The 115954-nt window shown below is 38.5% G+C and overlaps 4 protein-coding genes and 1 long non-coding RNA gene across 8 annotated transcripts; 2 read left to right on the top strand and 3 right to left on the bottom strand.

Annotated features, from left to right (window-relative positions):
- Positions 1–14568: 14568 nt before the first annotated feature.
- On the bottom strand, positions 14569–46732 carry LOC148862057 (uncharacterized). 2 transcript variants are annotated; one of them, XM_088941842.1, is made up of 10 exons: positions 46216–46732; positions 38446–38489; positions 34710–34812; positions 34437–34563; positions 31194–31894; positions 19178–19517; positions 18816–19095; positions 16161–16325; positions 15375–15860; positions 14569–15262 (listed from the first exon to the last, which is right to left on the bottom strand). In XM_088941842.1, the coding sequence occupies exons 1-10, from the start codon at positions 46403–46405 to the stop codon at positions 14975–14977; spliced, it is 2724 nt and encodes a 907-aa protein (XP_088797968.1). In that variant the 5' UTR covers positions 46406–46732; the 3' UTR covers positions 14569–14974. The 2 variants fall into 2 exon arrangements, with proteins under 2 accessions (XP_088797968.1, XP_088797969.1); XM_088941843.1 differs by having other exon boundaries at positions 31359–31894; positions 46216–46664.
- A 10836-nt stretch (positions 46733–57568) lies between these two features.
- SECE1 (secE/sec61-gamma protein transport protein) lies at positions 57569–58220 on the top strand. The gene has a single exon (XM_088984743.1). The coding sequence runs from the start codon at positions 57603–57605 to the stop codon at positions 58152–58154; it is 552 nt and encodes a 183-aa protein (XP_088840869.1). The 5' UTR covers positions 57569–57602; the 3' UTR covers positions 58155–58220.
- An 8648-nt stretch (positions 58221–66868) lies between these two features.
- Positions 66869–70477, bottom strand: LOC148862055 (uncharacterized). Its single transcript, XR_016112944.1, has 3 exons — positions 68758–70477; positions 68451–68550; positions 66869–67551 (listed from the first exon to the last, which is right to left on the bottom strand). It is a non-coding gene; the product is annotated as an uncharacterized LOC148862055 (long non-coding RNA).
- A 9222-nt stretch (positions 70478–79699) lies between these two features.
- LOC148862054 (STOREKEEPER protein-like) lies at positions 79700–81338 on the bottom strand. The gene has a single exon (XM_088984742.1). It carries the CDS (start codon positions 81197–81199, stop codon positions 79910–79912), a length of 1290 nt encoding a protein of 429 aa, XP_088840868.1. The 5' UTR covers positions 81200–81338; the 3' UTR covers positions 79700–79909.
- Positions 81339–95408: 14070 nt separating this feature from the next.
- On the top strand, positions 95409–97927 carry LOC148862053 (uncharacterized). Of its 3 annotated transcripts, none has more exons than XM_088986671.1 (5): positions 95409–96025; positions 96398–96916; positions 97198–97228; positions 97311–97526; positions 97666–97927. In XM_088986671.1, exons 1-4 carry the CDS (start codon positions 95965–95967, stop codon positions 97480–97482), a joined length of 783 nt encoding a protein of 260 aa, XP_088842797.1. In that variant the 5' UTR covers positions 95409–95964; the 3' UTR covers positions 97483–97526; positions 97666–97927. The 3 variants fall into 3 exon arrangements, with proteins under 3 accessions (XP_088842797.1, XP_088842795.1, XP_088842794.1); XM_088986669.1 differs by having other exon boundaries at positions 97661–97927; XM_088986668.1 differs by having other exon boundaries at positions 97311–97927.
- The last annotated feature ends 18027 nt before the right edge of the window (positions 97928–115954 follow it).

The following is a 115954-nucleotide window of genomic DNA, read 5'->3' as shown; positions in this document are numbered from 1 at the left end:
ACTAATTCAAAATTAGTTAAATTTCCATGTGCCAACAAAGTCTATACAACCAAGGACTTCTAGGTACTTACAATACCTTGGATAGACTTCCTAATACTATCCCAACCTAACTTGGTAAAACTTACAAATATCTACCCAACCTAGATTGGACTCTAGGTATCCATCAAACCTTCAATGGTATTCAACCCTAGAACACCCCCTTACACTCAAACGATATTACAACAAAGCTTAGATACACTAAGACTCAAAGTCTTTCAATAAATAGTATAACAAGATAAAACACAAACAACTAAAATGCAAGAGATTAATAAACTAAGATCCTTAGCTTAGTGAAGAGGTTCACAATAGCTTTGTGAGACTATAAAAGTACTAGGGCTTATCAACTTCTCTCATACATTAAACTATTAAAACTCAAAAATCTATACTACTATTAAAAGAGTGAATGAGAATGTGGAACTTTTGTTTAAGTAAAACACACCAATTTTTTAATTTGAATCTGTTGTAATTATAAGGACAAAGATGTAATTTGAACAACCGCTTTTCTCTTTATTTAAATCCCTTTCATTAAATAAGTATTATAATTAAGGAATTAACTACCTAAATGAAATTATTCTTCCATCCGAGTGGTGAGTAAGCAATTCAACCATCCAAGTCAAATGGGTGAATCCATGATATATATTTAAATAAAAAATAGAAAAAATGGCATATCTCTAATTCTTTATATTAATCATATTAAACAAAAATAAGTGTGATGAATAATAATTATTCTTACTGATGTTGGAATGAAATATAAATTTAAAACTAATTCAAAAATAAAAATTATTTTCGTGTTGGTGGGTCAATACTTTAACCTTTTGAGTTAACCAACCCTTGATGTCATAATTAAATAAAAATGTAAAATACAAAAACATTTATGTAATAATATAGAAATTTTGTAAAAAAAACATTTTCACACTAATCTAATATTTTATATAAATCATATTAAAGAAAAATAAGTGTAATAAATAATAGTTCTTTTCATGGTGGCAGGTTAGTAGCAATTCAACCTTTCGGGCCATATGTGCCAACTCTTGATCCCCTAATTAAATAATAAATTTAAGAAAAAAATAAAATACAAGATATGAAAAAAATGCAGAAAAACTATAGAAACCATTTAGACACATCTCCTTTATTTTACATATTAAAAATTAAGCGCAATAAACAAGAATTGTTTTTTAACATTTTATTAATGATAGAAATAAAATACAAAATCTAAAACTAACCCAAAAGTGAAATTGTTTACGGACTTGATAGTATATCAACAATTCAAACTTTTGGATCAAATTTGCCAACTTGTGAAGTCATAATTAAATAATAAATATATAGAAGATAAAAATATAAAAACATATAAATTATGTAGAAAACATTTGGACATACCTCTAATATTTTATATTAATCAACCATATTGAAGCAAAAATAAGTGTGACAAAAAAATACATTTTTATTGATAATATTTACTATCGTCATTGTTATCATAAAAGGTTGCCACATGCAAAATTATTAGTGCCTTTAAAAAGAAAAAAAAAAACTTGCTCTCAAAATGCTAGACAATATATTAATGTTTTTGAACCGTTGTTAACCCAGACGGTCGGACCATTCAAATCGGAAACCGTTCAGGTGATCGGTTTCATTTTACCCCAAACCCGATCTTTGGTCAAAATCATTGAATTAGTCAATGAACCATTCAACTCGGAGAATGGTTTGTCGTTTATTACTTCTAACAAGTTTTGTCAGAACAAGAATGAAAAGAGAAGAATACCTCTCAGATCTGAGATCCACTAGAGAGAGATGTGTGAGACAGTAAAAGAGGTCTAAGAGGTTTCACATTTAGAGATCTGGGAGAGCACTCTAGACTCTAGACAACATATCTGCGAGAGAGAGAGAGAGAGAGAGAGAGAGAGAGAGTGAGTGAGTGAGTGAGATCTGAGACTGAGAAATCTCAAATCTATTTTCATCACCAATTTGCCACCACCACCATCGTTGTTACCATTGTAGTTTGCCATCATCATTGCCGTCGCCATCATTGTTGCCACTGTAAGTCATCATCATCGTTGTGATTGCAGCCTCCTCCTCCTCCTCCTCCTCTTCTTCTTCTTCTTCTTCTTCTTCTTCTTCTAAACTCTTTCAGCTAACAGTTTTCTCAAATCTCTCTCATTCAAACATTATTTTCTCTTATATAGTTATATCCATATGCATCTTACCCTAATATTTCAATCTAATGGGTAAGTTTTCAAATTGTTCGAACCGTTTAACCTAGACAGTCGAACCACTGACCCAAAAACCGATGGTCAAAACGGTTACATTTCCAGGTCGGTTTTTAAAACCTTGCAGTATATACAATATAAACTCTTGTGGATTTCAAGCTAAAGCCTCTTATTTATAAAGGATGGAGAGCAAGTGGCCATTGAGGACTTTTACCATTCATGGAAGTGATTCAAAATGTCCTTAGAAAGATAGAAGGCAAACTAAAAATAGAACTAGTGGCTATCCCTTCAAATGACCAAAAATCTAATAAAGTAGTTTACTCAATTGGTAGTCACTTATCAAACATAGGGATCAATCTTTTTTCTCCTTCAGTCCATTGGTTCTTCCAATCAATTGACTAATATAAATTTTCAAACTCAACCTGTCAGAGGTAGTCAACTATGCATTTTTAAGTGGTCAACTACAACATAGTGTCATTTCATGCCACAACTATCAAGGGTAGTCAACTACTACTTGGTAGTGGAGTCGAATATCAAGGGTTGTCGAATACTTGCAACACAACATAGAAACCTTGGAAAATTTATCCAAAGGTTTAGGGATCCTTCCCTTAGCTTTCTAAAATGTTTTTAAACATTTCAAAGGTAGTCAAATATGCATTTTTAGGTGGTCAACTACAACATAGTGTCAAGGCATTTCATGCCACAACTGTCAAGGGTAGGCAACCATGCATGTTTGGATAGTCAACTACTACTTGGTAGCGGAGTCGAATATCAAGGGTTGTCGAATACTTGCAACACAACATAGAAACCTCGGAAAATTTATCCAAAGGTTTAGGGATCCTTCCCTTGGCTTTCTAATTTCAAATCATGTTTTAAGTTTAAGAAATCTTAAGATGAAGCCTATTGTAGCAATTGGTCTCTAAGATTTATTTACCAAGTCTAATCTTGTAGAGCATCTTTTATTGTGCATTTCAAGAAAATGACCACATCAAAACTGAAAAGATATGACACTTAGACCACGGACTTAATGCTTATTTCTTCCTTGATGAATTGTTGTATTAAAGATGAGTGAAAATGGTGTTGATGAAGTTTGATTCATTTAGTTGAATGAAGTAATGCTTCCACTTCATGATGATGTACAAGCACTAAGGCTTTTCAACACCCGCCTCAACTCTTGTTAGATTGAGTATGGATTCAACCCCTTGGGACCCCTAGCATTCACAATGTTACCCACTTCAATGAAACCCATTGTGAAAGTCAAAGAAATACTGAAGCACTATAAAGACATTTATGGGCGAGTCAAGTTGCAATTCAAGGCCTCCAACAAGGATCCGGATGTAGTAGGCACGTTAGGTTATATTCACAATGAGTGACCACGTAATAGTTGTGTGACACATGCTCCAGTTAATGTGCCTCTCATTCAAACTCTTTTGCTCTATTAGACAGTAATTATCCATTATTTTATTATCTTTGTCAAAATAATTAAAAATAAAAAACAATGAAAAAAAAACGTAAATGAGCCCCAATTCCCAACACGTTTAGGTTTTACTTTTTTATTGTTTTTACTTTTAAGTATTTTGACAAAGATAATAAAATAATAGATAATTTTTGTCTGAGGGAACGAAAACATTTGGATGAAAGGCACATTAACTGGAACATGTATCACATAGCTAGCTATTACGTACTCACTCATTGTGCTTACCTAACGTGCCTACTACATCTGGACCCCTCCAACAAGTACTACAAGACTCGAGCCGAAAAGAGGGGAAAATTAACTCAAGGCCTCCAACAAGTACAAGGTATGGGTCATGCTAGCCCCAAAACATTTCTCAACCAATGGACTATGCAAACTACAGAATTGGAAGATCAGCCCTTGTTGCATCCTAGAGAAAATCAACACAATGCTCATTGTGTTGAACTACCTCATCCTTTCAAGACCTCAAGTGTTTAACGTCAAGAACTTATACCCCTATCACAACGGGAACTACAACTTTGATGCTCCCATCTTGAGGTTGAGTTCTTCCCAACCCAACTTCTTGGTCATCAGCAATTCTATATGGCTTGTTGCTTATGAATGAATGTAATTTAATTTGTTAATTAGAAACTCTTGAACTACTTATTTGCCCAATAGGGGACACAGGCTGAATTCTAAAGATTGGCAAATTCATGGAATGGGGATAAATTGTTTCCCAACTCCATCTAAATAAGCTAATTTTATGGGGTCCTACTACAGTGAAATTGTTCAACGTGAAGCCAAAATATTTACCAAATTGGCAAATTCATGGAGTGTGTGGTTAATCTCATAAAGATTGGTTTTACAATTAAGCATAAAACTAGACCTCACCGTAGCATTTGCCAACTTTCATTTGCCCCAAATAGCAACTTTAGAATTCAGGATCAACAGTTTTAATATCCAACATTTAAAAATATTTGTATGCACAATATGCAAAAATTGCACCTCATGCAATTCAAATGTCCTAACTCCTTGTATATGGTGTATCAATGACCCTGAAAACCAACACTTTTCGATATATTGTGATATTTTGAACCTTACTAAGATTTAGACTCAAATCCTTGAAAGCATGACTAACAGATGAGAACGGAAAAGAAAATTAAGGTGATGTTTGGCATCGATGATGATTTCTCCTTGTTGATTATCCAGAAATTGGTAATTTCTAGAATTAGAGATTTTTGAAAAATAATCAAAAAAATTGTTTGGTATCATTTATGCCATGTAAGCTGATTTTTTAGAAATTAGCTTTGAATCTGTTTGGTATTGATTTTCAAGGGCCAATTATTTTAGTATTCAATGCCATGTTGGATTACATGTCATCCTCAAAAAATTAGAACTAGTTAAAAATTAGGAAATCACTAGAAAATGTGATCCCTGAAAAGGCTTGACTTCAATAATCGATTTTTGGCTAATTTCCCAAAAATCGACATAATCAGTCAACCAAACAAAAAAAAAATCATTGTTTCTTCAGATTCTGATGTAGGTCCTACGTGGCGCCTATTTTTGGGAAATCATCATCGATGCCAAACATCACCTAAATGGATAAGCTCAACATTAATGTGCTTGGTAGAATGAGAGAAACTGGAAGTTACAAGTTCCTTAATTAAGCTAGCTAGCTCTTGGTAAAATTGTGTCCTGGTGCCTAAGAAGAATCTACGAGTAGAGCACCATTTATAAGCAATTGAATGGTATTTACATGTAAGTTGAAGGAGTCCATATGAAGTTGATGGTAATGGTTTTATGGGTGACATTGATTGTGAACAACTACATCATCATCCAACAAATGACAATCAAATGTTCAATTTATGAATGACGCTGCCATTATCACCACAGGACCCGCAACTATTAAGGCACCCACAATACTCTGTCCCACAACTTTGGTGATGTTTGGTATGGATTTTGTTTATTTGAAAAATGTTTGTATTGATTTATCTTCCAAACCGAGAAAAGGTGGTTGATAAACATTTTTTAGTGTTGTTTGACAAGTAGATGCCCTTAGGTGCCACATAAGCAAAACTATAAATAAACACCTTGGTGTTGGGGGAAACATTAAAATGAAGCTTACCCTAATAATTGGCTTACACAAAAACCAAGACAAATGTTTATTTTATAAACAAGCTTACTGAATAGCATTTTGGGTCAAACGCCCACATGGCGATGAGCTAACACCATTTTTCAAATAAATGAAAACCATACTAAACATCATCCTTACCTTGGCCACCAATCAAGAAGATTGTCAAGCCTATGACCTAGGAGGGGAAGTAGTGGCAAGTGGCAACAGGCATGATCAACCCTAGAAATGAAATGATATCAATTCTCAAAGCATCCATTGAGCTTCACAAATGGCTCCGAAAGACATGGGTTGCCTTAGCATGACATTCATTAGAGATCCAGTGGCAGAGACAAAGGATGTAGATGGCAAGTTACTTCCTCTTGGAAAAGTTTTCTATACTCATGCCAACATCATATTCCAGAGCTCACTTCCATGGCATGAGCACAAAGAGAGTTAGCACCATTCTACTGATGATGGTTGGGTGGTTTTGGATCATTCTTTGAACTATCTAGCCAACCATGAGGCTGTTTGATAGACCCTCCCTCTTCTGCAACTATTGCTACTAGGTGTTGGCATTGTCTTTGTCACCTTGGTAGCTCTAGACCTCTAGTAATCTTGTTCAAGGCATGGTAACCACTTATTTCTGTTTAGAATGGGTCAAAGCTAGGAATGGCAATGGGGCAGGTTTGGGGTGGGGCACCCCCTCCCCATCTCCACCCCGAAGTCAAAATACTTTTCCCCATACCCACCCCGTCCCCAGTGGCAGGGCATCCATTCCCCATCGGGAACGGGGAATCCCTGAATTTTCCCTGCTCTAAGGTAATTATTTAAAAATTATATATTTTATGAAAATTTTATACATAGGACATAGGGATTTGGGGGTATTTTAGGAATTGAATTATAATACTTTAGAGGTAATTCAAAAATAAAATTATGGGATCCTAGGATTTTAAGAATTTAGGGAAAACTTAGAGATATTTTAAATATCAATATTAAACATAGAGATATTTTACTAATTTACCTTTGGGTTCAGGGCGGGTTTGGGGAATTATATATAAAACACGTCCCCTCCCCGTCTCCGGTTTGGAAAAAATATTTTTTCCCCATCCCCACCCTGTCCTTATTTAGGGTCGGGGAAAACCCGCCCCATTCGGGGTAGGGTGGGGCGGGGCCCCGGGGAAAATTGCCATCCCTAGTCAAAGCGGCCACACTCTTGGATCCAAAAGAAGCCCCTGCTATATCTGTATCAACCATTTATGGATTCCCTGTGTTATAGAACTACCTTAGCTTACAAGAAAAGATGATTGTTGCACCAAAAAAGATGAATTTGGTATGACATGTTTGATGAGTTTTTGTAAGGCATTTGTACCAAACAATGTATGAGGAAAGAACCCAAAACAAATCTCAAATTACAAAGGTTTAGAAGATAGTTAAGCAAAGCCAACCATCCAATTACAAGTTGTTTCAAGTATTCTTCTCATAGCCTAATTTTCAACCAACTTGTCATTCATGATATGATATTCTTCTTAGGAGCTCCTTTGCAACTACTTTCTGCTACTATCAATACCAAGGTCGGTAGTAGTTTCAGTTTCGCATCACTGTAGTTTCGAGCATTTCGCTAAAGGAAGGTGGAGAGTGGCTGGATTCTAAATAGTGAAAATGTCCTCTACCCAAAAGTTGATCTACCTACTCAAAGGAACCGAAAAGTTGAGTTAGAAAAAAGATGCTCAAAAGGATTGTTTGCAAGAATAGTAGCAGATAAACAAATGAATGCAGATGCAACTTAACACAAAGTTAGAAATTTCTAGTCAAACAATAAGTATGAGGTGGAATGGCTAAGTGATGAGGTATTGTGGATATTTTTTTTTTCAAGAAGGAAAAGGATTTAGAAGCTTTCCTTAACCAAGAACCATGGCTCATTAAGGGTTATCCATTACTTCTACGCCGATGGTATCCTAGAGCTAATACTAAAACAATCCAGTTCACGGAACTAGGCACTACAATCATAATACTAGGGGTGCCGCCAAAGAAAAGGATTTGGGAGTGGGGAGCAAACTTAGTTAGCATTGCAAGGACTCCCATAAGGGATGATAATGAACAGCTAAAGGAGGAGGACTCTAAACCAATCTAGGACAAGATCTTCAATATTAGGGTTAAAATCAATGTGGATTGGTCTCTAGTCAAAGGAAACTATGAAATATATGAAGACGAAACTAGGAGACTATATGTGTTCTAGTACGACTGTACGAAAAACTCCTGATTTTCTATCTGAGATGTGAGGGACTAGGGCACGAAGAGGAAATTTGCATAGTGTGTATAGTTGAACAAGAAATGGGCGAGCTAACTGAAAGATTGGGGGCTCAAGAGATGAACAATGAGGGTGGAGAGGGTTTATATGGCTAAAACCTCTGTGTAGTAATGGACAAAGACTCCCTTAAGTTCATTAATAGGAAAGAGAAGAAAAGGGAGACAAAAGACTAGAGGAATTACATAAAGGAAGCTGGTCAAGCTGAATGCTATAGGAGACCACTATCAGAATTGGAGCACCAGTCCCAGAACTTTGACAAATTTGGAGTAGAAGAAATGGTTTCTCCGGAAAGGGTACAATCATGATGGGAAGTCCAACGAATACACAACTAAGCTAGAAGGAAGCTATTTTCGGAAGAAAGGAACATGGAATCAGAAATTCATAATCTGGTATCCGAGGAAAGGGAGTTCAAAGTAGTCTTCTCACCAGAGAAAGGTCACCGACGTTGGGATTAGGCTCAAAGATCCAGTGGACCAACAATGTTCTCTACGAGGCAAGAGGGACAGAGTGATGTCAGCCACTTCGTAGTATAGCTAGAACAAGTAAATGATGGTAAGGTTATTTTCAAACAAGGCCAGGCTATGAACTAAGATTTGGAAGGTTAGGTGGACTTTGAGGAATTAATAAGGAAAAATAGAGGAAAAGGACCTGTTAGAATGGATTTTGGATTGTTTAAAGATGAAGTGTGGTTGGAGGGAAAAAAGAGATATTATGGCATCATGATTCAGGAACTAATAGAAGATTAGGAGGACCAAATGGTTTTGAGGGGTAGACCAACAAAGTGACCCAAATATTCGGACTAGGAGATTAATATGTTAGACTAGGGCTCTAGCTTTTTGAAAGGCTTGGACCAGAAGGACGATGGTTGTTTAGTAGAAACTCAAAACAGTGATTTTAACATCGAAGATTTCATGAATGATGACAATGATGTTGTAGACCTCACTGGGGACAAGCAAGCAATTGGAGAAGATACCAATGAAGGAATGAACATGGATCTGAACTCAGAGGAAGCAAAAAGGGAGTTTACTTAAAATCCAGATGAGGAGGTATTTTCAAACCTACTTTTAAATTTTAATAGTATCATCAATCTTTAGAATATGGAAGCAATTGCATTAACTATTGTTTCATTATGCATATACAATCTTTCACTATTACTTTAGAGAGGAAAAAGAACTTTAAGCAAGGAAAAAAGGAAGAAAGAAGGTAAAAAAGAAAAGTTGTTAAAGTTTAAGAAAAAAGAGCAAAGAGCCTCTCGGAAAAAAGTTTTAAAAAAATGCTTCAATAAAGTATTAATTCAAGATAGCCACAAATTTTTTTAACATTGTCTAAAAGTTCAAAAGAAAATAGGTAAGAAGGGTAGTCAGGTAGAAATGGCTATGGCCTCTAGGTACAGAATCTTGGCAATTAATAAGCTCAAAAGTTTGAATTCGAATAGTATGGATACTCCTTAGTTTAATCTTCATTTCCAAAAATAAGTGGGTTCAGGGCCCTGTCCCATATCAGGGCCTGGACCCTAAATGAAGCTAATGGGCTAGAACTATAAAGGTATTGGATCCACCTTAACAATTCGTGCCCTTAAAGAGATCCTAACAAAAGAAAAACTTGATTCTTTTTCTAGCATAAACAAAAAGAAATTTGGTCAATTGTAGAAAAAGTTTGAAAGTTCCAAGAGAATGGAATTGTTGGGGTGTGGATTCTAGGGGGCTCAGTGGTGGTTTGGCCTTTTTCGGAAACAAGATCTTAAGGTTAAAGTGCTATTTGCATATTAGAACTTCATTCACACCAAAGTAGGAGATGTTTCAGGAGCAGACTGGTGTTGCACCTTTGTTTATGGGGAGCCAAGGAAAGAGAAAAAGGGTGCTTTCTTGCTAAAAGGGAAAGCTTTAACCGAAAGAACAAAAGAACCCTGGCTTTGTGTAGGGGACCTAAATTTGATTTTTTTTTTACCAAAATGAGAAAGAGGGAGGTAGATTGTTTATCCAAGCTCTACTGCAAAGAAATAGAGATTTTCTAGTAGATTGCAATTTACACGACATGGGGAGTAAAGGGCCTTGGTTTACCTAGCCTAATAAAAGAAAAGGAACTAATATTATCAAAGCCAAATTAGATAGAGCTCTATGTAATAAAAGCTGGAAAGACGAATTTGAGGAGGCTATAAGCAATGTAATTTATTGCTTAGGTTTATATCATTTTCCAATTATAGTTAACACTAGCAAAGTAACAATCTAGAGAAGAAGGCCTTTTAGATTTTAGGAAATGTAGCTAACACAAGAACTTTGTGAGTCAATAGTTAAAGAAAACTAGATGAGGAAAGTGAAGGGATCCCAACTAGGGATGGAAATTTTCCCTATCCCCAATGGGGACCCGACTTCCCCGACCCGATGGGGTCGGGAATGGGGATTGTTTTCGTGGGGTGAGGACGGGGATGGGGATTAATAGGAATCTCCAATCAGGGTCCGGGTTGGGGTTAGGGATGGGGATTGAGGTCCCCACCCCAACCCGACCCCGATTATATATTTATATATATTTAAATGTTATTTATATATATATATATATATATATATATATCAAAACATATTTAAAACATTATTTATAATTTAAATTTTTTATTTATTTTAAGTAAATTTATTTTTTTTAAATACAATTATCCAAAAAATTTTAGGGATTTGGGTCCTCGGGGGAACCCATCCCCGTCGGGGATCGGGGATGGAGGACAAATTTTATCCCTAGCGGGGATCAAGGACGGGGATGGGAGTTAATTTCAAAATTAGGGGCGGGGACAGGGAATATGATCTCTGCCCCGAATCCACCCCATTGCCATTCCTAATCCCAACAATTCCAATTGAGCCACAAAAACAAAGCAATAAAAATTTTCTTTCATCAAACAAAACAAAGAAGTTTTTGGAAATATTAAAAAAATAATTCAGGAGATAAGGGGCCAATTGGAGGAAGACTTAGCAAAATAACACATTGGGATGGAATACAACACCTGAAGGAGTTTGGAAGAAGAAATGGGAGACCTACTCAAAAAAGAGGAAATCATGTGGGCACAGAAGGCAAGAGTAAACTGCCTAGCTCATGGAGATAAAAATACAAATTTTCTTTATAGTCAATATGAAAAGAAGAATTAGGAACAAAATTGTAAGGTTCAAAGATGAATTTGGAAATTTGCAGGATGATGAAGAGAAAATAAATAAGATCATGTGTCATCACTTCAAGGAGATTTTTAAATCATCTTACCCTTTAGATATGGATAAATTCCTTGAGGGGATGGAAGCTAGGATTGATGAAAATGAAAAGAGAGATTTAGAGAAGTTGACCTTGAAGAAGTGAAGGAAGCCTTGCTCCAAATGGCTCCTAATAAAGCCTAGGGACCTAATGGCCTCCCAAATTTTTTTACCAAAAGTTCTAAAATATAGTTGGACAAGATGTGGTTAAAGTTGTATAACATCTCTTTGAAAATGGGCACATGTTAAAGGAACTGAACAACACACTCATAGCCTTGATACCAAAAGTTAAGAACCCAGAGACCCCGAGTCATTTCAGACCTATTACCCTTAGTAACTTAGTGTACAAAATAATTTCAAAAATCCTAGTTAATGTGCTGAAGCCACTCTTTAACAAATTAGCAGGTGAGCAACATAGTTCCTTCACCCCAGGAAGGCTCATTCAGGATAATATTCTGGTGGCCCATGAGATGATTGATTTTATGAAAAAACAAAAGTAAAAAAGCTTGGATGGCAATGAAACTAAACATGAGCAAAGCCTATGATAGAGTTGAGTGGTCTTTTCTAGATAAAGTACTCCAAATAATGGGAATTGGGGAAAAGTGGGCAAACTGGGTTATGGAGTGTGTCACTTCTGTTTCTCACAAAATTCTTGTGAATGGGAATCCGTGATTAGCCTTTGAACCACAAAGAGGAATCAGGCAAGGGGATCCCCTTTCCCCCTATTTATTCCTGCTCATGTCTGAAACATTTTCAAAGAAAATTTTAAGGCTTGTTGACCAAAAACAAATTACAGGTATTAAACTGAACAAAGAGTGCCCAAGGGTCTCACATCTCTTTTTTTTGCAGATGATAGTTACCTGCTCACAAAAGCTGATCCTATGTAAGGGTAGGTCATTCTAGATACAATACAAGTCTATGAAAGAGCCTATGGTCAAAAGGTAAATATTGACAAATCTAAAGTTTTCTTTATTAACATTTACACTATAGACTTCAGAAATTTCTAACCAGAACGCTCAAAATGGAGAGAGTGGACCACCCCCTCCATTTATCTAGGTCTACCAACTAAAATAGGAAGGTCCAAGAGAGAGCTATTTTCTTAACTTATAGAAAGAACTGGAAGGAAAACCAACAAATGGTTTGACCTATTTTTATCACCAACAGGAAAAGAGGTTCTCTTAAAAGCAATTATAGCTGCAATTCTATCATATACCATGTTTTGCTTCCTTCTCCCAAAGTCTATTTGTATGGACTAGGGGGAAATACAAAGGAAATTTTGGTGAAACAGTTCAAACAATTCAAGGAATGAGTCAATTGGGAAAATTTAAGCAGAAACAAACTTAATGGGGGACTAGGTTTTAGAGACCCACACACTTTCAATTTAGCACTGTTAAGCAAGCAAGCATGAAGATTGTGCAAAGGTGAGGATACTTTATGGGCATGGGTAATCAGAGCTAAGTACTTGAAAAATAAAAGTTTTTTTTATCTGAATCTCCCTAAAAGAGGTTCATGGGGTTGGCAAAGCCTCCTATCGACAAGAGGGATTCTTTTGCAGGGGTGTTGTTGGCTTCTTAATGCTGGTAATAAGACAAAAATCTGGGAGGACCCCTGGCTCCCTAAGTTACCGGGGTTTAGGATCGAAGGACCAAGACCAAATAACCCAAACCTCTTGCTAATCAAAGACCTAAAATCAGAAGATGGGAGAAGCTGGAATGAAGCTTTTATCAAGCAGACTTTCTTAAATGTGTATGGTAAAATTATTTGAAGTATTCCTCTAGGAACTAAAAACTGTTCGAATAAACTGATGTGGATTATGACAAAAAATGGGGTTTTCTCTGTCAAATCTGCCTATTTTGTGGCTAAGACTCTGGAAGAAGAAAAAACAAAATGTCAGTCTCATCCAACTCATAGGCCAAGGTTAGGAAAGAAGCAATGGAAACAAATTTGGGCGCTCAAAATTAACCCTAAAGTAAAATCCTTCATTTGGAAATGCTGCTGGAATGCTCTGCCTACAAAAGAAAATCTATCGAAGAGGGGAATTACAGACTCGAACATTTGCTCTGTTTGTAACTTGGCAGAGGAATCTAGTATGCAGGAATTATTCTTTTGTGGCCATGAAAAATTTACCACTAAAACTGAAAATTTCAGCGTGATGGACAATTTTGCAGCTTAGTTCTGCTATTGGTTAGACTTTTGTGATAGCTTAGATCAAAGGAAAGAGGAGATCTTGGGTTTTACTTGCAATCTATTATGGATGATTTAGAAAAACAAAAACAATTTCTTTTTTGAATGTATAGAACCTGATCCAAGATAGACCGTCTTGTACGTCCACAGGAGGATGAAGGAGAGGAATCTGATTTCCCCTCGAGATTGGCAGCCTTCTTCCCAATCAACTAATTCGAAAGGTCAACAGGTTTTGTGATCGATAGGTCAACAGGTTTTTTTATCAGTTCCTAATGCAAACCGCCTCAAAGTGAATTTGGATGGAAGTTTTTTGTGTATTGGAAAAGCTGGTTTTGGCGTGATTATCAGAATCCACATGGGTTTGGCAGTAGCAGCTTCTTTTGGCCAAGTCCCTGTGTCTTCCCCAATTCAAGCGGAGGCCATGGCTTTTTGCAAGGACTGGAACTACTACAAAAGGTGAACTACCACAGCAATTTTGGAAAGCGATTGTGCAAACCATATCAACGCTCTTCAATCGAATTTCCAGTGAGAAAGGCCAGGATGCTGTCTTCATCTGCAAGGATCTTATGAATATGACTAAAGATATGAACTTGTCTTTTAACCTTGTAAATAGATCTGTAAACAATGCAGCCCATAGTTTAGCTAAAAGAGGGCTTAAAGAATCTGTTTTTTTTTGTTGGGAAGTGTCCTCTTTGGATAGAGGAGTTAGCTTCCCGGGACATGACCGGTTCTTGTACCGGTTTGTAATTGCTGTTCTTGTGGTTTGGCATTAGCCTAATAGACTCGTCTTACTTTCTACCAAAAAAAAAAAAACAACGAAAAGGCATTAAAATATCAAACAAGAACTCGTACATCATGGTGGCCTCACAATTGAAAGTGTTGGACATCAGCTTTGACTGCTTACACATCATTAAGCACAATATTGCAGTAAAAAGTCATGGCAGCCGAAATTTCTTGCAAACCTGTTGCTTTCTACAAGCATTAGATCAACCTCACTATTAGATTAGACAAAGTTGAAAGACTTTTTTAACAAATACAAGTGGCACCAAAAAAAGAACTTGAGAAAACTTTTCGAATAATTTTCAAATAATTAGTACACATGGCGGGGGTGAAAACTATGGTTAGCTAATCTTCATAATATAACTATTACAGAGGACTCTACTGTCCAGACAGAGCCTTCCCTCACTATGAAAAACAAAGGTAAGAAAAATGAAACTAAACCCAAATTAGCAACACGTTCCTAAGTTAAGAAAACATTCCCCGACAAGAGACGTAGAATACAACCTCAAGGCACAGGGCAGTAGCCATTCAAGTGCTATTTTAAGCATGTACAGTTGACCAGAATAGAACACTCAAAAGCACATACTTAATGGAACCGTAACCACAACTTGACCGACTGGCTACTTTCAACTCACAACAAAACCCTGAAAAGCCATTGAGGGCTGATCAGTAGTTGTGTTGCCAGATCTGGTGTGATTGCTTAGCAGATGCACCTTGAGAACCACCAAGGGTCCCATCATTTGGGTTTTGCTGAGGATGTTCCTGTGAGACCCCTGTCTGAGATTGATAGAAATTTGGGTACCCTAGAGCTCCATAATGCTGTGAAGGTTGTTGACCTTGTCGAAATCCACCATGCTGTTGACTCTGCCCCTGAAAGCTGTAATATGTGCTACCTGGAAGTGCTGACATCGTTCTAGAACCCAGCCCATGAACCCACATTCCGGAATTCTCATTCTATCAACATAGAAAACACAAAGCAATATGGGTATATGATATAATACCACCACCACCATTAACAGCAATAATAAAATTTAAAAAGGTTAAGAGACTGCCGAATCAATAATACCTGCTGAAGAGGGATGAATTGGTTGCCATCCTTGTACTGAGAGCTTATAACATCATCATAGCCAATTGTTGTGCTTGCAGGGGTGGAGGAAGGATTCAACGGGAAATTTCCAAGAATGTTTGTTGAATTCCCAAAGCTTCCATAACCGGAAGCAACAGCAGCAGACTGAGGCAAGCTGCTCACGGAAACACTATTTTTATATTGTGGGAGTGTGTATTTTACGCCAGCACTGTGTACTGCAGCTGGAGATTGATGATATGCACTGTTACCTGCATATGCTTGCTGGAAAGCAGAGGGCATATATGTGTAGCTCTGGGGAAGAAAAGGGTAGCCAATCATGTTGGCGAAGTGTCCCAATGGGAGAGTTGGTTGCGAGTAAGGGTGCACTGCCAAGTGTTGGGGAAGAGCAGGTCCTGTGGCAATGCTGCTACCAGGCAAGGTTTGTGGAGTAGGCTGGGCAGTAGAAAAAATGCCTGGCTTCACTGCCTGCACGTGGAGAAGAAAATTAAGGTTACTGGCCAAATTTATATCCCAAATACACTTGTAAGACCTATTAGATATGAACATTAAGAAGTGTCAAACTCCAAGATGAAACTTGCTAGGAATAGGGAGTTAAAAACAACTCAGAGAAGATCAAGTGAACCCTGTGGCTAGCACAAAGAAGTTGATTTTCTTGTGTCTGTAGTTTGTCAGTTTATTGTCGGCAGTCAGCAGCCAAAGTCAACTGGACATGTCCCCAACTGAGTTTATATAATTAAAAGACACTTATGCTGAGAAATGGCATACCTCTGGCATAGAAAGGGTAGGACCACTGATGGAAGATACTGTGTTGCTGTATTTTGTGGGCATTGATTGTGTTGCAAGGAATGGTGAGTAGGGAGTATCAGATTCTCTTGCTGGTTGCACATTTGATGCCAATAAATTACTTGGTAAAGAACTTGTATATGCTTGCTGTAACAACACCCAAAATCAGAAGCCGTGTCAAAATACATACTTGGATCTACAATTAGGTGAAATGTAGAAAGATAAGGACAACATCTAGCTATAACTCAACCAATAAAGTTGCCAAAAGCAAATTTCAAAATTCAAACTATTTAGTAATTTTAAATGTATTTTCTTTGTTTGAAGGCATTACCAAATTGATCACAACTCCAAGTAAAACGCTATTCAAGAAACAATGCAATAGGAAGTAACTCTATTGTAAGATGTATTTAGTTGGTATAGTGAGTCATCTGTTCATGCTATCAATCAGAAAATCTCCACTGCAGTTTTGCATCATAATCAACTAAGACTTATCCCAGCTAATTAAGAGTTGGCTACGTGAATCCTGCTTCACCTGTTTAGTACATGTCCATGTTGAATTATGAGTGCACAAATCATTCTTACCACTTGAACCCTTGTCCCTTTTGGGTCTACTCCTATCCCTTCTAGCACCTTCAACTTGAAACACATAAGTTCTTTTTTTTTATTGATAACAGATAAATTCTTCTTATGGGTGCTGTAGATGGTATTCTATGCATGTGACTAAACCATCTTAGTCTACTTTCTTACATTAAATTACCTATTGGAGCTACCCATAAGCAGTGATTTAAAAGGTGCGCCTAGGCACAGGCAAGGTGCATTTTAGGTGGGTGCCTCACCCAGGTCCTAGGCGCAGCCCTTTCAAAAGCCGCACGGCTGGTGCACCTTACGCCTCAGCCCAGGCATGCGCCTTTTTAAGATTGTACACATTTTGCTTTCTTTTACCCTAACGGCTGGGCCGAGGGCTCTACCCCCGGACCCCCATGCCATGCCCCTTGAGGCAAGCCCAAACAAGTCCATGTTAGGGTCTTAAATTCTTAGTTCTCATACAAAAAAAAAATAATGATTTTATAATTTTAATTGCTTTTTCAGACGATTTTTTAGTAGGATAAATGAATGAACAGCATTACTCCCTATTTGGTAATGTTGTTCATTCATTCATCCTACCAAAATATCTTCTTAAAAGGCAATTAAAATTATAAAACCATTATTTTTTTTGTATGAGAACTAGGAATTTAAGATCCTAACATGGACTTGTTTGGGGTTGCCTCGAGGGGCATGGCACAAAGGCGATTCGTAGAATCAGGAATGTAATATGTTTTACATCACATTAGCTACTTTAAGTAATGCAATTGAGGAAAAAAAGAGATTGTGGGTTTTACATGCTTGAAAATGTTTTATATGTTCGATTTTATTTTTAAATTCACATTTGAATATTCTATACATGTTATGTTTATGTATTTTAATTTTAGATATTAGGTTTTTTTAAACATTTATTTTAAAATTTTAAGTTTATATTTTCTATTAATATTTTATTAATTTTTTGCATTTTTTCTGACACTTTTTTAGCATTTTTTTTTGCGCCTTGCTTCGAAAAGGCGTGCACCTCGCCTTGCGCCTCAGGTGTAAATTGACCCCTATGCCTTTTTTGCACCTTGCGCTTTTAAAACACTGCCCATAAGTCCTTTCAAATGACTTCATTTCTAACCATATCCTTTTAGGTTTTTCCACTCATCCTCTCTCAGCATACACATTTCTGCCACACTCACCTTTTGGACATAAGACTGCTTTATAAAATTTTCCTTTTAACTATGCAGCGTTCACCTACCACATAAGACTCAAGATGTGCCCCACCATTTTGCCCATCCTGCTCCAATCATATGGATGGCATCCTTGTCAATAAATCCCTTGTTTCGTTGACTATCAAAAAAAAAAAACTCCCTCATTATGAATTATTGGTCTCCAAACCTACATGTGCCCTGATTTCAATCCTTTTACTAATAAATTTTCATAGGCATATATTCTGTTTTGGCCCTACCTTTTTATAAACCTCTTGTTTCTAAGGTATTTTTCTATAAACTTAATTTTGCAGAGTTGCACGAACTCCCCTAAAATAATAAAGTGTGTATTGAAGTCTAACACAGCAACATCGCATAGATTATTGAGGAACACTTCTATACAACATTTTCCTTTTTCTTCCTAATTACTTATCAAAAATGATCGGTTAATAGATCATGATGAATGATAGGACTTAGGAAAAAAATTGAGTATTCTTTTTCTGTAGACATGTCCATGAGTCTATGTTTTATCATCTAACCTAGTCAGAATCTTGGATACGTGTTAGATTCCAGTTCTGGTGTCTGTCCACACCGCACATTATCTGCCTATAATTGTAGCCCACCCACAAAAACAAACTAACAAAGTTTATATAACAAAAGCAATGCCACCATTAAACTTCTCTTCTTTTCTCAGGCTGACCATGTCTGTCAAAGAAATGTGCATTTACTCTGCAACTCTAACCAACATGCACGCATAAATAAATATAATCCATTGTCAGGAAAATCATGTTTTTTTTCCAAAAGCATGTCATAAATGTTGACCAAGAAAATATCATAACTAAAAGTAATGCAATATATTTACCATTACGCTTGAAAAAGGAGCAAGATTCTGCATTTGAGAGTTCGTTTGTGCATAAGAAAGTCCAGCATTTGGTTGTGCCGTGTTTTCAAATGTGTAACCAGGTACAGAAGACGAAAAGCTGTACTGATGTCCATGTGTAGATTCAGCATTATCTGGTTTCAAAACCTCTGGCTGTGAAGAAGATAGTGAGTCAAAATTTCCAGTTCCAGCACCAGCTCTAGGAGCTAAATTTCCATCTGAAGTGGATCTAAGATGCTCATCTCCATAGTACTCAGAATTTCTGCCAAGAGAAAATTCACAAAAAATTATACACAGTGCAAAGTTCAAGATAGTTGACTTGTGGATGTGAAGTATGGACATACCTGGCATCTGAGTGGCCAACAGATGAAGCATCAAGTGATAGAGGGGCCTCCTCAATGTTATCCTTCAAGGGTTTAGATGCAAATGACCCAGAAAAAGATGCACTAATACCAGATCCAAAGCTACCAAAGCTCAAATGTGAGCAATCTGCAGTTGGAACTTGCAGATGATCTGGAATTATCACAGCAGGGTTAACCTCGGCTGCAGTTGGAACTTGCAGATGATCTGGAATTATCACAGCAGGGTTAACCTCAGCAGAGGACGGTCTTAGCTCCTCCTTTTGTAAATTCAGTTGCTGTAAGCTTGCTGCAGCTGACGACACAGCTACAGTGACATCCTCAGCTGAACAAGGTAATTAGAAACAGGTAAGTGCAAATAGCATCTAACACTTGAAGAAAGACTGACAAACATTGAGGAAACTATGTGGTAGGGGAAATACTGTCTATTAGAAGAAGAATAACATAGGTTATTCACTAATTCCTAGAACCACAAAAAGAGACAAGTTACAACTTGTAAGGCAAAAAGAGACAAGGTATAACTTGCAAGCAAAGGAATATTTTAAGCAACCAGTAGGCAAATATAACCAAGGAGTATAACAATGTAATAATCACAAAAGAGATGCCACCCTGCCAGAAAGGACAACTAACCAATGCCACTAAAAAGGCCACATCTTCACAGTACCCCTAGCAATTTTAAGGCCCTCCCCTTCTTATCAGGCTTTTCTGGTTAAGGCTATCTAGAGTGGACCAGTCCCCCAATGATCAGGGTGTTTTGCTGGGAGGCAAAACACTGTTAAATCAATACCTATGACAATCTTCAAAACATAAGGCCAAATTGGTGTCTGTCACCCAATAAGTTCTTCCTTTATAAGGCTGCTGCAATTCTACTTTTCATTTACTAATCTCACATTACTTTGTCTACAGAATTTGAAAAAGGTTTTTGTTATGGATGTAGGCAGACCCCCCCGAGGAGACATGGCAAGTCTATTCAAGACCTCATTTTTAAGTAAAAATGAGGGAAGATATTGCGGAAACAAAGTAGGGTAGCAGTGGTATGGACAGTTCCTAAGAAAGAATATGAGAATTTTCAAGGATAAGGCCTAGTTCAAGGAAGCACTCATTGAAAATATGATGGTAAAAGTAGCATATTGGGTAAGAACACCAAGTCTTTTTGTTGATTTAACTGTGGATGACATAATTAGAGAGTGGCACAATGGTTAACATTCATCAGTTACCAAGATAACCATGACTATAGAATTATGAGTGCCTACTCCAGATACAATAAAGTTAAATTTTGATGGGTGTGCTTGGAGAACCCTGGAAACTCTGGCATTGGTGAAGTTTTCAAGAACAGAAATGGAGATGTACTAACAATTTTTTGGGGACCTAAGTCAAGGAAGTCCAGTGAGGCTGAGTTACTGGCAGTTTTTCAGGTACAAAGACCAGGCAGATCACTCAACTTCAGAAACATGGTAGAAGGTGATTCTAACGTGGTTGTAGACTGGGTTAAGGATAACAGTCAAAGCTTTAAAAGTACAAATATATAATAAGAGAGATGAGACAGCTGGCAGTGGCCGTGGAGACAACAGGAAAATATTTACATGGACTTGGGGATTTTGCTAACGGGTTAGCAGATGCACTAGCAAAAGGAGTTATCATTAATCTGCTTTTTTGGGGAGTTCTCCCAATGGCTGGGCATAGTTTGGAAAAGCATGGTTAGGTAGCCATGCTAGCCTACAATATGGGGTGCTATTAAAGGAAAAACCAAGACCACCAAAGAACCTTGAGCTTCTCTTATGCCTCTAGGATATATCAGCAGCATCCACTCAATAGCATACTCACAGCATATCCCTTGCATATTTAACCCACAAACACTTCAATCAAGGAAACAGCATAGAAGATTCTAATTTGAAGACCTTTGTAAAAGGCCATCTATAAACCTTAGTTTAAACCATCACATCTTCAAAGTTCTTTGTGTATGGTCCTATAAACCTTGATATGAAATATAATGTATTTTATCAATTCCCTGTGTTTGAAGGTTCCAGACCAACAGTCTGACTTTCAAAGGATCACCTTGACAAACAGGGTGCATCCAGGAGGATGCCACCGTAGCCCCAGTGAACAATAACATTTTCCATAATACCAGAATGAGACTATGTAGCAAGTTTTCAAACCTCAAGTCATAAGCTAAGTCAATGAAAATTTTCTCAATCAAGGACCTTGATTCAATGCTTAGCTCATCTCATCTACATCATTCTCCCCGAAGTCAATAAAAAAGAAAAGAAAAAGAAAAAAGCAGTTGCCATTTATCTCTGAATTCAATATTTATGATTATGATCAACTTGCAAGTATGAAATACCAAACATTCTCATGCCTCACTGACAACCCATAACATGATTTCTTCAAGCTAGTAGCTTTTTTTGTTCATGAAGCTAGTATATAGCTTTTTTCCCCAACAAAAACTTTGCTAGATAATATGAGAACAATTATAGCAGGCTCATTCTACTATAATTTTAGTAATCTACCCAAGCATTGATTCTTTAAAGTCTTGCTACCACTTACTGTCTTCACTAGTTACTAGTAACAACTTCATTAAAAATATGATTCTCATAAACTTTTCCCATTGACATTGTGTAAACAATGTATTTCCAAACCAGTGATACTGAAGAAAACTTGGATTAATGAAAATCAAAGACTAGAATGTGGCGCTAATGCAACTAAACTAATGAGAATATCTAAACCTTGCTATGCACCTAGAAACAATAAACAAAAAAATTAGTAAGGTTCTCAGAAGGTGTTCTGGTGAATTCGGTTCTGGGAAGATTTATGGGTGGGTGAAATTCCACTTAAAGACCAATATCCTGATCTCTTTGCTTTTTCTCTCCTTTAGGGAGAGATGATCTTCAGGTTGGGAACACCTTCTCCAACTGGGATGGACTGGAACTTGGATTTCAGAAGAGGATTAAGAGAAAATGAATGTTCTTCCTTGATTCACCTTTTAGACACCCTAAGGCAAATTTCTTTAGACACTTCGCTGAGGACTCTAGAATTTGGTTGCCTTCCTCGTATAGCTCTTCACTTTCTCTACCTTTTACAAATCCCTTAACCAATCTACCACTCAAGGGGTGAGCTTCTCAGTGAAAGAAATTTGGTGTAAGCCTATCCCTCCAAAAATTCAAGCTTTCTGATGGATCATTTTCCTTGGTAAGGTAAATACTTGTGATTTGTTACAGAGAATAAGGCCTTATGTTCGCTTTCTCCTCATAATTGCTTCGTGTCGAGCAATACTGCAATAGTGAGACCCTATCTCATTCATTAATCTCCTGTCCTGTTGTGCATAGAATTTGGGTGTTTTTCTGCTCTCTTTTTTGGTTCAAATGCATCTCTCTTCAGGAAGTGGTGAGCATCTTCAATCCCAACTTCTTGAGACAATCTAAGAAAAGAGGGGAAGTGCTCTAGAAAGCCACCAAAGCAGCAATCTGTTGGGTTGTATGGGAATAAAAGAATAGTAGGATTTTCACTAAAAAACATATCTTTGGAGGAGTTGATAGACAGAAGAAAACTAAAGGTAGCTTTATGGGTAAAGACATTGGATTGCTTCCAAAACTTTTCTATCACTGACATTTTAAGGGCCTGGAGGCCCTGGACTGAGGTAGCACACTTTTCAAGAGCTAAAGATAGGGAATGGAAACCTCCATGAGATTAAAAAAAAAAAAAAGTCAAGCTGAATAATGGGAGCTCCCTTGGGAATCCAGGAATGCCAGGAGTAGGAGGGGTAATCAGAAATTCAGAAGGAAGATACTGGCCTTATACTGAGGATCGGTTGGCATGAGAAACTCCTTGAAGGCTGAACTATTAGCCTTACTGCAAGAGCTCAGATTAGCTAAACAGTTGGGATTCAGATCAATTGAGGTGGAAGGGGACTCATAAAAGTTGTTAAACACTTGGGCAACAGGCATATCCCTTGAACTCTTAGACCTATAATAAGGGAAGTGGAACAAGTTGCAAAGGACATTGGGGCAGAGTTTAAGTGGTTCAGGACAGCAAATGGGTTTGCGGACTCCCTAGCTAAACAAGGAGTTACAAGACAACATTTGTTCTAGGCTTCTATATAACTTGAGTTTGAGGAAAGGGTTTGTCATTTCTGCTTTCATCTTGTACTAACACCACTTTTATTATTTAATGAAATAAAACTAATTTCTGCTAATGAAAACAAAAAGATGTTGCTTTGATCATTCTTCTTTGCACAACTCTCATGGGTCTTCGGTTTTCGTAGAGATTAAAGACCATGAAACCATTAAGGCCATTCACTTGTTGGAAACCTTAAAGATGTTCATGGACCCAATGAAAATAATAGGATAGTGTGGACAGTGGACCATCTTTAAGTATTTCCAGTGCTGCCTATAAGGCCATAATAGCAACAGATCACCCAACCCCATACTTTCCAGTCAAAGCAAAACGATTGGACTTGACACCTCCCAAAATCATGGCTTTCTGCTGGGAAGTAATTTATCTGAAAACCAATACTTTTGAAACCCAACAAAAAAAGAAGGCTGAACCTAGGTTTGTGACCCCATATATGTTTGCTATAAAAGGCAAACTTTAAAACCACTAATCACCTATTAGTATCCTGCCCTATAATAGTTGCCAAGGTTTTCAAGGTGACAGCACCTAGGCACCTTATCGCACCCATGGAGGGTCACCTCGCCTAAGAAATTAGTTTTGTCTAGCGCCCATATAATATTTTTATATTTCAATTCTAATGATATTGCAATTGGCATTATTAAACTAAATTATTCAATTTGTGGATTTATAATATTTTTGTAATTCTTCTACTAGTTTATTTTTATTATTTTCTTACCGGTATCAGTACAATCCACACACAAGTCGGTCAGCATTGTCTTAAGTCCTTGAACACTTCAAAATTCAAAACCTGAACCGATAAGCAAGGAAGAACTTGAAGATTTTATCCAAACAGCATATAGGAGCAACCTGTGTCTTCTTCTTTCAGCCCATACTTTCCTTCTTTTTTCTAGAACAAACAATAGGGACTCCACCTCCACTTGTTATTTTCTATGGTTTAACATATCCTTTTTCTAAGACAATATTCTTCTTTTTTCCTTTTTTTCTCCTCATGAACAAGTTGATTTTCTATGTTTTGATACAAGGTTAATATTTATTTCATGAGGATTTTACACACACACACACACACACACACACACACACACACATATATAGATCAGCAACAAAGATGAAGTTATCCATTAAATAATTAAAATGCTTACAACTTACAACAAGAGGTGCAAGTACAATATAAGAGCACAGTCACTATTATCTCTCTCAACCACACCCTTTTTACATGTGAACCAAAAACATTTGCTGTCTAATGACCCCTTTTTATCCAAACAGTTTTCTGATTGTTGTACCCATATCTACAATCTACATGTCATTTGAAACCCATCTTAATTTATACCTAAAGCTCCGCACTACCTTCTTATCTATCATTAACCAACTAACTACCACCTTCGAATCACCTTCAATTATCAACTTTCTGCCTTTAGTGAGTCCCCTTCTCCTGGACCTAAATAATTTGCACATATGATTCCATTCTCATCCCTTACCAGTCTCCCAATTCCAGAAGGCCTAGGATTACCCATGCTACTTCCATCAAAGTTCAGCTTCAGCACCCTCTATCCAGAGGTGTCCAATCCGTTTTAACTTTTGGTTTTAGAAGAAGATCCTCTACTGCCCCCCCCCCCAATTTCTAATAATATCATCCATTGTGAAGTCCAAGAATAGTTCCATCATCTTCAATCATTGTACTACTCTTAGAGTGATGGTTTTGATTAATACCTCCTTACCTCTTTCTTTCTCCTCAAAAAATCTTATCCAAATCACAGCTTCTCTTGTGCATTTCCACATAATTCTTCCCTTCTTTTTAAACATTTCATCACAGATGTATCAAATAATCTGTCCAAGCAAACAGGGGGGGTTCCACCTACACCCAAAAAGAGAAAACAAAAGGACAGGACATTAGGAGGTAGTAGGCAGTCTCACCATTCACTCTAGGGGACAAAAGCCAGTTCAGTCTTTTTCTTAGCAACATGTCACAAGTATTGATGCCTCCATGGGAAACTTGGCATGCAAAAGGCACACCTCCTTCGTAGGAAAGGTAGAGAAGAAGGATTAACCAAAAAGGAATTAAAGAAGAATTTACAAGAGAAGCTAATCATTAGCGTTAGAAATCCACCACCAGCCATCCCCAAAAAAATAATCAAGAACCACCCCATCCAACAAATTCAAGAGATTAGACACGAGTAGTTTAAGATTCTCTAATCCTAAGACCCAAGTTCAAGTTCAGCTGTTACAGGAAAGGACTGAAAAGGCATACCTAGGTGCACAGGCAAGGTGGCATTTTTTTTATCAGCAACGAAAAAATTTATTTGATATTAGATTTAAAATTTTACAACTTTGTGTATGGGATCCGAACTCCCATACTATTACATATTTCTGTCCCTATTTACATTGCAGCCCAAAACATTTGTTGCCTCAAAGCCCCTTGTTTAGCAAGATAATCAGCTAGCCCATTTGCACTCCTTCTAACCCATTTGAATTCAGCCTCTACCTCCCTGGCGACCTTTTCCACTTCCCTTATCACTTGTTTGAAAGTCCGTTGAGTAGTTCTATTGTTTTTAGCCCAAGAGATGATCACCTTGGAGTCCCCTTCAACCTCAATATGCCTCATTCATAGTTGCTTAGCTATCTTCAGTCCTTGTAGCATTTCAAGGTTTGTGACTCGCCTAGGCCCAAGAACAGCCACTTTAGAAAGGCACACACCTATTTGCTAACATTGGCCATTCCATTCTTGCTAATACAAGATATTTTTTAAAAGATAATGAACTAAAACTAAATTAAAAAAACCAATTTTGTAAGTTGGGATTATGAATTTAGGACCCTAGCATGGACTTATTTGAGATACGATCAAGGGGCTTGGTAAAAAGCAGTTCCTAGAATTAGAATAATGCAACTAAGAAAGAAAATAAAGAGCATGGAAGTTTTACATGCTTAAATTGTTGAGTCTTTGAATCTTTTATATGTATGTGTAATTTCATTTTTATATTTTCACTTTAAGTTTAATGTTTCATGTTTGTGCATTTTAATTGAGTTAATAGGCTTTTTGAAAACACTTAGTTTAGAATTCATGCAATTTTTTAATTAATACCAATTTTTATTTTTCATGTATTTGATTTTTTGCATTTTTTTTATTTTTTTTATTTTGCACCTAGGTGTATCTCACCTTGCACTTTGCACCTTGGGCACAAAAAGCACCTTACGCTTTTTAAAAACACTTGGTTTAGAATTCATGCAATATTTTAATTAATATTATTTTTTTATTTTTCATGTATTAGGTTTTTTGCATTTTTTTATTTTTTTTTAATTTTGCACCTAGCTTCAAAAGGTGTGTATCTCACCTTGCAGTTTGCACCTTGGGCACAAAAAGCACCTTACGCTTTTAAAATACTGAGTACAGCCCTAATCTAAAGGGCTGCACTCAAAAGCAATTCCCTAATGCAAAATCTTTCAAAAGAGATTCCCTAATCTAAAGGTATTCTCACAATTTAATCTTAATACAAGAGGACAACCCATACCTGATATGATAGAGAAACAAAAGAAGAATATCATGTAGGCACTTTCCAAAGGTGCATGCCTTGGTGCACCTGATGCGCCTTGCGCATCAGCCCAGGCAAGCACCTTTTGAAATTTGGACGCTTTTTTGTTTTTTTTTTTTTTGAACCTAGCGGATGGGTCGGGGCTCTGCCCCCAGACCCCGTGCCATGCCCCTCGAGAGTCGAGACAAGCCCAAACAAGTCCATGTTAGGGTCTTAAATTCTTAGTTCTCATACAAAAATAATGATTTTATAATTTTAATTGCTTTTTAAGAAGAATTTCTATTAGGATGAATGAATGAACACCATTACCAAATATGTTTTACATCACATTAGCTACTTGAAGTAATGTAATTGAGGAAAAAAATAAATTATGGGTTTTACATGTTTGAAAATGTTTTATATGTTTGACTTTATTTTTAAATTCTCATTTGAATATGCTTTACATGTTATGTTTATGTATTTTAATTTTAGATAATAGGTTTTTAAAGCATTTATTTTAAAAATTAAGTTTATATTTTTATTAATACTATGTTTAATATTTTTAATTTTTTTATATTTTCTGAATTTTTTGGCACTTCTTTATTTTTTTGACTTTTTTTTATTTTTTAGCATTTTTTATTTTTGTGCCTTGCTTCAAAAAGGCGTGCAACTCGCCTTGCACCTCGGGCACAAATTGCCCCTGTGCCTTGCGCTTTTAAAACACTGAAGCAAGTGTAGCTTTATGCAACAATGCAGCACCCCAACCATTCTCTAAGAGCCCATGGATACTAGCCACAACCTTACGGCATAGCTTTTCATTCTCCATTGGCAACCTCCACACCCACTTCCCCAAAAGAGAAGATTCTTCTTACTCACATTACCTACACCCAGGCCACTCTCCTCCTTCCTTCTACTCATTTTTTTTCCATCCAAATGGTCCTTCTTCCCCTCTCTTGATTCCCAAAGGAAATCATTCATCATTTACTCAAATCTCCTCACTACCCCTTGAGGCATCTTAAACACAAACATAGAATACACCAAGAGATTTGCTACAATAGACTTAATCAAAGTTAACCTACCCCCAAGAGATATGTATTTCCTCTTCTAAACAACCAATCTCCTCTCTATCTTTTCTACCAATGGGCATCCTGGGTGTCTAGGCAACATGGCACCCCCTATCACATAGCTTCACCTTGGTACCTCAAAAACAATGCCTTGTCCCTTGTGAACGGCATTTGGGAGAATTTCTTAAATTTATTTGACCATAGATAGCTTCCCCCTACAAACATTGATGCTTTGTTTCCAACTAGCATCTCTCCCCAAGAGGGAAAAGGGGAAAAGACTAGCCTTCCTGAAGGAAAATCAAGGGGACAAATTATACTTCGCAACTTCAACATTGGTGGACATTTCACAATTCAAAGATGATGAGGTTTTGGGAATATATCACTAGTTTTGCTAAGATATTTGAAAATCTAAAGAAACCATGGGAAATTACTAAAGGCATGGAATTTGTTGATAACATCATGAATTGTAGGACAAAGTATAATTGAACATTTAAACTCAAAAAACCATAGCAAACAACTGTAACATCAAATAAGAAAGATCCCTTTTAGTCTATTAGCCATCTTTCTTCTGTACGCATGTCATTGACTTGCATTTTCACCTTTTTCTTTTTTATTTTATATGTTTTGAATAGTCTGAGAATCTTTTATAGTTGTTTGCAATGTGTCGTTTCTTTTTCTCTTTTTTTTTTTTTTGAACTATTATGACTTAGTTTGTGAATCATATTTACAATAGTACACCAATCATCTTATCACAATAATCCCCATTGTTCTTTTTGGCAATGACTTTCGAAAAAAAATCAAAGATTTTAATAAAATATAAGAATTTTTTATTATATTCTAAAGTTTAAATCATAGATATAATTTATCAAATTTTTCAATGAAATTGAAAACATCTTCAATATATCAATAATGTGCTGAAGATATCTAAGGGGGGAAAAAGGATTCTTGAAATATTTCATAGTGATTTCAGGGAGATATCAACAATCTTGTCAATATAGCAAACCATCGACAACACAACAAAGAAAAACCAAAAGAAAGCAAGGCTTAAATGAGAAAGTTATCTAAGAAACCAAAACATCTTATGGAATCTCATCAACTGAGAAGAAAAGTCTTTAATCAAAAATCTTTACTGTTTTCTCACCCAAATTCAAGACTCTATAATACAGACTTCCTATATCATAGGAGTCCTAAAGGATCATGAGATCATAGCAATATACACATGGACTTCAAAATATACAAGAATTCAAAAGTATTTCCAAGTTCTAGAATAAAATTTAACAATTCAGAATTGCTATGTGGATAAAACAAGACAAAATAACTTCCATAAACAATTTATACCAAAACGAATCCTATATCGAACAAGAATCTAATTTAAAATAAATACTTCTACCATGGTCCTGTAACTTTTTTCTATAAATCCAACATAGCATGCTCAGATTACATCCAGATCATCTTGAGCTCCTTAAAGAGGTAAATCAATAAGCTTTGTAGAGACAAATATGCTACATCAGTAAAGCATCAAACCCTAGTAACATTACAAATGAAACATCTGGCACTATTAGGGCAGTCATTTAAACATAATGGCCAGAAAACAACAAAAAAAATATAAACTTAAATATATAGTAATAAATAATAAGAATGGTCTTAACATCTTTGACAATAATAACATTAATGGTCCAGACAAGTTATTTGAGAGGACAACTAGGTTCATGGCTGCATATCTTTTTCTTTTTTTTTTTTTTTTCTTTTGAACTGATGACTAGAATAGTGTACTAAAGATATTTAATATGGAAAAACACACAACTGCTAACTCCCTCAGAGAAAATGGATAAGACCTGAAAACCATAGTTGTCAACACGACACCTAGCCGAGTAACTAGGTGGTTTTCATGGTTGTCTCACCCAAACACCAGATGATTTTCCTATTAGGTGCTTACCTAGATAACTAGACGCACACCTAGGCAACTTGGCAGGTGCTTAGATTGCTATTCACATTGTTGACTCATGCATATTATATCATATTTATTGGTTACTTTTATCTTATTAGAATACACCCTGTTACATGTTATATTTTTTTATTATGAGAATGATAATATAAAACAAAACTACTTTTATCTTATTAGAATTTAGAATACCCTCTTCTTCTTTATTATGAGAATTATAAATAGTCCAAGTCGTCCTGTTATCCCTGTATTTTATTTTCTTATTTTTTAAGAAATATCTTTGGGAGTGAAACAGGGGCTCAGCCCCCTTATTTCTTCTTCTTAAACAGGGGCTTCACCCATGGTTTAAAGTATTGATACACACAAACAGGCGTATCGGGTGTTTCGATGCTTTATAACTTCTTTTTTTAGCTTTTTTTCAAAAATGTTTCAGGGGGGTTGGTTTTAGGCTTGCCTACCCCCAGAAAGTGCCAAAATTCTGAAACACCCCTTATTTGGGGTTTCGGAAAGCTAACAATACGCCCAATACAGGGGCTCTGCCCCCTTATTTTTCTCTCTTTTTTATCACTGCATTTCTCCATTTCTCATTTTGCTGTGGCTAGTAATAAGTTGCTTCTTATTTGCTTTATTGAAATGTTAGTTAAATATTGAAATTAATATATTTAAATGATGAATATATGATGGCAGTTTATTTTTTTAACATGAAATGTATACTTGGAAGATTTTATTGCTGATAGTTAATGTACAGGTCTGTTGATTGGTATACAAAACTAACAAACCAGTTTAGGAGGGGTAGGGATCATGGTTTTATATTTTCAAATTCCATTGCTTAGACGTCAAGGTGCCCACCTGGCGTCCTGTGGTCACCTAGGCTCACCTAGGCACCTTTACAAATATGCTGAAAACCTTACCAGAGGATAGAGTAAACAAATTAATAAGAATGAATAACAGACAAGAAACAAGCTACCCGGAAGGAGAAAGTCCAACGCATCATAACTCAAAAAAGATTACAATGACATGATATGGATAGATTTAATGGACAACACCAGTCAAAAGATAGAACCCATGGACCAGAATATTACGCTAAGGTATTTGAATCTGTTATCCCAGGAACAGATAAGGACTTGCACCCATTCGAAAGTAACAGAAAACAAACCAGTAATCCCCAAAAATAGAATATATTACATTCCAACATAAAAGATTATCCAATCTCCTTCAACAATCTATTACTCTCACCCCAAAAAGTTTAAACAGAAAAACGCCACCATAGCACCACAAACCACAACAACAGCAACAAAATGCATAAATACACAGTTAATTTAGATTAATGCAGTTTTTTCCATGGTCCAGTTACCATAGCTTACCTTCCTCATGCTCAAAAGCATGCCTGTGAGGCTGATAGGAACCCATATTCTGGAAAGAGGTGTTGTCAAAATGGGATGTACCACCAGAATTATCTTCCTGAATGTTCCTACTATAAATAGACTCAATTTGTTCAGTGCTAATATTTTCAACAGTAGTGTCTTCACCTGGAACTTGGACATCATCTGATCTGGAATTCAGATGCAGACTTGTTCTATCAACACATGCATCAGATTGGTCACCAAATGCCTCAGAGTCAACAGTTGGTTCTAAGACAGAGGATCCACTAGTAGCCACCGACTTATCACCCAACGACCATTCGTCATGAGAAACATGATGGCTTCCAGCAGCATCTGGTTTTTGGACTACCTCTGAAAACGTGGAAGCAGCACCTTGTGATGAATGCAAGTCATGGTGTGGTTCCTCTGAAAGATTGCCAGAAAACAGGGGATGCTTCACAGTATGTTGGGATACATTTGGTAAAACCGCATTATATTGTGCATAAGAAGTCTCTTTTGTCACAACCGGTGTACTAGTGGGAACTTTGTTCTGTGGCCGACCCATTTTCACAATATCAGCCATTGAAACTTGGCCTGGGACCCCCAACCAGGCAGGCTGGTATCCCGGAGAAGGTTGTGATGCCAATGAGATACCATCACCTGTGCTTGTTGTCTGTGTTTTACTTTCAGCAGCAACCAAATCGCTACAAAAGATAATAAAGAACATTTAGTACCAGTTAATTCAACATTTCAACCAACTGCAAAATCAAAGAATATACCAAGTCACATGGTAATAAATTATATGGGCAAGAATGACAAGGTAATCAGAATGATGTTCTAGCACTTTCAAAAATATACCTTGAACAAAATAATTAAGTACATAATCACATAAATAAAGACGTATTTGTGGTTTAAGTTTGATATCAATTGGGTCAGTAGTTCTTTTGATTAGGGGTAATTAAAGCTAGTTTTGTCTTTTAATCTTTTCTTCTTTTTTCCTTCAATATAATTAGGGAGTACAATTGGTAGATTCATTATATGGGCTCAGCTACATGAATCCTGCTCCACCAATCTATTCCATTCAGTGCTGTCAAACTGCAATCATTTCTCACCACTTGAAAACCCATGTCCATTTTTGTCTTCTCTTAGCTCTTCTAGCCCCTTCAATTACAGGATACAAAAACAAGCTAGCCTCAGCTAGTCAATGATATTGCAATACATTGCATAACCAATCCCCAAAACATTTCTGATCTATTTAACCCAAGCTAGCTAGATCATCAACCATAGCGTTTGCAGCCCTTGGAGTCCAAAGAAATTAGCATTTACTTCAGCTGCTAGATTATGCATCTCTTTTACAGCATTTACCTCAGACCCTCAAAATGGCATTCGCTTCTGTTGTAGACTTGTAATTGAGTCTCCCGTGCATAAAGGGCCAGACTATATAGTCAAATGCTCCCTCAGCAAACAAAATGTGCCAATGGAACCTCCTCCTGTATACAGTTAGTCAATCCATCCATGGCCAGTGCAAATAAGGGCTAAGTGTTGCGCCTTGGCAAAGTCCCATTCTAATTGGAAACATTGACATCTCTGCCATGGGTGTTATAACATTGGTTGTCGCCCCTACAGACATGTCCTTAATTGAGTCCACATACCTGTTTGACACTCCTTTCATAACACTCACCATATTATCTCTTTAGGGCCATCAAGGGGTAAGGGGAAGGCAATGTCATGCTACCTTGACTTGCACTATAGAACTTCCCATCAACCAAACCTGCTGACTATCAAAGGGCAGCCCTAGAAACAGGAACCCCATGACCTCATCCAAACTTGAAAGATCAATTAACAGAAGATCAAAACCAAAAGGCAAAGACATTACCAAAATAATTCTCTCCTTCCACCATGACACAGGATATGTACCACCCAAGGTTTAAAATATTGATCATCCAAACTACTTAGATCCTTGACACAAATAACAGCTTCTATTCTAGTTTGGTTTACTTTTTCTAATAGTCAATGAACCAATTGCAGAATGGGTAACCGAAAGAATTTATTAATATATATAGAAGGAATGAGATAGAAGTAAATACCAATATATGCCCTTTATATATCTTTACCCTTATATTACCAGGGCTGTACACAGGTCAGTTCAATTCGGTTTGACCTATTTGTGCCAACTGAACCAACATTGCCAGGTCGGTTATTGGGTCAATGAACCATTTTGCATTTCAGTCAGTTTCATCACAGTTCACTGAGCAAAATACCGAAGTGACAATGGAATCACTCCATAAATAAAATTAAATAATTGATTGAGACTTTGGTCAGACCGATTGGTCAGTTGTACTATCGGTCAGTGTGGGAGAGGAGACATAAGTTGTTAGGAATGACATTTGGACAGGACTGAGAGAGGTTGACATTTTTTAATGATAAAAGAAAAGGTTAAGGTAATGAATGATAAAAGTAAATGGTTTCTGGGTTACCGCATATCCCATATCATATTTTAACTGAAATATAGGTTCTCAGTTTGGGTCAGTTTCAACTCGGTTTACAGGGATATGACCCACAACCGAACTGGTTCATTGGTTTTTAATATGTATCAAATTGAAATCAACTGATGTGTTAGCCAAGCAAGGAATAAATAGGGAAGAATTGTTTTGGGCTCAGCTGTGATTCCTGTAATTCTTTCCTAGTTTACTTGTAAGATACAAGGAGGGGCTGCAGCTCGCACCTCTCCCTGGGAAATTGTATGAATTCACAACCCTAAATCAGCTTTTGAATTAACAAAATTTACTATTATTCATCAAAAAACTTGAAATCAACCGATTTTGTCTTAAAACCAACCACTTAGGGTCAAGTCGGTCCTGCTTGGTCACTTTGGTCGATTTGTTCCATTTTATGAACATCCCTATATTATACAATATGTTACCAATAGCAGTCGTCATCATCATCTAAGCCTTCTCCCAACTATATGGGATCAGCTACATGAATTCTGTTTCACCATTATGTTCTGTTCAGTGCCATATCCATCATCGAACTATGGGTGCTTAAATCATTCCTTACTACTTCCACCCAAAGTCCTTTTTAGTCTGCCCCCAACTCTTCTAGCCCCTTCAACTTGTAACAGATAACATGTCACCAATAAAAGTTAATACCTTGAAAATTTGCTAAAAAAATCCAAAGGCATTGAAGCACATAAAGAAACTTGATTAAATAGTTCTGACATATTGCTCAAAAATGTGATGAGCAAACCTGCTAGATGTAGGCCGTCTATTGATAGTAGTTTCCACCATACCGAATGCAGAAGATGAAGAACTTGGAAAAGCATTTGCTCCATTTTCTTTCTTGTATGCAGGTTTACCACGCAAACCTCCAGTCTCTAAAATAAGGAACAAACCAAGGACTGGTAATATGAGTATCTACTACTATTCATCCAAAAATGAATATCTACTGCAAAGACTGTTCACTAGTTTTATCTAAGCATATAATGGATATTTGTCCAAGGATTTTATGATATAAACGTACCGCTAGCGAGGCCACCACGTCCCACATTACGGTCAGTACCTCCCCTTCCTCGATTTGAAGTACTACTGACCCCTCGAGATCTAGGTTCAGCTGTCACCTTGATCTGAAAATAAAAGGAAAATGAAAAATAAGCATTTACAGAAAGCAACTTAAGAAACTTGGGTTTAGATGTACTCAAAGCCTACTCCTATCCCGATAATAAAAATAATCCAACATGCAAATTCCTTACTACTCACTAGTGATATAAAAGAGAACATGTTTGATTGTATCTTCAACTTCACAAACCATTGACTAGTAAGCATAAAGTAGCAAAAGTAATAACAATAATAATAAGATTTATAATGTAGGAAGAAGAATCTTAACAAAAAGGAGTTGCATCCTGAACACAAATAGCAAACAGAAAGGTGGAATTTGGAAGTCCGAAATATTGCCACTTATTCCCAAAACTGAGAATATAAGCATTATCCCCCTTTCAATGCATCCAGTTAGGCCTCTAATGGGCCCACTTATATCTGAAATTTGGAAGTCAGAAGTGCATCCACAGTGTCTCTGTATAGCTTTTAGGTTGTTTGCCATTATAATTAAAGAATCTCCCTACGACCTCTATCAAAAAACCTTTGATTAATAAGTGATCAAATCATCACTTATTTTAATTGTTTTTAATAAATAAAAAGGAAATTCATTAAAATATAAAAGGAAATACAGAAGGAGAAATGCAAACAGCAAGGTGATGAGAAACCATCCAAGAGAAAGAGAAAAAAACCACATTCACATTTACAACCATCACCCCAATTTTCCAACTCTAAAGTAGACCGAAAGTCCGACCCCAAAGACTTTTTACAAATTTTGGAAGGAGAAAAATCGATTCCAGCATCTTATTTCCAATTTCCAAACATAGCTTTTACTTGCTTCTTCATTTTGCTTCAAATATCCTTCTGTTTCTTTCTTTCCAGATTATTTTTGCCTTTTTATTCCCATGCAGCATAGGCCAAAGATCATAAATATCATTAGGTGACAGAGGAGACCATAGATCCATTTTAAATAGTTGTAAGAAAGCAGTACATTCACCAATCAGCTTCACACAATAATTACCTGTCAGTGAACAGCAATCATTTACTTCTTAGATGATCTTCAGTGAAAATACTACTCTTGGAGTCATTGATTACCCCAAACACCCTTAATTCCTCTCAACCTGATTTTTTTTGCCCAAGCTTTGTAAAAAGGCTTCACCAAAATCCTACCATTCTTACATTCCTTTCACCATTTTCAATCTTACCTGTTTGGCTGTCTACATGAATCTCCAGTGTTTAAAAGTTTAGCCAGCAAAGAAACACATTCCTCCAACTCCCTTTCTAACAGAGGTCTTCTAAAGATGGGACAGCACACCACTGACCCTTGCCTCACTTCATAACATTTTGAAATTGAAATATTTCCTCACCCAATCCATACAGTGGGCAGATCTAACAAAGTCTACTAACACCTGCCCGGTCATCCTCCCAAAATCTAATACTTGTACCATCCCCAACCTGAAATGAAGTAAAAGTTAAGAATACTAAATGAAACATCACGATTCCTTTCCACACACTCAAACCATATGAGGTTGTCACCTCTCTTGAATACGAACCGAAGCTTTTGCATCAATTGGTAACCTCAAATACCTGATTGGAAACTCACCCATAAGACATCCCAATGCCACAACGCAATCTTCAAGCAATGTGTTAGAAATATTTTGGGGTAATAAAAAAATGTGTGAGAAATATTTCTTTGGGGTAATAAACTTAAAATTTATTAAAACGAAAAAGAAAGCACAAGAAAAGTAATAAGGAATCACCCAAAAGAATTTTTCAACCAACAAAACCTGATCTCCACTCTCTCAAAAAGAAAAACCAAAATGCCCACTCCAATCATCACACTCTTTCTTAAATTAATTTCAGACCTGTGATCATTTGAAAACATTTAAGTATTGCTCTCAAATTCAACACTTTCCACACTAAAAATCTACATGGGTAATAACTAAATCCTTCCTACCAATCTTGAAACCTTCTATTACTGAAAATCTACATGTGTAATAGCTAAATCCTTCCTACCAATCTTGAAACCTTCAATTACACCCGCGTCCGCTCTGTTTAATAATCTGCTTAAAACTTTTACAACCAACACAAATAACATGGGGATATAAGGGGTAACCTTGCCTCAATCCCTTTGATGCCTGAAAAAACGGTTGAAACTACATTTTCAATAAAAAAAGAAAATGAAACTGAACAGGTGCAAGCAAACATCCAGTTTATTGACCAAAAAAAATTCAGTTTCTCCACTTGCCCCATAACCCATCCTTGAAAGAACCTCCTCCAACCTCCATTCCACATGATAAGTGTGTTTTCAATATCAGTTTTGCAAATTACACCCACCACACTACCTCTAATTCTTGCATCCAAACATTTACTTACAATCAATACCCCATCTAAAACTTGCCTTCATATTTAAGTAGGGCCCACAATTAAATGCAATACCATCTTTAACCTTGCCGATAAAACCTTTGCAATAATGTTATATGGACTAGAGGTTAAACTAATTGGTCTAAAACATTTCACCCTACGCGCCCCTTCCACCCTGGGAATTAGAGAAATAAAGGTAGCATTTGCACTCTATTCAATCATTTTGGCTTCCCATAACCCCTTAAACGGCTCCATAAAGTCCCCTTTGATAATGCTCCAACAAGATTTAAAAAATGACAAATTGAACCCATTCAGACCTGATGCCTTCTTCCCACTCATTGTTTTGACAACCCCCTACACCTCTTCCTCAAGTTCTCTCTCCAACCATAACTTCAACTCATCATCAATCCTATTAAACTCCACAAAACTGGGCTCCATCAAATCATTTCTTCTTATAAACTCCCAAAATCCCTCATTTTTTTCTGATAAGTAAAATCAAGTTTTATTTAATCAATGACTGAAAGCATTAGAGGCAGTACAAGCATCACTTGGAGAGGCACAAGATGCTACCTCTCCCAAGAAAATTACGTATTACACTGATGCTACCTCTCCCATGAAAATTACATATTACACTTGAGCCCAATACAAACCATTTTTATTCACCCCTTGCTTAGCTAAAGCATCAGTCATTCCATTAGCCGATCTTCTCACCCACTATATCCTCACATTCATATTCCTAGTAAGTCATCTAAATCTCTTGATCTCATCTCTAAAGAACCAAATTACAGAATCAAGCTCCATCAACCATCCCACCACCCAAAACCTGTCATTTCTTCTTATAACTTATGCACAAAACTATTCCCTTTTACTATATAAAGCAGATACTTGCCTTGGATTTAGTGCAGGTCATATCATAGAGGTTAACTTATATTTTTACCCTTTTATCTTTACTTTTCTCGTTCTTGCTCACGTGCATAGTGTGTGCCGTTACACTAGTACTTTTAAAATTTTTTTAATGATAAAATTACCCTTAATATGCATGTTCAAAGGGAATAGACTACAATATCCACCCCAATCAACAAAACTAAAAAGATAGTCTAATCTGACTTTAGGATAGAGACCATCCAGAATTTCAGGAAAAAAATTAAGCTCTTATCCCAATAAGGTCTAATTAGACTCCAGACATATCAGACTTCCAAATTTCACCTAATAGTTATCACCTGACAATGTAACAATCACAATTGAAAAAAAGGAAGATAGTCATGTATAAAATTATATGAATGACCCAAACACAGACGCACCTCTTTTTTCTTTTCTCGTTTGCTCCTCACCTCATGAAAAGGATCTAAACAGTGGAAAAAAGAAAAGCAAATTAGAACAAGTTTCAGAAGCATTGACAGTGTTGAAATTTCATGCATCTCTCTCCACAACTGTGAACCCAGAAAATCTCATGTATTAGTGTGAAATTCCAGTTCAAAGTGGCAAAAATATATAGAGAAAAGGTAGATGAAATTGAAATTAGAGTTGAAGTCTTCTAGAACATAAAATTCGTTGTTCGCTAATAAATTGCTAGTATTTAGTTATCACGGTAGCTAAAACTAGATGAAACTATAAAGTGCTCTAAAGTAGGGCAACTAAAGCATAGAGAGTTTCTAGAAATTGAGGTACAAGGCAAGGCATATACAATAAGTGAGGAACCACTTTTGAAGGGCAACAAAACAAAAACTTAAGATACAAGAATATTCAAATTTAGATTCTGAAAAAACATAAATACTTCAAAAAACATGTTAGTAACATGAAGTCTGAGTCCTTGTACATTCAAGTCCTAATAAGCTAAATTGTTTTAACTACAAACATCATAGATATGATGATGCATTGTGAAAGAAGAAATCAATGTTTATTTGCATTGTTGAACCAAAGGTAATTTCATAATTTTTGGATGATTTAGATTTTGGTCTTCTTTTAGTTTTTTTTTTTTAATTTATCTTCTAGTTTGTCAGTGGCTTAGGAATGGGATGAAATGTTTTAGAGGGTCAAATTAGCAATAATAGCATGAAAAGTTCTATTAGAGTTTCTAGAATTTTGAAAGTTAAAGATGCAATTACGCAACTTTTCTTTCACCCTATTTTTCAAGGGCTAAAATTTTATCTGTTTTACATGATTTTGGTGTCATTAGATAGGTCATTAAGTTATCCATCCAACAAAACCAACATCTTGTACCTCAGATATGCTTTGAAAAAGCTACGGTTGTTTTTTCTTTTTCTTTTTTTGAAAATAAATAAAAAGAAAATTCTATTGAAAAGAAAGGAGATACAAAGAAAGTGACAAGATATTACCCAAAACAAAAGGCAAAAATAATAACCCAAGAAAATCAAACCCCTCCAAAACCCTATGCAATACAAAAAATATTTCCTCTTCCTTAACCCCAACAAATCAAAAGGTTTTTGCCTGCTCACCTAAAAGAACTCAATGTTTGCTCCCAACGTAAACCAAACACAACCCTGCATCAGCCCTTGCTCATCGAGGTTCCACAAAAGATCTTTCCTCATTCATCAGAAGACTTCCTCTCTGATTCCCAAAACGCTTTTTTTGCAAAACCCTTCCATCCTAAAAACAAAATCCCCAACAACTTGCTTACTTGAACTTCAGTTTCCACCATCTTTTCTAAATCGACCTCTCTATCTTTCTAACTCGATCTACAACCACCTCCTCACCTTCCTCTTTCCTTCCTTAGACTTTTTCTTCTAGATCAACCTCCTCCCCTAAAAGAACTCAATGTTTGCTCCCAACGTAAACCAAACACAACCCTGCATCAGCCCTTGCTCATCGAGGTTCCACAAAAGATCTTTCCTCATTCATCAGAAGACTTCCTCTCTGATTCCCAAAACGCTTTTTTTGCAAAACCCTTCCATCCTAAAAACAAAATCCCCAACAACTTGCTTACTTGAACTTCAGTTTCCACCATCTTTTCTAAATCTACCTCTCTATCTTTCTAACTCGATCTACAACCACCTCCTCACCTTCCTCTTTCCTTCCTTAGACTTTTTCTTCTAGATCAACCTCCTCCCCCACCAAGGTCCCCTCTCCTACCTCACCAACTTCTTTATCAATTTCAGGAATATAGCTCAACTTTGAACAATCTTGGATCTGACTTGTGGTTGCCTTTCCAATCTCCACTCTATCCCCACAAATCTTGTCTTTCAATTTTTTTTCTTCTATACTCAGACCTGCTCCAATGAGGCCTTCTTTCAACCTGGAAAAAACCATAGTAATATGAACCAACTGTATTGTTAGACTCCTTCAATTTTTTTGAAACAATTGGATCTTTAATTTTGGAAATATCTACTCTCACCCAGCACTCATTTTCTACCTCCGATCTCAACCTACCCAAATCTTTCCCCAGTTTTCCAATTATTACTTATGAAAACGTTAACTCCCCAGGCCCCACCTCCTCCAAGTTTTCACTCTCCTTCCTCCTTTCTTCAGCTACTGCAACTGAGATGTCCCCCTACCTTCTGATCATGTGATATATCTTTCTTATGAAACTCATTCCTCTCTTGGATTTAATTCAATCAATACAAAATCTTCTCCCAGTCTTAGAGATTTATCCCCAACCTCTTTTCTACCTCGCAAACTTCTAGGAACCTCAAAAAGCTTATCCAACCTCAGCTCTAAAGAGCCAGGTTACTTTCTTGAACAAACTTCATCACCACCCACTCCCAATTACCAATCTCTTTAGTCTTTTCTGCTTTTCCTCAGAAATACTGCTACTGTAGTGCTTCTTGACTAACATCCCTTCCCATCCACTCGAATACTTGATCCCTAACCAATTCTTCAAAAAACAAATTTCTCAAACCTTGCCATCTGTGTTTCCCCCCTTGCAACTGATTCAGGGAAGAAGATGACACACTCAAGGCTATGTTAATTGAAGCATCCAGACCATCCCCCCACCCCCCCCACATGATTCTTTAAAGAGTCACCTGACTTTATTTCAACAGGCTTAAACTTATTCAGCCCATCTTTCCAAACAGAAGGCCCACCCAATCCAACCAAGGGCAACCTAACAACCTTCAAAATACCCAAATTTCCTTTCATGTGACCATTTAAGAGGTCACGAGATTCTTCATCAGAAGTCAGCCAATTCTCTCAGAAATTCGCTTCAAGCCTTCAAATCCTCTGAGACATCCCTTCTCTCTTGGTTTTTCATCCTCCTGCCTCTCGACCCTAACAAGGCCTCGATTGAAGACACACCAACACTATTGGTCACCACCTTGTCAAGGGGCCAATTCTCTCATAAATTCGCTTCAAGCCTTCAACATCCTCTGAGACATCCCTTCTCTCTTGGTTTTTCATCCTCCTGCCTCTCGACCCTAACAAGGCCTCGATTGAAGACACACCAACACTATTGGTCACCACCTTGTCAAGGGGCCAATTCTCTCATAAATTCGCTTCAAGCCTTCAACATCCTCTGAGACATCCCTTCTCTCTTGGTTTTTCGACCCTAACAAGGCCTCGATTGAAGACACACCAACACTATTGGTCACCACCTTGTCAAGGGGCCAATTCTCTCATAAATTCGCTTCAAGCCTTCAACATCCTCTGAAAAATCCCTTCTCTCTTGGTTTTTCATCCTCCTGCCTCTCGACCCTAACAAGGCCTCAATTGAAGACACACCAATGCTATTGCTCACCACCTCGTCAAGGGGCCTGCCTCACGCCGCCCCAACTCCTCTTTCAAATAACATTTTCTTCTCCCTGCCTCTGCCCTTTTGCTTGTCCCAGGTTCTCATTGTTTAATTTTGGGCCAAGTGGCCAACAGCATTTGAACTGATCACTTGTAACCTGCCACGAAGCATCTCATCCTCCAACCTTTCATCTTCCTCCCTGCGCAGTGCGCACTTCCCTCCACAGACCAGCTTCAATAGACGTTGCTAGCCAAGCACGACAAGAGATGTCATCTACTAGAATCTCCACTTTTCTTGGAATGTCAGCTGGCTTTACCACATTCAACAATAGAGTGGCAGAGTGAAGATCCACCCTAAAAACACCAACTAAACAACCATTATAAACTGAGGCAATTGACTGAAAGTAATCTTGCTTCCAGAGGTGAATGATAGACCTATAACTCTAACCACTATGCCATCTTCTAAATCTAAATGTTTTGAGTCAGATAAAGGACACCACCTGAAAATCATAAAAGCCCCCATCTTAAAATGAAGATTCATCACTCAACTTCCACATTGTCTTCCACTAAATCCAGCAAAGACTTCCATTTCTCAGATGGAGGGATTATCACAGTACCCTTCAAATTCAAGCCCTTTTAACATAACGTCTGGCTACCTTCCTCCAATCACTTACATCCTCCCCCGCTTCAACCACCAGCTTGCTAATGCAATCCTCCTTCCCAGCATTAAAAGCCAGTTTGTAGGTACTATTCATGTTCGCTGCAATCAAGAAATTTGGTGCAAGACCATCTCCTCTAGACATAATTTCAATCCCTTTTACACCTTCTTTTGGCTTTTTTGTTTCTTCAGCCAAGTGTGTTAAGAAACCCTACAAGACATGAGAAACTGCCCCCCCCCCCCGACCTTGGCCCAGCAGTCCAGCTGTTTCCTTTCAACATGAAAGAACTGAAAGAGAGCTATGAATCTTCCTTTTAGATTTTTCCTTGTTTCAGCAACATACATTTTTCCTTTTTCCATCATCACGCTTTTTTAACCATTTTCCCACTGGAAAACCTTACCTTTTCCAGAAAGTCCCCATGCCATTTCAGTATTTCAGCACCTACTAACAACAACATCATCATTGTTAGCTCCCTGATCTTCAAGGTCATCTTCCCATTGCATCTTAACTCTTCAAACAATAGGTTCTTTGCTTCAATCTTCAAAAATCTCCTCATGGAAGAGAGGAGATTTTAAACCATGGAATTCTAAATTTCACTGGAATAGGAAGTAATGATAGGGTGTTGGTCTTTGATAGGATTTCACTCTTTCTATTTACTAATTGTCTCTTAGAATTGGATTTTGTTTGTTTATTTTTAGTAGGATTACTAATGGGTAATTATAGTTGATGTATAAGTTATAATCTATATTTAAGTGCCCTTATGGGTTATATGTGGGTTTTAATTCTAAAGAAATTAGACAACTTCTGACCAATTTTGTAAAAAAAAATATAAAGGCCCATATGTCGATTCCATAAATAATCATTGTAATTGAAATTTAGAAAGACTTGATTTGATGAATGAAAGTTTTTTCCAGTAAATTCTGGTTGTGGCAAGTTCTCTCTCTCACTTCTGTTTTCTTCTAAGTGATCTCTTTGCTGTCTATTCCAACAACAAGAATTCTTCTCTTCACCTTAGAAAACCCACCACAAGATCTGAAAGTTGTAAGAAACCTACCATCATACAACCTTCAAAATGGTTAAATTACATGTTCAACAACAACCGCAAGGTTGATTGTGAGACTATGTACACCTTTAAAACATTGTAAGGCATTTTAATGGTAGAGAACTGGGAGAAAAATAAGCAAGAGACAGTGAATTGGGGATGATAGAGCTTCAAAGTGAGAGTGAGAGTGGTGGATGTTTCTCTGTTGGTCTTTCTTCACTTTTTGGCCCTTCAGGAGTTCTTGTTTCTCCACCAGGGTTCCATGGGCTGTGGAATGAGCCCATTCCTTCCTTCAAAGTGCAATCTTGAAGAACTTTGCAGTGGACCACTTAACAAATCATGGAAAGCTAATGATGATTTGTGTAGACCATGTAAAATGTTAGAAAAGAATGTAAATCAATCTTCTTAACCAATACAAATGTTCATGGAGATTGTAGGGCTCACCCCTTCAGATGCTTGATGGGCCACCAACTTCCTGAGTGGAGTCAATAATGATTATAGTTGCAAGTCGGATAATATGTGTTATTCAGAATATTGATGGGGCATTTTGCATGGATGGAGCCTTTTGGAAGGTTGTTACTACACGATAAATTTAGCTCTTTAGAATAGATGGAGGCTCGGGAAAGAAGGGTTTTTGTCTTGGAAATTCCTATCTTAATAAACCATAAGCAGGCATTTGGTTTGCTATAGGTAAGTAACTTATCTACTATATCATCTGACCATCAGTAGAAAAGTGAAAAGGCATGTTTAGTTTCCCATATATAAAATGTCTTTATAAGTAAAGAAACTTACTTTTGCATTATGACTGATGTGATAGGTTACTTTTTGATAAGCAACCATAAACCTACTAACGAACCAAACAACATATAAGAATGTAATATCATGATATTCCCCTCCTAGTCATATGATTCTATCACAGTAGTTACTAAGACGATCATTGCATTCATGCTGATGTCAGCTTCTCTATTATAACTTAAATATGAAGACCCATTTTCAACAATGTCCTCAAATGAATTAATTGATAGATAAAATAAGTTAATGAAGTTTACTCAATAATTCCTTATTTTTCTTATAGCCAATGAATGTTAATTAAAATTTGTTAGGTAAAAGACTAAAAGTCAAACATTAAAAGTAAGCCAAGTGTGTAAAGATCTTCAATGAATTACAAACAGCATGGTACACCATCAAACAAGGCAAATTCCATGCCTGAACAAGCTTAGTGCAAGGGGTACCTAGAGCTGATGCACAAGGCAAATTCCATGCCTGAACAAGCTTAGGTGCCACTTTTGAAAAGAAAAGAAAAGAATTAAACTAGAAAACATTGTATACTGTGTTTCGAAAGCAAGAAGTGCAAGCAAAGTGCAAGGGGTACCTAGAGCTGATACAGTAATACACAAGGCACAAGGCAAAGCTATGCCTGAACAAGCTGAGGTACCACTTTTGGAAAAGAAAACAAAAGAAAAACTTAATATATGCAAATCCAAATTCTACAACAAATAAAATACTTTAAAAAGCCTTGTTAGTTCAATAGAGTAGAATGTCACATCATCAACACATAGGTTGCAGCCTTGTAAACTTCATATTCAACATCAATTTCAGGGTTAAATTCATAAAAAACAAAGCAACAAGTTACGAGAGGTGAACCTAGGTTCAGGCAACACACTAAAGTCTCACCACTGAGCCTAAGGGTGCCTGTCAAAACACTGGTTATATTACCAAAAAGTAAAATAAAACCAGCAGAGAATCCTTAAAATCCCTCGTAATATTTAGCTGATTTATCGCCCTTCTTGTGGATAATCAAGACTATGGCAGGGAGAAGAAAAAGAGAAAAGGCTAACAGAACACATACCAAGAAATTTTCAAAAACATACAGTTCTATAGATTGCCACATAAATTAAAGGTTACATACAAAATGTCAAAGCCTGGTTTGCTCACCATATTAAAAAAAAATAAAAAAAAAAAGTTTTTGACAAATGTTGACATGAAAAAAAGAATATATAGAATGATATTAACAAGATGGACATACAAAAGCAGAATTGATATCTTCCCCGAGAGTGTTAGATATTGTGGCAATGGCAAAAACATTTTCTCACTTCCCGTAAACAAAACAGGGAAGAGAACCATAATATAATATCATATCAACATGAGCAATTAGAATCAATCCTTCTGCTAAAGTCACAACAACCAAAGACGTTTAACAAGAAACCATGTACATATGAATAAATACATAAATAGAGCTCCGTGTAGGTCAAAGCTCAATCCCAAGGTGAAGATATAGTCTTCCACTTTGAAAAAGGGCATCACTAATAAAAACGAATAAAATCAATAAATTTGTCATCAAGCTGATCTTGGTCGAGTTAAACTCGAGTATGGTTCACTAATGGAGATCAAAAGAAAAAATCCCACCTTGCAACCACGGTCGAGAGAGGTTCTTTCGCTTCCGCACAAAAAAAAAAAAACAAAAGGAAATCAAAACTACGGCCAAGCACTACCAAATAGATCACGAAACAAGATAAATAACAAAAAAAAACGACCCCAACCTTGCTTGTCACTTAACCATGAACGATAGTTATGAAGAAACAAAAGAGACAAACTAAAGAACAATTTTTCACGAAAATCGCAGAAATAAAAACAAGGAACAAGGAATGAAAAAGTAAAAGGCGCAACAGAAAGGTTTTGCGATAAACCTTGGGAGAGCAGCCTGTGAACGGTATCGTTAGGGTCCATGTTACATTCTTTGAGCATAGCGTAGATCTCATGTTCAGGGTAGTTTACAATCTCCTTTAAGCTCTGAACCATCTTCCTCGACGCCGCCGGGATCGATGGAACCCCATTATTGCCCTTCCCATTAGTGTTAGTACTCGCTCCGTTGCTCATACTCTCTCCCTCGCTGTCTCCCCTGAAACTTCGCGACTCTCGCAGTTCAGATCGAGAGGAACACACTGGGTGTCTCGCCTCGCCGCTCGTTCAGTTCTGCAGAATACTTCGCTGTTACGAGAAGATATCTCATCTAAGCTCCCCTTCCACACGAAAACCCTCTTCTCTCTCCTCTCTCTCTCTCTCTCTCTCTCTCTCTCTCTCCCTCTAAATCTCTCTATATATGTATTCTCTTTGTTTTTCTCCCTTACCTTTGTGCAGTTCTTTACTATCGGTTTTCGCCTTTCGGGGGAGAGCGAATAGTGAATGAGGGACCGTTTGATAGAGGCTGAAGTAGCTTAATTGCTTAACTGATTTAGGGGTGATCATTTCCAGCACTGCCCGTCCATTAGGGCTGTTTATAACAAGACCCAAACCGACTTGGATATATATTATATATATTTTATTATATATATATATTTCAGATATATATTTGTGAACAGTTTTAATATATATTTTAGCTTTATTTTAGAAAAAAAAAATATATATATATATATTATATATAAAATTTCCTATATATAAAATATCAGTTTTAATCCATCAAATCATTTTTAATTTTCAGTCATTCAGCATTTGCTTTCTTAGACTTGAATCATTTATCGTTCATACCGAGAGAATCATTCACAAAACCGACTAGGTTGATTTTACTTAGTACTGGGTCGGTTTCGGTTTCACTTCTAGGTAAACCGGCCAAGTCAGGTCAGTTGGAAAAATGCCAGTAAACCGACCCAACCCAACCCATGAACAGCCCTACCGTCCATCGGTCCATGCTTCCGGCCCATAATATATTGATAAATAATGTATTATACAGTTATACAATATAATTCATTATATTATATAAATTATAACATATATTTATATTTTATATAATATATTGTAAAATTATAATATAAAAGTCCTTATAAATTTTATAGAAAAATCCTTATAAAATTCATAGGAAAAGTCCATATAAATTTAATATATATATATATATATATATATATATATTAAATATATTACATTGGCCCAAAACCTGGACCCAACCATAGCTTATATTTCAGGCCCGGGATTGGTAACGGGCTAGGCAAGCTTAAGATGAAATCCTTATCATAGCCTTATAATAGGTATAAAGCCCAACAGGCCTATGCCCAACCATTGTGTGTGTATTTGGTACCATTGTTGCTTCATTGTGTGTGTGTGTTTGGTATCATTGTTGCTTTTACTTAAAATGTTTGGGGTTGGCCAAGACAATTTTATGAGACAAGTTGTCGAACTAGATTACATGATCCCAATGATCAAGCTTTAAAGATACAAGGCAATGGTGATTGGAGATTAGATGAGATGAGAGGAGAGAGAGAGAGAGAGAGAGAGAAATGGTTCTAATGTTACCAAAAATGGCATTGAGGATAGTTGAGGAGCCTTGGTGAAGGTTGGGTTCAATCTAGCTAGCCTTGGTCGATCCACGAAGAACAAAGTAACAAAAGGGAAAGGCATTTGGAGTTGAGGCTGGGAAGAAGGCCACCAAGGCCAAAGTTGAGTAACAGGAGAAGAAGGTCATCCCATGTAAGAGGGCCGCCGGCTAGGAGAGGATCAAGGAACTAAGAATTGCTTACCGAAGGAAGGGATTGTTTGTGACCACACCACAACACACCCCCTGAGTCCCTGACACAGCACACTCGTTACTCCTTCCTCAATATCGATTGAGGGCCTGGCCTCTCCAACCCAAGTCACGATAAAATAACCTACCTCTTTCCAAACGGTTGTAGTACCACCTCTAATGGTCGGTGAGAGAAGTGGCCAACATCAAGAACAAGAGAAGTTTTAAATATGTTATAATCAGATTGAATTGTGAAGTTTTAAGTATCACCGACAAGCTATTTTGCTTGGCTAGACTCTTCTTTTTGTAGTGTTTTATCTTTTTGTTGTATCTTTTTTCTTTTATTCATTTATAAAAAAAATGTAAGATTCAAATAAAGGGAATTGAATGAGGCAAAAAGTAGTAGTTCAATTTATAATTTAAACCTTACAATTAAATATGGACTAAATTCAAAAATGAGTATTGTAGTCAATGTTTTAAATAAATGGACCAAATTAAACGGTTGAACCGTTTGGCTTAGAAACCGGTTAGGCCATTGGTTCTGATGAAGGGTGATTTGGCATGACCTAGCAAAAAGGGGACACGTGGGCGCGATCTGATCAAGGGATGACAACTCAACCCGACAAGCCTAGTTCGCGACATTTGGAGTTCGGGTATTCAGCCCCCTCGGCCCAAAACCCACCTCGATGTAGAGGCACCTCGACACCCAATCCAATTCGGGACTAAAGAATCGAAGTTCTAGCTCAGAGCTAATGACCCGAATTGCTACGTAATCGACTCCAAAGGCCTCTCCAACAGATCCCGAATTTCTCGAGATCACAATGAGCCAACAGATCCCGAATTTGCCGAGATCACAATGAGAACTCGTCCCGGCTCCGCCATAGTCGAAGGTAGAACGATAAGCCTTATCAACATACTGCTCTCCTTAAAAAATGAAACAAACTTATTTGCACAACTCGGAGATCTCAGAGATCTTTCGTAGGGACTACGACTGCTCTAGTATATAAAGACATGAAACCTCAAGGCAAAGGTGCGCGTGATTACTCTACTCACTAGAACTCAAGCTTTCAAGCATTCAGCTCGCATTCACAGCATAAGTACTGACTTAAGCATCGGAGCAACCTCGTCGGGTTAGCTACCCCGGGTTCTCAAATCCACTATTTTGCAGATTGATCCAACTCACCGCCCAATTAGAGTTTGGATCGCCATTCAGCTAGGAGTAGCCAGATCGTGCACCATTAGGTTCCATTTGGCCATGAACCACAATTTTACAAAAAACTGTTGAAGTGGTCAAAGAATTGCTGACTTTGACAGTTTAACCATTAAAATGTTTGAACCAGCTAATGGTTCTCAAGTTGCTTTCAAACTAATTCCAATTTTTTATTTATTTTAAAATAGAAATTATAAAATAAAGAAATTGAAAAAAATAAAACTTTCATATGTTATAATCTTGTTCGATTATTCCCAATGACCAAAATTAGTTAGGGTTTTTAGTTTTTTTTTTTTGAGTTTTTTCATTTCTACGACTCTTTTTAAGTTATAATAGCAAAAAACATTGCCAACTCAAATAAAGAAATCGAAAAATCGATGCAAAAAATGAAAAAAAATAAACATTTATCTTATATTAAAAGTTGAGACTTTAGAGAGATTTAGAAATAAAAGAGATATAAAAACATGGCAAATGATGATGTAGTGGCAGTGATGATTTTTTTTTGAAAGGTGTTAATTATATTAAAAAGAACAAACATTAACATAGTCTTCTACCCTTGGTATCCCGTCTTAATAATCATTACAAGCAAAAGAGGATAAACAGTGTATTTTATCTAGCTGGGATACCTTATGGGCAGGGCTATTAAACTTTCGATACACAAAAAAGTAGTTAACATTTCTAAATTTTAAAGATAAAGACCTGGTCTTAGACACAAGCCAAAGGCAGGATCAGGGAAGATCTGTTTTCTGATGAAGAGCCTACACAACCTGTTCAACATTAGTGTATATACAAACTTCTTGACAATTCTAGCTTGAAAGTTCTAGTAACACTTGCATGATAGCATAAAGCTCAACTTAAACAACTGAGGATACTTGATTAGTTGTGCCACCCATAATTTTTAAACATGAAAGATTACTAGACAAAATAATGAAATCATAACTGTATAAAGTGTCCGAGATTTTTCCTACATCAGAGAATACAATGAGGTTTGTTGTATAACTGATGGTGATAGGGAATTTGGCCATAAAGTCCCTTATTGTTGAGGAAGCAAAGTTATCTAGATGAGAATTAGGGGGTATGATTGAGTGATTAATTTGATGAAGAAGATTAATAGGTTGAATCACCCTATCCCTAAAGCATATTTCATTCCTGGCATACCAAGTATAATAAAAAGGTAGTAGCAATCCAACTTCGCATGTTTATAAACAAAGAATTATCTGCTACTTGGGTATAAAGGTTTTGAATACTAGAAGCTCATGAACCTTGAAGTATATTTTGAAAGTTTATGTTCCAAGGATTACCAAATACAACAACTTGAGTATAAGGATAGTTTAAGAACAAATGAACTATAGTTTCTACTTCCAACTCACAAAGAACATTGATTTTTTGATTATTTTCCAAACAGATAATCTCTTTCACATGAACAAAATAATTCAGAATTCTCCATAAAAAATGTTGGAATCGAGGGGAAATATTAACTTCCAAAGATTTCTGACATTGAAACTAATATTTGGAGAGATATGTGAATTTGAAGTGTTCAATTTAGTTATATATTCTCTTTTTGTAGTAAACTCACCAGAAATTGAGGAAGGCAAATCCAGGAAGTAGAATTGATGCTCAGAAAGATGGGGGTTTCCAAAATTTGAGTAGTTTCATTCAGGGAAAATAGAGAATTTATAAGTTCAAAATTCCAATGGCCATTTTGGATTAGTTGGGAAATATTCACATGTCTAAGATGAGGAGATATGGGAAATGATACCCAAGATAATTGGTTTCTTTTGAATCCGAGGTCTTTGTTCTATTGGGAATGAGGAATTCTCATTTACTAAAGCTCCACATTCAGAAGTCAGATCAGTAAGCATAGGTCCTATGGCCTTCCAAAAGATAGACCCTGTAGAGGTAACAGAATAAGGAAAAAGATTATGAGCTTTGAGGTATTTCGATTCCCAAATTTTTGCCCATAGCTTATTTTGTTCATTAATGAATTTCCAGGCCACTTTTTTAAGGAGACCTTGATTGATTAGGTTTAGATTCTTGAATCCCAAGTCTCCTAAAGTTTTAGGTAGGGTTAGAGTGCTCCAAGCACACCATCGGTAAGGATGGGTCATTGAATTAGAAACTCCCCACCAAAATTTTATAATTAAATTCTCCATTAGGTCAATAGTTTTTTTGGGAAACTTGATTAGGGACATATCATGAATAGGAATTGCTTGGAGAACATATTGAATTAACATTTTTTCCCCACTTGACTGATGGTTGTAGTTCTCTAGTTATTCAGTTTTGCTTTTAGATTATCTAAGATAAAATTTAACTGAGCATGTTTATTCCTAGACCAAAAGAGGGGCAAACCAAGATGTTTAGAATTCTTTGACAATGGTCCCATTTTTAATAATCTCCTAATTAACCTTTGGAGTCTCGGATGGATATTTTTACTATAAAAGACCCATGATTTATCCATGTTAATCATTTGATCAAAAATATTCTGAAAGGAATTTAAAATCTGGAGGAGATTGTCTATTTCTTCCCTATGTGCTCTTATGAAAATCATAACATCATTTGCAAAGAACAAGTGAGAGATTTTGGGAGAGGATGAGGAGATAGGTATGCCTTGAATTTTTCTCTCATACTTAGCCTAATAGAGGAGTCTAGAAAGGCCCTCCATGGCTAGGATAAAGAGGTAAGGAGATAGAGGATCTCATTGTCTTAAACCCCTAGAAGGGTATAAATGTCCATCGGAAGTACCACTGATAAGGAGAGAGAAGTAGGCAGTGGAAATGCATTCCTTGATTAGATGACAGAAGTCATCTGAGAATCCAAGAAGGAAAAGGATTTGTAGAAGGAATTTCCACTCTAGCCTATCATATGCTTTAGATAGATCGAGTTTCAGTCCAATGTATCCTGTACCTCACTTTTTATGTTTTTCCATTTCTTAAGTAATTATTGAGTTCTCAAACATTTGTCTTCTTATGACAAAAGCCATATGATTGGGTGAAATGTATTTGTCTAAAATAGCACGAAGACGACTAGCTATTACTTTTGCTATAATTTTATAAATGACATTACAAAGGCTGATTGGTCGATAGTCCTGAACCTTCATACAATCAACTTTTTTGGGTATAAGACAAATAAAAGTGTGGTTCACCCGTTGTAGGAGTTTTTTGTTTTGGAAAAACTCCTAGACCTCTAAAACTAAGTCAGGGCCCATCAAATCCCAAAAATCTTTATATACTATTGTTGGCATGCCATCTAGACCTGGGGACTTCAGACTTCGAATGCTAAAAAGGGCTGATTTGACTTCTTCACTTGTGGGAAAGGATATAAGCATGTTATTTTCATCCTCTATTATGATTGGATTGATTACATGGGATAAATTTCCTAAATCTAGAGGATCTTGAGTTGAATATAGATTCGAGAAATAATCTAAAAAAATATGGGAAATTTCTTCATGCTCAGTCTTCCAGTTATTTTGTTCATCCTTCACTCTTTCAATAAAGTTTCTTTTTCTTCTAAATAAGGTACTCTTATGGAAGAAGTTTGTGTTTCTATCTCCTAGTTTGCTTGGTCATATTCTTTATACAGGTTGTTTAGATCAGTAGGAACTCTTTGTCGTTCAGCCTGTAAGATTTGAGCATCCAAATCCTTTATTTTAACTCTGGGCTCTATAAAAGATGATTTCCTCCAACTAATAAGGATGCATTTTAGAAAGCCTAGTTTTTTTATTACTTTATAAGCTATATAACCTGTGACAAAAATATTCCACCCATCTTCTATTATTTGCTTACGGGTACTATCAGCTAACCACATTTCAAAAAAGCGAAAAGGTTTTGGGAGGCAAATTAAGGAGGGAGATAGATTTAAAATGAGGGGATGATGGTCCAACCCCCATTTGGTTCTTAGAGAAAGAGTTGCATTAGGAAAATAAGATAGCTAATTAGGAGAGACTACTGCTCTATCAAGAGTTCTTTATATATGTCCAGCCCTTCTTTTATTATTCCAAGTAATTCCACTTCCTTGAATGTTCATTTCTAATAAGTTTTGATCTAGAATAAAATTCCTATATTGTCTAGAGGAGAAACTGAAAGCATTAGTTGAGGTTGAAGGCTTAAGGGAACCCATTGAGGCTGCTTCATTAAAATCACCAATTAATAAGTAAGGTAAAGAAACCCCCTATAACTATAAATTAAGATCTAGCCAAAATTTATTTCTCTGATGTTTAATTGGTGGACCATAAATAAAACCTAAGAGCCAAGTGCAAATAGAATCTTTAATATTAAGAAATACGTACCTTGTGGATGATGACAAAACAATAACCTCAAAACCCTTTTTCCAAAGGACAGCTAAGCCACCTGCTCTTCCTTTAGGATTAGCACCGATACAATTAGGATATCGAAGAATATTGGCTAAAAAATTAATTTTGTCATCTAGGATTTTTGTCTCGCATAGGATTATGAAATTAGGATTCCCTGAACTGCCTTAGGGTGCCCAGCCCCACGACAATTCCAATTGAAGATAATCATTGTTGGGGGTGGGGTTGATAAGGGCCAACCACCTCCACCCACATAATGTAATAATAAAAAAAAAAAATCTAGTAGACACTTACAGAATTTTGATCCTTTGAGTCTTGATTAGGATCACTGAGAATACACTTAGGTTGAGTAGTATTATGTAGGAAGGTTTAGGGATGTTTGATCAATCTACAGATTTGACATTAAATCCAACCGATGTCTTTTACCTCGAGAACTGGAAGATGGGCCTGGAGTATCTTTGAAGAGGCGGTTCACCAACTCTTGAGTTGTAGTCGCCAACTGTAAAGTATTGACAGAAACTCAAAAGTGGGAGGAGCCAAAGTTGAGGGTGCCAGCAGATTGGAAGAAAACGGTGTGGGAGAGGAGGTTTTAGGCTGGTTGGTCGAGAGAGGGGTTACTTCATTTGGTAGGTTTTCAGGAGAAGGGCGGGGGGGTGTTTGGAGGAAGGTTAACAAGACCCTTAGCCATGGGCCTGGTAGGTTAAAAACTGATCAAAAGAACGAGCTTCTGTGTCTGAGAGCATCGACGGAACTAACGACCAATTTTACCACAGATATAGCAAGTCCATGGTAAATCTTCATAACGATAAGTAATCTAGATATTAATAGTAACAAAACAACCCGTTTTTAAAGGACATTCCACTGAGAGAGTAACTTTTGCTCTAATATAATTCTTGATGAGGGCAGATTTGGCCCTCCAGTGAAATTGTGATACGTGGCACCTCGTGACAATTAGGAAAACACCCAACCAACAAACTTACGAAGTTGGTGACCCACCCGGGCACTAGTCTGGCTGGCCTGCACGACCTGGCCGACCTGGACCAGCCTAGCGCATGATCCGGCCAAGGCGCCCACCGACGAACCTGGCCTAGACACTGACCCGCCGACTAACACAGGCGCCAGTTTGACGACCTGATCTAGACACTGACCCGCCGACTGACACAGGCACCGACCTGACGACCTGGCCTAGACACTGACCCGCCGACTGACGCAGGCACCCCTCTGACAACCCGGCCCAGGCGCCGGCCTGGCCGCCTGATACAAGCGCCAGCCTGACGACCTCGAGGAGTTCACCACCGTACCCCGGTTCTGACAGGATGCGACGAGTCTTACCGTTTGGAGGCTTTTCACCCACTTAACCCGCGAGGACTCCGGTATATAAAGACCTCACCCCCCAAAGGGGAGGGGGATGAAAAAGAAAGGGAAGTAACCCTACTCTCTAGCTCTCTCATATTATCTTCAAAGTTCTCTACAATAAGAGTGCTAACTTAAGCATCGGAGAGCCCCCACTGGGACCTCTGATTCAGTTCTTGCAGGTCCTTTAGCTCCCGCCGCCTACGAAGAGGAGGAAAAGATGCAGTTCTCGGAGGTCCCTCAGCTCCCGCCACCTGCAAGGAGGAGGAAAAGATGGAGTTCTCGGAGGTCCCTTAGCTCCCGCCACTTACAAAGAGTAGGAAAAGATGGAGTTCTCGCAGGTCTCTCAGCTCCCGCCACCTACAAAGAGGAGGAAAAGATGAAGTTCTTGCAGGTCCCTCATCTCCCGCAGCCTACAAAGGAAAAAAGACCACCTCATGCTGAGGGCAGTCGGGTTGCGCCGCACCAGGGATCTCCAACATTCTCTAAGGCATCGGCCGCCTAGTAGGGAGTTCGCCAGGCAGTTCGCCACCAGGGAGTTCGCCACCAGGCAGTTCGCCCCCCAGGCAGTTCGCCACCAGGGAGCTCGCCCCCAGGCAGTTCGCCACCAGGGAGTTTGCCACCAGGTAGTTCGCCCCCAGGCAGTTTGCCACTAGGGAGTTCGCCACCGGGCAGTTCACCCCCAGGCAGTTCGCCACCAGGGAGTTCGCCACCAGGCAGTTCGTCCCTAGGCAGTTCGCCACCAAGGCAGTTCACCACCAGGCAGTTCGCCACCAGGGAGTTCGCCACCAGGCAGTTCGCCTCCAGGCAGTTCACCACCAAGGAGTTTGCCACTAGGCAGTTCGCCACCAGGGATTTCGCCACTAGGCAGTTCGTCCCCAGGCAGTTCGCCACCAAGGCAGTTCGCCCCCAGGCAATTCGCCACCAGGGAGTTCACCACCAGGCAGTTCGCCCCCAGGCAGTTCGCCACCAAGGCAGTTCGCGACCAAGTAGCTCGTCACTAAGGCACGCCACCACCGGGTCGAATAACGAGGTACTTTGCCAAAAAATTTTACATCACAAAACATTGGTACATGGCCGAAAACGGTTACATCAATTCTGAACATTTGAAACGGATTGAGTAGGGCCTAAACACTCAAACAGAGGACGACCTACATCAATGGAAAGGGTCTCAAAAGGGACGTCATGAATTTGAACCCAAACTTCTATCTCCTGGAGGTTTCATGCATATTGAGGTAAACCAGGGATTTAAGTTTACATTAGAACCCACTGGCCATTCAAAGTCCAGGGACCGTCAAGTCTAATCCTATCAAAGTCCTCAACATAAGAGAAATTGAGTGATTCCATAAGTCGTAGAGGCCTTGGACTACCTCGTCAAACTGATCGATAAGACGAAGGAACAGTCGACAGATGAGGGAGAGCTGCCAGTTTTCTACTACATCAGGGGGAGGGGGGATCAGAGGATGGATATTTACTATGTCAATACCATTGCTACCTTGACCTTGAAGCATGTGCTGGAATGCTTCATTCAGGGCATCAACGTTATTCATGGATTGAAAGAAGAAGGGAATGCTAAAGGTACTGAGAGAAGATTGAAGAAGGGTTAAAAGTAGAGCAGGCACTAAGTCTAGAAGATAGGAAGGGCGGAGATCAGAAGAGAAGGAGAAACAAGGTCAGTAAGAAGGGATTTAAAGGATGTCGTCAGAAGAGAAGTTGAGGTGACAACCAAAGGCTCCCATCCAGAGCTAAAATCAATGACTAGATAACCAAAATATAACAATTTGGTTGATATCTAACAAGAAATCAGAAGAAAAGATTGTACCAAGGAAATTTACAAACTAAGTTTATTGCTTAAAAACATAAAGCTCAACAACCTAACATGTGTCATAACTTCGCAGTAAATGTTCGACAAATCATCAAAGAAAGTAGAAGTAGAAGGTAGGAATACTTCTTCTATCTCAAGCATCAAGCATGCAAGCGAAAGACGTGAAACGTGTTCATCACCGGTGGAGTCATCAACAGATTGAGTTGTATCTGCAACTAGGTTTTCCAAACCTCATATAACCTGACGATTACATCATGACTTCTCGTACCAATAATCCTTGCTTGAACAGCTTGAGTTCACCATGATCTTTACTCTCTCTCTGCTTTGGTGCTGTCTTGAAAGGTCACCCTATATCACCATTGGAGCTCACAGTTCTTTTGCTGCATATTTCATAGATTACTTGCTCCATCCACATGAACAAAGAGAGGAAGTTACAGTCTACGGCAGCGGCAAAGCCAAGGGTATAGACTTCTTACAGACCATGTAACGATATAGCTGGAACACAGCCTCTATGGTAGAATCAGTCGAGAAGGACATTTGAAACCGAGGACTTGAACGCGAATATAGCGAGAAAGTCTTAAAACCATGGTGAGAGAGAGGTAAGTTAATGGCACTGATGAGAAAACGGTCGATGCATTATGTTTCTTCAATCCCCAAATAGACTATGACACCCATGTCAATATCTTCTTCGGAGGTGATGATGGCATAAGAAGTCAGGTGATCATTTCCACCGGTTATGAATTATAGGGTAGTTTAATAATAAGAGGCAAACTAAAAGATAGGTTTTAATAAATATGTTAAATTATAAGGACTGTATAAGCAAATAACTGTTTTTCTTTTGGATAGAACAAAACTTGATCGCTGAGTATTTCTTCATTCGCTGCAGTAATGGCACTTCCCTCTTCACTCGCGTTCTCCCTTTCTTCAACCTCAACACCACCACCAAGTTCCGTTCAGCCAAGCCTTCCAGTACTCTCCTATTCCACACGCGTCGCTAATTCTTCTCAGCTTCAACTCCGTCGACTCAGGCTAACCCAAAGCAGAAAACCCCGTCATCTAATCAAGGCAATTGAAGAAGGGCAACAACAAGATAATGAATCTGCAACAGAGTCCACGCAACAAGATTCCACATCCGAAACAGAAACCACGGCGAATTCTGACACAGTTAGCCTGTCTGAATTGGGTTCTGAGATCAAAGAAGCAATGAAAACAAGGAAAGAGAGAGAAGAAAGCAGCGGAGGAGGAGACCTGTGGAGCGGAGTAGCAGAGGAGGTCAGGGAGATCGAATGGCCGGTGTTTGGAAAGGTCTTGGGTACTACCGGCGTCGTTTTGGGCGTCATCGCTGGGTCTAGTGTTGTGTTGCTCACCGTGAATGCTGTCTTGGCTGAACTCTCCGATCGTATCTTCTCCGGAAAGGGTGTTCAGGATTTCTTCAGTTAGTTGCTTAATTGTAGAAATCTGAATAATGTTCCAAAAAATCAAAAAGGTTGATAATGTTTTCCGCTACGTCCATCTCGTTTCTATATTTCTTGCTTGCAATCCTTCGCATCTGATAAAAGATGGGTTTCCTTGCAACCGTTCTGAATTGCTAATTCTACAATTAATCAAAACCTTATTCAGTGGAATTAGTTGATTAGTTCAGTTTTCAGTGCAACTTTAAAACCATACTTCTGTTAGAACCTTGGCTGTATTGGAAACTGCTGATGATATTCTTCAGGGTCACTTTTTGGAACAATGGTTGTTATCCCAATGTGTTCTCTATATTTATAAACAGTTTACTTACTTTTTTCGGTAAACAAATAATTTTGTTACTTAAGACATTGTTGTTAGGTTCTTTTAATACAGAAAATAAGAAGATAGGAAAACGTTTAGTCAAACAAACGTTGCTTGATGTTTCCTAAACAATTATCCATCAAAAAAGAAAAAAAAACTAAACAACTTGACTATATATTCGCCGTGCTTCTTCCTAGTAAAATGATCTATCACCCTATTATTAGAAAACAATTTTTATCAGTTTGTTTTTTTTGGAATATTTGAAAAGTTGTATTTTTTTTTGGGATAAAAATTAACATAATTTTATTAAGGAACAAAACAAAAACCTGAACTACCCAATTTGCAGTTATTTGCACTGGTACCTGCACCAGCATGTTGTGTACTAGCTATTAGGCATCTTCTCTTCAGGTGAAGTTACACAAATGTCATATCAGCCAAAGATATGACATAGATGAGAAATTATTTCAGATCTGATGGAGATCCAGAGAATATTTTAGATTTATTTCTTGTTTAGTTACATTTGATTAAGAAGATATGTTGTAGATCTCAAAAAGATCGAGTGCTCATCTATATATATCATTGTAAAGACTGTTTTGAGATGATGAATGAACAGATTTTGAATTTCTCTTGCAAGTATTATGGTTTGGTGCTGACTCAAAGCTTATGAAGGTGCTGACTCCTAGAGGAACCTAATGGTGTGATTCCATTGGGACCTTTCTATAGTTTACTGCAATTAGCTTAGTTCTTGTTTGAATGTTGATCTGTTAAATCTTGTTTGTTTTTTATTGTTCTTATGTTCTTGCATTCTTGGTTATCTCCTTAACTTCTATATGCCCCTTACCCTCCCCTAAATATTTCCTTTCTTTCCTTAGCATTTTCTTTGCTACTGAATCTCTGCAGTTCTCTCTAACTAATACAGCAGACATCCTCATCAATTCTGTTTTTTTCCCCAAGCCTTAGGTACCATTTGAGCTCAATTTCACCCTATTTTCAATTCGGCTTCTTTATGACCCGGAAATTGACTAGAGTTTTCTTCCATGAAGGATCTAGAAGGAACCTTCTAAACATGTGTACATGAGGGAATATGTAGCAAGGATCTAGAATTCTTTATGACCATTAGGATGAGGGAAATCACCATCCTGATCTGTTTCCTAGATTTTTCTGTCTTCCTCCCCTAGGAATAGATGTATTCAATGAAGCTAGGCTAAGAGGTCCACAAGAATATCCTCTTCCAAATCATTATATGGAATCTAATGAGATTAGGTAGCTTGCTGATTGCCTGAATGAGATGGGGAAAATCCTCTTTCTTTCTCACATTTCAGAGAATCAGATTACATGAATCCCTGGGAGCTTAATGCAATTGTTGATTGCCTTGCTAACGTGGTCTGGATGGGATTTTTTGAATGGCAACTGCTCTATGCCTACATAATCTTTTAATCTTTTGCTGTTGATAGCTGGAGATTCGAATTATATTTTGTATACTCCCATGCATCCTCACACATAAACCTGCATTTATTCTTTATGAAATCTCTCTTTATTTATTGCCAAGAGAAGTAGAGAACAAACCAACTTTCTGAGACTTATGTTTTTGTACATATCTGTGTTCTCAATCTAATTCTTAATAGCACTTATGATTTATTTCTCCTCAAGGGAAAAGGGGACCTATTCTGTGTAGTTAAGCACTCACTTAAACTAGACAGCTTCTAGGGTAATCCTGGTCAATGTGATTGAAATATTAATAGATTGAATCAGCATTACCAAATTACCAGTTAATTCATTTATTTACCAACTGATTGTAGTGGAGACTTGGGATCAAATCCAGCTGTCATGGGGGAGGGGGTTATTGGGTTACCCCCCAACCCCCATTGTGTAGCCCATGAAGCAAAACAAAAAAGTTAATTCATATATTTTGGACGAGTTTTACCTATATATTCTGGACAAGTTTTACTTTGCTTTGGTAGACTAACTTTTAATTTGATGTGGAAAAGTTTCAATAAAGGACCTTCATATTGCCAAAGAAGATCTGAACTCTTGCATCCTATTGTGACTACACAATTGCTGTATATGGAAAAGACATTGGCAATTTTAAACGTTCTCATCAGGTTTGTTGCTTATATGCTTTGTTTCTAGAGGTTTCTTTTTTTATAGGAGATGACATGCTAAAATATTTTTTCCTTTTATAATTATGGAAAATTATATAAAGGGAAAGGGGTGATGCCCCAAAGAAATGAAATATGATGCACATGGGCTGTCCCCCACCCCAAGTTCCTAAATAGGGAATCACAAGAACTTGTAACCCATAATTGCACTTGGTCCAAGTTTGTTCAAAGGTTCTAGTATCTTATTTTCTTAAAGACTACATAGTCAACTTTGGTTAAAAGTCCTCTTTCAAGACTGTTGTTAGAAACCATTGGGAGAGTGGAGTACTGGACCAGAGGTATTATTGTGAACTATTCTCTTCGTTGCTCTGTTCTACATCTCTTCTCCTTGCAGACATGCCAAGATTCACAACTTGGAATTAGAGCCATTAATAGAAATAAGCGATTGATTGCATAGTATTATTGCTGATGTCGTCATGATGTCTAGGTGACATCAACTTCTGTATGGATGTGAACCCTTGAGCAGGATGGATTCAATAGTTTGTTATGAGACCATTTATGAAATCTAGGAATGATTTTTCCAGGATTTTGATTCCAATTCCGATTCCGGATGTGAGCCAAACGGACCCTTAGAATACCATCATGAAAAAATCTTAGAAGTCAATTGCATAACATATTCAAGAATTTTGTGAAATTAAAATTGGGTGCACCAATTTTTAAGTATGCTTTTATATTCTTCATGGCCTTAAATTGGAAGGCAAAGCAGGTTCTTGATTTATCATGTGTTGGAAAGATCCTCCCTTTTCTTCTCTGTGTTGCCTATGGTTGCAGAGTTTATCAGTTGAGTACCTTGCTTGGTTATTCTGTAGAGTGGAGAAGGCTAAGGGAGGTATTTGCCATTGGGTTATAAGCTTCTAGGTAATGGCTATTCTTGTTCTTTAGGGAGACTTCTTTTTGTCCTGCAGGGGGTATTTTCTGGATTTTGGGGATATCTTTGTGCATCCTTTTTAAGGGGGTGGTCATAGATATAATTGTGCTTCTTTCCTCTTTTACTTAGCACCTCTTTGCTACTCTTGATATTTAACGAAGCTACAATGTCTATTAGAAATATATTGAAAAGTTTAATTATTGACCTTTCTTAGAAAAGTAAGAATACTATAAGTTAGGTTTGGTAATAAAAATAAAGAGGTCTACATAGTTTGCCTATATTTAAGAACAAAGGCGATATGCAAAATTATAATAACTACTGTGGGATTACACTTGTCAAAAAAAAAAAAAAATTGTGGGATTAAATTCACGAGCTACACTAAGAAAGTTTGGGAGAGAATAATTGAGCAAGGGTTACGACATGAAACAGGTATGGTAGAGAATCAATTTGGGTATATGTTAGGGAGATCAACCATGGAAACCATTTCTTTTGAGACGATTGAATAGAAAAGTTTAGAGAGAACAAGAGATTTTCATCTAGTGTTCATTTATCTACAGAAACCATATGATAGAGTCCCAAGAGAGACAATATGGTGGGTCTTGGTAAAGAGAGGGGTTCCAAATAGTACACAGACCTAATTAAGGATATGTATGAGGGTGCAACAACCAATGTTAGAACACCTGTAGAGAGGCATCAGATTTTACACTTATGATGGATATTCACCAAGGTTCTAATCTTGTTTATGGCCTCTTTCTTTTTTTTTTTTTATAAAGAAAATCATTTCCATTAAAGTAATGATTAGATACAAGAAAATCCCCTTAGAGGCGCAAGGTGCAGCCTCTCCGAACAGCAAATACACAAACTACAACAAAGAATACATGAATGTTGATGTTAAAACAAGAGTTACAGTTGTGCCCAGAACAATGTTTCCCTATTTATCCCTTGTTTTGCCAAGACATCGGCAAAAGCATTAGCTGATCTCCCAACCCACTATACTGTTATAGACATATTTCTTGTCAGCCATTTGAATTTCTTTAGCTCATTTTTGTAGCCCCAAGTGACATCCTCCGGATTATTTAACCAGTCCACCACTGTCTTAGAGTCTCCTTCAATTAGAAGCTACTCCACGCCCACTTCTTTTGCAAGAAGTATTCCTTGTATTGCAGCTAACAGTTCTGCTCGGATAGAGTTCCGAACACCTCAAGGGCCAAAGTAGAGTAAGACAACCTCTCCAGCCTCATTCCTCAGTACACCTCCCATCCTAGAAGGACCCGGGTTACCCTGGCTACTCCCATCAAAATTCAGCTTCAAAGAACCAAGAGGAGGGGGGACCCAGCTAGTCAATACCCTTACCTTGTAGGAGGAACAGCTTGCTACCAAGTTTCAATCCTTCCAACAATTAGTAAAAGAGAAATGGTTAAATAATTCTAGAGTCTTTAACCAATGTATTGACTTGGACATAATGCAGTCCTTTAAAGCTTGACTGCTTCTTCCTTTTTCTTGGAAGATTCTGGCATTCCTTTCTTCCCATACTGTCCATAACATTGCTGCTCGCAAGAATCTCCACATTTTCCTTCCTCTTTTATGGGGCCAAGAGAAAAAAGAAGGGTTAAAGATTGTGCTTACTTTTGCTGGCATATCCCAACTATACCCAAACAAAGATAGAAGCCAAACCCAGAGCTCTGCATTACACTACAAGATAAAAATAGATGATTACAATCCTCACCATGAGATCTGCAAAGAATGCACTAGTTTGGTGAAATACAATGGACGGGTCTTCTCTTTCGTAGGTTATCCATCGTGTTTACTTTACCATGCCACACTTTCCAACACAAAGCCATAACCTTTGGGGGGGGGGGGCTACACCAGACTTCTTTGGAAGGGAAATTCTGTTGAGAGGAAGTTTGGTAGAGGAACTTGAAAAAGGAGCCACAAGAAAAAGAGCCATTGGGGTGAATGACCCAAATCCTTTTATCAGGTCTCGAGGGATCCAGCCAAACCTTATCAAGGAGACATAGAAGAGTAGACAAACACTCAATTTCCTCATCCCTTAACCCTCTACGGAAACCAAAATCCCAAGACAATGCTGGCAAATTTAAATTCGACGGAAGGAATTTTGAGATCACCTCTTTTTTGTACAAGGAAACAAAGTACAAAGAAGGAAAAATGTCTTTTAGAGGGAGATCTCCAACCCAAATGTCCTCCCAAAACCGAATAGAATTACCAGAACAAGCATCATACCTGCACAATTGAGGAACTACGGAAGAATTTTGTGAATTGCTTTTCAAGGTGTGGCTAGGTTAGCCCTCCTTGATGCACCATAATCCCAACCACTCTCTGAACATCCATGAATACTCATCACTACTTCATGCCAGAGTCTATCCTACTCCAAAGGCCACCTCCACAGCCACTTCCCTAACAAAGCTGAGTTCTTTTTAAGCACATTCTTGAGCCCTAATCCTCCTTCCTCTTTGCTTCTACCCATAACCCCCCATTTAATTAAATGATATTTTTTACCTTCTCCCGGTTCCCAAAGAAAATCTCTCATCAATTTTTTTAATTTCTTTGCTTCCCTAGACGGTATCCTAAAGACAGAGAGATAATAGGTAGGTAGATTCATGAGGGTAGCTTTTATCAAAGTGATCCTCCCACCCAAAGAGATATAATTTTTCTTCCACAGCTAATCTCTTTTTTAACTTCTCCAAGACTGGGGTCCAGAATCTACTCTCTCTAGGGTTTGCTCCCAACGGAAGCCCTAAGTAAGACAAAGGCCAGGAAGAAATGGAACTCAAGACAACCTGCAATCACCTCAACCTTCTCAAAGACTAAATTTACTCTGACTATGCATCTTTTTCCTAGATTGATTTTCAAATTGGAAACTCCTTCAAAAACTATAATCAATTCTTTCAGGTTTTCCACCTTCTCACCAAAGCCTCCCTCACAAAAGATCATCAAGTCATCTGCAAATTGATGGTGAGTGGCTGGAATTCGGTTTGTGCCTACTCTCCAACCCCTTATCACATCTTCCCTATCAGCCCTAGTGATAATTCGACTGAACACATCAGCTACCAAGGTAAAGAGGAGAGGTGAAAGTGGATCCCCTTGTCTAATGCCCCTACTAGATGGAAAAAAATCCCTCACCACCCCATTTACTAGGATGGAATAGTGATAAGAGCTGACACAACCAGTCATCCAACTACACCATCTTTCCCCAAACCCACACTTCCTCAAGACCTCTAGTAGGAACTACCAGTCCACCAAGTCATAGGCTTTCTCCAGATCAAGCTTACAAACAAAGCCTCTCTGCTTGGACCTCTTCATCTGTTCCACACATTCATTTGCAATCAATTATCTGATGCCCTTGGATGAAAGCCCCTTGAGCCTGACTAATAATGGAGGGAAGGATTTCTTTAATCCTCAAAGACAGGACCTTGGCCAGGATTTTATAAATACTAGTCACCAAACTAATTGGCCTAAAATCCTTAGGATGGAGAGCATCGGCTTTCTTTGGAACAAGGGCCAAGAAAGTAGCATTAATGCTTCGGCTGACTATATGCTTCTCTGCAAACTCATTAAAGACCTCACAAAGATCAATTTTTATCACCTCCCAACAATCTTGGTAAAAAAGCCATTGTAAAACCATCTAGTCCTAGAGCTTTGGATCTATCCATCAAAAACACCGCCTTCCTAATCTCTTCTTCCTCAAAATTTCTTTCCAATCATCTAACATGATCTTCTTCCAACCTTGGCCAATCAACCCCTTCTATTTCCATCCTCTCTTCCAAGGGTCTTCTGTAAATCAATTTGAAATGATCCACAAACTTCTTGGCAATATCATCCTGATTAGTGAATTCCTCCCCTCCTACCTCTAACTAAAACACAAAATTTTTTCTCCTCCCATTTGCTACATCATGAAAAAACTTAGTATTCCCATCACCTTCCTTAATCCACCTATGCCTCGATTTCTACCTCCAGCTTATTTATTCCCTCAGTAGGATCTCTTCTAGGTCCTTCTTCAACTGTCCCCTCAGAACTCTCTCCCCCTCTTCCATTCTAGATCATAAACATGAAAATAATTAAATAAGTAGTAAAGTGGTTTTAAAAGAGATGATTGTGTTTCATTTGACTTGGTTAAAGCGGGCAGTGAAGGAACCAAGAGGAGATATGAGATTGTGAGTGTTTACATAAAGTGGCACTTTCACATTCTTATGGGTGTTCGTGAACCTATTGGTGATGGCATACTTTTGACTTAATAAAGGTTGGGGTCCTCTCATTCATTTTGTATAGGAGGGGGTTTGGCCAATGCAACCACTGGAGCAAGGCATGTAGTCTAGGTCCTTGCAAGCTTATACATTTTCCGCACAAGATAGGTGACATGCTACCCTTGTTGCCTATTCAGATGAGAATGAGACGAGTCCTTGTGAGTTAAAATTCAATTTCTGATGACCTAGCTAAGCAGGTTGTGGGAAGGGCTTTTTTATTTTTTTTTTCGTAAAGCAATAGTTCTATGCCCTCTAAATTTTTGGTAGAGGGATAGGGCCTCAAGTACATTTTGCATTACTATTTTACATCCTTTTATGCACACTCTTTTTATCTCATTGAAGTAATGGTTACTTTCCTCTCAAAGGAATAATATTCAAATAGAGGGGTTTAGTTTTGTTTTTGTTTTTGTTTTTTCCAGTTAAACTCTCCTATTTGAGACATTCTGTTTAGTTTGATACATGTATATGCTTATTTTTCTCTTGTTTCTTAGCTTGTCTCTAATAATGATATTGTAATTTATGTACATTTCTGTTGATGTTTAATACAAAATTTACTTATCAGATAAAATGCAGAAATGGTAAGGGGCATAACTTAGCCTCAAAGGTATACTTATTTCCTTTCGCCCACATTTCTCATATGCTGGATAACAGGTCTGAACAACTTCCTCTTGGCCTGCCTAGTATAGTGTGCCTTCGTAAGAAATGACACTGCTTGTCTGACAAAGATAAATGCAAAGATAAATGCAGGGTTTGCAGTGTCTTATCCATTTCATCCTAAAGAGAAAAATTATATTCTCATTTAACTTACAAGCGCTGTTTATGGTTTCTCTGATTTTATTGGGATATAGCCTTACTCAAATGGATACTACTGGATCAAAATTTACACCGCTCAGTTTTCTGTTGTAACTCCTCATGACTATATGAGAAGCTAATGAAAGGTTTAAATTGATTTTGAGAATTTAAACATTTCGACTGCATTGCTCTTGCACAAATCCTGTCAAGTATCGTCTATAGGAGAAGACCAAATTGATCGATTCAATGGATAAGAAATACACACAACAAAGCTCCTTAGAAATGGGGATCCATCTGAATTGCACCTTCGCGAGAACCCGTTTTCTAGATGGGTTAACTGAACATTTCATGATGACAGGTTCTTACGTCAAACAATTGTCAAACTTTGCTTAAATGACGAGGAAGAAAAGGAATATTTTGGATTACTGGTTGAGCAGTTTGTAAGACTAAAAAAATTGAAAGTATTTTATCTAAATGCATTTACAAGGTTTCCCGTACAAAGCTATATGTGCTGTAACCATACCAATCTTCCCAAGAACCTTGCTAGAAATGACAGTTGGATTTTCAGTTATATCCTGTTTTTACTGGTATGATATTTCTGCCTCTTCAAGAGGTCCAGCTTGTTCTTGGATGTCGATCATGCAACTGAAATTTTTGTTCATGGGTTCAATATTTATGTTTCTATCATTACAGAAATAGTTTCTAACCTCATTGACCATGCCTGAATGACTGCAGACGGTTAGTGCACCAACAAAGCTTGACATTATCAGCTCCCAAAGCAAGCGCTTAACAACCTCACAGCTGTAAATCCACTTAGCTTGATTCTTTTTCTGCAATTCGTCAAACAGGTACCAGAATTTCCTTAAAACTTCTCATTCCCCACATACCCACTAATATAGAATTCCATGATATTGTCCTTTTTCCATTTAGGGGCCCTTGCTTGGTGTGATGGTACTTGGGCTGATAATGGTCACATCATGGCCCTGTTGTAAGAGGGGAAAGTTGGTCAATGAATATCCTTTTTTTCATTCACCAACTTTATAATATTCTTTTTTTTTTGTATTTAGTAATGGGTCCAATTGGTAAAATCAACTCCAGTAAATTTTATAACATATAATGGAATAAATTTGTTCATTAATATTAACTTTTTAAAGGTAAAAATATTCCGTTAGTTACTGGGGAATCTTGGGAGTCAACAATATGGGTAAATGAATTTATTTAGGTAAATGTTACCCGGGTAAGTTACAAAGTTGTAAACAAACGAAGTCCATGTGCAAAAATGACGGTTTAGGTCTGGTATCAAGTCCAACCCTAACCAGACTATGTACTTGGGACCAACAATGGGTTGTGTTCTTTTCAGCATTTTGTCAAGTAACTTTTTTATTTATCAAATTTCCCAAATTTATCAAAATCCATGATGGAATTCCTGAATTCCATGCTAAATCAGAAATATTACACTCTTCATCAAACAAGCGACAAGATTTGGTCAGGCAATGACTTTGTAAAATGCCAAAAAAGTGAGATCAAATTAGAGAAAGGGTGTAAAATAGTTCTCTAATGGTGCTGTGTTTCATCATGTGTCAACCAAGTTGGGCATAGACTTTCCAAGGATACGTGGTAAGCCCAATACAACCACGTAAGCCAACTAAAAGGGGGGCTAGGCTGGACCAGGTATGTTCCCTCCCATCCTCTATTAAGGGGACAACACAGACGAACACCAACATAAGTTATAGCAGCTTGATGGGCAGACCTCACTACACAACTTAATTTCCACCTGGCTGCAAGCTTAAGCTTGGATCAGATCATAGGTAATAAAATTCGAGTCTTTCGGCCAAAAAGATGCTTTACAAGCTAAACCACTAATAAGCTGAGAACAATCTACCTCCGATACTATCCTTCCGAAACCATGAGACTTGGCAAAAATAATTCCTTCTAAAGCTGCAATGGCTTCTTGTTCAAAGGATGATCCAGCTGAACACCGTCTACAGCCAAAAATTATAACATGGGACTTAAAAGAATAATCTGCTTATTCTCTTTTAGAACAAATGACCAGTTCCCAATATACCAGCAACAAAATTCTAAATTATTTAATTTATTTATTCTTTTATTATGGTTAATGCTTGTGTCAAAGAAAATTTCCAGGACAAAAATAAGAATTTGGTAAATAAAAGTTTTTAGAGAATAAAAACCTGTACAGGGAGGAGGGTTAATCACATCCCCGAGTATTCAGCCTCTGAACCTGCAGGTAGGCCATTATCACCGGGAACACTGTGGTTAATAAAGAGACAAAGAAACTGAATCAACGTTCTATCTCTTCCAACGGTCAACATTGTGAACTGCATGGATGGTGGAACAACGTTCAATCTTAGAGGTTAGGGCTTCCATTGAATAGGTCGATAATACAAAAAGGGTATTTTCGTCATTCAAAAATTTTAATCAGACATATTAGTAGTAGAAATTTTTTTACAACACGGGTATGAATAAAAGGAAAAAGGATCTCAGAGCTTCTTGTAACTAATTTTTTTTTTTCGATCCAAGAATTTGGTTGTGACCTCGGATCACCAAACACCCAAAATGGAACTCATCTCCTTTTTTAACCACTAAAAAGGAAGCAAGTCGTTAACAACCAGACTACCAAACGCAGCCTTAAGAGGGTAGAAAATAAAATCTTGCGTCTTTTGCTTAAATATAGCTAGTTTTTACTCCGTTTATCAAAACTTGCCATGGATGATGGATCCGATCCGATCAACAAATTTATTAGGGTTGTGATATTCACGACAAACAGGGCAAAAATTGCTTCTGATCTCTGGATTTTAGAATTGGATTTGACTTAAGGATGGAATTTAATGCAGAACTGAGGAATCTTGAAACAGATAGACCACTAACCAATTCACTTGATGAACAGCTTCTTTTGACTATTTCAAATTCTCGGATAGGACGAATCAAATATCAATTGCATGCACCCTCGTAACATGACTAACAGTCGGTTCTGTTTCAATTGCATGCACCCTCCTAATCTGCTTCTCTCTTTTTCTCCTTCAACAGCATAGGAGGGAATAAAAGTGGGGTTAAAATTTTAAAATTTCTTGGAGCTCTAGACTCCCGTTAACAGTCTGGACTCCGTTAATCTGTGATTAATAAAGGGAGAGACGTGGCACTTTGCCATTCTTGGTTGCAGAAAATTTTCTGCACCTAGGATGCAGATGTGAGCTCGTTCTGAAGTCCCCCCTATGCCATATATAAACCTGTGAATCTTCACTCCCACTAAAAGCTTGGTTAAATCCACCAAAGCAAGGCCTAATAACAAATCTGGTGCTCTTACGGACTATGTACCTGGCAATGAATTTCAGATCGCCTTCAATGTTCCAAAGATGAATTTCCTGATTTAGAAGATTAACCAGCAAAGAACCTACCGTCCCTTGATAATGAGAACGTAGCTATGGGTTGACCCTCTTCAATCAATCGCTCAACTTTTGCCTCCCTGTCAAGTAGCAGTGTTTCTCGACACATGGTTATAATCAACTTTCCATCATTTGTAATTGCCATGTCTGAAATCTTCAGTGTCCGCTGTCCCATCCAGTATCCCAACTGTTTCCCATACAAATGCTCTTGTCGGTCATACCAGAGAATAACCACTTCCCATCCGGAGACGGGAGACCATCCACAATATATCAAACCTTCACCAGCTTTTTTTATAAATACGGAGGCATTGACCAGAGCTTACATCCCAACTAACCTCTTCCATTCCACAGGCGAGGACTTTGGAGTTGGTGGTCATTGGGGCTTCAAGACAGTCAGAAAAGGATCTTGATGGCCCTCTAATTTGTGTTTCAAGGACAGTCCATAATCCTTGTTGACATCCCATATGATTGCTCTCAGATTTGGTACTCACAAAATTGTGCTCACACCATTCTCACAACCCTTTTCAGCCATGCATTGGGAAATTCTCCCCATGAATAAAAAGATACAAGTATGGAGATGTTCCCAATGCATGGCTGGAAAGGGCTGTGAGAACGGTGTGAGCACGATTTGTGAGGACCAAATCGTGTGAAAACAAGAAACATGCACAATAATATTAACCCAACCTCCAATCAAAACGAAATATTCACTCCCGAAAACAAGAACACTCCATGCCAAAATAATAGAAACTCCTTTTATCTCAAACATAGCAACAACCTCATCACCCCCAATCTTCAGCTCCAAACTTTAACTTTCAGAAAAACTACATACTCATCCCAGAATCAGCAACCTCAATCCAACTTGTACAAATAAGAACCTCCTAATGTCATAAATTGTGCTCCCTTCTAGTACCAATCAGATCTCTTTTTTAACTGATTGGTATCTGTAAGAATTATATTATCTATTAATCATGTAAGAAGAAAAAAATCCATACAGCATGGCAAGCATCCCCAAGGAAAGTGCAAAGCACTCTACAGAGGCATTTCCTCCCCTACAAATGGTTGTTTACAACATTACCCCAGAATATTTGTGCCCTGTATATACTCCTTGCCAGTCGTTACATCAGCTAGCACATTTGCTGATCTTCAAGTCTAAAATTTGCATTCATTTCAGTTGTCAAGTTTCACAGCTCCTACAAAAAATTCAAATATTCCTTGAACTTAACATCATTGTCACTCTTAGACCTTGCAGTGCTGCTATCAACTCAACCTTGATTGAGTTTCCTTCCCCTATGGGCCCAGAGAATAAATGCCAAGATATTCCCATTGTGGTCTATAAAAGCACCTATTGCTGGATGCTCTGAGGTTGCCCATGCTGCATCCATCAAAGTTTATTTTGACTCCACTCTCCATTGGAGGAACCCATCACATGGAGACTACACTGTCAAAAGCTTTGTTGTTTTGATTCCATGCACAGCTTTGATTTGTATGCTTTCCTTCACCGTTTATAGAGTCCTAAGTACCAATCAGATCTCTATCCACTAACTCCATTACTTTGGCAGCTGGATTAATCCTTCACTAATCTATTCTAATGAGCCTTCTCAACCTTCTTCACCTTCTTATACTTATCCCAAATAACCCCCCTCCCCTCCCAGATGAACAGGACTTTCAACACTTGGATACCTTCTTTGTTTTTCTGTCCTTGAAGCATCTGACCGCGTTAGGAATCTTCTCCACCTCCCTCTGTTCTTTATCCCCATATTCTTGATACATTTGGGACTTAAGGAATTTTATGACTTGGACAGACCATCTTTTCCATGTGGTTTTCAGGATGCCCTTACTGTAAGGGATTATACCTTTATATAAAGCATATTACCTTGGAGACTGAGTAAAATATATAGAGTGAGAGAATCTTTTTTGTTATCCATCACAAAAAAGAAACTAAAAAAATGCTGAAAAAGGTAAAGTAATCTATTTAAGGATGGAAGACCAGATTACAATACAGGATATTAAAAAATAACCAGGTCATAAAGGACACTTTGGAGGGAATTGGGGCGTTCCAAAGCATTTGACAAGGTAGAGTATTCACCCCGGTAAATCAAACTGAGAAGTCATCATTTCATTCCCAACCCTACCTTCTGCCCTCAGTCCTACCTATTTGGGCTTTGACCCTGCAGTTTATTGAGAATATCAGCAGCTCCTTCAAATTCTCAATCATAAAAAGTCCTACAAAATTTTGGAATCACATAATCTAACTCCCTCCCTCTACATGATATTGAGCTACCACTGCCTCTTTGTCTTCAACCATTGCAAATAGTGTTAGGAATAACTCCAACAGAGGCCGACTGTCAGATCAACAATCCGGCCAAATTTTAATCTTTCCCCATCGGAGATGCTTGGGACGTAGCACCCCCATCATCTCCTTTAGTATTCCTCTCTCTTTATGTACAAACAATTTAAAAAAAAGCAAAAAATAGCAGCAACTTAAAATATTATTATGAATACCCAGACTTTTTCTACAACGTTTCTTACCTGCCACAAGTCTGGTGTCAAATCTTTGGCTTTATGATAGTGAGATTAGTAAAAGTTGCTTCTAGTTCGGAATCATATATTCTGACAAGTTTTTCTAATAATAGCAATTGATATGTAGGAAAAGAAAACAAGAGCAATAAATTCAAACTGAAGTTAAAATTTAGAAACCAAAAGCACTGGCTTTCAACATCTCATAGCCATTTTTATCCTTCTACTGCTAAAATTTTAAACTATTAAAAGAATTTAAAATGTATCAAAAATAAAAATTTCCTTTTGACTAATCCCTTTTAAAGGTGAAATGTCGTTGCTTTTCACTACCAAACTTATCTTCAACCTAAGTATATGTTAAAATAATTTAAAAACTACAAAAGAGAAAAATATACACCATGTCTTTACATTACAAGAACCATAATCAATCCATCAACTCCATCAAATATTAATATCTAACTCCAGACCTCTTCTTCAATTTTGCAAATTCAAATTCCTCCACAACCCCCACCCACAATACAAACAAGAAAAAAGGACAAATACAAAAATATACCCAAAGAAAACATAATTGTTACTTCAAACATCTAAAGTTCTATAGGAACACAAAATATATTAAAAGAATACACGTATTGTCAAATTCCATGTGTAAACAAGCCCATTATTCTCATCAAATCCATATGCCATATATTTCATTTGGTAGAGTATCTCTTGCAATAGGTCATGGTATGTAACAGTGATTTAAAAGGTGCACCTCAAACGCAGGCGAGGTGCATTTCAGAGTAGGCACCTCGCCTAGGTCCTAGGAGCAGCCCTTTCAAAAGGCGCACGCCTGGTGTGCCTTGTGCCTCAACCCAAGCATGCACCTTTTGAAACTTTGACGCTTTTTTTTTTGTCTAGCGCCTGGTGCGCCTTGCGCCTTAGCCCAGGCATGTGCCTTCTGAGAACCCCCTAATTGGTAATGTTGTTCATTCATTCATTCTAATAAAATGTCTTCTTAAAAAGTAATAAAAACTATAAAATCATTATTTTTTGTGTGAGAAGTAAGAATTTAAACCTAACGTGGACTTGTTTGGGCTTGCTTTGAGGGGCGTGGTACAAAGGCAGCTCATAGAGTCAGGAATGTAATATGTTTTACATCACATTAGATACTTGAAGTAATGCAATTGAGAAAAAAAAAAGAGATTGTGGTTTTATATGCTTGAAAATGTTTTATATATTTGATTTTATTTTTAAATTCTCTTTTTTTTTGTTTTTTGGAAAAGGTAAAGTAATAATTATTGAGAATGAAATACACACTGGAGGCTGAGATCAGTCCCAAAACAGGCTGACTGATCTAAACAGCGATTACACAAGTCCAACTGGGATAATTTGGCTCTTATTCCAATTAACTTTCAAGCCTGTAATCACTTCAAACCAAGAGAGAATCCCAAGAATTAGCTCCACCTGAGAGGGGGAAGCATCCACAAAACATACTGTATCATCTGCAAATTGAAGAATGTTCACCTTCTCTCCCCCCGACACCATTGCAAAAACTTCCCAATCCCCTGACTCAGTAGCCTTCTTGCAGAAAAGAGTGAGGATCTCCATTATACATAGAAATAACAGAGGAGATAGATGGTCTCCCTGCCTAAGACCCCTGAAACCATCAAAGGAACCTACAGACTGTCCGTTTACCAAGACTGAGAACTTTGGGGAAGTGATACATGCTTTCATCCAATTCCTCCATTTCTGCCCAAAATTCATCTGAAGAAGCACACGGTCTACACATCTCCAGTTAACATGATCGAAGGCCTTCTCAATATCAAGTTTACAAATCAAACCCGGAGAATCTTCTTTTTTCCTGGAATGAATGAGCTCATTGGCAATAAGAACTGAATCTAGCATCTGTCTACCTAGAATAAAAGCACTTTGGTTATTTGAGATAACCCTACCAAGAATTGCTTTCAATCTTTGTTTAAGGACTTTAGATAGGATTTTATAGAAGCTATGCAACAGACTAATTGGCCTAAAATCCTTAATATTCACAGCACCTTCAATCTTTGGAATGAGGGTTATAAAGGTAGTGTTCAGACTTCTTTGCAATGAACCCCTCTCAAAAAAGTCATGGAAAACATTCAATATATCCTGTCTCACCACATCCAAACATTTAATGTAAAAGAGATTTGTAAGACCATCGGGCCCTGGAGACTTTTCATCAGCCGACAACTTGATAGCTTCTTTAATTTCCTCCTCAGAAAAAGGTCTCTCAATGAAAGAAGACTGCTCATCACTCAGCTAGTTAAAAGAAAGGGATCTTGGAAAAGGTCTGAATGCCTAAGATTCCTTATACAACTTATTGTAAAAGCTAGTTGCCACTAGCTTCATATCAGACTCAATGATACCTACCCTACCCTCTCCCTCCAGCCTAGTAATTACAGAAGCTCTAGCTTTGGCATATTTGCCATTTTGTGAAAATAATGTGTATTCCTATCCCCCTCTTTCAGCCACGCCACTTTGGCTCTTTGTCTCCATTTAATTTCTTCTACCACTGCCAATTTGTCAAACTTCAACTTAGCCTGAAATCTTTTTAATCTGAGCTCCTCAGCAATAGGACCTAATTCTTCAATTGTGTCAATCTCCTTTATGATACTCAGTAGAGCCTTCTTCTCACCTCCCACCTGCATATCCTCCCAAACAGACTTCAACAAACAGAACTAGAGAGTCATCCTCAAACCAAGCATTCTCTAATTTGAACGGAACTTTGTTCTCTCTCTAACACCACAAACCAGTTGAATGAGAATATGGTCTGACACTGGCCTTGGAAGGGCAATCTGCTTAAACTCCGAAAAAATATCCTCCCAGTTAGAAGTAACTAGAAACCTATCCAGCCTCACTAGGGTAGGAAGGTCTTGATTGTTGGTCCAAGTATACCTATTGCCATGAAGGGGTAAATCTTGAAGCTCAAATATGTTGATAAAATAAGCAAATTGCACCATATCCCTAGATCATCTTCCCCCCGAGCTTCTCTCCTCCCAGAAAGAGTGACATTAAAGTCCCCACCAATAACTCACGGGCAATCCAGACTTCCCCTAGCCACTGCTAGCTCCTCCCAAAACTCCTCCCTCCGACTTCAGTCATTAGGACCATACACATTAGTAACCTAACACACATTGCCATTTGCAAGTTTCAAGACAAGAGAAATTGAAAAAAAGTCCAATCTAATGAGAGATCAAGCGTCCCACATACTCAGTAACCCCCCTGCACTACCAACTGCCAACTTCGACCTCCACCTAACCTCCCCCTCCCCCTCCCCCCAGATATTCCTAACCACTCCAACCTCCACAGATTCCAATTTAGTTTCTTGAATCAATACCACTTTTGAACCTGAATTTTTCAGAGAGTCACAAACTACCAGCCTCCTTCTCCCCGACCCCAGCTCCCTAACATTCCAAGATAAGATCTTAAGCTCCATAACAAATTAGGAACAACGTAACACTTGGCACTTAAGCTTCCCCCCCTCCCTCACTCCTACCAACTTTATCATTAAGGTTCCAAGTCAAGCGTAGCAATTCTCTACTTTTAGATTTGTTGCCCCCCTTCTTTACTACAGCTTTCCCCCTAGCCATACTCATTCTTTTCTCTACCGCCTCCAAGTACTTAATTGTTTCCTCTTCCAAGCCTTCTAGTGAGATCCCCAGAAACTTTCCCAATCCCATCAACTTAGAAGAAACCCATGACGAATCAGAAACACTTTCAAACTGCTCCCCTACCTGGTTCGATTGATCCACTAACAGATTGTTATTCTTCTGAGACTGCCCAACCGTGACAACAAACCTATTCGTAACACAGAGTTTGCTACCTCCCACCTGTGGCCCAACACCCTCGAGAATACCTTCACCACCTGCAATTTGAGAATCTGCAGCCACCATCACTATCGGATCCACCTCCATCAACTCCTCTTCCTCTCTCAACACTGCTAGTTGGTTGGACTTTAGTTGAGTCTCACCTACCAAAGCAGACGCGCTTGAGAAGGACAAGATTTCACAACCCCAACGTCGGGATCTGAAACTCCCTCTCCGCCCTTCTTCTCCCTACCAGCAGTAGTCCCCCTTCGTTCCTGAGAATCCCGAGCCTCCCCAGAACCCACACCCTGAAGATCACCGCCAACCTGAGGACTGAAATCTGGCATCAGGTCCGTCCTTCGAACAAAGGATGGACTAGACTCAATAAAACCATTGAGCCCAGGCCCAACTTCCAGAATAAAAGGTTGAAGAGTCGGTTGGGCTGAATAAAGCATTCCAAACCATTTAACTTCATCTGAAGTCCCATGGGTCCACTGAGACTCGAGTAGGGGAGGCTGACAACCCTTTTGACAATTCTCTGGCGCACTAACTTCCCTAGGGGCCAGTTGGAGCTCTCTGCAAGGCATTCTCTAATTAAGGCTCTAATGGCCTCAGTACCCCAAACATGCCCGCTGCCCCTCATATTTGAATTTCGAATCTCCTTCACAACTAGATCCTGGGTAAACCCATCTGTACCATTCGAAGTCACCAACGTCGGACGACTCAAAAGAACCCCCAAACCTGCATCTTCTTCTCTATCTACGGTCACCGGAGAAGCAACTCGCGTCTCCTTCTTCTGATACCTCTTTGCTACTGAAAAACCGAGAAGCTCACTTTTGCCAAAATCTTCCAAGATTAACGTTTTGGAGCAGTTTGAACTATCCTTGTCTTCTTTAAAGACACCGCGAGACAGCTCTTCTCCACCCCTCCAACTTCGGATAGACGGCAAAACTTCTTGCCAGATCTGAACCGTGAAGACCACTTCCCCTGCTACCACTTCAACCTTGCTTGGAATTTGGTTTCTCCTGCGGATTTTCATTCTTACCCATTCGCAGGTCGCAATCTCCAGCGGGGAATCGTCCGTCTCTATAAAACCCCCATAAGCATCCCCAATAGCCCTTATGACACTTGGGCACCAGAGCAGGAGTGGCAGGCTGTAAACTCTAATTCAGCATGACTCCAGGTCCTCTCCTACTTTGAAGGGATCAAGGTAATGGCATCCCGCACTCACCCCCCACCAGTCCAGCAAAAGGGGGTTTCTTCCCATCTGCCACAGACCTTGTCTTAAAACCCAATCCGCACCAGCACTTGATAGACAAATAAAAAGGAATAGGCCATCCGCCATTTTCTTCACTCTCACACCCCCACCTCTCTCCAAACGCCGTTTGCCCACCTCTCTACCTCCTTAATCTCCACCCCCCATTGGAACCTACCCACCAAACAGTTCCTCAAAAACTCTCTTCCCGTAGTCACCCCTTGAGGATCCGTTGCTACCACCCTATTACCATTAACCCATTTCACCTCTAACTCCCCAAAAGTAAGCCAAACCCCCGCCGCCACCACTTCTCTGTAAGAAAGATTACATCTTACCCTCCCTTCGTTCTCCAATCTACGGTACCAGGTAGAAGCTTCCCATCTTCGCTTCCCCCCCTCCACCTACTCTATTATAAGAGAATCTGTGCTCCATCAATAACTTCAGAAAAGAGACTAAGTTCTCATTTGAATATGCTTTACATGTTATATTTATGTATTTTAATATTAGATAATAGGTTTTTTAAAACATTTATTTTAAAATTAAAATATATATTTTTATTAATATTATGTTTTTTTTATTCTTTTGGCTTTTTTTATTTTTTAGCCTTTTTTGGAACCTTGCTTATAAAGGCGCACGCCTCGCCTTGCGCCTCAAGTGCAAATTGATCTTTTCACCTTGCGCTTTTAAAACACTGGTATGTAAATTGCATTGATGGCCAAGAGAGGCATTTAATTTAGTGAGCTACTAAAGAAAGACAAATGAGCAAACCAACATCTACTGGTTGATATAATTTGATACAATCAAGAGACCATCCGATTGGTGTCCTGCCAATGAGATGATGATGAATTCTTGATTTATTGGACATGTTGTTACTATTATCTATCTGCTATAATGCTGCTCATTTCGGATTATCTTTATTAAGTTTGTAAAATGTTTTAAAACGTGGAGACGTGAGCGAGGCGTTCCACTACATAGAGGCGTGAGGCATAGTTCAGAATGTAAGAGGTGTAAGCCTCCTTAAGAGTAGGGGGAGGAGGAGGAAGATGAACGAGGATCTCATTTTAATAAAAATCTTTTATATTAAGAAAAATGAAAATACATAGCACGGAATAAAGTCTGATAAAAAAAAGACTATGTTGGCTGCATACTGGAAAGCTAGAAGATATAAAGTTTTTAATAATGTTGATCCAAATCCTATGATGCTTCTTGAACATATTCAGGTTGGATCAGGAGAGCAAATCAACGATGGAGAGAAACTTGCAAAACTATTCTCTGAGTGGTAACCAGAGTCCATCCAATTGCTTTTGGATGCTGCCTCAAGCAGGACGATTCTAAGTAAACTCAGAAGGTGGTCTTAAAGAAAACAATGTGGCTGCTTTTGGAATGTTAATCAGAGAGAGCCAAGGTTTTTGTAGCAGCAAAATGAGGGATGTGCAAAGCATTCTCCCCAGTGGAAGCAGATGCAATATCTCTTTTTGAAGGTCTAACCCTGTCCAAAGTTCAAAATTTCGTCACATAAAAGCCTGGATTGGTCGATATGTACCGTATCGGTGGGTCACCGATACACAAAATATGGGTGTTTTTGGGCTGTTGGCCTATTTCAGGGGGTAGACAGGCCTAAAACCTGCCCCCTGACCTGCTTTTGAAAAAAAACACTAAAAACAGGTGGGCGCATGGTTGAAAGTGTGCCACAAGAGGGTGTATTGAACTTTGAACCCTGTCAAAGGAATTGGCTGACATAATGTCATTATTCTAGAATCTGTAGCTTAGAACTGGTCAACAATTTGTCCAAAAAGAAGATATCCAGGTGGTTTTCAGTTTTGTGCCTCATAATTGCAACAAGGCTACACACTTCATTGTACAGCATGGCTTTATAGTTAAGCAGGAATTTCTTTCTTTTTGGCTCCTATTTGGATTTAAGACATTGTGTAATAATGAATCAATGTGTTGAGAACTAGATATGCTACTATTTTATATTCTATAGTATTTTCCTCTTCTTTAGTTGTGTTTGTCTGGTATCTTCAGTCTGAGTCTTTGTTGCTCGTGTTGGTGCTGATTCTATGGTTTCTGTTCTGTTGGCTTCAACCACAATTTTGAGATAAAAGCGCCATTTCCTAAATAATTAATATGACACCAATAACCAAAATAGGAGGCTCCAGATTGTAACTGATCTCACAAATGTAACAAATGCATAGTTTGATAGACGATAAATTCTAGTTAAAGCCGAAATACACCAAAACGCTTAGAAAATTCCCTCCTCTGTTGCAAAAGAAAAGAAAAAGAAGTAACATTGTCTTTTTTTTTTTTTTAACTTTGGCCGAAAACAACCCAACAACTACTAATTACCTCACTTTTTGGATCCAAGCGCATCAAACAGCATCTTCAACTGGTCCCTGAATAAATCGACCCGCTTCAGGTGCATCTCAATCTCTGCCATATGCAACTTCCTCCACCTCTCCTCCAATCCCTTCACCTTCGAGCTCCCCATCAAACCCAAACCTTCTTTCACAATACCCTCTCCAAAATCAGGCCTTGCCAATTCCGTGATTTTCCCAAGACGGAACGATTCCATTAAACATGGGTACATAGAACAATTTAGCTCTTCATCGGCCTTCGCTGCCGCATTTGGGGCCTCTCCCGAAGAAGGAACTTTTACTTGAGCCAAACCGACAGCATTTTCAGCTTTCTGTTTCTTACCCTTCTTCCCATCATCAGTAGCTTGATTATTGCCACCAGCATTATCTTCGAAGCCCCATATCTTCTTGGACAATTCGAATGCCTTGGATTCGTGTGACTTAGAAAAAAGAGGGTCCTGGCCTCCTTTCCCTCTGCCCACATTGGTCTTGTACTTCTTCCTTAATCGACGGATTTTATCAGCTAATTGGTTCTTATTTACATCAACGTGGAGCGATTTCTTGATGAACTCATGAAACCCGGCCATGTCAGTCCATGGGTCAGTGCCTTTCTTTGAGTAATCGATTATACCCTTCAAAATTATGATCTCGTCGTCTTCGCTCCACAACCTCTGAAACAATTGCTTCTTGGCATCGTCCCCAGGCTTCTTCTCAGTTTCTTCTCCTTGAAGCGACCCGTTCTCATCGGCATCTGAAACCTTCTTCTTTTTACTCTTGGGGTCCCTGTTTCCTTCTTTATCAGTCTCCACGGGGCGTTTTACTGTGGTGGTAGATCTTGTGGGGCTGTTCAACGCCGGTGTAGGAGAAGATCCTGGCTTCGTCGGAGGCTTCTTGGGCTTGGGTATGTCGTCCATAGGCTTGGAGGTGATAGGCTTTATACTTGGATCGGCACCTCGAGCGGTCTGGCGGGGTTTTTCTGGTGATGGTTCAGAATCGGAACCGGACTCTTCTTGGGAATCGAACTCTTCATCTTCTTCTTCTTCATCATCCGAGGGACGGTGGGCTTGACGACCCGACACAGCATTTGAAGTGGGCGTGGATTTAATGGTCGGGTTCTTGGCAGAGGATCTCTTGGCGGAAACTTGTTCGTGTTCATCTTCTTCTTCGTCCTCTTCTGCTTCTTCTTCTTCAGCTTCTTCCGGTTCTTCTTCTTCTTCTACATCTTCAGACGAGGAGGAGGCATCCGGTGGGTTGTCAAGAAGTGATGAGCGTTTCGGAGGCATCTTCTCTCCGGGAGAAAACAAAGGGTCTGAACTCTAAGTTCTAACTTCGAACCAGAGAAAAGTAGGGTTTTGGATCTCTGAGTGCGCCCTCGCAAAATTTTATATAGCAGCCGTGCTGGGTCCAATTGCCTTCGTTTTGTGAACATGCGAAAAGCGTGTGGTGGTGCGTGCCTGGCAGGTGTTCATTTTACAGTTCAGACCGCCAAATCGAACGGAACCAAACTTAAATTTTGATTAGGTTCGGCTGAATTAAAAACGGTTTGGCTCGATTTAAGATTCTTCTAGCGGCTGTTTGTCATCGTTGCCGTTTCCTGAGCAATGGCGCCACATAAGAAAAAAACGGTGCTTCAGGAAACAACCATTTGTTTACAGTTTAGACCACCAAATCGAACGGAACCAAACTTAAATTTTGGTTTGGTTTGGATGAATTAAAAATGGTTTGGCTCGATTTAAGATTCTTCTAGCCGCTGTTTGGCATCGTTGCCGTTTCCTAAAGCAATGGCGCCAAATAAGAAAAAACGGTGCTTTAGGAAATAGCCATTTGTTTGGAACCGTTTTTTTATAGAAAATGATGCTCCAAGTCACGCCTTGGAAATTGGGAAGGCATGGCTTGGGGCAATGCCAAATTTGGCATTTCCTGGAGCTGCAGCTTGTTACTGCCAACAGGGCAGTGATGTGGCACTGGATAATGGGTAGTAGTGCATAAAATGTTTCCTAGAGCATTGGTACCAAATAAAAAAAAGTTATTGTTACTCCAAAAAACATCCTACCTCGCAGCAACGATTCCAAACAAAAAAAAAGGCTTCCAACCCACACATCAGCAGCACCTGCATCTATAGCATCGATGCCAAACATATACCTAGTATGTGATTGGAACCATGGACGTTTATTTATTAAACATTTTGTACTTGATTTGTTTAAAAAATCAAGAAAAACAATAATGAACTCGTTTATTATTAGTTAGGCGTCATTAGGCACTACATCAGCAAAATAGTGAATAAGTGCCTACCCGTTTGGGGGAAGCACTAAAATGAAGCTTCTCCAAAATAGTAGGCATGCACATAAACGGAAGCCTACTTTTTCAAGTCCCTATGCATACAGATTCACATAATGGGGGAAACGCTAAAGTGGCACCTATGTGGTAGCATTTATTTAATAAATGCCCATGGTTCCAAACACCTTCTAAATTACAATTCTTGTCGATTTCCATCATTTTTATCAAACAAAATCCTAAGTTTTTTTTTTCTCCATAAAACTGAATATTGTTATTTTAAACTTAGGTTAACTTAACCAAGCTGAGGAATCCAACGATATACCCACATGACTAAAGAATTTTGCAAAGCTGGGCCATCTGAAAGGGGGATTGGATCTGCTACCTAATTACAACTACACATGGGGAATATCTCCCTTGTCATTTATGGAAAATGTTCCCAATACACGGCTATGGTGTTCTGTGGGTATGGATGTGAGGACAATTTGTGGGTAGTAGAGATCATGCCCATAGGGGGCATTTGAATAGAGCAACACCACATTAATAAATCCCTCAAAACCACCGATGTTGGCAGTATGATGCACAATCGACTCATCCTCTTTCCCAACCTCCTCTTCTCCATTCGGTCCAAAAAGATCAGCTGAAGTAGCAACTTCTCCAGGAATCGCAAGACCTATAGCTTGGCAAAATTTTTGTCATGCAACAGGATCATTCCACTACATCATTGCAGCTGGACCACCAGTCCCAATCTCCTCTAGAATATGCTTCAACGATGGGTCCTCTAAGGTGAAGATGCGAATTAGGGAAGTTGGCATTGCTCATCCTCTTCTTCCTTTTTCTTCTCTGTTTAGATGTGGACTTTCTTAACATGCTTTTCTGCCTTAAGCTTTTTCCTTTCCCGTTTTTGTTGTTTGTTAGATAATTTGTTTTCGTTTTTCTGCATTGGATCCTTTTCAAGTCCTTGTTATTTTACTTATTTTTATTAACAATTTCCTTTTCTGGCACCTTCTGATTAGTACTTAGTGTTTTGATTGCAGGCTAGAGTATTTATTCTTGGAGCATAGGAGTTAAAGGAAATAAGAAGAAACATAGGAACATGTTGTTGGAAAAAATGGGGTCACAGAAGCTTGGAAGAGAAGAGCTTTGAGGCGTGTCTGAAGACACTGTCTTTAGAATGTTATTTGCCCCCACTTAGTTTTATGGAGTTTGTTGTTGGGTTATGGGCAAATTTGTTCCTAGGATACAACATAGCATTGGGAGAGAATTTGCAACCAGTAAAGTTGAAGTCTCCAAAGAAACCTTCTGTGACATAGTAGCAAATCGAATCGAGAGAGACAAGAGTGATTTTTGAAAATTTGTGTTCAATTGCCTGATTCACATTCTTTAAATAGTTTTTGAAGAGTCATGGAGAAAATGAAGGTGTTAGTTCAGAAAAATGCTCTTTGAACAATCACAATTTCAAACATTATGAATGTTAAAAAGGTAATTAACAGTTAACGACTGTTAACTTTGAATAGTGCCTCTTGATCACACCCGATTGGATTGTGATCGTTGCACCTCTAAAGCATCTCATTGCGTTGCACACACGCGTTCACCACGTATGCACGCACGATGCGCATTAACAAACCTCCATACTCTACTCTTTATATTTCTAAGGAGTTTAAATAAGCTCCTATTTAAAACTTAAAATAATATTAGTAATTTTCCAATGTGGGACAAGTCGAAAACTGATTTTAATAACATAAAACATTATTTTCTAAGATACGTGTGCAAGTGTGTTTTTTCATGTAACTGATCAATCAAACCCCATTCGATTTAATCTCTATTGAGATTAAAATCCAACACAAGTTGCATAAACTTTTAGAGGCTAGGGTAGATGCTTGTGGTACCAAGGCTAGTAATATAGAGTCGATGAAAAGAAATTCCATTTTTCTTGAGCACGGTGAGGATGTGGTTTTCAATGATAATAAAATGATGGAAAGAAGCCATCCAAAGGAGTCCTCTCATAAGTTATCCAGAAAGGGTAGGAAGAGAGACTACCTAAAAAGAGTGAAAAGATTTCTAAGAAGGAACTCTAGGGAATATGAAGTGAAGCAGGGGACAATGGTGAGAAACATGTTGAGTTCCTCCAAAACTCTAAGTGGTTCCTAGAAGAGGACGTTACATCTGAATAAAACTGGTAATGTGGTTGCAGAACCATACAGGGTAGGTGATGCACATCTATTTAATTTTAAAAAAATCTCTCTGATTGATGAAGACATTATTAAATTGACGCTTGAAGTAGGCTAGGAGAACTTCATATTGGAACGAAAGGAACTCTTGTAATCTCAAAAAATTGTTAAACTTACAACTGATGAAAAACAGAAAAGTTACATTTACAAAGGACCTTGTAATTTCTTTAGTCTTCGAAATGGCTTGAGAAAGTGGTAGGTCAGGTGTCAAAGGATAATGGATTATTGTCTTGGCATCTGTTTCTCAATAGAAGGATCAAGATATGTAAAAACTAGATTGTAATTGCATCAGAGCTTACAACCGATTCTAAGAAAAAAAAATCAAAATGAAACTTTACTGGAATACATGGAAGTCTCTCCCCCTTACGTGATTACTTGAGAAGTGCAATCATGACAAATCATGAAATATGTGTTGAAATGCTTCATGAGGAACAAAAACTTGTTGTGAAACTGGATAAGTTGTCGGGTATTAATAATAGTTCTTTCCCGAGAGAAAAAAGCAGGATGAACTTCAATTCATTCTTAGAGATGTTAGTAAGGTGATCAAACTCGATGATGACACCATTAAATTAACCTCTACTATTATCCCAAGAGTATGTATTAGAATAAACTTATCTAATCCTTTTATTCTTGAGATACCATTAACACCTGTTAAGAATAATAAAGTGAAGGTCTTTTATGAGAACTTGTTTGATTTGTGTATCAACTGTGGGTGGAGGGGCATAAGGCTCCAGAATGCACAGAAAACTACCAGACTTCTAGGAATGATGGGTGGACCACTGTGAATCGAAGGAGGAACCAACTTGGTTGCAAAAGTGCTTCTAATGGCATTAGAGCTCAATTATTCAAACAATCTGATCGAACAAAAGTAATGTCAGGGCTGAATAAGAGGAGCGCCTGGATGTCATGGATATCCAAATACACCCCAAACAGGTTTGAGTCATAGAAAGCCCAGTTTGTAAGTGCCAATCATGCCACTATTGAACCAGCTGTTAATATCCATCCAAGTAAACAATGGATTCCTAAGAAGATAAGGGAGCAATGTATTACTGACCATAGTGAACCATCGGTTTTGTTTCATAAGGTTTCATTATGACAATGTTGATCATAATTTAAGAGGAAGACGAAGACGAAGGAGTGGGTATGGAGATGGACTGGAATGACTTTCAATACCGTGAAACTGATGACAACCCTACGGACCTGGAAACTGATATGCTGATCAGTGAAGGTATTGATAATGAAGTGCAACAAGGAATAAATGTCGATGGGAAAATTGCCCTATTGGAAATGGACAACATAGGTCTGGTTTACAAAGCGGTTGGTGATGAGGGTCTTTAGTTGGAATGTGAGAGGCGCAGGGAGACTATCCCTGCAAAGGCATGTCAAGGAAGTTAGTAGAATGCATAAACCTAGTGTATGTTTTTTGATGAAGACTAGAACAAATCCAAAGTGGTCAAATAGAACTTGCTAAATCTTTCCTTTGTGATGAATTTTTTATTGTTGATTCTGTAGGATTTTCAGGTGGTTTGTGGCTTTTTGGGAACAAAAACTTATGTAACCTTTAAGTAATATTTTCTAATGAAAGAATGATCAATGCTTTTGTTATTAAGACTGATTCAAACAACTCTTGCTTTTATACCTTTATTTATGCGCCTCCAAGTAAAGTTGATCAAAGAAATGTGTGGGATTGTTTAAGGGAAATTTCAATCAATATTGTGTAATTGTTGATTTTAATTCTTTTAGGAAAAAAGAATAAGAGTGGAGGTAGGAAAGTCAAAATAGTCAAACTCGAAGTTTTAATGATGTAATTGATGACTGTAATCTCATGGATTTAGAGATGAAGAGCCTTCAATTTACATGGAAGAATAAGACCACATAGGAGTGTTTAGATTGGGCTCTTGTAAATGAAGCTTGAGGGAGATGTTTCCTTAGGCTTGCCTCACCAATCTTCCTTTCTTAGCTTCTGATCACACCCCCTCTTACTTAATACAAATTCCATGTCATCTTGTGGTCCTAAACCATTTAGATTTGAATCCATGTGGTGTTTAGATCCAGAATTAGGACAAACTATCAAAAATGCCTGGGGCTATGAAACGAATGGCTCTAGAGCTATGCAATTTGTAAGGAATAGGAATAAGTTAGTTCAGGTCCTTAGAGAATGGAATATGGATAAATTTGGAAATATATTCAAAAGGAAAGCAAATGTCCTCGAGAAGCTGGAGGAGGTGCAAAATCAACATATTGGTGTTAATGATAGTCACCCGCTGTCTAACCTTCAAAAGTAGCTGAACAATATTCTCAAATGAGAAGAGGCTTAGTGGGCCCAAAAATCTAGAATAGGTTGGATCAAGCTAGGAGATTAAAACAACAAATTTTTTCATACAATGGCTACAATAAGAAGAGCTAGAAATAGGATAATGTATATTAAAGATGATGATGGAAATATGACTAATGGTCACAATGAATTTTTTTTGCAATCATTTTGAGAAAAGATTTCACTTAGAGGGTATTAGAAACATTGATAAAGTCATTAGTGGTATCAAGTCCTGTCTTAGTGATGATCAGAACAATGAGATTAGTAGAGATGTTACTGATGAGGAGATTCTGAGTGTCCTCAATTGTATGAAAGATCTCAAAGCATTGGGTCCTGATAGGCTTACTCAAAAAATATTGAAGTATAGTCAATGACTCAGTTTGCAAAGTGGTGAAGGCTTTCTTTCATTTAGGAAAGTTATGTAAGATTCTTAATAAAACCTTTATTTCTCTCATTCCGAAAAAGAAAAACCCATAATCAGTGGACAGTTCTAGACCTATAAGTCTTTATAATGTCATTTACAAGATCATTTCTAAAATTCTAGTAAATAGAATTAAACCTTTGTTGGATAAAATTATTTCTCCCTATTAGAGTGCCTTTGTGTCTAATAGACAAATTAATGATAATATTCTAATTGCTCATGACATGATTCATTCTATGAAAAAGAAGAAGGGCAAATCAAGGGTGATGGCTTGTAAGATTGATATGGAAAAAGCTTATGACATGTTGGAGTGGGAATTTATTGAGAAAGTCTTGAGAAAATTTGGTTTTCAAGATAGACGGGTGAGCTGGATGATGGAATGTATCAAATCTGTGTCTTACCAAATCTTGATTAATAATAAGCCCTTTAGAGAAATCCATTAATCTAGCCCAATTGTGTAATTGAGTTCCACACAACCCCTCTTTCTCATGACACTAGATTCCATTGGGTCACACATAACTCTCTCTCTCTCTCTTCACTCTGGTCCATGTGTCGCCAAACCAAAATAGGCCTTTGGCATTGAAGTCTAAATGATAGAGATCCGTAAATAAAAAATAAATAGAAAAATAAAATTTCTTGAAAAATGCAAAAAAAAAAAAACTCCTTATTTTGATCACATTAAAATACCATTTCTATAAATAAATATCATAAAAGTTGTATATGAAAAAATAGTACAAATCACAAAAAATGAAATAAAAATATTTCAAGTAAGGTTGTAAATTATGACATTATATGGGTTAAATAATATTATAAATTATAAATTAATTAATTGATGTATGTTCACTTTAGTATAATATTAAAAAAATATAACTTCATTATGTTACATAAATATAAATTAATTAATTGATATTAATTAAATAGGTTATCATCATATAACTTCACGAGAGGGAATGATTTAGATGAAATATATCTCTATATTACAAGTTGAGAGAGAGAGAGAGAGAGAGAGAGAGAGTGAAGGGGAAAGAAAGATACAAAAAAAAGTAGTAATAAATGAAAATGACAGAGTAATGATTACTTTCAATGGAATTATTTGTAATATTTTTGAAAATATAAGGTCTTCTTAAAATATTCCTTATTTTGCTTACATTAAAATACAATTTCTATAAATAAAAAAGTCATAAAAGTTGTATCTCAAAAAATAGTAAAAATCATAAAAAATGAAATAAAGATTATTTTATGGGAGGTTGTTAGTATAACATTAAAAGTAAAAATAATGGAAAATATAAGAACAAAAATAATAAAGTTTTTAAATTAATTAGGTTAAATAATATTAAAAATATAAATTAATTACTTGGTTTAGGTTCACTTTGAGTATAATATTAAAAAATATAAATTCATTATGTTACATAAATAAATATTAATTGAATAGGTTGTCATCATATAACCTTTAGAGAGAGAGAGAGACAAAAAGAACCATATCTATATCTATATATTAAATTGGAATTTGCCAACCTATCTATCATTTTCCTACTTTCTAGTTTATTTTCAAAGGCACTTATATTTTTTCTAGTTTTCTATGAATTTTATAATTTTAAAATTAAACAAAATAACTCAAGTGGCCAATCATCTTTAAGTTTTTTAACTCTTATCATTAACTCACCATTAACTCTATTCTCATAAATTCTTTTAATTACCTCTCGTCATTAATTATGTCATTAACTCTCTCCTTCAATAACTCATGCTTCTCTCCTCTCCATTGAATTGCTAGTTTTCTATGAATTTTATAATTTTAAATTAAACAAAATAACTCAAGTGGCCAATCATCTTTAAGTTTTTTAACTCTCATCATTAACTCACCATTAACTCTATTCTCATAAATTCTTTTAATTACCTCTCGTCATTAATTATGTCATGAACTCTCTCCTTCAATAACTCATGCCTCTCTCCTCTCCATTACTCCATTGAATTGCCTAAAATTCATTAACTTTATCTATATCTACTTCCATTTCAATTTAGTTATAATTTTATATACATTAGATATATTTACATTAAATTGTAATTATTAATAAAGATCAATTATATTTAAACGGAGATATTCAATCATATATTAGTAGGCTAAATAATTTAGTTCCTTTTAAAAAATAGTTAATTTTTAAATTAATTAATCAAGTATTTTCTATTTCAAAAGAAATATTATTTACTTCACCCAACAAATAAAATCAGTCTTTTAAAAATTGACTTGGAGGTTAAATAGTTTTTGCCTCTTGGTCACAGCTCAATGATTCAATTATTTGGGTTGTATGAGTCAAACCGTGACACTTCTTCCATTTATATATGTAGAATATAAGATATATTTGTTTTTATTCTTTTATAAATATCAGAGCCAAAAATTAAAATTTGAGGCTACCAATTGATTTTTTTTTTGGTACAGTGGGGCTGCAAAGATCATGCAAAGTTTTCAAAAATATTAAAAAGATCATAGCCAATAAAAAAACAAAGCATAAAGTTAAATCCTCCAGAAGTTTTCAATACATTGTATATTGTAATTTGTGACCTAATGACTGGTTATAAAGGGTTAATGTTTAAACCACACAAGTTGAATATGGCAAGTTTTAGGAAACCCATAGTTAGAAATAGGGTGGGCTGATGGTTTGAATGCTTTAATCGTCTAAGTCAATGTTAGATTGAAAACATTGAATAAAACATCATAAAAATTATAATACATTTACATTCCATTTGAAAATAATAAAAATTAACTAACCATAGTAAAAATAATCCAGTGAGTTACTTCAAGAAAATAAAAATAATTATTAATTATTGTTATTGAATTTTTATTAATATAATAAAAAGAATAATATAATTTAAAAAATGTTATGAATTTAAAATTAATATAGAACTAATACAAAACTATCTAACAATTATTAGTTTTATAATTATTTTTTGCTAATTTAAGACCAACTTATTCCACAAAAAAATAAAACTTAACATAGTTAATTAAATTTAATAAGGATTAAGAAAACAAAACTTAATATAGTTTAATTAATTCAAAATCAATTTAAATTCCATTTAAAAATAGAGAAAATTATAAAACCTGCTTGGGTTTTCTAAAAATCCTATAAAACTCCCATGTGTTTTGACATTAACAAAACCTCCCCTACTGCTTTGAAAAAGGTCTAAGGCGATGTTTGGAGTGGTTAAAATTAAGTGCTTATTTGGATGAGGACCACACTATTAAGCACTTATTCGTGTTTAGGAAATAAGTCTGAAATAAGTGCTTATTTTTTAAGCCCAAATTGATAGCTTTTTTTAAGTGCTCATACAATAAGCACTTATTCAATTTTTTCTCTCATAATTGTCCCCATTTAGTACTTTTGTAAAAGCACTTTTACAAAAGTACTTTTATGAAAGTACTTTTATAAAAGAAATTTTACGAAAACACTTTTTTAAAAGAACTTTTACGGAAGTGCTTTTATAAAAGCACTTTTATAAAAGTATTTTACAGAAGTACTTTTATGAAAGCACTTTTGTAGAAGTACTTTTATAAAAGCACTTTTATTCATTCACTTTGGATTGGATATTTTGAAAATTTGAAAGAAGATGAAGGACAAAAGAGTTACAATTGCTTATTTAAGTACTTATCGGAGAAAAAGAGCGCCGAACACCCAATATAAAATATAAGCATTTGAAAAAGTTGGGTGCCAAATGTAAATAAGTGCTTATTCGAATAAACACTTATTCAATAAGAACTAATTTTTAACATAAAAACTCCCAAACATGGCCTAAATATATACATTCCTTTTCATTAGCATTCCTAATTGAAATGTTGATATAATACATTAAGTTTTTAAAATACCAAATTTACCCTTAACGAACTTCATTCACCTCCATGATCATATTTTGTTACAATGGCTGTCCTGTTTTAGATAACACCAAAATTTTCATTACTAGGGGTGAGTGAACAAAGATAACCCATGAGACATTCATATGTGATGGCTATTCTTTTCTTATATAATTTTCTCCATTATTAGGCAGGATTGTATCATTTTCTTCTGTGAACCTGAGGCTCCACAGGATGCGAGTTCCCCAAAAACGAATCTAATTTTGACACTAACTCCCCCAAGTAAAGCATCTAAGAAAGAGGCAAGTGAGAGAAGACACATGACTGATTCTGATTGTCAATAGGTTGAGTCCAATAGGCAGTGGTGATGGAGGTAGTTGGATCACTCACCAGCAGCAGTTGCATGTATTACCAGAAACATTAACGGCGGCGGATGATTTGTGGTAGTTTTCTGTGATCAAAGATGGGAAAGAGTTTTGTTTCAACCAGAGAGTGTTTGGGGAGTTTGGTTACAGTGTAAATAAAATTGTATTGATGCAAAACAATGATAATGCAAATGATTTGGGTGCAAATTCTGATTTATTTTTGTTTTAAATTTTATCTTATTTTATTTGATTACATTGCAAATGAAATAAAATAAGACGTGAAATAGAATGAAGTAAAATCCAAGCCAAAATTAAACCAAAATTTACATTCTTTAAATTTGCACTCCTATACATTTGTACTAGTGCAAATAAGATTGCATTGCAACCAAACGCAGAGTGTCAAAATGAGATTCATTTTTTGGGGGTTCGAATGAGAAAGAGCTTTGCTTTGGATGTAATATTGATGATAAAGGAATAGGAGGAGGAGGAGAAATACTGCTGCCAATTGCCGGTTGAAGGGTTAAGGTTTAGATCTGAGAGAGAGAAAGAGGGTTCAAATTTTGAATTAGAGGAATTGGCTTTTGTGTTTTAGCATCGGTCCAACCAAGTGAACCAACGTTAAGAGGTGAGTTCTGTTAGTTTGGGCTATGAGGCAAGCACCCCACAGACCCACCACATGCACATCTCAGCATGCATTGGAAACATCTTTGTACTTGTCATTGGGAGATATTCCCAATACACGGTTGGGATGTGCTGTGGAGCATTTCCTGTGGGCTGCCGATGTCAACACAACTATTTTCTCTAACAAGATGTTCAACAAAAAACATGTTAAAAACCGAACATTGGAGAGGATGCAACAGAAGAACTAGAGGAAGAGAGCAAAGTATGTATTCGGTAGAGCTTCCATTTATTAATTAAACACTTGTATTTGATTTGTCTTCAAAACCAATAAAAGTAATAATGTCAACTATTTATGACAAGTAGACGCCACTAGGTGCCATTAGGCGTCACATCAGTAGAACAATGAATAAATATCTAACTGTAGGGGGAAAGGTTAAAATAAAATTTCTCCCAACATTAGGCACATACATAAATTAAGGCCAGATTTTGTGAGTATTTATGAGTACGGATTACCATGTATCAAAAATTTTGCTTGATACATGTTAAGATCCATTGTGAAAATTCTGACTTTTCTTGATAAAGTTTTTGCTGGCAGTTTAATATGAATTACACCAACATATACTTAGCATTAGATATCAGACATTAGGGGGTTATTATTCGATATGAATTTCTTTTCTTGTTATAATCTCCAAAAACAAATTTAAACCATTTGATTTAAGAACAAACAGGTTTCTAGAACAAAAATATAAAAAAAACATGTTATCATTTGTTTATTTATTTATATATTGTTTCCAAATTTGAAAGAAAAAAAATGAGCTGAGATTAGCTAAATGTAATCATTGTGTTAGGGGCTACCTAACCAATAATAATGCCCAACTGTATATGCCCCACAATCACTCAATTTCTCACTTTGGGGCATTTGTCTTTTAAATTTTGAGAGGGGGAAAATTGGTCAATGGGATTTTGGTTCCCATTACTAAGAAACCCATATTCTTTTTTCAGATTTATTTGGAGACTAGCAGAGGCATGACCCCCCTCCACCACCCCCTAGCTCTGCCCCTAGGGCTAGGGAAAATTTATTTTCTTGGGTATACTCATCTCCCATGTGGGCAAATAACTGAATTCACATTTGCACCTCACAAAGGGCACTCCACAAATGCCCCACAACATATCCCAACTGTGTATTGGGAACATCTACCATTGACAACTTTGGAATATGTTCCCAATGCGTGTTGAGATGTGCATGTGGGATGCCCCCCTGTGGAGCACAGATGTTATCTCCAAATAACTTTCTCACAGGGGGAAAGTTGCAAACACTTGTGATGATGCGCGATCCGGTCGGTCTTAGCTGTCAACGACCTTGCTTCTGAACTGAGTAGCAGGGAACCTGAAATGGAGGAGATGAGGAAGCTCCGGGGGGAACCCGATGTAACGACTCCGAAGCTTAAGTTAGAATCCTTCAAAGCAAGATAAAACCAGATAGCGCAAAGTTTGCATACCTTGTTTGTTGGGGGCAGGGGGCTCTTATAATCACTTCGCACACTCGCTCCGAGGCCCTTGTCAGGTTGGGTATGATTACCCTTGCGCTTGTCAATTCGGCCGTCGTCCTTTCTGCTGGGACAGAACCGTCACTACCTAACCGTCTCTCTAACTGGAGATGACAGTGTCAGTGGCGGTGGCAGGTGGCCGTTTAGAGTGCGGCCGCCAAGCGTCAGATCCCAAGTCAGTCAGGTGCGGCGCCCTCGGGCACGGACTTCCTCAGTGTCAGGCATGGTACGACTTGTTTGGTTTTGGTGCCCAGAAGGTGATGTGGAGTGGTGAGCGAGGCGAAGTCTTGAGTTCGGAGGTATCTATAGGGCAGGTCAGTTCGGCGAGGTGTATCCCGAACTGTTACAAGGTTGGCCAGTTCAACGAGGTATATCCCAAGCTGTTGCGAGGTTGGCTAGTTTGGCGAGGTATACCCCGAGCTGTTACAAGGTTGGCCAGTTCGGTGAGGTATACCCCGAACTGAAGGTAGGCTAGTTCGGATTACTTTCTGGTTTTGGGCCAAGGGTGAGTTCGGGCCCCCAATAGGGAGTTCGGTCCGTTGGTGTCCCCTTGGTGTTCACGCCTTAGGCTTGCTTTTTTGTCGAACCGTTGTTTTTGCCACGTGTCGCATAACTGTGAGGTCGGGCCAAATCTTCCTTCATCAACTTGGATGTGACAAAAATGCCCCTTTTAATAATTGATTTTTATGGCTAAAATGGTTGTTGCTTTCTTTACCTAGAAATTAAAAGAACATGGATAAATGCACTTAGTCCATTTACCTGGATAAATAACTTACCGAAAAATGGGGCCTTTGTATGCATGAATGGCTTATGTGGGGGCATTATATGGTTATACAGTCCCTAACAGCCATTACATGCAACTAATCTAGGCTTAAAAATTAATGTTCTTGAACTCTGGTTTAAAGAACATATTTTCATCTAGTGATTTAATATCATGTTTACAAAACCATACGAAATCTATACTCCAAAAGTTTCCTTCTTTGAAAACCACCATGTTGATGGTTTAAAAAAATGCATTTTTTTTGAAACAAAGCAACTTATCTTAAAACAAAGACATTTGAAGAACGTATTCAATGTTTGCTGTTGTGTCAAATTTTAAAGCCAAATAAAGTCCAACATTCTTATCAACGAGGGCGGATCTCCTACCTACTCTTACTTACGGCTCATTACAGTTGTACATCGAGAACATCTCCCATGCTTGCATGTTACCATTCATAGGGAGATGTTCCCAATGTATGGCTGTAGTATCATGTGGGCAGGAGATTTCAATTCCTTACCAATACCCCCGATTGAAAACTTGAAGAATTAAAAATGTAGGATATATTTTTGTCAATTTATGAAAACTCTCTTTTACCCTAAAATAAATTTCAGGTTGGGCCTGAACACAAAGCCTAGGCCAAAACCTAAAAATTTCGGGACTGGGCTAGAAATGATCACCCCTACCAGTTTTGGAAGGTGTTTCATGGAATCTACTGGACATTTAGGTGGGGAGGGAGAACTCAATCCACATATCCTACCCACATTCTTACCTGCAGTACACTACTGCCATGTGTTGGGAATATCTTCCCATGGAGATATTCCTAATGTGTGCCTATAGTGTCCTGTGGTTAGGGATGTGGGAAGAATTTGTGGGCAGCAAATCCTAACTTGGAAAGGGATCATGTTTTTCCAATTTTCTTCGTCATAAGTTAAAAAGACATTGATGTTTTCAAGTTGGGCAGTTGGGACTCGGGATCACATTCACACATTACAACATCACACTAACTGAAAAAAAAAAAGAAGAAAACTGATCTTGATCTGAAATCTTTAGGAAGTATTAAGATTAAGAGCGAATTAAAGAATAAACAAAGCGGGAAACAAGCACCTCTTCTCACCTTTGTCTTTTGATTTAGTCCCCCAACACAGTAAAAAGAGTATGAGAAAAAGAGAAAAGAAATGCACCCATCAACATAATCATTATCCTTAGTCCTTACTACCATCACTTGATCAGCCTACAGACCACACTTGAAATTCTAAACAAGTCACTTCACTCTTTCCTTCTTTCTTTATTTTTCCTTCTCTCACTTTTTTCCCTCTTTTTTGCACCTGATCTTACGTGCCTCTTCCATCAGCCATGCCTCCTTTCTCAAGTTTTCTTTTATTCCCTCTCTCTCTCTCTCTCTCTCTCTCTCCCCAACCCAAGAAATCTGATTCTTCAAAATATGTAGTTAGTAAAGGGTTCAAAGATTACATCTCCTTTTCTACAACCAAGTACAACAACATTAATACTTTTTTTTTGAGAAATCTGAGCTGTTCTTTGTTTCAGACCAAGTAGAAAAACCAGAGCCACTTAGAGGAGGTTTAAGAAAGATAATTAGAAGCAGAAGAACAAGAGCAATAAATATTAGGAGGAAGAATTAAAAGGGAAAAAGAGACGAAGGAGAAGTTTGGAGAGATGGGTCCATCGATTCTTCACTGTCTTTTCTTCCTCCTCTTGGGTGTACTACTCTGTTCAGGTCAGTTGTTTTCCAACAGAGTTCCTTACTTAATGCTGCGTAGTTTGAATTTGAATGCATGGAGTTTGGTGGCTTTTTCTTCTGATTACCAATCGTGGCTGTTGTTGGTTTGAACTTTAGCCTCTCCTCTCGCTCTCCTTCTTTGAAATTATTGCTTTCTTCAAATGGGTTGTTCTCTGTTTTGATTTGTAATCAGGTCTTCACTAATTTCAAATATGATTCTGATTTTTTAATTGATGAGCATCTCATTATTGTTGTTCTGAGTCTCCATGAATACAGAGTACCAAATCATGAGCCATTTGAACTTGGGTTTTGATGCTTTCTCATGGACATACGGTTCTCTTACTTGAGAACTTATCTGCCTGTTTTCAGGATCAAGTGTTACAGAGAAGTTTCCAATTGGCACAGCTAAGCGTATCAACGAATTAGATCACAGAGATAAGTCATTAATCTCTGTTTCGAGGTCCACCACCCAACTGGATGTTACTACTCCAATAACAACAGTTCCAGTGATCAATCCTACAACCCCAACAACAACAACCCCAACGCCAACAACGCCAACCCCTGTGGCAAATCCGGCTGCAACACCATCAACTCCAGTCATTACAAATCCATATACCACTCCGACCACAGCATCTCCTGCATCATCAGGTGGAAGCTGGTGCATTGCCAGCCAATCTGCATCACAGACTGCTTTACAGGTTGCTCTAGACTATGCATGTGGGTATGGTGGTGCAGATTGTTCAGCCATTCAGCCAGGTGCAAGCTGTTACGACCCGAATACAGTTCGAGATCATGCATCTTATGCATTCAATGACTACTACCAGAAGAACCCAATTCCCACCAGTTGTAACTTTGGAGGAACTGCTGTTATTACCAACATCGATCCAAGTAAGTTCTTTCTGTAACCAACACTTGATATCATCCTGACAAAGAAGTAGATTTGAAGACAAAATTTTGATTACTCACATGCAGACTTAAAGAGTAGGCAATCCAAAGCTCCCCATTAACTTTCGAAAACTCCAAATGGCTGTGATCGAAATTAGCAAACAGTTGGAGTGTGAAAACTTTCTCTTGATGCATTACTAATCTTTGATCATGCATCTATTTTTCATGTTAAAGGTCGAAGCTAACTTCCAGAATTTATTTTCTTTTATTTTACAACATTTCAGGTACTCCAACATGTAAGTATCCATCAACTAGGTAAGTTCTCTTAACCATCTCTAATTCCATTCTGTTTGGTAACACAGAAGGAATGCTTGCTGATTGGTTTTCTTGGTTACAGCACACATGCTTCGGTTATAAACACAACCAATCCAACTGGATCTGGATCAACAGTTTATGGATCAGAACCTTCTGCATCACTCAACTCAAGAGCTTCTGTGTCGCATAGCTTGCAAATTCTCTTCACCTCCACATGCCTCTTAGTGTCATTTCTTTCTGTAAATCATCTTTAGAGCAGATGGAAGCCATACTTAGTTCTTCATTTCGCGGCTACAAGGTGATTCACTTAATTGCTTTACTCCTTTCTGTATAAAGGAGGCATTGCAGATTGATTATGGGAGATATATCTTTTGGCTTTAGTCCTCACAATCAGGTCAGTCCTGAATTGATCTATGAATGCCTTTTGATCAGTGCAGAACTTGGAGAAGATACAGAAAGAGCAATGCAATCTGTGGATCTGATGATTTCTTGTACTTGTAGAGAAGAGCATAGGAATAGGTTGTTACTTGGTTCCCTTTCTTTGTAGTATCAAAGGCAATAAATTCTCAAACAAGTGCATATGCCTTTTGGGCTGCTTTTGTTCTGTTTAGACCAGTTTAAAGGACAGGGTGCAGTAAGAGAGGATGGATATATTTTAGTCTTTTAGAACATGATAGCGATGTTTCAAATATTTTCTTACTTGATTGATCTTCAATCTGTTTGCAGTAGAAATCCAGAACTAGAAAATGCATGTTAGCATAGTAAATAAAACCTTAGTTTAAAATTGAAGTGATAAAGATTACATAGAATTTGGCCTTAGACTGGATTTGGTTGCAGTCAAAATTTCATTTACACTGCAGTATCGACAAATACATGCCAATACGTATCAATACTTTGAACCTTAATCTTGACACTTTGAACCTTAAACTTAATAGATGCAAAAGCAGAAGAGTACTGTGACAATACCCTTTTTCATAAACAAGGAAACTGAGCTTAATCATGCATTCTTTAAGCTTTGGACCAGACATTGGACCTTTTTATGACCTTGATGGAGTTTCCTAACTATGCCTACTAACCTTCATCTTGAGAAATATTCACCAAGCAAGAAAGCAGCAAATATTCCCCAAATTACATGGAATCTGAGTCTGAATTCATCTTTATTTCTTGATGTAAGAGAAAGGAGAAATAGTAATTGATAAGACGTTCAATCCATTCTGTCCAGAAGTCTAGAATTAACTTTTAATAACCTAGTTTCAAGGTTAGTGAAATTCTCTCAGCAAGCAGCTTTAATTCTGTAAAATTCATTTTCATGATTTGGAATTCTGATGGGACGTTGATACATTGATTATTCAATTTTCACCGTCTGATGCTGTGGATGCTCTTTAAAAGATGCATCCAATGGTGGGTCCCAGACGTTCAACCAGGACTATACTATAGCCCGGTAGTCCACAAACCTCTAATTAAGCCATGGTTTTAACTTTTAAAAAACGATCCGGAAAAACCGTTTTGGGGTTTTCGGTTAGATGGTGTGACCGTTTAATTCAAATGGATGATCAGTTTTGATAAAAAATTTAAAAAATAAAAATAATTAAAAAATAGTCAAAAAATATTGAATGGATTGTTGGATTGAAGATTTGACTGTCCAAATAAATAACTGATTTAATGACTTTTGGTCAGGGATCGGATTTAAGATAAAATGGAACTGGTTGCCTGAATAAATCTCAGGCCGAACGGTCAAGGCAGTTCGAAAATCATGAATTAAGTTCTAATTTTAAAATGAAGCTTAATGAAGGAGTCGCAGCGACCGTACCAGTGCAAAGTGATTCATTTCTTACGAATGCAAGACATGACAATTTATTCCAGCCGGAGACTGTCGGGCTGCACTGTCCATTCTGTGGCCCCAGAACCGAGAAATTCCCAAAGGAAAAGTTTGCATATTTTTTAGTCCCATTTGTTTTCATTTACTATTCGGTCGAAGTGTTTTTACGTTTGTACGTGATAAATTTTAGGTTTTAGAGTTTTTGTGCAATTAGTATTAGTGTAAATTTTGTGATGATATGCTGAAATAAAATTCTTGCAAAGGTAATAGGAATTACTAAAATTCTTATTTATCATTAATAAAATTGTATTTTTCTTATTTAATATGGTTTACAAATAAAATTAATATTTTCTATCAGTTATTTTATCAGAATTTATATTTGAATTCTCATTACCTTTGTAAGAATTAATTTTTATATGATAAATCCAACTTCAGTCCCTTTAACTGCTAAAAACCTTACAATGAACTGTTATAAAAAATATCACTTGCTTTTGAATATATCTTGCCATCCAATGATGTGGTTTAAGGTAACAGAAATTAAGAATTAACCCACCATATGGTGGGAATAAAGAAGAGAAAACCATCTGCTACCTTAATGATAAAAAACTGGACCAATGAAAATAGGTTAAAAATATTTTAAAAAAATAAGAAAATAGTTTAAAGAATAAATTGTTCATCCACTTGCAATTTGCATGTTGGAAATCTCTTCATGGTGGTTAATGTCGCCCAACATTGGCTATTGAGAAGATAAGATGTGCTTTCCAATTTTTCTTTTTTCAATTTAAATAAATAAAATGGTAAATTGCTAAAACCTCTTGTAAAATCTTTTATCATTGTTGAAACCTCCCCTAGAGTTTGGTAAATGCAATCACCTTCCCTGACCTTTTTGACATAAGTGCAAGTAGACCCTCTGTTAGAATCTTCTAACAAAAAGCACAAAAATGTCAAAATACCAATGTAGTTACTTTTGACCAAAATGTTTATTTTCTAATTTTTTCTTCATATCAATCACTATCCCAATCCCTTCTCATCTCTTTTTTTGGAATTGATGTATTTTCAAAATTTGCCCTTCATATCAATTAGTCAAAGGTAAAATTGCAACTTTAAACTCTCTTTTTATGTTGCTCATAACATTTATATTGTTTTTATGTATAAACCAACCTTAGTAATAGTTACATGGGCATTTTGGACTTTTTCATGCCTCTTGTTAAAGGATTTCACAAAGGGGGTCTACTTGCAACTGTGTTAAGAAGTTTAGGGGAGGTGATTGCAACTACCAAACTTCAGGGGAGGTTTGGGCAACAATAAAAAACTTTAAGAGTAGTTTCAGCAATTACCATGATTTGTTTTCCAATTATTGAACAAAAAGAGAGATTTTTGTGTATTTTCCCTAACAAGCTTTACATGGGAATGCAAAGTAACATTTTTGCCATTGACTTGTTTTACAATTATCAACAAAAAAATGGAGTTTTGTGTCTTTTTCATAATAAGCATTAAATGAGAAAGAAGAGTAATTTCCTAATAAGCATTATGAGAAAACAAAATTACATTTTTACCATTGCTCCTTCTCCAATTCAAACTTTAGAAATGGAGTATTTTAGTCTAGTGAAAATTCGAGAAGCCAACCACTTCTATTTGTAGTTTTATAGATAGTATAGATATAGATATAGATATATGTTATCCAATAAAGAGAGAGGTGGGAGGGAAAGTGTGTTGTTGGTGTTATTTATGTGTAGATAAAATACTTATTCACCTTTTAGGAGGGTATGAGGTATCTAGGTAATTGATACTCTTTGGAATAGCCTATTCCGATTCCCATTTTAGATCCCCTATTGCCACAAACCAAACGGGGCCTTAGTTTATAAGTGATTCTTCACATTTCTTTATATAAAAAAAAAATAAAAAATAAATTGTCTTGTTGGCTTCTCACTCTCTTATCACCCAAAAATAAGCCTTGGGCTTCTCCCAATCTCATCTCATTTAATCCCTTTTTCATTATATATACTTGGAATAAAACCAGCATTACCACCAAGCTATGACCAACTTATTTGTCAAGAGAGAGTTAGTTTTTTTTTTTTTAAGTACATAAATATAAGATTAATGGGTTTGGGCGGGTTGGATTGGGTCAAATCGGATTTGGGTTGAACCCAACCCATTTAATTTTATATAACTGGGTCAGTAAAGGGTTGGCGGGTTAGATGAGTTGGGTTGAAGCTCAACCCAAACCAAACCCAACCCAACTTGCCCAATTGCCACCAATAATACTGATTTCCAAGTCCATTAATGTTTTTCATGCATTTTGTTAAGAAATCAACTACCTCAAATAGGGACATTAGCAAAAAATAAAAGTGAAAACAAAAACAAAAATAACCATCTAAATGAAAGCTAGATTTTTTACAATGAAATAGAAATCAAATGGGATGAAATTTGGAGAAAATAAAGCCTTAATGCCTCTTGTTTGGTTGGTTATTAAAAAGAAAGCAAGTAAAGCTCAACCTTTTATACCAAAATTGTCCTAGAATTAACTACTCATATTTTCTAATTTGGACCGCCAAGTATTACTTGGTTGGATACAAGTAGGGGTGGATTTGAGCCGAGCCGAGCCAAATATTTGAGTATTCGAGCTCAGTTCAATAGAAAAATGCAAGGCTCGAGCTCAATTCAAATTGGAAATGTAAGCTCGAGTTCGACTTGATTACAGAATTCATACGTTCGAGCTCGATAATGAACCGAGCTTAATCAAGCTCGAATTCGAGCTCTCTAGTGAACCTTTTATAAATAAGGGCTTTCTGCTTTTCCAAAGGTCACTTTGTCTTTAATATAAACACAGTACTGACTTAATCATCAGAGCGTTCCCACCGGGAAACCCCCCGGGAGTTCTTCCTCTTTCCTCTCGTCTCAGGTACCTCTCAGGAGCCACGCAAGTGCCAGCTAGGAGTGACCGGATTGCGCTACATCATTTGGCGCCGTCTGTGGGAATCGCTTCAAAAAACTTTTCTCTCTAAACTTTCACAGTTCTCTTCTTCCTTGAAAAAATCCAGCACTCATGGCTTCCTCTAGCAACGTTGGACGAAGCACGGAAATGGATAACTCCAGGGAACAACCCCAACTTCCTACTGTCTATATCGGACAGTTCACCGTCCCCCTCTCGATGGACGGAATCCCTAGCTTGAATGTGCCTCTCACAGTGGCACCTGTCATCCTCCCACTCCCTGCTACAGTTGGAACGACGTTCATCGAACCTTCGGTCGTGCCCCCAGCGGCCAGCCCGAACCAACTGGAGGACTTGATGCAGTGCATGCGGGCCATGCAAGCCCAAATGCAACAGTTCTAACAACTTCAGCTCTATCAACAACACGTACTGCATCAGGTCTCCCAGTATTAGTATTAACAGCAGTTCCCCCAGCTGCCTCAACCTAAGCTTCAGCAGCCGCAGTTCCCGCCCCGTCACCCAGCCTAGCAGCAAGCTAAGTCTCTCCGCCAGGACAGGTGCCCCTCTGACCAAGGAGAGGGCCCTCAAAACCTCCCAAAAAACCAGGCCTCCCCTCACGGCAGACGAGAGAGACCGGTTACCCCGGTCTTGCCGCGGGCGGACAGGTCAGGAGGACCCCAGCTCGCCAGGTCTACATCACCTCGGCAGTCGAAGCTTGAAACCTCACTCTTTGAGAACCGGTTCGAGATCCTGGCAACAGACTCCAAACAGGACCCCTCTGTCTGTAGCCATCACCAGCAGACTGAGCTACTTAATGCACAAACCATTCCGAACAGCGTAGAGGTGTGCAACACGAACGCCGAGCGCACCAAGAAGCAGAGGCGCCACCGCCGAGCTTGTCGATCTGTTACCTGCGATTTGCCCGGGCTCGGGGGCAAAGAAGAGGTAAGCTCGACCGAAGTCAAAGCTCCCCTCCTCTCAGTTCCATTGCCCCTGTCTTCCGAACTCCTAGCAGTCCCAATGCCCAAAGACTTCAAGCTCCCCCCTCTTGACAAGTATGATGGGTCGTTTGACCCAAATGACCATGTAGATGCCTTTCAGTCACAGATGCACCTGGCGAGAGCCAGTGAGTCACGCATGTGCGTGGCCTTCTCCACTACTTTTAGGGGAGCGGCCCGCACGTGGTACCGGAACTTGGCACCTGGGTCGATAAGAAGTTGGGCGCAGTTCACACAAGCCTTCACGTCCCACTTTGTCACTAGCAAACGGTGCCCGCAAACTGAAGAAAGCCTCCTCAGCATAGTGCAAAGAGAGGGAGAGTCCATCCGGGGCTATATCAAGCGGTTCAATGATGCTTGTATGCAGATACTGCGCCTGGACCCTGCTGTACGCCTTGCAGCAGCCAAGAAAGGCGTGACACACAAAGAGTTCAAATGGCACATGGTCGTCAACCAGCCCGCGACCATAACCGAGTTTCTGAAGCTTGTGGACAAGTTCATAGCCACCGAAGAGGAGATCAACCAGAAGGGCGAGGGTGCACCCGAAAAAAGGAAGAGAGAAGGAGAGCCTTCCAGTCAAGGGGACAACCAAAAGAAAAAGGATACAGTTCGGGGGGCAAAGCCGGGTCAATTTTTTTGATCTCTTGTAGCGGACCGGGCTGATTACACCCCTCTGAATGCGAAGCGGGCCAAAATCCTGATGGCGATCATGGACGCCCCGTACGTGAAGTGGCCACCTCGTCTGAGGGGGAATCCCAATGAAAGAAATAAGAGTCTATATTGCAGTTTTCACAAAGATCACGGTCACAATACCGAGAGTTGTAAAAATCTCCGCGACAAGATAGAGGAGCTCATCCGTCGCGGATATTTGAGAAACTTTGTACAAAATAATAATAACAGTAATAATAGAGCAGGTTGACAAGGGGAGAACGGTAAGGATGCTCCCGAGTCCAGCAACAGGTCGGCTGAACAACCGTAGAGGCAGCCTCCGTAGGAGAGGCCAGTTCGGGGGACCATCCACATGATAGTGGGAGGTTCGATCGTTGCGGGTTGCACTTCAGTAGCAGCTCAGACGTCAGTTCGTGAGGCCACCCGGGAAGAGCAGAACCCCCCAAAGCGGCCGAAGGCGGGAGACCCAATTTTCTTCACAGAAGACGATGTGCGAGGGGTCCACTATCCCTACGGTGATGCGCTCGTAATAAAGCTAAGAATCAACGACTTTGAGGTCAGGCGCGTACTCGTTGACTTAGGCAGTTCAGCCGACATCCTTTTCAAAGCTGCGTTCGACCAGCTTCAGTTCCAGAGAAGCGACCTGAGGCCTACAAACACTCCTTTGGTGGGTTTCAGCGGAGAAGAAGCCCGTCCCCTTGGGAAAATAACAGTACTTGTGGAGGTCGGCACATGGCCTTGTGTGGTCAGATTCAAACATGATTTCCTGGTTGTCGCGAACCCCCTCCCCCTACAATGGCATAATAGGTCAATCAATCACCCATGTCTTACGGGCGGTGGTCTCCACTTACCATTTGGCTATGAAGTTCCCGACAGACTTCGGTGTGGGGGTAGCGTGGTGCGACTAGCTTGAGTCCCACAAGTGCTATGTTGCCGCCCTGAAGGGGAAAACCAAGGTGGCCGACGACCTCGAATTGGAGCGGCCCACGGAGCAAAGCGAAGAGCGAGTGGCCCACGGAGCAAGGCGAAGAGCGAGCCATGCCCACGGAAGAAACAGTCATGGTCCCGACCTCAGCAGTAGACCCAGCTCGGATGCTTCAAATCGGCACTTCCAGCCAGGAGACCCTATGATCCGAACTGGTAAGCTTCTTACTTCAAAATTTAGATATTTTTGCATGGTCTGTGGCAGAGATGCCCGGTATAGACCCCGACCTTATAACTCACAAGCTGAATACTGACCCCGTAGTTAGACCCGTTAGACAGAAAAAACACAACCTAGCCCCAGAGGGGTGGGAAGCGGTCGACGAGGAGGTCGAGAAGCTCCTCGCAGCTGACTTCATAAGAGAAGTCCACTACCCGAGCTGGGTAGCCAACCCCATCTTGGTAAAGAAGGCCAACGGCAAGTGGCGCGTGTGCGTCAACTGCACCGGCCTGAACCAGGCTTGTCCAAAAGACTGTTTCCCGCTCCCCAGAATCGATCGTTTGGTGGATGCGACCTCAGGGCATGAGTTGCTAAGTTTCTTGAACGCCTATTCGGGCTATAACCAAATCAAGATGGACCCGACGGATGGAGAAAAGATTGCCTTCATCACAGAATTCGGTTTGTACTGTTACAAGGTTATGCCCTTTGGTTTGAAAAACGCAGGGGCAACCTTTCAAAGGCTTGTAAATAAATTGTTTGCACCGATAATCGACAGAAAAGTAGAACGCTATGTAGACGACATGGTCGTCAAAACTCAATTCTCACATGAATTAATACAAGACTTGCATTCTGTTTTTGAAATTTTGCATAAGTTTAATATGAGACTGAACCCAAACAAATGTGAATTTGGTGTGACCTCGGGAAAATTCCTAGGATACATCGTTAACCAGTGCGACATTGAAGCCAACCCGGATAAGATTAAGGCCATTTTAGATATGAGACCACCCCGTAAGTTGAAGGAGGTTCAGAGGTTGAATGGCCGCATAGTCACCTTGAGCCGCTTCATGCCCAAATCAACGGACCGTTGCCTGCCGTTCTTTAAGGCAATCAAGAGCAAAGGGTTTGAGTGGACCCACGACTGTCAGCTCACGTTTGACGAGCTCAAGAAATACCTCGCTAGTGTGCCGATCTTAACCCGGCTCAAGGATAGCGATGTTTTAGGATTGTACCTCTCGACAAGTGACAAAGTGGTCAGTTCGGTACTAATAAAAGAGGTAGATTGGGTTCAACGACCCATCTGTTATGTTAGTAAGGTATTGCAGGGAGCAGAGACGAGATACTAGAGATAGAAAAGCTAGCATACGCACTGGTAATTGCAGTTTGGAAGCTCTGCCCATACTTCCAGGCTCACACTGTTATCGTTCTCACCAACAAACCTCTGAGGCAAGTCTTACTTAAGACCGAGGTCTCTGCTCAGCTGACAAAGTGGGCCGTTGAGCTCAGCGAGTATGATCTCCAGTACAAGCCACGAATTGCCATTAAGGCCCAAGCCTTAGCAGATTTCATTGCTGAGTTCACATTCAGCTCTGAAGCTCCCAGGCCGATCGAGTCCAAGCTCCGTGAGGTAGCAACCAGTGTGGCATCTCTCCTAGTTCGGCCAAGTCCGAGCTAGGATGATGAGCTATCGATCCTTCACGTAGATGGCTCCTCGAACCAAAAGGGTAGCGGAGCCGAAATAGTTCTACACGACCCAAGTGGCATAAAAATGGAATACATGCTACGCTTTGAGTTCACGACATCTAACAATGAAGCGGAGTACGAGGCATTGATACCTGGACTGGCTCTAGCTAGAGAAGTAAAAGTCAAGCACATCGTTATCTACAACGACTCCTAGCTTGTGGTCAACCAGGTCACTGGCGAGTACGAAACTCGCGAGCCAACCATGATCGCCTACTTAGCCAAAGTCAGAGAGGCCTTGCTCAACTTTCAGTCACACTTTATTAGGCAAATCCCAAGGTCGGAGAACGCTGAGGCCGACGCCCTGTCTAGATTAGCCAGCGCCAACGACATCACCATGAGAACTGTGTACATAGAGGACTTGCCTCGGCCTAGCATTCCCGGAGGGGCAGAGGAGGTTTCTTCTGTTGTTCAAGCAGAGCCGAGTTGGATTGACCCGCTCGCGAGCTTCTTGCTACACGGGACTCTCCCTGTAGATTGTAATGCAGCCAGAAGGGTACAACACCAGGCAGCCAAATACGTCATGATAGATGAACGGCTATACCGGAGATCTTACGCGCTCCCCTACATGCGTTGCTTTCGACCCACCGAAGCCGAGCTCGTACTCCGTGACACTCATGGGGGGTTGTGCGGCGGACACTTGGGGGGCAGAGCCCTCGCCCAGAAGGCATTTTGACAGAGGTATTATTGGCCAACAATGAATGCAGATGCTATTGAGCTTGTTAGAAAATGTGACAATTGCCAGTGGCATGCCAATATTCACCACCAACCCATTGCCAACCTTAAGTATCTCACCATCCCATGACCCTTTGCACAATGGGGCATCGATCTACTCGGGCCATTCCCGCCAGCAATGGGTGGGAGGAAGTTCTTAGTGCAGTTGACTACTTCACCAAATGGGTAGAAGCTAAACCCCTTGTAATGATCACAACCCGGAACATCCAAAACTTCTTTTGGTAGAACATCGTGTGTCGTTTTGGGTTACCTCAGGTATTGATTTCTGACAACGGCAAGCAGTTCAAGGACATTAAATTCCAAGACTGGTGCCTAGACATGGGAATCCAACAGAATTTTACTTCAGTCGCACACCCTCAAGCAAACGGTCAGGCATAAGTCACAAATAGAGCTATTCTCCACGGACTGAAGGCTTGGCTGGATCGAGCTAAAGGGTTGTGGGCAGATGAGCTACCTAGCGTTCTATGGGCGTATTGGACCACGGAGAAGACCGCCACGGGATAAACACCCTTCGATATCACCTACGACACCGAAGTAGTGATCACCCTAGAGATCGAAGTACCTACACTACGATTGGCAGCATACATTGATCAGACAAACGAAGATGAGTTACGTACCAACCTTGATCTACTCAATGAGGTAAGGGACCTCGCGTACATCAGGATTGCAGCCTACCAGCAGAGAGTAGCTCGATACTATAACGCCAGGGTCAGGAGGCGAAACCTCCGTGTTGGCGACCTGGTCCTTCGTAAAGTTATGGTACCTGAGCCCGACTCTGGCAAGCTCGGGTCCAACTGGGAAGGTCCCTACCAAGTGAAGCGAGTGCTCGGGGAAGGAACTTACGTGCTCGAGACCCTCGAAGGGAAACAAGTACCTCAGGCATGGAATATTGTCAACCTAAGACAATAATATCTGTGAGAATTGAGTAGGCCATGAGCCACACCCAAAGCCTAAGGGCTAGAATACCGAGCTAATATGACCTCGGCACAATAGGACCCAATCGCCTCTATGGCGTGGGCAGACTCCAAGAGTGGGCCACGAGCCACTCCTCCAGCCTAAGGACTAAAACGCCAAGCCAATTAAAGAACCTCGGCATCATACAAAGTTAAGTTGCCCCATCAGCACGAACTAAGTACCTGCAGCACCTGAGGTGCAGGCGGCTCGGGCACGAACTTTACGACAAATAGCCTGCCCTGGCATGCAAAGAGTTAAACCCGTAAGGACAACTGATAGCAAGCTACATCGGGTGCAGACAGGTCGGGCATGCACCCTACTATATCCCTCACCCCAGCATACACAAGGCTACCCCTACTAAACAGTTCGAGGCCACGACGACCGATTAAGAAACACCCACTTCGGAAGTTCAATACGGTAGGCTAACAGCTCGGAGTTTACAAAATAAATTGAACAAACTTTTGGCAAAAAGAAAAAAATCTTTTCATTGCAGAAGATCCATTACATAAACTCCATTAAGGAGTGTCTTGGTTATAAGAAAGAAAAAGGGGGAAGATTAAGTTTACAAATACAGGAGCAAACTACTTTGGAAGCTCGTCGCCTCTGTTAGGAACCTCTTCGGGGGCAGTAACTGGGCTGACATCCTCTGCCTCATCTTCGACGTCCTCATTTTTAGAATCTGGATCATCTTTGGACTAACGTACGATGCCATCAGTGATCTGCGAAGTGATGATGGCGCTCATATCCAGGTCAGGGTAGAGATGCCTGATCAGCCACCGACTAAGCTTGAAGCCCTTATGGTAGGCCTCCGTCATCATGTCGTCGAACCTTGAAGAGTTGACGTAGTCAATGACAACCTGAGTCTTAGCCTCCTCGAGAGCACCCTCGAAGATTGAAGTCTTCTCTCTTATGTCTTCCTGGAGGTACCCCACTTCATGTTCCAGCTTACCCTTTGCCTCCTTGAGGCCTTGCACTTCAAGCTTCAAGGCATCTTGCTCAGCCTTGAGGCTGTCCACCTCGAGCCCTAAGGCCTCCTGACCGACCTTGAGGCCATTCACCTCAGCCCTCAGCTTGTCCTTGTCTCAGGCCAACTCCCCCTTCTCTACCATTAACACCTCGATGAAGCTCTTTTGAGCCAAGGCGTCACTCTCCAAGCGGTGGACCTGGCAGCGAGCTGCCCTCAACTCGGTATGGGTTGCGCGAGATGACTCTTTAGCCTCAAGAGCCTGCCTCAGGCGCTGATCTGATTGAAGAGTCAAGGCATGAATGGCGGTGTTCACATGCAAAAGGGAAACCAAAAAAAAAAAAAGAAAAAGGAAGAAAAAGAAAAAGAAAAAGAAAAAGAAAAGAGAGACTCACCACCATAGTTTGAGTGGCAGCTCGGGCACCGAGCTGACCAGGAGTGAGTTCGGCCCACTAGCTGACCTCCCTCGGGTATGTAGCCAGCTTGCTCTTCCCCAGGCTGCATTGGGGGTTCAGAACAGTTTGTCTCCCCTGGCCCTCTGAGCTGGATGCCGTCATCTCCACATCGTGAGTGGAAATCTCAGAGGCCTTGGCGGCCACCTCGGTAGGACGAGCCCCGATAGCAGCCTCTGCAGCACGAGCCTCGACAACGCTCTCAGCAGCAGGCTTGGCAGCAGGTTCAGTGGGCCTAGCAGAAGGCTCCGCTACCACCTCGGGCCCCCAAGGCACTGCCTCTCCTTCCAAATCGATGACAGGCTTCGTTGCCACCTTGGGCCTCGGAGCTGAAGTCTGTAGAGGTTGGGCCTCAACTGAAGCTCACAGGGACTCAACGCGCGCCTTCTCGGCTACGCGTTTCTTTCTCTTCATCTGGCGGAAGAGCTTCTGGTTGTCTATTGTCTCTGCCTCCATGGGACCTGTAACAAAACATGATATTAGTAACTCGAAGTAAACATACAAACAGAAAGCCGAAGTGAAGGAAAACCTACCTGGGCTCAAGCTTGCCTGGACGAGTTTCTAAGAAGTGAAGTCTTTATAATCCAACTCGAGTTGAGCTAGTGACTGGAGGACCTTCTTGGTCTTCCCGTCTAGGATGACACCGAGGTCTTGGACGGCTATCCTCCAATCGGTGGGGAAAGGCCACCCTGTACTGCTCCGGACTATGAAGTAGTCCCGCTTCCAACCTAGGACTTTGCTCGGGAGCTTGTGCATGAGTTTAAAACCCGGGCGGGGAGACAGGTAGTAGAATCGCCTGTGCCTGGGGAGAGCACCCAAAGTGCTTTTCTTTATGGCCAAAATGGTGCTAAGAATATATAAATCTAGGGAGAGGGAACGGTCAAAACAAAGAGAGATGGACCCCACCACATTCCGTATGGAGTTTGGGTGGAGTTGGTCCAGGGTAATGTTGAAGTGTACAAACACCTCAACGATCAAAGGGTGAAGAGGAAGTCGGAGCCCGTCTATCAGTTGCTCCCTGAAGATCATGATCTCGTTAGGACCGTGCTCCCATGCGAAGTTGCGGGTGGGAAGGCTATATGAATATTCCTTAGGGAGGCGGAACCTCTGTATGAGGTCCTGAAGCCTCTTCGAGGTCATTGTGGAAGGGCCAAACTGATCTGGCTCTCGACCTCAGTGGGAGGCGGATACCAGGTGACCCAAAGACACCCAATCTTCGGATGGCTGAGCAGCAGAGGAGTCACCCCGAGCTGAGGTGCCTACCTCGGGCTCGTCGATAAGGCTGTCTACGCTAGATGACATAGCAGACTAGAGGGAAGAAACAAATTGAAAAAGGGAAGGAAGCTCGGGAGGACTCACCAAAAGAAACATAACCAGACTAGGATAACAAGACGAACTGGAAGACCCGAGCTAAGAGACCCCCTGTGCGAGCTCAAACACTGATGACAAGAACTTTGTGCCAAAGAAAATGGCCAAGGGTCCCCCTATTTATAGCCATAGCTGCGGGTTCCTCGAGGCGAAAGCGGTTTAGCACGTTTTTGACGTCCGCGAAGTCCAAATTGCATGAGATCCATGCGTAATCTAGACATGACTCGGGACCTTTTTGATCAAACTGGGCGCTAAACCGGTCCAGCTGGACGGAGCGTGCGAAAAAGAGGCATGAAGACCAACAACAAATCCACCCTGCGTGTCATGACCTCCCCGTGCTGGGTCATCGCCGCCAGCGCAGGGAGTGGGGGGCAATTGATGGAGGGTGATTTGGCTTGACCTTGCAGCAGGGGTACACATGGGCGTGACCTTGCTCAAACAGTGACTCAGCATGATAGCGCAACGAGCATGAACACAACTCGGAGGGAAAGTCCCACTGAGTATAGCTCGGCAACTCGCCGGGTAAACTACTCACCGGGAGCCGCCTTACCCACACCTCCTCCCCGGGGTTAAGGCACTTTAGGACGTCCCGAGTTCGAGATGTCCTGAACTCTCTTAAGGCCCGAGCTCCCCCCAATGGACCTTGGGCCACTCCCAAGCAAGAACACACCGATCCATCTTTGGACACCTCGAGGCATGGACACCTCGGGTCAGCTAGCTTGGCATAACCTGCTACAGGTAGCTCGTCACTCAAGAGACAGCCCAGCTCAGGGTGATTCGTGGAAGGGCAATTCGATATACCACAGGAAAGCTTCCAGCTCGACTGTTATACCCGACAAATTTGTGGATAGTAGACATGTCCCTCGTCAGATAGCACCACGCGTGTCACCTTTAGAAAGGTGTCTCACGCCTGAAAGGCACGTACCCTGCAATGACGGCCTCGCGTGTGCCACCTCAGCCTTGCCTGTAACGGCTGTGGTAGGCTGACAATGGCGGTTATACCTGCCCTGTCAGAAGTCAGAGGGCCTGAAGCAATGGAATTCGGTTATAACGGGATCATTCTCAAGGAACAAGGTATCTTGAAATCACTTGCGCAACCTTCACTCTTAGCCTTCCGTTTCCCTTCTCTTGTTGCACACAGTACTGACTTAATCATCGGAGTGTTCCCGCTGGGAAACCCCCCGAGAGTTCTTCCTCTTTCCTCTCATCTCAGGTACCTCTCAGAAACCACGCGAGTGCCAGCTAGAAGTGACCGGATTGCGCTACATCAAATTCCAATCAACAATAAAAACAAAACAAAACTGACATGGAAAGTTTGATATCTAGACATTTAAATCTAAGTCCTAAAAAAGACATATCTTGATGAAAGACAAAGGAAGATATGCATTAAAGAATAAAGAATACCTGTATAAATGGATACTTTTGCAAATACTCTCTTGTATTTATGAGATGCTGGGAATTGAGGTCCACAAAAGAGCACACGGGTCATTTGGTTGTCACTCTTCTCAACCTTCCTTAACTGTTGTTTCCTGTATACATAATACTTTGTGATTTCAGGTTCATGCGTCAAAATCCCATGAATTAATTCAGTATTAATAATGGATTTTATTAGGAAAAAGATCTATGAATCAAGTGATTATCAATTTCCAAGTATTTTAGATGAAACCAAGTGAAGCAGCACTTTTGCAACAGTTACTTAGAGGGTGTTTGCCAATGCATATATAACTGTTTTTGAAGCTTCTAAGTGACATCTCCTCTGAGTGAAATGATGGAATGTAGTTTAATACAACCATTAAAGTCAAAGTCATTAAGTGGCACCCACAGATTTGATTAAAAGTTAGGTGAAGCAACAATACTAATTCTGTTATGTGGGTTGGGCTGGAATGTTTGAACCTACATGTGTTTCATCATTGGATGCCATACAATTTGACAGGTTCCCAATCCTAATCTAACATAGGCTCATTGCAACAAACTTTACCCGGTCCTATTTTGCATACAACAACCATTTTTTTTGGGAGAGGCAGTGGTGCAACTGTGCTAAAGCTCCTATTATTGTTTTCCTACCCCAAAATTTATCCCCCCATTCTAAATTTACTTCCTTTTATTGATTCATCCAATAAAGAGAAGATGGTAATGATGGTGAAATAGAATTTAGAGAGATGGTAATTTTTCAAGCATTATAACTTACAAATCTCTCTGTTTGGATGTTCATCATCATACCAACCAATGGCATTAACCAAGGGTGAAATCCCTATCAGATTGACTAGGGAACTTGATGGTAAACGAGAAGAATAAAAATGGTGGCTAGGAAATAAATAAAAATAGCTGAACCATAAAGTACAAGACTACCATTTGCAGATTTTCATATATAAAATAAATTGGAAAACTTGAATCATAATCAAACAAAAAGAATCCAACTTAAAAACAGCTAAAAATCTGATATGATTCTTTGTTAATTTAAGCATGGCTTAAGAGAGCTCAAAGAAGGGATACCTAGTTCACAATCTTTGTCATCTTGTTCACCTGGTGGTTCATGCAATTTTGAATGGTCCCTTCCATAGAAAACTCTCTCCCTCTCTTTCTTGTAGAGGGGTTCCAAGCTGAAAACAATAAAAAGATTAGGAAAAAAAAAAGAAAAAACAAAAAAAGACACTTGAATATGGGATGGATAAGTTGAGAATTACCTGTTTCTCTAAGCATCTCAACTTATGCAAGCATCCAATAATTACAACAAATAACTTAAGAATATCTAATTGCCAAATCAACAAAACTAAGACAATCCAATTAAAAAAAATGCAATTGTAAGTACATGTAGTTCACTATCACTGGGACTATGATGGAGATGTTTAAAGAAAAATGGAGATATCCTGAATGGGACACCTTTGTAATGGCACGGCGACACTATCAAAGTAATGTAAGGCCTACACATATGCGATGAGCACAGACTTTCATCCTACACTTGCGATGAGCATGAAGTGCCATCCAAGACCTACGATGAACATAAAACACCTCCCTAGACTTGTGATAAGCAATCAATGTCACTTGAGACTTGTGATGAACATAAAATGATATCGCAAGTCCAAAATAAGCCCACATCAGAATACAACTCCCGTTGTAAGGAACGGAGGATAGACCCTAAGGCCAGTGACACATGCCTATGGGAGATTGGCATTCCTTCTATTCAAAGCCAGTCATGATGAGGTGCTTCAAAGGCAGAATACTCGCACACAACAGTCAAATCTAGGTCTTGCTCTTGACACCTATCAACAAAGAAACCTGTAAGGGGATGTAGTCTACATGTGCCATGCAAGAATCCTTAGGAGGGTGAAAACTTTGTCTTTAAAGAATCTCGTTGGACACGTAACGAAATCCCAATGGTGATCCCTTAATAGCTGATATAAAGATAAAGATCCCCTTTCCTAATAGGAAATGCCTCATTTTAGATCCTTTTTTTTTATAGCCTTGGGGTCCTCTCTTTAAAAATGAGAATAACTCTCCCCCACGTCAGAATACAATGAAACCCTAACCTAAGGCTTCTCATAGGAGATCTTTCACACTCTCTCTTTCTTCCTTCTCTTATCTTCTCCCACCGTCCTCTGCAATCAATATTCCTCCTAACATTCTTTCTTTCCTATCGTTTTCTTCAGAGGCTTGACCAACCTCCATCACCTTACTACCGCACCAACACTAACTAAATTTTCAACTACTAGAAAAAAGGGTTAACAAACCATCAAATAAATTCAATAGTTCAACAAAAGTAATAAGTTTAATAGTTTGATCCACTTATCAATCAATAGTTCATTCTTCAATTTTTAACCATAAAACAACTAAAAAAATCCATAACCTAAATATTCTCATACTTGAAACCATATCTAATGATTAACACGACCACATATCCTTGACTTGGCATCAAAACAATCTACCTAAATCTAGAAGAGTCATTAAGAAATGGGTAGAATTATCTCAATTTGCTTTTTGTCCACCTACAAATATGCAAAAGTACTAGAATTAAATCATTGATAAACAAATCAAAGCATAAATAACAAGAGTACCACTAAGCAATAATAAATAGAAGTTAAGTGTAATATACCTTTTGTTTTTTCTTCTTCCCATGAAGAACATGAATCCAATCCCCTCCAAAAATAAGAGTTTGAACATTTTTTGGAGCTAAAGATGCACGATAAGGATCAATTACCCTACCACCAGCACTAAATTTAGATTCTGAAGGTACTATAGATATTGGAATGGCTCGAACAATTTTATCCTCACAAATATATACACCCTCACAAGGTACATATCCAACTTTGGTTTTGGTGAAGGAATGGTCTGAACTTTCTTCACATAATTCATCAATTTTGGCCATCTCAAACATGTTTGTAATTGAGAGTTGGAACTAGAACTTGAAGAAGATTTGTTGCTACCATTCCCTTGAGTGGAGGATTGCTCACTACTAGCATTATAAGTAGCTACATATTCATCATAAAGTTGGTATAAAGCCCCTTGAACCTGCTCAATGTTATTTTTAGCTTTAGCTTCTGAATATATTTCTGGAAAACCCATATCAACCAGTCTTAGTTTGCACCTTGGGTTCAAGACGGAAGCCACAATCATTAATAGATTGCATTCACCCCAATACTTATCAAACTTCTCTTTCATCTTTCTAACCATCCCTTTAATGAAATCATTTTCATCCATTAATTTCAATTTCAAAATTTACTTCACCCTATATATTTCACTGAGGTACACATTAGAAGTAGGATAGTCATTAATAGAAATAATGTTCATGACTACATTGAAAACTTCAAGTTTACATACTCTCTCCACCTTTTCCCATTCTTCAGGAGTTGGCAAGTAGTCATAGTTTGGTTCTCTTTCTTAAAATATTGAAAACACATCTTTGAATTTTAAAGCATATGACAACATCTCAAATATTGAATTCCAACAAATAGGATAATCAATAACCAACTTCTTTGTACCAAGTTGTTATTGGTGTACAATTTTAAAAAATGTTTGTTTCCTAGCCTCAAATTGGTTAGTATGTTTAACACTTTCACGCACATTTTAAATGATGCAACCAATCTCACTAAGACTATCTTGAACTAACAAGTTCAAAATATGTGCACAACATGCATATAAAACAATTTTCCATCACAAAGCAGCTTCTTATTTCTAGAAA

This window comes from Nelumbo lutea, chromosome 4 (genome assembly GCF_056320005.1).
Source record: "Nelumbo lutea isolate HS-2025 chromosome 4, American lotus-T2T, whole genome shotgun sequence".
NCBI lineage: Eukaryota > Viridiplantae > Streptophyta > Magnoliopsida > Proteales > Nelumbonaceae > Nelumbo > Nelumbo lutea.
The sequence above is the reverse complement of the archived record's forward strand: the minus strand, read 5'-3'. Positions and strand labels throughout refer to the sequence as shown.

What these genes read in the sequence shown, in the direction of transcription:
- LOC148862057 (XM_088941842.1), bottom strand. Translation starts at nt 46,405, where the DNA reads ATGAGCAACGGAGCGAGTACTAACACTAATGGGAAGGGCAATAATGGG. An exon ending in AACGAGAAAAGAAAAAAGAG is followed by an intron (nt 34,813 to 38,445) that starts GTGCGTCTGTGT and finishes TTTTATTTTCAG; the next exon opens with ATCAAGGTGACAGCTGAACC. An exon ending in CTCCTTTTTCAAGCGTAATG is followed by an intron (nt 16,326 to 18,815) that starts GTAAATATATTG and finishes GTGTTGTTACAG; the next exon opens with CAAGCATATACAAGTTCTTT.
- SECE1 (XM_088984743.1), top strand. Translation starts at nt 57,603, where the DNA reads ATGGCACTTCCCTCTTCACTCGCGTTCTCCCTTTCTTCAACCTCAACA.
- LOC148862054 (XM_088984742.1), bottom strand. Translation starts at nt 81,199, where the DNA reads ATGCCTCCGAAACGCTCATCACTTCTTGACAACCCACCGGATGCCTCC.
- LOC148862053 (XM_088986671.1), top strand. Translation starts at nt 95,965, where the DNA reads ATGGGTCCATCGATTCTTCACTGTCTTTTCTTCCTCCTCTTGGGTGTA. An exon ending in TATTACCAACATCGATCCAA is followed by an intron (nt 96,917 to 97,197) that starts GTAAGTTCTTTC and finishes ACAACATTTCAG; the next exon opens with GTACTCCAACATGTAAGTAT. An exon ending in TGTAAGTATCCATCAACTAG is followed by an intron (nt 97,229 to 97,310) that starts GTAAGTTCTCTT and finishes TCTTGGTTACAG; the next exon opens with CACACATGCTTCGGTTATAA.